General features: G+C 39.1%; 3 protein-coding genes across 4 annotated transcripts; all 3 read right to left on the bottom strand.

Annotated features, from left to right (window-relative positions):
- Positions 1-27,732: 27,732 nt before the first annotated feature.
- LOC308619414 (large ribosomal subunit protein eL15-like) lies at positions 27,733-28,429 on the bottom strand. The gene has a single exon (XM_081238171.1). The coding sequence runs from the start codon at positions 28,396-28,398 to the stop codon at positions 27,784-27,786; it is 615 nt and encodes a 204-aa protein (XP_081094297.1). The 5' UTR covers positions 28,399-28,429; the 3' UTR covers positions 27,733-27,783.
- A 17,440-nt stretch (positions 28,430-45,869) lies between these two features.
- Positions 45,870-47,212, bottom strand: LOC308619074 (forkhead box protein D4-like 1; the record flags this gene model as incomplete). Its single annotated transcript, XM_081237585.1, is given in 2 exon segments — positions 45,870-46,048; positions 46,051-47,212. Coding segments are annotated over 2 exon segments (1,341 nt in total).
- Positions 47,213-55,829: 8,617 nt separating this feature from the next.
- LOC308619233 (zinc-regulated GTPase metalloprotein activator 1B) lies at positions 55,830-100,116 on the bottom strand. 2 transcript variants are annotated; one of them, XM_081237856.1, is made up of 15 exons: positions 99,838-100,115; positions 96,016-96,102; positions 94,075-94,171; positions 92,629-92,720; positions 86,741-86,800; positions 85,515-85,552; positions 80,061-80,107; positions 77,964-78,050; positions 75,087-75,131; positions 70,192-70,248; positions 67,335-67,386; positions 59,483-59,551; positions 59,315-59,380; positions 56,530-56,659; positions 55,830-55,999 (listed from the first exon to the last, which is right to left on the bottom strand). In XM_081237856.1, exons 1-15 carry the CDS (start codon positions 99,992-99,994, stop codon positions 55,893-55,895), a joined length of 1,191 nt encoding a protein of 396 aa, XP_081093982.1. In that variant the 5' UTR covers positions 99,995-100,115; the 3' UTR covers positions 55,830-55,892. The 2 variants fall into 2 exon arrangements, with proteins under 2 accessions (XP_081093982.1, XP_081093983.1); XM_081237857.1 differs by lacking the exons at positions 59,315-59,380; positions 59,483-59,551 and having other exon boundaries at positions 99,838-100,116.
- Between the last annotated feature and the right edge of the window lie 7,834 nt (positions 100,117-107,950).

The following is a 107,950-nucleotide window of genomic DNA, read 5'->3' as shown; positions in this document are numbered from 1 at the left end:
AAGCATTTTTGCACCCACTAAAGTCACTGAAATCTCCTGCTTCTTCTCCTCCTCCAAATATTGTCCACTTCCTGGGACTAAGCTGGATTTGCTGCAGGATTATAAAGTGTTTGATCATAGTAAGATGACTGTGAATAACAGCTCACACTTATATGTTGTTTTGCAGTTGACAAAGGCTTTGCATCTGTTTTCTCTTTGGAGGCTCAAAACAACTAAAAGAAGTAGTAATGGCATTCATATGATTCCCATTTTACAGATGAGAAAAAGGAGGCTTTCTGTGAGGTTGAAGGAAGTGGCCAAGATGGCACCTACATTCAGTACAAATTCTTATGTGGCCCTTCCCCTTTTTATTAATATCATTAAAATGTGAAGTAATCAACTGAATCCTGTTGAGACTCTTTACCTTTTCTCTTCAACAGCGAAGTTTGTGTGTGTGTGTGTTGTTGTTGTTGTTTTGCCTCTACTCTCTCCATTCCCCTGTAAAGTTCCTGACTTTATGGTTGAGGGAGCTTTGTCTTAGCACCAAATAGAATGTCAACACTTCTAAGGACCTGTGCACATCTCTATGATGGGGGATTTTTTTTAACCACTTTCTAATAACATTTCATTTTGCAAGGAAGGACAGTATCATTCCCAGAAGAAGAGAGGGTGGTAAGTCCTCTGTCCCAGACAAGAAGAAAAGGATGCAGCCTCCAAGCCTCAGAGATAACCAGAAGGTCTCCAGGACGCCATCTCTGCACTTCTAGGACCTGCCTCTCTCTTGACATCACCATCATTCTCTCCTACCACAGCCCAGCTCCTTCCCCAGGGCTGAAGACAAGTCAGGCACATCTCAGATAAGATTTTACAGCTTTACCAGCCAAAAGGAAAGTCTCTTCCCTTGGTTCTAATCCCCAAATTCCCAAAGACTCTGGTCCAGTTTGAGGCAATGCATCCAACCACAAAGCAGGAACCCCACAGTGAAAGGGACAAAGTTCCTCCAAAGTCAGGGGGTGCTGGTCCCCAAAGGCAGGAGAGATGGGCAAACAAACCGTAATTGTCCACCACATAATTGACACTTTCACTGATAAAGTCTTTTGAAAATTATTTTTCTGTTCTCTGAACTCACATAGCACTTTGTACCACTCATAAGGAATGTTTCATGTGCTGCTACACCTTTCTATATGTCTTCTCTCCTCCAGCTGTATGTGGCCTTGGAATAGTTCCTTACCTTCTCCTCACCTCAGTATCATCACTGTGAAATGGGGATTATTATAATCCCAACCTCATAAATTGTTGGGAGGATGAAAATATTAGTACAGTGCCTGACAAACAGAAAGGCATTCAATAAATGTTAGATATTCATATTATTGCCATCTATATAGTATTTGTCATTATTATCAATGTCTTATATACTAAGAACTACATTTTATATCTTTGTAGACCACCACTGTACATAAACATCTTTGGGCAAAGGTAATATTATATAAATTTTGGTTGAATTAATCTGTGGCTTTTGACAATGGAAACTCAAGGTATACAGAGTAATTTGCCCTTGAAACATACAAAAAGGCCTTATGAACTAAAGAAATCTCTTCAAAGCTGCCCCCAATTTTGATCAAGTTAATTCCAACAAATATGTCACAGTGATGGAGAAAAGGAACCTGAAAGGGCTCCACAGGTAAGAAATGCCTGCCCAGAGTTGCTCACTGGTAAAATGAGAAGGTCGGATTAGATCAGTGTTTCCCAAAGGGTTTTCCTTGTAACACAAGTGCCTCCCAAATGCTGCATAAGCGTTTCATAGTCAAGTAACTTTTTAAAATCCTGCATGCTCTATCCCATTCTTGGAGTTTCATGATACGCATTTTCACACTGACACCTCTGAAAGGGCATCAATTTAATGTCTTCTTGAACCAGTGCTTCCCAACCTAAACTCACACAACTAGTCTGCTTAGGGAAAGGCACTCAGACTAGCTTTGGAACTACAGCTAAGACAGTCCCCTCCCCACTTCATGTGTCCTCACTGGGCTAGGTCAGGGATAAATACATTTTCCTGATTCTAAGGGGCTGCTCATCCTTCTGTGCTGAGTTCAGAGCTTCTCTATAGTGTGGGTCACAATGAAGTGGGCCCTGTTCGCCTACAGATGCCTTCCAGCCTTCTCTGAGCCTCCAGGGAAAGGCCTCTCACTGAGAATTCTTGGCATGAAACAGGGGCAACTGATATATCCTTCCTTCCCCTTGGGATTTCCTTGCTCTTAAAAAGGTGTCAGCTGCTATCATCATGTAGAGACTACGCTAGCTGGCTCACCTAGACCAGCATTTCTCAAAAAGAGAATTGGGGGTAAAATAAATCTTGAAACACTTCAGACTTTATCCACCCTCTTGGAGATTCACAAAGCACATTAGCATATGAAAGACTCCGTGACGTTCTGCAGGAAAAATACCTATTTAACTTTAACCCAGCATTCCCAAATTTTATTTGACCATGGGGCCCATTTCCAAAACACCTATTAAGAGATCAAGGACATTAATGTTCCATGAAACACTTTAGATCTCTGGGATCCCTTCGAGCCATATCATTCTATGATTTGCTTTTTTACTTATGAGGCATTAAAAGATTAATTTCTATCAGGCTTCCATTTAGGAACTTATCAGAATGTGCAAGCGGGAGCACTGGTAAAATTGCCCAGTTAAAAAAAATACCCTTAAGTGATTATGAGACTTAAAATGAATTTTATACACACACGTGCACACACACACACACATACACATTTACATATTTACATATAATTTTATTCTCTATACTCTGTTCTTCCACACTACCCTGCCCCCGATCCCCTGGCTGGCAGAAAAGGCTGGCACAGGTCTGGCCCATGGTAGTTTTATATTCCTGCTGAGTCGGAGTCCACTTCTGTGCACACAGGGCATGCTAAAAACATGCTGTTGACTCACTGACTCTTAAGAGCAGAAGAAATGCCAAAAGTACAGGACAAGAGGCAGAAAAGCAGGTGGAAAATGTCATGGGGCAGTCCTCTAAGGAAGCACTAGTTCTCTTTTTAATCTGCCTTCTGGTGGTACGGAAAGTCAGTTATATATTTCTCCTAAAACGCCACCTTCCACTAAGCCTTCTGTTCCCCAACAAATGAAATAACATATAGTAATTCCGACAGAACTTTGTTTCTCTACTTCCTTCAGTGTAAGGCCACTAAAGTGAATGTTCAAGTGATGGAAATGTGCATGTCACATGTGTATCTTATAAATGGTTGTGAACTTGTCTCTGTGTTCTCACATCTAGGCTTCAAAACTTTGTTGCCCACCTTCATCAGTGACTACCCAGTCGGCCTTGGACAAGTTGCTTACCCTCTCTAAAGCTCACTTTCTGCATCTGTAAAATGGGCATAATGCTACCCACCTCCTAGGGTTGATGATCATATTCAGAGACCTAATATGTGAAAACTGCTTAGCACAGGGCCTGGAACATAATAAGGGCTTAATAAGTGCTTGCTGTAATTATTATGATTATTATTATTACTATCACTAAAATAGTTATTATTATTATAATCATTACTATAATAATTATTGCTATAATTATCATTACCATAATTCTTAATCTTTGTATCAAATAGTATTGTCTTTGAGGCATCAATGGACTATGTCTGATTAACTTCCAGCACAGTATCTAGCATAAGATCACAGGCAAATTAGGGAACTAGTGTTAAGGATGAAAAAAATTATTTTTATTGACCCTTAAAGACTTCATATGTAACTGGGCAAAAAGAGCCATCCATCTCACACATGGAAACTCCAGTTCCTCTGGAGTTTGTTTTTGGAGGTAATTACAGGATGCCTAGAAACATTGAAATGCTGTTTATAAATCTCCTGAGACCAGCACAAGGTGATGGGCACAACCAGTGCAGATGTGGTCTCCTGACTGCTGCATGCACTGGCGTCAACTTTGAAAAGCACTTGATGTTAACTAACTTGTAAAAACTGTGGTTTTTGGAAAGCAAAAGGTTTTATTTTAATTCAGTTTTACCTAAACATAATAGGCCTCTGATCTGCCAAGAATGAAGATTTGACTTCCGTGTGTCCCCCACAGTATCTAGAAATATCAATGATATACAGTAACAGATTATTTAAAACTTTAGAGTCTTATCAAAGTTCTTTATTCTATAAAAGGCAAATAAAGTTTACTTTTCTAAAGGAATCTCAACACTTTTTAACAGCTGAATTTTGTTTCTAAAGGCTTCAAAAAGGAACACAATTTAGATCTTTATTAAAAAGGAAATGTATTTTCCATGTTTTACTTAAATTATATTGCATTAGTCATTTGCAATCATAGTCTATATGGAATTTTCCTTTGGTGGTTTTTATGTTTGGGTTTTAGGAAGGGACCCCCAACATATGGCTAATCTCTGAATAAATATTTTAACATTCCTATGTAAAGTCGTTTTTTAAAAAGTTATTTTATATCCATCTATGTCATGGAGCTAAATAACACGCCTTGCCATACAAGTCAGTATTCCTGCCTTATGAATGGGTTTTTTTCAACCATGCAATTCATGAAGTGAATTTGCATGACTGGTAGTGAAATACTGTGTTATCAGACCCAGCCAGTTTGATGCCATCCTCAAGTCCCTCTAGCCCAGCCCAGGTCCAGCTCAGGTTTTACTCACACACTTAACCAGGAACTACTATCCCCAACAATTCTATGCACCCTGCCGGGCTAATTTTCTCTGTGAGATTCTTCCAACCATTCCCCCATTCCCTCAGAGTACATCTACAGAGGACAAACATTTGAAAAGTAACTCAAGCAAATAGAGAAACAATGCACACAACCACTGCATTTTAACCTAGGATTTTCTGGACATGCTGTTTTAACCCAAAAATGATGCCAGTGGTTGGAGTTTCATAGACTAAACTATGGCTCCCAACTTCACAGCCATGCCCATGGGTACCTTCACTGTTCTGGCAATTTTCTTCCCCCTGTTTCTAGTGTTTTCTTGGAAGCCAGAAAGTAGTCACTTTTCATTTATCATGGAATTGATTTTTTCCAACTTTCGGTAGGAGCCAAAATCAACCTGGAGATTTGTATCCAACAACAGTTCTGTTTGTGCATCTGAGACCACCAAGTGTGACTGACTCAGGGACGTCGTTCATGACAGCAGCTCAGAGCTCAACAGTAACGTTTTATCATTGACCCTGCCAGGTGTCCAACAGAGGGTGTTATTCCCTTTCACTGTGTCCAAACTTCTGATAGATTTTAATCATTGGGATTCAATAATTAGGAAATGGACTTTCTGAGAATTCTCAGCAATTCCAGAATTCATGTTAGTATTCTGTAATTTTCATAATACTTGTACTTACATGTTTTTGAAAAATAATGTGACCATAATAATAAGTAGAGAATCGTTTTTCTGTGATAGGATTACATGAAAAGTTTTCATGGTCTTTTGTTTAACAAGATATAATACCAAATGCATGGTTTATTATTATAATTAACCAACAAATTGTGATAAGATTATTGAATTCAATAACCTGTAAAAATGATCTCTACCTGATAGACACAGGATAATAGAAAACATTAAAAAGAAATTAACGTTAACACAAAATAAATGCTAAATAAAAATAATTTTTAAATTGGAAGATAATTCCACAAATATTTAAAGATTCTCATTCTTTAAATGAAATTTTTAACCCCACAAAGCATCAACTGTTCTAATAGAATTCAAATAATGCAATATTTGGATCTCCTGGCAAGGTGAAGAGCACTACAGAGAAGTAATTGTCAGAATAGCCAATTTAAGGACATATTTTGCTTCCAAAACCTGGTATTTCTTAGAACACCACTAATACGATTTGTAAAAAGTATCCTAAGGCCTATAAACTTACTAATATTTATCTGCAAGAATTATTCACTGTCAGCAGTGGACAGAGCAATGAAGACACTTAGAGCAACAGACACAAGAGAGTCTCACTGATGCTTCTCTTCCACTGCTCATGTCCCGGTTCCCAAAAATCCTGACCTTGACCTTTGTCTCTGTGCATCAATATTTCCTGCTCTTGCTTTCAACTTGAAGTCAGTGAATTTCTTCAAACCAGTAAGGTCTCTATACGCACTATTAAGCTTTAATTCTCACAGGAGAATTATAACACTTCTTCCAGTTTTCTGGATTTCTCAACTGATATTTCTCAGAATCTAGAATTTGGGAGTCCATATAAATTTCCCTCAGAAATGCCAGAAGGGAATTCCCAAATGGACAAGTGTTTTTCTCTATATTCCTTTTCACAAGAAACCATAAACACAGAGATTTCCCTCTCATCACCAAATTTTCTCTGCTCACTATCATTGTCACTTCTTTAGATGCCCTACTCACAGTTTCCCCTCCTCTGGAAATAGCCCCAATACCATGGGACAGGCTCTCGGTGCTTATGTCCTTTCTGCATTACCCTGCATTCTTCATCATATACTGGAAGCTGACCTAGGGAGGACACCTGACCCAACTGGATTCTCTTACTGTCTCTGGAATTCGAATATTGGAACCCAGACATACAGAGACTGGGGGCCACTGTGGCCATATTGATATTGATATTGATGACAGGTGTGGGAGTGGTTGAATCTGTACCTACCTACCTACCTGTTGCTCAGATCCCAGGAGCTGTCCTGAACTCCTCTTTCCCAGTCATGGGGTACTTAAGATGCCCCAATAATCTTTATGAAATCCCTCCCTGGTTTAAGCTAGCCAGAATTAGTTTCTGTTGCCTCCAATCAAAAGCAAATACATAATTATTCCTTGGCCCTAGTTCCTTTAATTTTTCAGGAAAAGAAGTAAAAAGTGACAACATAAGGTACCATTTATCTAACATTTGGAAACACACAAAGGAATACTTTGTACAGTTTATGATGCACCCATATGTAGTATGGACATAAATCATCAACAGTGTGCACATCTATATCAAGATCATGGTTGCCTTGGGGGATGGGGGAGAACATGGGCCAGGAAGAGGCACAAGGGGAGACTTCAACAGTTACAATAATGCTTGATTTCCAGGTGCCCATATGACCCAGTTAGCCTGAGGCTGTTGAATTTACATTTGCTAAACCAGCATAATTATCAACAGCAGGCCCTTCTTTCTCAAGAGTATCCCAGTTTGGATACTAAGCTCTATGACCATGCTTTAAGAACACTTTAAGTAATTATAGAAAAATACTTCTGCATATTTTCCTGTATGGTTGAAGTATTCTATAACAAAAATAATTCAAACTTATTACACATACAGAATGTAGCTGCCAAAGCCCCCGCTTTGATATCCCAGCCATGAATCCCTCTAGAGCACCTTCCCCATACAACACTTGTGAGGATTCAGTGAGACCAGCTCTATGAAGCACTCATCAGTGACCTGCACTAAGAGACAGTCGCCATTAAGGTGACATTTCTTTATTCTAACCAAACTCCTGGTAAGTTATTTAGGGACATTTTAATTTTATTTTTTTCTTTTAAATTAGTTTTATTAGTTATCTATTTTGTGCAAATTCGTGTATATATGTCAATCCCCATCTCCCAATTCATCACACCACCACCCGCCCCCCACTTTCCCCCCCTTGGTGTCCATATGTTTGTTCTCTACATCTCTGTCTCTATTTCTGCGTTGCAAACCAGTTCATCTGTACAATTTTTCTAGGTTCCACATATATGTGTTAATAAGCTATATCTGTTTTTCTCTTTCTGACTTACTTCATTCTGTATGACAGTCTCTAGGTCCATCCACATCTCTACAAATGACCCAATTTCGTTCCTTTTTATGGCTGAGTAATATTCCATTGTATATATGTACCACATCTTCTTTAAACATTCATCTGTCGATGGACATTTAGGTTGCTTCCATGACTTGGCTATTGTAAATAGTGCTGCAATGAACATTGTGGTGCATGTGTCTTTTTGAATTATGGTTTTCTCTGGGTATATGCCCAGTAGTGGGATTGCTGGGTCATATTGTAATTCTATATGCAGTTTTTTGAGGAATCTCCATACTGTTCCCCATATTTAAATTCCCACCAACAGTACAAGAGGGTTCCCTTTTCCTAACCCCTTCTCCAGCATTTGTTGTTTGTAGATTTTCTGATGATGCCCATTCTAACCGGTGTGAGGTGATACCTCATTGTAGTTTTGATTTGCTTTTCTCTAATAATTAGTGATGTTGAGCAGCTTTTCATATGCCTCTTGGCCAACTGTATGTCTTCTTTGGAGAGATGTCTATTTAGGTCTTCTGCCCATTTTTTGATTGGGTTGTCTTTTTTTAACACTGAGCTGCATGAGCTGTTTATATATTTTGGAGATTAATCCTTTGTCTGTTGATTCGTTTGCAAATATTTTCTCCCGTTCTGAGGGCTGTCTTTCATCTTGTTTATAGTTTCCTTGGCTATGCAGAAGCTTTTAAGTTTCATTAGGTCCCATTTGTTTATTTTTGTTTTTATTTCCATTACTCTAGGAGGCGGGTCAAAAAAGATCTTGCTGTGATTTGTGTCAAAGAGTGTTCTTCCTGGGGCTTCCCTGGTGGCGCAGTGGTTGAGAGTCCGCCTGCTGATGCAGGGGACACGGGTTCGTGCCCCGGTCTGGGAAGATCCCACATGCCACGCAGCGGCTGGGCCCGTGACCCATGGCCACTGAGCCTGCGCATCCGGAGCCTGTGCTCTGCAACGGGAGAGGCCATAACAGTGAGAGGCCCTCATACCGCAAAAAAAAAAAGAGTGTTCTTCCTATGTTTTCCTCTAAGTGTTTTATGTCTGGTCTTACATTTAGGTATTTAATCAATTTTGAGTTTATTTTTGTGTGTGGTGTTAGGGAGTGTTCTAATTTCATTCTTTTACATGTAGCTGTCCAGTTTTCCCAGCACCACTTATTGAAGAGACTGTCTTTTCTCCATTGTGTATCCTTGCCTCCTTTGTCATAGATTAGTTGACCATAGGTGCATGGGTTTATCTCTGGGCTTTCTATACTGTTCCATTGATCTATAATTCTGTTTTTGTGCCAGTACCATATTGTCTTGATTACTGTAGCTTTGTAGTATAGTCTGAAGTCAGGGAGTCTGATTCCTCCAGCTCCATTTTTTTCCCTCAAGACTGCTTTGGCTATTCGGGGTCTTTTGTGTCTCCACACAAATTTTAAGATTTTTTTTGTTCTAGTTCTGTAAAAAAATGCCATTGGTAAGTTGATAGGGATTGCATCAAATCTGTAGATTGCTGTGGGTAGTATAGTCATTTTCAAAATACTGATTCTTCCAACCCAAGAACATGGTATATCTCTCCATCTGTTTGTGTCATCTTTGATTTCTTTTATTAGCATCTTATAGTTTTCTGTGTACAGGTCTTTTACCTCCTTAGAGAGATTTATTCCTGGGTATTTTATTCTTTTTGTTGCAATGGTGAATGGGATTGTTTCCTTAATTTCTCTTTCTGATCTTTGTTATTAGTGTATAGGAATGAAAGAGATTTCTGTGCATTAATTTTGCACCCTGCAACTTTACCAAATTCACTGATTGGCTCTAGTAGTTTTCTGGTGGCATCTTTAGGATTATCTATATATAGTATCATGTCATCTGTGAACAGTGACAGTTTTACTTCTTGTTTTCCAATTTGGATTCCTTTTATTTCTTTTTCTTCTCTGATTGCTGTGGCTAGGACTTCCAAAACTATGTTGAATAATAGTGGTGAGAGTGGACATCCTTATCTTGTTCCTGATCTTAGAGGAAATGCTTTCTGTTTTTCACCATTGAGAATGATGTTTGCTTTGGGTTTGTCGTATATGGCCTTTCTTATGTTGAGGTAGAATCCCTCTATGCCCACTTTCTGGAGAGTTTTTATCATAAATTGGTGTTGAATTTTGTCAAAAGCTTTTTCTGCATCTATTGAGATGATCATATGGTTTTTCTTCTTCAATTTGTTAATATGGTGTACCACATTGATTGATTTGCGTATATTGAAGAATCTTTGCATCCCTGGGATAAATCCCACTTGATTATGGAGTATGATTCTTTTAATGTGTTGTTGGATTGTTTGCTAGTATTTTGTTGACGATTTTTGCATCTATTTTCGTCAGTGATATCGGTCTGTATTTTCTTTTTTTGTAGTACCTTTTTCTGGTTTTGGAATCAGGGCGATGGTGGCCTCGTAGAATGAGTTTGGGAGGGTTCCTTCCTCTGCAATTTTTTGGAAGAGTTTGAGAGGATGGGTGTTAGCTCTTCCCTAAATGTTTGATAGAATTCACCTGTGAAGCTATCTGGTCCTGGACTTCTGTTTGTTGGAAGATTTTTAATTACAGTTTCAATTTCATTACTGTGATTATTCTGTTCATATTTTCTATTTCTTCCTGGTTCAGCCTTGGAAGGTTATACCTTTCTAGGAATTTGTCCATTTCTTCCAGGTTGTCCATTTTATTGGCATAGAGTTGCTTGTAGTAGTCTCTTAGGATGCTTTGTATTTCTGCATTGTCCATTGTAACTTGTCATTTTTCATTTCTAATTTTATTAATTTGAGTCCTCTTCTTTTTCCTGATGAGTCTGGCTAAAGGTTTATCGATTTTGTTTATCTTCCCAAAGAACCAGCTTTTAGTTTTATTGATCTTTGTGATTGTTTTCTTTGTTTCTATTTCATTTATTTCTGCTCTGATATTTATGATTTCTTTCCTTCTGCTAACTTTGGGTTTTGTTTGTTCTTCTTTCTCTAGTTCCTTTAGGTGTAAGGTTAGATTGTTTATTTGAGATTTTTCTTGTTTCTTGAGATAGGCTTGTAATGCTATAAACTTCTTAGAACTGCTTTTGCTGCATCCATAGGTTTTGGATCGTTGTGTTTTCATTGTCATTTGTCTCTAGGTATTTTTTTATTCCCTCTTTGATTTCTTCAGTGATCTCTTGGTTATTTAGTAACATATTGTTTAGCCTCCATGTGTTTGTGTTTTTTATGTTTTTTTCCCTGTAATTTATTTCTAATTTCATAGCGTTGTGGTCAGAAACGATGCTTGATATGATTTCAATTTTCTTAAGTTTACCGAGGCTTGATTTGTGACCCAAGATGTGATCTATCCTGGATAATGTTCTTTATACACATGAGAAGAAAGTGTAATCTGCTGTTTTCAGATGGAATTTTCTATAAATATCAATTAAATCTATCTGGTCTATTGTATCATTTAAAACCTGTGTGTCCTTATTAATTTTCTGTCTGGATGATCTGTCTTTTGGTGTAAGTGAGGTGTTAAAGTCCCCCACTATCAGTGTGTTACTATCAATTTCCTCTTTTATAGCTGTTAGCTTTTGCCTTATGTCTTGAGGTGCTCCTATGTTGGGTGCATGTATATTTATAACTGTTATATCTTCTTCTTGGATTGATCCCTTGATCATTATATAGTGTCCTTCCTTGTCTCTTGTAACATTCTTAAAGTCTATTTTATCTGATAAGAGTATTACCACTCCAGCTATCTTTTGATTTCCATTTGCATGGAATATCTTTTTCCATCCCCTCACTTTCAGTGTGTATGTGTCCCTAGGTCTGAAGTGGGTCTCTTGTAGATAGCATATATATTCGGTTCTTGTTTTTGTATCCATTCAGTGAGCCTATGTCTTTTGGTTGAAGCATTTAATCCATTCATATTTAAGGTAATTATTGATATGTATGTTCCTATTACCATTTTCTCAATTGTTTTGGGTTTGTTTTTGTAGGTCTTTTTCTTCTCTTGTGTTTCCCACTTAGAGAAGTTCCCTTAGCATTTGTTGTAGGGCTGGTTTGGTGCTGCTGAATTCTCTTAGCTTTTGCTTGTCTGTAAAGCTTTTGATTTCTCCATTGAATCTGAATGAGATCTTTGCCAGGTAGAGTAATCTTGGTTGTAGGTTCTTCCCTTTCATCACTTTAAATATATCGTGCCACTCCTTTCTGGCTTGTAGAGTTTCTGCTGAGAAATCAGCTGTTAACCTTATGGGAGTTCTCTTGTATGTTATTTGTCGTTTTTCCCTTGTTGTTTTTAATAATTTTTCTTTGTCTTTAATTTTTGTCAATTTGATTACTATGTGTCTCATCTGTTTCTCTTTGGGTTTATCCTGCCTGGGACTCTCTGCGCTTCCTGGACTTGGGTGGCTATTTCCTTTCCCATGTTAGGGAAGTTTTCGACTATAATCTCTTCAAATATTTTCTCAGGTCCTTTCTCTCTCTCTTCTCCTTCTGGGACCCCTGTAATGTGAACGTTGATGCATTTAATGCGGTCCCAGAGGTCTCTTAGGCTACCTTCATTTCTTTTCATTCTTTTTTCTTTATTCTGTTCTGTGGCAGCGAATTCCACCATTCTGTTTTCCAGGTCACTTATCCGTTCTTCTGCCTCAGTTATTTTGCTATTGATTCCTTCTAGTGTATTTTTCATTTCAGTTATTGTATTGTTCATCTCTGTTTGTTTGTTCTTTAATTCTTCTAGGTGTTTGTTCTTTAATTCTTCTAGGTCTTTGTTGAACATTTCTTGTATCTTCTCGATCTTTGACTCCATTCTTTTTCCAAGGTCCTGGATCATCTTCACTATCATTATTCTGCATTCTTTTTCTGGAAAATTGCCTATCTCCACTTCATTTAGTTGCTTTTCTGGGGTTTTATCTTATTCCTTCATCTGGTACATAGTCTTCTGCCTTTTCATTTTGTCTATCTTTCTGTGAATGTGGTTTTCATTCCACAGGCTGCAAGATTGTAGTTCTTGCTTCTACTGTCTGCCCTCTGGTGGATGAGGCTATCTGAGAGGCTTGTGCAAACTTCCTGAGGGGAGGGACTGGTGGTGGGTAGAGCTGGGTGTTGCTCTGGTGGGCAGAGCTCAGTAAAACTTTAATCCCGTCTGCTGATGGGTGAGGCTGAGTTCCCTCCTTGTTGGTTGTTTGGCCTGAAGCGACCCAGCAATGGAGCCTACAGGCGTTCTGGTGGGACTAATGGACTCCAGGAGGGCTCACACCAAGGAGTACTTCCCAGAACTTCTGCTGTCACTGTCCTTGTCCCCGTGGTGAGCCACAGCCACCCCCCCACCTCTGCAGGAGACCCTCCAACACTAGCAGGAAGGTCTGGTTCAGTCTCCTATGGGGACACTGCTCCTTCCCCCTGGGTCCTGATGCACACACTACTTTGTGTGTGCCCTCCAAGAGTGGAGTCTCTGCTTCCCCAAGTCCTGTCGAAGTCCTGCAATGAAATCCCACTAGTCTTCAAAGTCTGATTCTCTGGGAATTCCTCCTCCCGTTGCTGGACCCCCAGGTTGGGAAGCCTGACGTGGGGCTCAGAACCTTCACTCCAGGGGGTGAACTTCTGTGGTATAAGTGTTCTCCAGTCTGTGAGTCACCCACCTAGCAGTTATGGGATTTGACTTTATTGTGATTGCACCCCTCCCACTGCCTCATTGAGGCTTCTCCTTTGTCTTTGGATGTGGGGTATCTGTTTTGGTGAGTTCCAGTGTATTCCTGTCGATGACTGTTCAGCAGTTAGTTGTGATTCCAGTGCTCTCGCAAGAGGGAATGAGCACATGTCCCTCTACTCTGCCATTCTGAACCCAACATCGGGACATTTTAATTTTAATATCATATGTAGGTTATACATTCATAAGGTTCCAAATTCAAAAAGTACAAAAGGGCAATGAGAAGTTTTCCAGCCCTGCCCTTGTTTATCTCCCTAAAGACAACTAAATGTTTCTAGATTTTTTAATATCCTTAAAGAATATCCTGTGTAAAAAAAAAATATATATATATATATATATACATATATATATATATATATATATATCTGTATGTGTATTACCCCATTAGAAGCGCACAAAAACTCTTTGAAAAGGTATCATTATTACTCCCGTTGTACATGATGAAATTGAGGCTTGGAGCAATTAAGTGACTTATCTAAGGTCACACAGGTGGTAAATAGCAAAACTCAGGTTCAAATCGCCTAACCACTACAAGTATTGTCCCAAATTTTGAAAAAGAGGAAGTGGAAATAACCTACTAAAATGAAGGCATATTTCAGGTATCAAAGAAGCAGGCACCCACATTCCCAGCTCATCTGGAAAGCTCAACTTGCCCCCAAAATATCTCCCCTTGTCATAAGAAATTCCACCTTTTCAGATTTTTACTTAGGAGCTTAGGGTGCTCAGCTCTTCTCCTAGGGCTCCCTAGGAAATAGAAATCCTGGAAGGCTAAATACATGCTAACACTTGGAAATTTGTTGGCTCTCCTTCCTAAGGCAAGGCACTGAAAGGGAGAGTCAGATGGGGTGGGCAGGGGGCATCCTTGAGGAGTGGGGACAGGAAACTGAAAGGCAAGATAGGACGTGACAAAGAAAACCACCTCATGGTTTTTCCTTGAACCTGTCCTAACTTAGGTTTACGAGGTTCAGCCACTGATCACCATCAGAAGACCAGTCAATCTGAGTTGTTTTTAATATGATGACGGACATCAATTTCATCCTTTCATCCAACATTCTCATCTGGCTCTTCTTTCAACCAAGGACACGCACATTGCCAGGAAGAGTGTGGGCAGTTAGTTCTCCCGCTCAGGAATCTGACTGTTCTGAGTTACCCAGGATCACCCATCTTAACACCTGCCAGTTTGTATCCTGAGTCCTAAGTAGCACTCCCCCTCCCCCCATGCCTCAAGTTCTGGATATAGCACAGCCTTGAACACAGCAACATCCAGCCCTCCAGCAGGAAAGTCCCAGGAATCCAGAGGCAAGAAAATGCGAAGATGAACTCAGGAAAAATGAGCCAAATTGTGTTTCTGTCTGAAAAAGGACATTAAGAGCTTCACTCAGGTTACATCAGAGCCAATCCTCAGGATCAAGAGGAAGCTCATACCTAATAAACAGAAATTATAAGATGGAAGGAAAGGAGAGGTCAGGCCTCACCTTGGCAAGTGCTGATGGCTGGCTCAGTATGGTATAAAATATTTGTTCTGAAGCCAGATATTTGCCTGATCATTTGGACACTGCTTGCACAACCAGAAAAATCAGTCATCAGTTAGGAAAATGTGTTGCTGTGTGAGGCTTAGAACTCAGTTATCTAAAATTGCAAGGGAAGGCAAAATTTTCATCCAAAGTGAGTGCCTTTGTTTGTCTTGACTGATTATTCTAACATCAACAGCCTCTAAATAAAGTGTTGAAGATCATGACATAACTCCATCTTTGTCATCCCTCCCATACGGTTTCAGTTGCCCAAAGTCCACCATTAACAACTCTCTCTGCTGAAATCTGGCTCTCTGAGGAAGAGCATCCAGAAACAGAAAACACAGATCAGGGAGTTTCTTCCTACTAGAACTGCTGCTTTAGTTTAACTTGAAAAAACCCACACCCAGTTCCTAATGTAAAACATCTGAACCACCAGGTCTTCCACAAGCAAGACGGTGCTTACGCTCTCAGCGTGCTCCATCCTACATGCAACCAACAGATTGCTTGCCGAGAAACAGAGCCTGGCTGCCAGGAGAGCAACATTCCACCAGACCCTGATTTAGCAAGACATTTCCATATCATATCCCCAACCAGCTGGAAATCTTCCACTGCTTTTGTGCAAAGATCTAACTCATCTCGCTGAATTTGCTGATTTAAAAGTCTAATTCATTGCACAAAAAGTGTGACAGAAGGAAACCAAGTATACCAGCCTTCTCCTGCCAGATTGCCCCAGACTAAAGCCCTTGTATTTTCATTCTGTAAAAAATGGTTCAAATATGCTCTGCAGGAGATGCTGGTCCATTGGTCATCCTCTTATTCTTGCTGCAGAACCTTGGCCGATGGCACTGGAGGAAAAACAGGTTTACCAATTACAAGAGGAACTAAGCTCACTCCTCCATGAAAAATAATAACAAGCCTAATGTCTCTTAAGCTTATGAAATAAGCACTGAAAAACACAAAGGACTCACAGTTTTAAAATGTGACATACTTTCTCTAAGCAGTGAGCTACCTAGAGATGCAGTGTTTACATTGCAAACCCTCCCAGAGCAGGGGTCATGAGGCTCAGCTGTCCTTCAGTGTTCAGGGATGAGCCATTAAGTGCAACGGAGCCTGCCAGGGGACAGTAACTTGGGGAAGAAGCCCAGGGGAAAAAATGAAGTAAATCCATCTGCTAATTATAAAAATAACACACACATACATGTAGCTATACATGTACATTTTTTAAAAACATGGCTTTTACACACGTAGTCAGCCCATAATGACTTCTCCTGGCTAATCATCAAGGCAAAACTCTTCTCTTTTTCCTGCACCTTTCTAGGCTCCTTTTAAAAAAAATTTCTTTTATATATAAATGATCATTTCATTTTCTGTAATTTGTAGTCCCCTCCCCATTTCCCCCACACTATCTATTTACACCATTGTCTGCCACAGCTCCTGGGCATCCTCAAACCCCCCAGCTTCTCTCTTAGGTTAGGACAGGCATGTCCAGTAGGCACCAAAACCTCATCCCTATTGCTTTAATTTTTTTATTGCCTCTAAGAGAAATCTCAGGATTGCAAACTAGAAGGAGGCAGAGCTGTCTGCACGTATCTCAGTAGGAAGAGAATATCATATGAAAAAAGATTATTCTACGAGTCAAAAGGAACAATCCTTCCGATAACAAATCATCCTCTAAATGCACTTAGGTACCGATTGGAAGTGTACATGGGAAAACGATCCAACAGCACCACTTACAGTAAGAGCTGTTAAGTGCAACACTGTTGGTCCATGTCAGCAAAGAAAAGCAAGCCGGCTCATCAGAAAGGTTGACCTCCCCCATTCTCTGCATCCGCAGAAAGACTGTGCACGGGACAGGAAGCCAGTGCAATTAGTTTGTCATCATTTGAAGGGAACACACAGATTCCAGCAAATCCTGGGGAGGAAATGTTCTTATCAGGCTCTGCTGACCGATGAGGAATGACTCCCACCTGAGACAAACTGATTTTCACCAGAGGCTCCTAGTTCCTGGAAAGATAGACCAGGGAATCCTCTATTACATCTGGTATATATAAATAAAGCATTTCTTTCTTTGTAATCAAGGCTCTCCCCAAAACTCAAACCAATCCAGACTTTATGAACTGCCTCTTCCAACTTGCTTTCAGGGTCTCCAGGTCAAAAAGAAATATAGCACAAAGATGCTTTCTCCTGAGGGATCATACATAAATTCACTCAGTCTGTTTCTTTTCCACATAGAGCAACAAAGCCATAAGACTTCCATCCACTCTTTGGCTCCTTCTTGGTTAAGGTAAGATAAATCTTAGACCTCTGTCTGCATATGGCAGGTTACAGGCGAGTGAGGCTTGGCTAGGGAGATTTGACTTGGAAAAGTCCTCTCCAGGCCTCTGTATGCAAGCAAGCTGGTGTGGAGAAGTGCAAGCAATTAGGGCTGCATTTCAATTCCCCAAACCCTACAATTAAGAAGAGGGAGGAGATATATGTACAGCTGATTCACTTTGTTATAAAGCAGAAATTAACACACCATTGTAAAGCAATTTATACTCCAATAAAGATGTTAAAAAAATTAAAAAATAAAATAAAAAATCAATTTGATAAATAATAAATTATATTGTTATTCTTAAAAAAAAGAATGGAAAATTTTGTTTGTCTGTCCCTTCATATATGTGTGTTGATGAAAGAGAGAGTTTCAACTCTCCTTTTTATTGACTACATTGTTTAAATTCACCAGACAGTGACTCCATCTTCACTTTGCCTGGATAGACCCAATTCAGGACACATTTTCAACAGCTTTAACCTCCTCAAGTCAAAGAGATGAATCAGCAGTATTATTAAGTTCAAAGTTCAAATAAGGTCTTGCCTTATCTCATTTTTATTTGTAATGTGCCCATTCCTCCAAATGCCATAATCAGGTAAGATCACAAACTCTGACTGGGTAACCATATTATTAGAAAATGCAATTCTTACAATTCAGTGTGTAACTACACTTTTAATAAGCCCTCCACTCTTCCCCATGTATTCTCCATTAGACACCCCTTCTCAAATTTAAAGTCATAGATACAAAAATGTTATGCCTTTAGAGAGTCTAGTGACTGCCCAATCCTGTAATTTGATGGGTGAGAACACTGAAGCCCAGAGGAGGTTGTCATTTGTTCCCAAAGCCTTAAATAAATAAAAGAGAAGATGACCAGTTGACAATTCCCATTCACATCCAAGGGCAGAGGCCTGCCCTTGGATGTGAATCCAAGGAGAGACTTAAGAAATACTGATACCTGGGCTCCACCTCCCAGAGATTCTGGCATAAGTGTCTAGGGTTTGACCTGGCCCTAGGTATTTTTTTCAAAAGTCCTCAGCTTATAAAAAGCTGGCAGGTTGGGCTTCCCTGGTGGCACAGTGGTTAAGAATCCACCTGCCAATGCAGGGGACACGGGTTCGAGCCCTGGTCTGGGAAGATGCCACATGCCACAGAGCAAATAAGCCCGTGCGCCACAACTACTGAGCCTGCGCTCTAGAGCCCGCGAGCCACAACTACTGAAGCCCGCATGCCTAGAGCCCATGCCCTGCAACAAGAGAAGCCACAGCAGTGAGAAGACCGCGCACCGCAACAAAGAGTAGCCCCCACTCGCTGCAACTAGAGAAAGCCCGCGCACAGCAACGAAGACCCAACGCAGCCAAAAATAAATAAAAATTAAAAATTAAAAAAAAAAAAGCTGGCAGGTTATAAGCAAGCAAAGCCTATACAGCACGGTTTAAGAAAGAGGAGTCTAGATCAGTGGTTCTAGAACTTTAACTGCCTCAGAACTACCTGGAGGGCTTGTTAAACCACAGATAGCCTGGCTCCACCTCCAGAGTTTCTGGTTCAGGGGATCCTGGTGGGGCCTGAGTATTTGTATTTCTAACAAGCTCCATGCTTATGCTGCTGGTCCAGGGACGACATTTTAAGTATCCCTGCTAGTTAGACAGACCATACAAGATCAAAGCTCAAACTCATTCCAAGAAATTTTCTAGACCCATAAACAAGCTGGAGTTGAAGCAAGCACCTTAAGGATGAAAAGAGTTTAATTATGAACACTTAAAGTATTTCGTCTGTTCCCTCATATACTCATATTTCTCTCAATGTATAATACTCCCAGCTTGCTTGTTTTCATCCTCATAAATAACTTTTCCATCAGAACAAGTTCTAAACATAAGCTGTAAAAATATCTTGGGATACAGCCCCTGGAAAAACCCTGAGGGAGTCTGGCTCTGGGTTCCAGTCCAGATGGGCGGGTTGTAGCCATCCCTGCTCGTGTGAAGAGCGCCCCCTGGAGTTCTGCCACAGATGGTGCCCGGCATCTGACAGTTGGTGGAAAACACAGCCTCTTTGCTTTCCCCTCAGGAAGCCACCCCAAACTGCTCTGAGGAATCCCTTGAAACCCATGTTACCTCCAGGACAGCATGTTTTCCCAAAAGCACTTTGCCTTTGCATCAGATTTATTATACGGCACCAAAGAAAAGACCAACGCCTAAAAGATTTCTCTCTTTTTAAATTCATACTCAATTCATAGCACGTTGTCATTATCAGTCTGTGCAAAGCCTCTCTCGTTTTATTTTTTCCCTCTTATTTCTGACCCTCACACTCATCCTCCCTATTTTTTAGGCAACCTCTCTAATATGTTAGAGATATGTCCTTAAATATGCATGTATCCCTGTAGAAATGAGTAGGGCTGCTTTGTATGCGTATGTGGCTTTAAATTACATAATGGCATCGTAATAGAAATCCCATTTCTTATCGTTACACTCAACGTCATGTTTTTAAGACCTACCCATGTTGCTTTATGTCCACCTAAGATGCCCCCAACCACATTTTGCTTATTGAGAAGTTGCCTTTACACATGTGTTTCTCACAGTGAAATCAGGATGCTGTTGAGTCAGAGCATTTCAGACCAAGCAAGACTGTTTGCTGGGGTTAATCTGACACCAGATGCATTTATCCCTGTTTTAGGACTGTAACTAATTCCTTTCCGCTCCATGTGGTCCTGCTCTCTAGCTGGCATCACAGGTGTCTTCTTTGAAAAGAAAAAGATTTTGTCCCTTGGTCTCCTGGCAGTCCCTCACTTTTTTTTGGAGGGGGGCTCTTTTTCAAAAAGTTTGCACCAAAAAGCATAGAGGTGGACTCCTCCAAGGGAAACGTCTCTATTATCTATAATTTATCCTTGCTTAAACAAGATCATTCCAGCCTATGGAAATTGTTTTCTTTAAATAAGAAAAGTTGCCTCAATTTTGGATTACAGGTTTCAGATCAGAATGAAAAAATAGTCAAATTGCTAATCAGAGAGTCTTCTGTTCTTACTCTGCTTACCTACTCCTCTTGCAGATGTAAGTAGTAAATCCAAAACCAAATTCTCTCTCTCGAGATGTGAACTCCCACCAACACCCATGAGGAGGCAGTTGGGCTCACACAATAGCACTTAATCAAAATCTATAATTTCCACATGTACATGAGAGATAAAAAGAACGCATCTTTGGGCCTATTTCCAGCCCAGGCCTTCAGAATACGTGAAATCGTACTTCTTTATCAACTGGACCCCATAAAGTGATAAATATAAGGTACCAAGATTTAAAATGCAAGTAATACTTTCCTCAAGACTCTGAGATGAGCCCTTCACAAGTCTGTAGTAAAAAATATTAAAAATAACTACCATATATTACGTGTTTATAATGTGCCAGGCACTGAACTAAACATTATTCGTGTGTTTTCCCATTTAATCCTCATAAGCCTATGACATCGATTCTTCTTAATCCCCATTTTCAAGATGAAAGACCTAAGGTTCAGAGATGAAAGAAAAAGAAAACTTTAATCCCATTATGCAAGATTAACTCATTCCCCTGAGCCAAAAAATACATCTCCCTTCTCCTAAAGAAATATTGTTTAACTTGTTTCTCTCTCAAGAGCCCATCCTCTCTCTCCTCCCTGACTTCAGCCAGCATCCGGAATTCTCTGGGGCTCCCATCTCCTCCGTGCTCTCTCCTCCCTTGCAGTCTGGGTGCCTCTCACAGCAGTGACACAGAAAGCCATTTCCTGGGTCCACAACTAACTCAGACTCTGAATCTCTTTGAACCCTTGGCCGCCCCCTGTTTTAAATCCTCTCCTGCCTTGATTTCTCTGGCACTGGATGGTCTCAGTTTCTTGTGTCTCTTTTCACATCTTCTGACCACTTTGCCAATTCTTCTTCCTTTGCCCCCCTCCTGCAACAAGGCACAGCACAGCTCCTGCCTCAGCCTGTTTCCTTAGTCCCTGCTGGTGTCCCAGGAGCTCCCCTTACCCCCAGACTGGAGCCTGTGTCTGGAGTGGTTCCCCTCCCCACCCAAGAACCCTCAGCCCCTGCCCACCCGTGGTTACCCCAAGAGCCTGCCAATTCCTCAAACTCTGCCCCTTCCACAATTTCCCAGTGTTGGCCATTTATTACCTGTGTGAACCTAGGCCTCAGTTTCCTCCCATATAAAACAAAGAGCATCAACTCAATGATCTCTAGTGTCCTTTCTAGGTGTGCCCTTCTCGCACAGTTCCTCTCCATAAACAGAGCAAACTCAAGCCTCTTCAGCCTGGCATTCAATGCCCTCCACTCTCTGCCCTCTCCTCACCTGTAATACCCTATAGGTCTCTCAGCCTTTCCCTGAAACAGACCCAGAGGTGCTTCTCTACCGGTAAGCTCCCTTCTTTATCTCCAATATCTGCTTGCCAAAGTCCCGGGTCAGCTCCAAAAATCTTCAATCCTCAAGCAGTTTTCCTGGTAGAAAACCATTCTGCTCGCACTGCACCTGAGAGTCCACCACAGCACTTGTGACGGTGTATGTAGCTTCAGAGCCCGGTGAATGCGTGCATGGCCCCGCCATCTACCTGCAAAGCTCCGAAGGCAGATTAGTCTCCAGACCTGGAGCCGGCCAGCTTAGGTTTGTTTTGTATTTGCTTTTTATTTTCTGAATATTATGATGTTTTGACATCTTCAAACACCTTTCTAGTTGAGGAGAGACTCCTCCTCCCAGGGTCAGCCAGTTCTTAGAGATGACAAAGGGCCCAGACAGAGCATATTTTTGATATGCACACTAACCAATCCAGAGCCATCCTTTTTCTGTCTGGCCCTTACAACCCAGGAAACAATATTCCTCTGGCTTAATCATCCCAGGGCCAAGTACCAGGCAACTGGAGACCCTCTAGAGCCCAAAGCCCACCAAAATTTCTCAAACTAGCCAGTCATAAATGGAAACCCCAATAAAAGCTGTGGCCTAAGCTCTCCCCTCGCAGCTGCCTTCTGCTTCGCTGTACTGTGGAGGCCAGTGAAAGCCTCTCTCATAAGGGGATTTTTGACAGAGATTTGAAGAAAGTAAAGGAATGCCACTTGGATATCCAGGCAGAGGGATCAGCAAGTGCAAGGGTTCTGAGGAAGAAGAGAGCTTGGCATGAATGAGGGACAGCAAGGACAGCTTGGAGTCTTAAGAGATGAGGTTTCTGGTGCCCTTTGACTGCTGCAGAGAGCCGTGCCCTCCACCACACAGCCCCAGAAATGCTAAAACATACCTATGCTAGGGATTTGTCCCCAGATTTCCTTTCATCATGACTTATCTTCCAGTATCCTACCTCAGAAAGCAAAAATTACCTGCTTTCTCCTAATAATGACTAATCCAGCTCCTTCCCAAAATGTAAGGCTAGTGAGGACACAGACTTGGTCTGTTTATTCACTGATGTATATACAGCTCCTATTTCAGGGCTGGAAACCAAATAGGCCCTCAATAAATATTTATTATACAGATGAACTGGAAAACCTAGCCCTGTGACATGGTGATGAGGCAGCTGACCCCCTTGAAGGCAGGAGATTTAAGTTCTAGACATGCTGACACAAAGCAATAAGGAGACGACCTCTAAAAATCACACATGTCTCTGAGCCTCACTTTCCCCCACAGAACTAGAACTGGGCCTGGCAAAATCCTGCTGCAGGTATGACCACGCCCATCCATGTGCCCTCCCATGCCCAGCAGACTCTCCAGTGGACCATGGCTCTCTTTCTGTCTAGACAAGACTTCTGAGTCTTTTCTAACCCAATGCTCTTAGCAGCCACTACCAACTGGTCAGAGATGGTCCTTACAATGAACCCAGTTTGCCATCCTTCATAAGATTCCTTTCAGCTTTAACATCCTATGATTCACATCTAAGCAAGTCCCTTTCTTTGGCCACACGGAGGCACGCGTTACTGCAAACACAACCAGTCCTGTACTGCAGGAAATCACACTGCTCAGGGCCAGGTGAGCCCTGCTGGCTCCTTATCAAGGCTCTTCTCAAGCAGAAGCAACCAACTGGTAGTGCTTGCTTTAATTCTAGCAAATATTTTTCACCAAAAAACTCATTCAATGCTAGCTTTTTCAGACTCTTTCAAGGCTGCTAGGATTGATCCTTTGAGTAAACTGAGTGCTGTGGCTCCCCTCAAATCCTATCCGATAGGGATTCATAAATACTCCACTCATAAATACACAAGCCCTAAGGCTGAAAACCGGAATGGCCAGTCTTTGAGCCTTTAAATAACTGTATCTCTGGCCAATAAGAGGGAGTTGCTGAGGTCCTTGATTTGGTTGTGATCTTCTGGGTCCCAAACCCTTTGGCCTGATCTCTCCTCCTCAGGCATCCATTCCTGACCTGCCCCTGACCTCTCTTCCTGTGCCCTAAGTTTCCTCGCCTCTCATCTGACTTGGATGCTCCTCTTTCTTACAGCATGCACTTGCCTCTCAGGATATGTCATCTTTCAGCCACTCTGGGTGACAAGTCCAGCCCAATCCATCCTGACCTCATGCAGACCCATGACGATGGCACTTCTGCTGAGGGAGAGAAATACACAAATATCCAGATACAGAGCAGGACCATGAAGGTCCTCAAAGTCACATGGAGAAACGTGGAAGGCAGAACACACCTCTTTGTCTCAACTTCCTCCCAAAACCACTGAAGAGAGTGTTTTAATGACACAGACCCATAAGGACAAAGAAAATTGGAGAAGAATCATCAGCAGAGATATTAACAAAATTTTAAAAGCTAAAAATGGATGAACAATAGCTGTCTTAGTCAGCCAGAGAATATCAGCTAAAATAAAGCTTTATTACATGGGCCCTGTAACAGGGGACTTATAAACATTATGGAAAATGTCTTCAACTCTATGTTCTAAAAAGTCACCAAAACCTTGATCAGATACTTGTTATCAAAACAACTTCCTTTTCATTTGTTCTACCAAAATGTCTCCATGTCATCATCAATGACTCTGTACTCTTCTTCTTACTCCATTTCTCACAATGATGGTGCCTTGGGTGCCTGAGGGGCTCTAAACCCCTATAAACTCCAGGGACCCACAGCCAAAGTCATCTCAAATAAACACACAATGGAAATGAAAATGGTGTGCTTGCTATGCAAGCACTGCTCCAAGACAACTCCCAACCCTCCAACCCTTCACCCCAAATCACCATCCTAAACATTTCTTCCTTCTGTACAAGTTTTGACCTGACTGCTGGGGCCTCAGCCACTGATTCTTACCCCTTGTTATTCTGCCTCAAGAGATTGCATTCTTTCCTCCTTTGAAAATAATTCTCATGCCCACTCTGAGGAATTATGCTTTCATTCTTTTTTTTTTTTTTTTTTTTTTGTCCCTGGACCTTGTTAAAAGCTGTTCCTCAAGCTCCCAGCCCTTTGTGCTACTTGCTACGACCTGGTAATACACTTTTAGAGCTAGCTCTCAATAAAATGGAGGGCATAACCATATAATAGTTATTCTTATGAAGGCTTTACTGGAGTAATACCTGAGATAACCTCAGCAGAGATACAACTTCTGAGGCTATAGTTTAGCAGAGATAGGGTTTAGGGAAGCTTGAGCCCTGGAAAGTTAATATACCCATGAGAGGGTCTTTCTCAAGAGAGTGGTGGCTGAGGGCTTGATGCCATCCAAAAGCCTAAATGCAGGTGCTGCAGGGTAAAGAGGAAGCCATGAACATTATTCTCAGATACGTATACGTCACAGCTTATATTTTGGGAGGGAAGTCTTGACTCCAAATTGTACTGATTGCCCTGAGTTTATGCTGTGTGATGTAATAAAAAGAGCAAGAGATGCGAATTTTTGTTAGGGGTTTGAAGCCCAAGTTTACAAATTACAACTTGTGTGATCTTCCTTAGTCTTTCTGGACCTCAGTCTCCTCAGCTGCAAAAGAGAGGTGATGGTAACATCAGCCTCGCATGCTCATGTCAAGAACTGTAAGTTCTCATCAGGAGAAAAAAATAATTGGTAACTATGTGTGGTGATAGATGTTAACTGGACTTACTGTGGTGACCATTTTGCAATATATACAAATATCAAATCATTCTGTTGTACACCTGAAACTAATATAATGTTATGTCTCAATAAAAAATTTAAAATAAATTAAAAATAGAAAATATATATTGGTCCTAGGGGAAAAAATGTTCCACATTTAATAGCAAGGTAAAAAAAAGCTTTCTCTTACTTTATGTGGCTTCCATGTAAATTGTCACACTGATAATGGGTTCAAACTGAAACTTTAAAGAATTTTAAATAATATACGTAAAAGTGTTTCATATGATGCTCATTACACAGTTGCCCTTCAGTAAGTGATGAGTGTTGTTTTTATTCTCAGTTGGACAAAGGCCCATTTCATTTCCACGTGGATGTGAGTCTCAAGAGCACCTCCGCTAAGGGCAAGATTTTCCTCATAATTAGTTTAAAATCTTCCCATACACTTGAGTAAATTTTGATTCAATCGAGGTCCTCTGTCATAACAGAGAAAACACAAAAAAAGTTTTAAGAACAGGAGTTACTAATCAATGCCTTATCAGATCAAAGAATCTGATTTCTATGTCTTCATGGGACCAACCAGGATGAGTTTTATGCAAAATGTGCTCCAACAGAAAAGATAAAACGATGATTTTTCAATCCTGGCTGCACATAAAAAATCCAAACAATTAATTTAGAATTGCTTGAAATAGAGCCCAGCGTCAGAGTTTTTTGTTGTTATTGTTTTGTTTTTTTGCGGTACGCGGGCCTCTCACTGCTGTGGCCTCTCTCGTTGCGGAGCACAGGCTCTGGACCCACAGGCTCAGCGGCTATGGCTCACGGGCCCTGCCGCTCCGCGGCACATGGGATCTTCCCGGACCGGGGCACAAACCCGTGTCCCCTGAATCAGCAGGCGGACTCTCAACCACTGCGCCACCAGGGAAGCCCCAGCGTCAGAGTATTTTTTTTTTTTAGTTTAATAAGACGTTTATTCTATCATATATAGTTGAACCACCTCTACACACAAAGTAATATGGTTTAAGATTTTTTGAGTGGGAAGGAATTTGGGTCTCAGAAGGTTTTGCGAGCCTGCTACATGTTTTCTGGAAATCATTTAAGTGGGCCTTTTAAAAGACCTTTGAAGAAAATACAAGCAAAATTGGTTTGCAAGAAAACCAGCAATTAGATTTCCAAATTAAACTACCTATTAAGATAGCAAACCAAGAACTGGAAAGAACTGGGGCAACTCCCCTTCCATATTTCCTACACACTCAACTCCACCCAGGGAAAAAGCAGCTTAGTCTAGGGGAAGTCATGATGCAAGCAGAATGTGGTGGTACGCCCGACCACAACCGGTGGGTGGCCTGGCACGTTTGTGGAATGGTGAGGCTCTTGGGGGTACTTTGAGCAGGGATGAGAAAAATAACTGTAGACCACACATAAAATCGGAAACCAACTGAACTTGTATTGACACCAACTACACGACTCCTTAGTAGCCTTACGGGAATGGATAAAGTGATGAGCCAAGATAACACTGATGAGACTTAGCAATGTTACTTTTAAATAAAACCAACCCTATTTTCTCCAAGGTGGCTTAGATTTCATAATGGGTCACAAACTAATACTACAAATAAAACATTTAAGAATTTGATCCAAGCCCCTTCTATCCTCCTACACTCGAAAGGGACCTTATGAACACCAATTTCCCAATCCTAGCATCACTAGCTTACAAACCTTAGGGTTAAAAACTCCCTCATTTACCCAATGTTCAATTTCCATCAGTTTCAATATACACTAGTGTAAATACCATGACTATTCTGCATGAAGTTAAGTGTTCTACAGATCAGAGTCACGGGATTGAACCAGGAGCTCCCACCTTTTATGGGAACTTCAGTGATACCATCGAGGCCAAGGCAATTTAATTTACGTTAACCAGGATTTGTTTCAATTTGTAAGAGAAACATCTTGCAACAGGTTTATTCAATTCTCTTAAAAAATGGTGGCATTCCTTTACTTTCTGCCTTTTGGCAGCAGCAGTTACATATATGGAATAGCAAATTAAGTCTAAAAACATGGGCCCTAGTCAAGTTTATTTTTCGGCATTATGATCATGATAAAGGATCACGACATCCTTTACATTTCCAAGGAAAACCAATTTAAAGTTTGTCCTTGCCAAACTCCATAAAACAGCCACTTTAGAGTAAACCAGCAGAGCATTGCATCACCCCAATAAAGCTGTAGGTTTCATCACATGCACCAACAAATCTACATGGCTAGTTTCTGTGCTCCTCTTTTACAGAATTTTACACCTATTGTTACCAGACAGCATTTTAAACACGGACATATCAACTGCCTAATAAAGCAAAAAACAAAGGCATTTCCCTTATTAGAAACAAGACACACCATCACTTAAAATCTTCAGACATTATTGCACTTTAACTTTCAGAATTTGACAGTGCATTCAGTGAAGCGATCTGCAGACCATTAGTTTTAACAGACAGATTAAAAAACACTTTTAAGCAGACGTGAATGTCCTAAACTGTTTATTAGGTAAGAATTTTACAAACATTACTTATATTAGCGGTAGCGGTGGAGCTGGAGAGTATTGCGCCTTCTCCAGGCTGCGCGGCGAGAACCACCGATTGTGTGGTGGAACTTGTGGCCCTTGCCGAGGCCGCGGCTCTTCCTGCCTGCAGACGTCAGCCCCCGCATCTCCCTGTGCTTGTGGACTGGTTTGGTGATCCACTGGGTGTCAGGGTTTCTTCTGATAGCTTTATGGAAGGGATCGATGAGGATAACCTCAAAAAACTTGTACGTAGAACCTTCACCCACCCAGTAAGAATTCAGGACCCTCAGGGCCCCACAGTGGCGTCCTGCTCGCTCCTCGGCAACAGACTGAAGGCTCCGGGCAAACTTGAGCTGGTTGACGCCGTGGTGGACGGGCTTGCCGTAGGTGGCGCCCTTCGGGACCGGGCGTTTGCGGCCGCCGCGGCGCACGCGAACCCGATATATCACATAACCTTGCTTGGCCTTGTAGCCCAGCCTGCGCGCCTTGTCGGGCCGGGTGGGGCGCGGGGCCCGGTGCAGCGCCGAGAGCTGGCGGTACTGCCAGCAGCGCACCCTGAGCAGAAAGCGCATCACATCCGACTGCTTCTTCCTCCACAGCTCCTGGATGTACTTGTAAGCGCCCATCTCGGCTCACCTGATGGCTGCCGCCAAACGGAAAAGCCGTCAGAGTATTTTTAAGAGCCCTCCAGTGACTCTAGTGTATAGCCAGGATGAGAAACCACCAGGATTTTTTTTAATGACCTATTGGATGGAGGGCAAGAGTTAACTCACGTAAATATTTGAAAAGCTTTCCAAACCACCTGAGTCTCAGCATAGTTGCTGTTAATCATTTTCTGAAAAGTGGCCAACAACCTGGAAGCAACCAAGATGTACTTCAGTAGGATGGAGGAATAAACTGTGGTGCATCCAGACAATAGAATATTATTCAGCACTGAAAAGAAATGAGCTATCAAGCCATGAATGCATATTACTAAGTGAAAGAAGCCAATCTGAAAGGCTATTTACTGTATGATTCTAACTATATGACATTCTGGGGAAGGCAAAACCATGGATACAGTAAAAAGATTAGTGGTTGCCAGGGTTTAGGGGGAGGGAGAGATGAACAGGCAGAGCACAGAGATTTTCGGGCAGTGAAACTACTCTGCATTATACTATTGATATAATGGTGGATACATGTCATTATACAGTTGTCCAAAACCATAAAGTATACAACACCAAGAGTGACCCCTAATGTAAACTATGGACTTTGGGAGACAATAATGTGCCAATGTAGGTTCGTCAGTTGTAACATAGGTACCTCTCTGGTGGGGATGTTGATAATGGAGGAGGCTATGCATGGGGAGGGGAGGGGGTATGTGAGAAATATATGTACTTTCCACTCAATTTTGCTGAGACCCTAAAACTGCTCTTAAAAAATAAAGTCTATTAAAAAAAAAGAAAGAAGAAACCAACAGTCCAATGCAAGAGCCTTTAGGTCAAAGTCATGAAGATTGAGATCCCAGGAAGTACCAGGATGCCCCAGGCATAGTTGCCTCATTACCTGAGCCCAAAAGAAGAAGTGGGTTTGCAGGTGAAGAAGCAGGTAGACTAAAGCTCCAAAAAGGAGATGGAGGAGAAGCAACAGGAAATCTGGAAGTGGAGCAGCAGCCAATTTGACAGCAAGACTTGAAGATGCAGAGCAAGGTCATCACCGAATGACCCTAGTGGGTGCACGTGCAGCCACAGCTTCCCTTGGCCTTCAGCCTGAGCCCTCCTGCTGGAAGGCTTGCTCTGGATACCAGCACGTCAAGCAGATGCTGACACCATGAGGGTTATTTTTTTTTCTAACATCTTTATTGGAGTATAATTGCCTTCTTGCGTCTCCCTCCCACCCTCCCTATCCCACCCCTCTAGGTGGTCACAAAGCATGGAGCTGATCTCCCTGTGCTATGCGGCTGCTGCCCACTAGCTATCTATTTTACATTTGGTAGTGTATATATGTCCATGCCACTCTCTCACTTCATCCCAGCTTACCCTTCCCCCTCCCCGTGTCCTCAAGTCCATTCTCTATGTCTGCGTCTTTATTCCTGTCCTGCCCCTAGGTTCTTCAGAACCAATTTTTTATTTCTTTTTTTAGATTCCATATATGTGTGTTAGCATATGGTATTTGTTTTTCTCTTTCTGACTGACTTCACTCTGTATGACAGATTCTAGGTCCATCCACCTCACTACAAATAACTCAATTTCATTTCTTTTTATGGCTGAGTAATATTCCATTGTATATATGTGCCACATCTTCTTTATCCATTCATCTGTTGATGGACACTTAGGTTGCTTCCATGTCCTGGCTATTGTAAATAGAGCTGCAGTGAACATTGTGGTACATGACTCTCTTTGAATTATGGTTTTCTCAGGGCATATGCCCAGTAGTGGGATCGCTGGGTCATATGGTAGTTCTATTTGTAGTTTTTTAAGGAACCTCCATACTGTTCTCCATAGTGGCTGTATCAATTTACATTCCCACCAACAATGCAAGAGGGTTCCCTTCACGAGGGTTATTTTTAATTGCTATGTGTTGGTTGCCTTTCTAACAGGCATAGAGGACAAAGGTACTTCCTCACTCCCTTTGAAGTGAGACATGGGCATATGATTTGATCTGGGCAATAGATGTAAATGAAAGTGAGTGGGCTCTTCCAATGGAAGCTTTCAAAGCCATCACACACTTTACCATGCCCCAGTCAGTGACTAAGGATACCTCGTGTTAGAGCTAAAATTAAACTTTTTTATATTAAATCACAGAGATTTGGAGGTTGGTTATTACTGTGGTATAACCTGTATCTATTGATTAATATGCCACAGTTTGGGTTTATGAACGCAGCTCTTCTAGCTCAGAGTTTCTCAGCCTCAGCACAATTGATGCTTGGGGTTGGATAATGTATTGTGGGGGTTATTCTGTGCACTGTAGGATGTTGAGCAGCATCCCTGGCACCCCTTCCCCAGCTGTGGCAATCCAAAATGCCCCCAGACAGTATGATTCCACTTTCGTGAGGTACCTAGTCAGATTCATAGAGACAGACAGTAGAATGGTGGTTGTCAGGGGCTGGAGGGAGGAAGGAATGGGGAGTCATTGTTTAATGCGTACAGAGTCCCAGTTTTACAAGATGAAAAGAGTTCTGGAGCTGTATGGTGTGGCTTTAAGCACAACAGTGTGAATGTACTTAAAGCCACTAAACTGTACACTTAAAAATGGTACATTTTATGTGTTTTGTCACAATTTTTTTAAAATGGAGGGAAAAAAATGTTTCCAGATATTGCCACATGTCCCCTTGAGGGCAAAAAAATCACCCCTGGTTGAGAACCACTGTTCTAGCTGCAGGGGCACCTCATTGAAATGTATGTGTGAAAACGCAGGGCTAGGGCTCTGCTGGGTTTTACACCATAAAGGCTTAGAATTTCAGCCCTCCTCGACTGGTTTTTATCTGCCCTGATTTTCAGCCAGGATCTCCACAACAATTAAATAGTCTGATCCAGAAAAGCCTCCTCCTTATAGACCCAAAACTGACGTGAAAGAAATAAGCCCTGTGAAAACTCTTACACTGTTTTAAGCTTTCCCCTCCGTTTGATAAATCCTAGGGATTTTATTTGGACTAATGCTTCCTAAAACCTACTGGTTCCTCACGCAGACTCTAAGGTTAAGGGGCAAAGGGACATTGGAGCAAAAGAATGGGGAGACTGGAGGGACTCCCCAGCAGGTGTGTGACTGTCATTTGGAAGTGCTCATGGGTTTCCCTTCTCGAGTTCACCTTGAGCTGTAGTCCTCATGTCTGAGAATAAATTAAGGCCAACACAGGGGTCCAAATGGTGATTGGCTCTGCTGTCCGTGAACTGAATTCCATCTGACATTGAAGCAGCAGAGGGCTTCTTACGTCCACCCGCACTGCCACCACCCTGCCTGATTACCACGGAGAATCCTCTTTGTGTCTCAACATTGGGGCTTCATTCTTACCCCTCCATCCTTTTCCATAATGACTGCCCCCACATTGCTACAGTCTAGAGCCATGACATAGAGGGCAACCTCAGTGCCGGGCAAAGACTTCGTGTCAAAGTCAGGGGTGGGCACCCTTGATGGCAGGGCTTCTATCTCCGGCCCTCAAGGACATTCTCCAGGTTGACACTGAAACTGCTCCCCCAAAGCTCTCTATTAGGCATGAACAGATTACCCTCCTCTTCTTGGTTCCCAGGGCCAGAATCCTTAACTAATCCTCTACCCACAAAGTAGGGCTAGTTTCACAAGCTGCTGTTTCAGCTGCTTTTACTTCAACATCTGCTCCTGATTTGCTTACTGAACACCTCCTACACGCACGGAGCCGCAGCGTCACGCTGCATCCCGCTCAGCTTTCTGCCCCCTCCATCCTCGAACACACCTGCATCTGCACACACCCGCCCCACTCGCTCCCACCCCAGGGCTGCACACCATTAATCCATCCCCTCAGGGGCTCGCACCATCAACTCCTTGCTCTCAGTCCGGAATCTAACCTTCCCATCCCCAGGGCGCCTTCATTTATTCAACACAGGTACATGTTTGAGCCTCTCTCATCCTGGAAAAAAAAACATCCTCCCTTTAACACCGTCTCTCTCTCTCCAGCTCTTTTGTTTGTTTGTTTTATTTCATTCATTTTATTAAAAATATTGGGGCTTCCCTGGTGGCGCAGTGGTTAAGAATCCACCTGCCAATGCAGGGGACACGGGTTCGAGCCCTGGTCTGGGAAGATCCCACATGCCGCGGAGCAACTAAGCCCGTGAGCCACAGCTACTGAGCCTGCGCCTCTGGAGCCTGTGCTCCGCAACAGGAGAGGCCGTGACAGTGAGAGGCCTGCACACCGCGATGAAGAGTGGCCCACGTTCGCCGCAACTGGAGAAAGCCCTCACACAGAAACAAAGACCCAACACAGCCAAAAACAAATTAATTAATTAAAAAAATATTGAAGCAATCATAGCAAAGTGTAAACTATCAATAAAGTAGTAATAGAATTTTTTCATTTCTCAAAATAAAAGAAAAAACTTTCATTAAGAATGCTTCAACATGCTCTTCCTAGCCATATTACATCATTTTTATAGGGAAAACCCATAAAATTCACTTCTTCATTACTTCCATGGAATACAAAGGTCCCGAAGGACTTTGTCTAAGTTCATGCTAAACATCAGTGAAACAGTTCCCTCTCTAGCTTCTGAAAGCATAGTCTGTGATATTCTTTGCTACTCATTTACCCCTGTACTGAGTTGATCAGTGTTCCCCACAAAATTCATGTCCTTCCCGGGAACCTCAGAATGTGATCTTAGTTGGAAATAGGGTTGTTACAGATTTAATTAGTTAAGCAAAGGATCCAGTGTGACCAGTGTCTTTATGAGAAGAAGAGTCACAGACAGCACACAGGGAGAAAGCTGCATGACAGTGGAGGCACAGATTGGGGTGATGTGCCCACAAGCCAAGGAAGGCCAAGGGTTGCGGGCAGCACTGAAAGCTAAGAGAAAGGCATGGAACAGATGCTTTCTTAGAGCCTTCAGAGAGAGCACGGCCCTTCTGACACCTTGACTTCAGACTTCTAGCCTCCAGAACTGTGAGAAAATAAATGTCTGTTGTTTTAAGCCACTCAGTTTGAGGCATTTTGTTAATGGCAGTCCTAGGAAACTAATACACCCCTTAAGTCACCATGGTTTTCCTTCTGGCTTCAGGATTCTTCTGCACGTGACCTGCTAGAGCCAAATCCAGTCTTTATTGTATGTGACCTCCCTGGACTCAGGCTACTCATTCATACCCTGTTGCTGCTCTTCCGCTTCTGTAACATCGCTGGCCCTTGGTTCTCCTCTGCATCCTTCTCAGCCCCTCACTGCTTCCTACTCACTGACGAGCGCCATCCCTGGGTTCACCCCCTCTCTTCTACTCACCCCCTGTTGTGATCTCATCCAGACGCCAGCTCTCCTAACGCCTGCAAGCTGAGGACGCCGCACAGTGTCCCCTGCCCGCCAAACCGCTCTCCTGAGTTCTAGTTTTTAACTTCCTACTGCCTCCTGGACATTTCCACCTGGCACTTGTACACGCACTTCAAATACTACACAGCTAAGATGGAAGTCATCGTCTAGAACTCCCTTCTCAAACAAGCCTGTTTCTCCTCCTCCAGTGTGTCCACGCAGGGGCACAGGTCAGACATTAGACGTCTTCCTGGACCCCCACTGCACCCTTCACTGTGGTCACCAAGGCCAAAGGATGTTGCCCATGAGGGTTTGGGGACTCCAAGGCCTCTGTCCATCCCTGCCGCTGCTTCGGCTCTAGCTCAGACTCTCACCATCTCTGTGACTAGTACCAAATCCCACTTTAAGGCTGCTCACCGGAACTGCCTTCTTATGCCACCTTGAGGTAAGTCACTTCCCTGGTCAAATGCTTCAGAGGCTCCTGGTTACCTGCAGGACAATGCCTTCAGCATACCTCGGCTTGGAAAAATAAGGCTTCTTAGCACCTGGCTCTCAGAAGTTTAGAGTGAAAGGACTCTAGATTCAATTCCAAAATGCACCATGTGCTTGCTGTGTGGCCTTGGGCAAGGTATTTAACCTTTGTGCCTCAGATTAGATTTCTCATCTGTAAAATGGGTATAATAATAGTACCTACCTCACTGGGTTGTCCTAAAGATTAAATGAGTTATGCTTAAAGTGCCAGAACTGTTTCCAGCACATGGGAAGTGAGCACTGACCATTAACTGCCGTTGCTATGGAAACTGCGTTCTTCCTCCTTTCCTCCCAGCTCCGCAGGTACCTTGTTCTCCAGCCAATCAGAATGACTCTCTCATCACGCTCTGTGTTCCCCTGGTTCCCAGCCTCCACACACACTGCCTGGAATACCTTTTCCCTCTCCCCTCTCAGCCCAAGAACTCAGTGAACATGCTTCAAGACCCATCTCCTCTGTGGAGCTGCCCTAGCCGCCCCTCTGCTGGGGTCAGACGTACTCCTCACCGGGCCCTCATCAGTTCCACATGTGTTCCTCTGTCAGAGCACAGATCATACTCAATCATAACAAACTGTCTCCTGCCTCTTGGTTAAGTCCTCAGGCAAGGCCTGTGCCTTATTGATCTTGGCAATGCCAGCACCAGGCATAAAGGAGCTCGATAAAAGCTGCAGAATTAAGTAATGAGTAGTACAAGGCGGAGTAGAGGTGGGGTACACGTATGTCCTGGGCCACCTGGGATGGTCCAATTTAGGCGATGGTCCTGACATAATTGTTAAAGCACCCCCTTTAACTCTCAACAGTGTCTCCACATGCATAATAAATTATAAAGTCACTCTAGGTATTAGAGCTGAGATTCTCTATCTGACCCAATACTCCCTTTGTCTAACGACTATTCTGGAATGCCCCATGCACTATCCTTAAATAAAATTGAGAGATAATAGAATCTGAATAGAATTTCCAAATAATTGATGCAATGCCCTAGATAGCAGGTAAAGAAGACTTAAAATGAAAGTAGCTTAAAATAAAATTATATGTATTTTGATGTAATGTAATGATATATGTAATGATATAATTTTATATGTATTTATAAAGTACATACAAATACGTATGTATAAAATACATACATAAATATATATTTTATACATATAAATATGTATTTTATTCATACATATTTGGGTAAATGACTTGCTTCTGGCCAAGACAGTAACAGAGACCAAAATTACCCTCCCACCTCAAAAAACTAAAAAACTGGACAAAAGGCATGAAACAATGGTCTTCAAGACACTGGAATTAAGCAACAAAGGACAGTAATCCCCCAGATTCAGTAAACAAATGAGGTGAGCTCTTCGATTGTCCCCATTTACTGCCTTGTGGGGCTCCCTGGCCACAGCACAGGGAGGGGGATGCAGACAGAGCCCAGGGGTCTCCCTGAGGGCGGGGGGCAGAACTGGGGATCTGGGAAGGCCAAGGCGGCTAGAATTCACAGAGCAGGGTACTGCAGAGAAGAGTGCTGCACAGAACTGCAGGGAACACCCATCCCCCTGTGTATCTAGCAGAGTACTGACGAGAGCATCCCTGTGAGAAAACTACCTGAAACTGGAGAAAGAACGACCCATGAGGGAAAAGCACTGGGTGCTCACGTGGGGCCATGAATAGTGCCTGGTGCCATCAGTTAGAGTAGAAAACCTCGATTCATGAGGCAAGAGTAGAGGATGCAGATGGGTTTTGCCTCAGTAGGGGGCAAACAAGCCCTAGACTAAATGCTGTTCTTACCACCTAATAAAGCCAAATCTGAAAGGATCACACCCCTTCCAAGTAGCTTAATGGTGTGACAGAACAAAGCTTAAGAATATTTATAGGAATACACATTTATCACATACCCAACAAGGTAAAATTCACAATGTCTGTTATCCAATCAAAAATTCTCAGGGCTGTGAAGAGGCAAGAAAATATGACACACAAAGATCAATCAAAACCAATGCAGAAATGACACAAATGATAGAATTAGTATACAAATATATTTGAACAGTTACTGTAACTGGATTCTATATGTTCCAGAAGATAAAGATTAAGCATTTTAACCAGAGAAATGGAAGATATAGGAAAAGGCTCAAATTGACTTCTAAAGATGAAGACGATAATGTGTGAGATTTTAAAAAATACACTGGATGGGATTAATAGCAGATTAGACATTGCAGAACAAAAGACAGGTAAATTTTAAAACACAGCAACAGAAATTACCCAAAATGAAACAGAGAGAAAAAAATACTAAAATAAATTAACAGAGCAGCAGTGAGCTGTGGACAACTTTAAGTAGCCTAATATATGTGTATTTGGAATCTCTGGGGGGAGAAGGGACAGAAAGAATAGTTACAGAAATAAAGGTTAATAATTGTCCAGATGCTGAGGTAAGACCGTGAACTAGTTATACGCTTACGTTTAAACACATCGATTACCATGACAGCAACAGCTACAAATGCAGACCACTGCAGAAGGTGATTCAAACTCAAATACCATGAATGTTTTTTTGCCTTGGGTGGGACCCTCTGGTATATTTCAGGATGTTCATCAACCCTAAACCTCACCCGAAAAAATGTCAGTAATGCCTCCCAATCCCTGCACCCAAAACACAAGAACCCCTCCCTAGAGTGAGGTGCCACTTCTCTGAGGGCCATTGGGCTACAGTAGACAAGGACCAGCAAACTATGGGCTGCATTTGTATGGCCTGTGAGCTAAGAATGATTTCACTTTTTAAAAAATTGTGTAGAGGAGGAGAAGTACGAACAATAGTAGAAGGAGGAAGAGACGAAATAAAGGGAAAGAGACAGATTATAAGTGGCCCAAGAAACCAAAAATAAGATTTTGCTGACCCCTGGTCTAGACTCCAGAGGGAAAAGGACATCACACGGCCCATTCCTGCAGGGCGTTTATAACCTAATGGGGAATGCATCTGTTAGGATTCAATCCAAGAAGCAGAACCATGATAAGCAATATGCAATAAGGGATTTAGTACAAAGATTAGTGTGCAACTGTGGGAGCTGGTGAAGAAGTCCACGGCAGGCTGATGCCTTCATGCCTGGTGGGGGCCGGAGGTCACTGCAGGTAGACAATGCATCCATCTGGAAGAAAAGCTACACGCGAGGTTGGGGAAAGCAAGGACAGACGGGAACCCACCAGAGCCAGCTGCAACCGATGAAGACAAACTAGAGCCTGCGTCTGTCTCTCTACATGTGCTAATTCTAATTTTTAAGGTGTTGTGGTGACGCCGTGTTATTATTCGGGGCTTCATTGACAGGCAAGAGCAATTCTCGTTGTAAACAAGGAGAGTTTGCCCAAAGGCTGTGTACTTCACTATGCTGGTCCTTGGGAAGCAATGGTGTACACGCTTGTCCCTCACACCAGAAGGCTGAGCTAAGCTAGCAGGAGACCTATGCTGGGAACCTTCTAGCTGGAAAGAAACATCATGCCTTGTACATCACCCATATGAGGCAGGAACTACAGGACGCCCACCATGTAAAGACTGACCAGGACTCAAGAAAGAGGGTATCAGGGAAGGTTCCACCGATACTTAGGGACACATCACAGTTATTATCATCACTAAATAATAGCTGACATTTATAGAGCATTTAGCCCGTGCCAGGCTAACCATTCACATGCATTATTTCATGTAATCTTTACAATGAAATCTATAATTATCACCATTGGATAGATGGGGAAATCGAGACTTTGAGAGGTTGTTTGTCCAAGACTGCAGCGTTAGTAAGAGACAGAACTGGAATGCAAACCAACACACGTTTCATCCAGAGACCCAGTTCCTCACTACCATCTATCCTTGGAAACTAGGCTAGTCCCTAAGAAAACTTGAGGCTAAGTTTTATTTTAACAAACAGAAGCTGTTTCCCTACAGTAGGTACTTTTTTAAAATTGGGGTATAGTTGCTTTACAATGTTGTGTAGGTTCTGCTGTACAACGAAGTGGATCAGCTATATGTGTACATATATCCCCTCCCTCTGGGACCTCCCTCCCACCCCACCCTCATCCCACCCATCTAGGTCATCACAGAGCACGGAGCTGAGCTCCCTGTGCTATACAGCAGGTTCCCACTCACTATCTATTTCATACATGGTGGTGTATATATGTCAATGCCAATCCCCCAGTTCATCCCACCTGCCACCACCCGTGTCCACATGTCCATTCTCTCCCTACAGTAGGTGTTTAAATGGTTTTAGTGAACATGGGAAATCTACTCCAGGATTAAAGTTTCAAAGCTATTGCATATAAAATATATACATATATTTGTATATACAGATATGATATGTGATATCATATTAATTAAGTGCTGAATGCTGTGAATCTGGAAATTCAGACAAACAAGAAATACCTAACAGCATTATATAAAACACCAGCTGCTTACCAAACAGGTATTGAATGGTTAAGAATATGACCTATTAATTAAGGTATTAGAATATCCAAATCTAGTTTTACCTAAAATCTCTATTTGTTCTAGGTAAATAATACTTTTTGAACAACTATAATTTGAATAATATTTACATCCATCTAAACTTAAAGGAGAGCCCAATATATGTACCACCCTTTTACACACATCAATATTATAGATACAATAGATTCAAATTAATTTCACGTGTAGTTTTGAAAACGTGCTGGGAATTGTTTGAGATACAAAGACGACTAAAATTTGGTCTCTACGTATATAGGATTCCAGAGATTGGGGGACAGGGACACAGAAACTTCTGCAAAGAACTGCAGAATGAGACAAATGGTAATAAAAGCCCAATGTACAATGGAAGAATGGAAATGGAAATTGAATTTAGTATGCATACTCATTAAAAAAATAAGGAGTCCCCAAAGTTGGCTACTTTTAATTTTTATTAAACATATTTCTTACATTAAAGTGAATTTTTTTCTGTTCAGTCTAATTTCTTTCATATCCTAAGTCTGTTCAATTTAGCGTTATCCTAAAATGAATTTTCTTCTCATGAGCCCATTTATGAAATTTAATGTTACCACTTTTCATTCTAAAATACCTAACAAGGGGCTTCCCTGGTGGGGCAGTGGTTGAGAGTCCGCCTGCTGATGCAGGGGACACGGGTTTGTGCCCCAGTCCAGGAAGATCCCACATGCCGCAGAGTGGCTGGGCCCGTGGGCCATGGCCGCTGGGCCTGCAGGTCCGGAGCCTGCTCCACCACGGGAGAGACCACAGCAGTGAGAGGCCCGCATACCGCAAAACAAAACAAAACAAATAAATAAAATACGTAACAATATAAAACATAAAAAAAATTTTTTTTTTTGGCCATGCAGTATGCAGGATTTTAGTTCCCCGACCAGGGTTTGACCAGGCATCGAACCCGTGCCCCCTGCATTGGGACCACAGAGTCTTAACCACTGGACCACCAGGGAAGTTCCTAAAACATAAAATTTTGAAACATAAAATGTTTTTGGAACTTCAACTAAAATTTTAAAGGTGTAAAGAGCTTCATTCATGCCAAAATAAGACTAGATTTAAATTTTTAGATGAAGTATTTGATTGGTAATTTTATATTTCTATAGATACATGGGAAATAATCTCATTTTTAAAGTTGTAAGAAAATGTGATCTCTACATTTAGGAAAAAATTACAAAGCTTTCCCAGATCCATGTTTACCCTAATAATATAATATTTTCTCAACAGTTGACTCTTAAAGGTATCTTAGCTAAGCCCTGCCCCTCTACAAACAATATTATTATCAATATTTGCTAGTATTCAAAAGTCTAAATAAATTATCTTATCCCCAGTAATATCTTTAAATATCATAAAAATATTGCCTGTAACCACAAGATTAAGAAAGTCAAATTCTTCCACCTAGAGAGGTGGGATACGGAGGGTGGGAGGGAGACGCAAGAGGGAGGAGATATGGGGATGTAGGTATATGTATGGCTGATTCACTTTGTTATAGAGCAGAAGATAACACACCATTGTAAAGCAATTATACTCCAATAAAGATGTTAAAAAAAAAGTCAAATTCTTAAAAAAAAAAAGTCAAATTCTTGAAGATAGCCCAGTTTCTTCAGCAAAAACAAAAATACAATTTAAAAAAAAGGATTGATGAAACCTAAAAGGAAGAGACTATAAGAGACTATATCAGCCAAATATAATGTGTACCCCTTATTTTCATCTTAATTCAAACAAGCCAACTAATCAAAAACAGTTTTGAGAGAACTGAGGATATTTAAGTATAGCCTGGATAAACTGATCCTATTAATGAATTACTTAGGTGTGGTGATTACTTAGGTGTGGTGATATTGTGGTTACCTCAATGGAATTCTTATCTTTTAGAGAAATGTTCAAAAATATTTGTGGATGGAATGATAAGATATCTGGGGTTTGATTCAAAATAATCCAGTGGGAGAGGACTGTCAGAGGGTAAAGATGAAACAAGACTGGCCTAACCAAGGGGTACACAGAGGTTAATTATATTAATCTCTTTACCTGTATATATGTTTGGAAGTTTCCATTACAGTAAACTTTTTAATAAAGGAAAAAATAATCACTGCTTGAAATATAGCACAATGTCTCTTATACAACAGATACCTTGAATAACATAATAAGATAGTCACCTTAATTTTAAGAACAAATGGTCAGAAGCATGGCTTTGAATACAAACATAGCTATAGGTATCAAAATGACAGTACCTGAAGAAAAGGAATTCTCTCATGCTTAACTTAATCTCATTGTTCTCTTTGCCTGGAATTGGGAATAGAAACTGCTTCGCTGGCTAAATAAATGATAACTATCCCCAAATAGTCTTAATTACTGATTTCAATAAGCATACCCCTGCATTCTAAGGACAAACAAGTAAAGGAAGTTTATAACCAAATACTTCTTTTATAAGCATTCATTTTAACATATAAATCTTGATTATGCTAAGGTAGCTGAGCAGCAGGAAACCGGTGTTAAACTGATTTTCAGACTGGGTCTTCAAAGCCTTTTTCTTTTCCGTCACCTAATTTTCCTGGGTTTTTATTTGGGGGGGGCAAATTTTGGTATTAATAGATAAAACCTATTTAAGTTCTTTGCACCTAGTGATGTATATGACATCAATGAATGTTTAAACCAGAGAATAATTTCAGTGCTGATATGAAAATTAGGCCATTAAGACTAACCAATTTTTGTAGAAATTACAAGAAGGTGACATTAGCAATTAAGAGTAGGATTACAGTTTAGACTGGAATAATATGTTAACGTGAGAAGACATTTCTGAACATTCTTCCTAAGTGCTGAGGGGAATGAGAGCTAGGAGTTCCCCACACAATAAAATGTGCAGGACGGGTGCAAATTCTTAGAAAACAAAATTTGCTCTACCTCCCTCCCCCAGCCTTAGTTAAATCTTATCATCGTTTTGATTCTATTTATCGTAGCGTCTGCTGTGTCTCTAGATTTTCTGCTGTCTGTTATGGCATCCAAGTCAGAATGAAAGACAGGGGGTGTCCGGTTTAGGCAGACAGGAGATGAGAGAGGTTCCTGAATCACTGGCTACACTCCACTGAATACACAAGAACCATACAGCCGATGTACGCAGGAACGGGGCGAAAGTCGTGTTACCGCGGTGCCAGATCGTACCTGCGCGGGGCGTGCAAGCCACCGACAACGCCCAGGCTTGCAGCCTTCGACCACCTCGGGGGACTTCAGTCCGCCCGACCCACAGACGCCCTCCCTCCTTCTCTGCGAGGGTCCCCACCTGACTCCAATTCCTGCCGGCCGGGACCTTCTGACCAGATGGTGACTGAGGGCTGGTCCTTCCTCAGTCCGGCGTCCCCCACCCCTCCCTCGCCTCTCCCCAGGCCGGTGGCGCCCAACAACCTGGGCACATCAGGGCCCCCTTCGCGCTGCCAGGATCCAGTGCCCTCACGGGGCGCGAAGCGGAGCGCAGGGTCCACATTCCGGCGAGGAACTGTGTCTGGGCGGGGCGGCGCGGGGCAGGAGGGAGCCCACCTCCACAGCCAAGGGCGGGAGGCAGGGAGGAGGCAGCGGCTCTGGGCCTGCAGGCGGTCGGGGTTCGTAGTACCGCCGACGCCTATGCGCAGGGGTGCCTGGGCTGCTGGCGACCACGAGGGGAAAGAGCGAAAGTCCTACTGGGGAGGAAAAACTCACTCTCAGGACTCTGCTGACTCCTCACAGGCGACCTTGGGTTAAGCGAAGTCCTCGAGTTTGGCGAGGGCTGGTGCACTTGCCAGGGCCGGGCCGGCCGTGACCTTCCCGTCGCTCCGCTCAGGCGCTTTCTAGGGAAACGCAGAGCGGAGCCGGGGCGCTGGGCTGCGGATATGACCGTGCGCGGCCTAGGGGCGTCCGGGTCTTGCGGAGAGAAACGCGCTTCCTGGCGCGAGGGGCCGGATCCGGGAGCCCGGATGTACGCTCTGGGACCGCGGCACTCTTCCTGCCTCAGCCTCGGCGACCCACTAGAAGCCCAGGCATAAGAAGATTGCTGACGCCCAGGGGGCTAGTGGTTGAGAAACCCGACAGAGCCCGGTGCCACCGCCTGAGGTCCTCGGGCGAGTTTCTTAATTTCTCTAAATCGCGAGTTTCTTATCTGTGTAATGGAGGTTCCATAGTGTCTTCTTCATTGGCTGCTGGGAGGGTTAAAGGGGACTCCATTGCCCCGCAGACAGGGAGCAGGAGATAAGGATTAGCCGCTATTGTTACTATTATTAGTGTTATTGTTAGCGGGCTGGACCTGAGGGAGAGTCAGGTTTCCTTGTTTCTCCTTCTGCCCTCGCCGGGCCTGTCTGTGCCTCCCAGCTCCTTCGCACTCCGCTCGAGCCCTTTGGCTCCACTACTCAGGCAGCTCTGGACGCTTCCAGTCAACCCGGCCTCAGGAAGACGATCCCGAGGGTAGGAGACGACCCCTGACCCTCTAGTCCTTTGCGTAACTCGGAAGCGCTGCGCACGCGGGAGTTTAAAATGGACCAGTGTTCTTGTCCAAGCCTGGGGCCGAGGCCAACCGCGGGGCGGACGGAAGCCCCGGACCCGGAAGGTGTCCTGACGCCCCTACTCCGAACCCCCGGGGCCTGGGAACCAGAGCTGCGGCCTCGAGCTCGGCGCGGTACAGCAGGCCAGGCCGCGTCCTGTACCGCGCCGAGCACCACGCGCCCTCAGCCCATTCCCGCCGCCTGCCGCCCCTGCCCCGGGGGCTGCGCCGCCGCCACAAGGCCGGCCGGAACACGCTAGCCCGGCCCCGTAGTAGCAGCGGCACCAGGCGCCGGTCCGTTCGGCGAGCCCCAGTGAAGGCCGGAGCTCTCTGCGCGGTCGCGGCGCTTCGTGCAGGTGGACCCGAGCGCCACGTGCGCTAGGAGAAGAACGTTTAATTTACTCTTCGACGGAATCGATATTTTCCTTGAAGATTGATCGTTTGATACGGTTTCATTCGGTAATAATTAGGAGCTTAGGGGCCGGCTTGGGCCGGCTTCCGGCCCGCAGTCACCCACGTTCGTAGCTCCGCTGGTCTGGCCTGGGGTCAAGGGAAGGAAAAGTAAATGGCGTCTCCTGCAGGGCGCGCTAGAGAGCCTCAGGGTCGGCTCTGGGCTCATCCGCGGCTGTACCTGGAGCTCGGACGTTTGTTGATCGAATAAATGAACGAATGTAGGCCTGGAGAGTTTCCACACAAAGGGCAAGAGGAAATTGGAATGTGAACGGGTGTGTTGTTGGCATGACATAGGTTCCCTTTATACTCTCCCTTGTTTCCAAACTCTTAGGTGAGCCCCAACCCATAGAATTTGCTAAAAGGATCTTAAAGCTGAGGTGATGAGGGCGAGACAGACTGAGTTCACGATTTGGCAAAGCCTAAGGAGGAAGAGGGGGATGAAGGGGATGAGGGGTGTTTGGAGGATCGCCTGCAAGCCGAGGATAGGGGCCGACGTAGTCAACCGGTGGTGCTTGACCTGTGGGCGAAGGCTGCAGGTGCAGAGCGGAGGGCAATTGAATCGGAAGCTCGAGAATGGCGGCTACCAAGGGTTGGGCTTGGGAACTTTCCAGAACACCCTCGGAACGAACTACTGCAAGCCAGGAGTCAGTGGGGGTCTTAGGCAGAAGTTCCGAGTGATGGGATGGAGATGAGAAGCTGGAGTAAAAATGGGCCAATTAAACGGCTGTAAAAATGTGTGTCTCTATATGTTCCCTCCCTCCTGGAATGAGAAATTCAAAACTGGGGCTGAAGAGTAGATGAGGGGGAACGAGCTTCTTACACTCACGGGGGGGACTTCCTCCAAACCCGTGCGGAATACAGTTCTTTTGAAACGTGAGCCCTGGTCAGGACCTTGAGAGCTGCAGGGTCTCTAGAAATTTGCTTTCTCTGGCGGGAGTATTTCTTGATGGACATCTTCGTCTTGTTTGCCTCCCACCCAGTCACCTGAAACCGAATACAGTAAAACCTTTCTGGTTGCAAAATCTTTTCAGAAATTTTTTTGAAAGAGAAAGTTCTTTCTGTTCTAAAGAAAGGGAATAGAAGTTCCTAGAAGATACCTGACCTGGGAGTTTTTTAAATTGCAAATGTCTGGGATCCGAGTGCTTCATTTGATATTTCCCTTTTCTCTGGGCCCTAGTTTTGACATTTCTTATTTTTTAAATTGCCTTTTATTTTTCCCGAATAATCTCTGGCCACCACATCTAAGATTCATGTCAAATCGCCCTTCAACTTATTCAGGAGAAAAATCAACGCTTTAGAAAGATGGAAAATAAATGGAGAATATATTTAGATGACTAATTATTTTTCACTTATAGATTTCATACATACTAAATCCCATATTTTAAAAGCCAGAATTTTTTCAACTTCAAATATTCGGAAGTTTAAAAAAACATTTTGAAAATGGATTGTTTCTGACGTCTATAATGAATATGAATTGTAAAACTAAATTGTTTAACTGGGAGGAAAAAACTAAGTTTTAAAATAAGTTCCATTTAGAAGGCGAAGTAATATAAAATATAAAATAAACAATGTTGTGTAATGATTTAGCACTTTATTTAGTCCATATAGTCAGGTTTAATTTTAACACCTCTCCACGGAAGATGGCACATCAGATATACAGATCAGAAATAAATCCTCTGAAATTAAAATTCTACTCATATTACACATTGATTTCAGGAAGACAAAAAGGGCACAGGGATTCTGCGCTGGATTTGGGAATAATACTTGCAGTTCCTAGGGAGTGAAGACGGGGGAAACGTTGTGCATTGGACGATTTATTTTCTCTGTTTTTCTTTTAATAACAGAACAAAATGCCCCACTCACGTTCATAGTTCCTCTGGAAATGTGCAAATCGGAAAAGCCTTGGAAGTCACGAGTGGAGGCTGGAAAAGAAATGTTCGACGCTGACGCCATCGAACATTTACGTTCAGGTTGTCTTAAGGGAACAATAACCAACTTTTCCTTTGTAAGTATTTCTCAGCGAACCGAAATTAGTGGTTGCTCCGCTGTAGGATGCAGATACACACTCTTGGTTCCGGCTGTGGAAGGTGGAGTGCGCCAGGGCAGGCGGCGAGGAGAGCGTGACCCCGGGTGGCTCCGCCGTCCAGGTTGGCTCCCTGTCCGCCCCAAGGAGTCGGCTCCAGGGCAGGTGTGGGTGCTATTCAAAAGGCCGGTGAGGTCCCCTCTCCGCCCGAAAGAGCGACCAGCGGCGTCAGCCTAGAGCCCTCTACTCCAGGCTGACACCCCAGGAGCGCCGCGGTGGCGGACAGGTGCCGGCCCAGCAGAGCGCCCTTGCTGGGAGCGCAGCCGCTGGCAGAGTCCTGCTGCTGCTGCTGCTGCTGCTGCTAGTGGATGCGGCGGCGGCGGAGACGTGGAGCAAGGGGGCAGCGGCCTGAGGATGCAACAGGCACGACGGGCGCTGCAGCAGGTGGCAGTAACCCCACGGGGTCGGGGGCAGACTCTGCGCGGCGCCTGTACCAGCTCCCCGGACCCCTTGCAGGATACTCTCGATGCTGAAGGAGGTGCATCCGCCTGCTGGCCGCGACGCCGGCCCCTTGCCCTCCTCCCAAGGCTGGGAGCCTAGCGTGGGCTGCAGCGCCGGAAGGGCGCCGGGGGTCACAAGATCCGCGCCTTGCGGTTTCCTGGGCGCCTCAGCGTAGGCCGGGGCAGAGAGCAGCAGGTAGCGGAGGGGATGAGGATGCAGCAGCGCACATGGGCGGCTCCCGGGAGTGGAGGTGGGATAGGCCCCCGGGACAGGCTGCGGCGGGGTTGGGGGCCCGAGCAGCATGCCTGGGTAGGGGGCATGCAGGGCGGCGGGCGCAGCGGGCAGGGGGAAGGGGTGGTGCTGGTGGGCTCCCGGAGGCGGGTGGTGGCGCTTGAAGCGCTTCCTGCGCCGAAGGAAGCTGCCGTTGTCGAACATGTCCTGGGAGGCGGGGTCCAGGCCCCAGTAGTTGCCCTTGCCAGGGTGTCCCGGCTCCCGGGGGATTTTGACGAAGCAGTCGTTGAGCGAGAGGTTGTGGCGGATGCTGTTTTGCCAGGCGGGGAACTTGTGGCGGTAGTAAGGGAAGCGGCCACTGATGAAGGCGCAGATGCCGCTGAGCGTGAGGCGCTTGTGTGGGCTCTGCAGAATGGCCATGGTGATGAGCGCGATGTATGAGTAGGGGGGCTTCGCCGGCGGCGGGGCGCCCGCAGAGGCAGCCGCAGACCCCGTCGGTGCCCCAAACTTAGGGCCAAACTCGGAGGAGTCGCTTGGGCCGCCGCCGCCGCCGCTCTCGGTGCGCTCTCCGGGAAGCGCACCCGCGCCCGCGCCCCGCCGCGCCTTCTGCGGCTCCGGCTGGTGCACCGGCTCTAGGAGCCGCTGGCTTCCCTCGGGCTCCTCGTCTTCCTCTTCCTCCTCTTCATCTTCCTCCTCTTCCAGGATATCGATCGCACCGTCTTCCGTATCGGAGCCCCGGAGGCTGCGCGGAGGTGTGGAACGAAGGCGCTCCGCTCTTGGCCAGTTCATGAAGGAGCAGGTCTTGCAGATGCCGGGGAGGTGGCGGCCGCTCACCTGGCTCTGGGTGGGCTGGGCTGGAAGCCTGTGTTAGGAGTGTTCCAAGAAGCAGAGATGCTCGAGGTCACCCTTTTAGGTGGTGCTCTTTTTCTTTTGCCGATTTCTCCTCCTTTCCTACACCATCCGGCAAAGATGCACTTTGCCTTTTATTGAAGCTTCTTCTGAGTCCTTGTGTGGTGGACTCCCCCATCCCCCTTTATACCCTTTCTTGCCCTACCTCAGAGCGCTCTCCCTTCCTCCCGACGCAGTCCAGTGATGAGGGTCCTTTGAGCATTACCCGACGCGGCAAGAGCCTTCAGCTGCCCCCTCCTTAGACGCACCAGCCAGCAAGGAAGGTGCTTCACTCCTCAGGCTCAGCCAGCCAATTGCGCCAGGAGTTGCATAGGCTCTGTTAACGCACTTTGAAAACAGCGCAGACGTAAAAGGGGATAGGAAAATATGTACCCGACAATCTAAGGCCACCTCCATATTCAGGCCTCTCTCCTGAAGGATAAAAATAGGAGGTGGGAGAAGGCACTGAAATATAGAAGGCATTGAAATATACAGTGTTTGACTGTAAAAGAATGTGTAAGAGTAATCTGTTTTTGTGTTTCATAGCTGGTTAGTTACCCACTTTCCCTGGTGGATTGTGTCCTCCACCCAGAATGAGGAGCTGAAGTATTTTTAATGTTCTTACTACATTCCCGAGCTCAGAGTGGAGTGTGAGAGGGTGTTGCCTTGTCCCTACTACCCCCTACCTCAGCTTCCCAAAATGTTTTCCCTGACTCAAGTTTTCAGAAAAGTCTGAAATGTCCTGTCATGAGGTTGTGGAAGTTCAGGGTGGAGGGAAAGCAGGAGGGCTAGAGAGAAGTCCCCTTCCAGCAGTGATTCTCAACTTCTTTGAACATTTAACCTCAGTATGAAGTAAATTTTATACCACGATCTTGCATAGACTTATATAACTGAGTTTCATAAAACAAGTGATCACTGATATTCTTTCTTTTTTAATGGCCATGACCAACTAAATTGATTTTGCTGCATACTAACCAGTACAAACCCAGTTTGAAATATCCTTTTCACAAAAATGGCCCAACAACTCCAAAGTATATACCCAGTCTGAGACTCCATCTCTTTCTCTCTCTCCCTTCTTCCTTCTTTAAAAAGAAACCAACATTAAGCACTTTTTACCATAATAATAAATTCTAATCTTGAAACTTATAGGAGGCAAAAAAGGGCTGCAGTTTCAGTGTCTTTAATTCACCAGGTCATCATTCCTTTCTCACACTGGAGAAGAACAAGATGACAGAGACGCTGTTTAAGTCACGACATCCTTGGAAGTAACATGATTTTTAGATTGGCTTCAGTTAAATTAGTTCAGAGAATAAAGTAGCAGTGCAGTGCAATATAATTTTTTTTTTTTTCTGGTACGCGGGCCTCTCACTGTTGTGGCCTCTCTTGTTGCGGAGCACAGGCTCCAGACGTGCAGGCCCAGCGGCCATGGCTCACGGGTCCAGCTGCTCTGTGGCATGTGGGATCTTCCCGGGCCAGGGCACGAACTCATGTCTCCTGCATTGGCAGGCGGACTCTCAACCACTGCGCCACCAGGGAAGCCCAGTGCAATATAATTTAATGTGTGTTATATCACTAGGTATCCTATGGTAAAATACTAACAATATATACTCATAATTTAATACCTACCTACTTGTGAAAAGAATTTGAGGTGGCATCTAATAAAGATTCAGCATAGAAATATTGTATTATGCCATTGATTGTTACATAGTAAATCTTCTATTAGAGTTTGTAAAATGACAACAAATTTTCAGTGAGAAATCAGAAGCCAGCTAATATAACAAAAAATAGCTTAAAGGAGTTAGTTTCTTCAGGATAAAATTTTGAAAACAGCTTTCTTACAAGTCTTTTTAAAGTCTTATCCTCTATTTCTGAGGTGTTTACCCTCTAAGGCTTCTCAGTTGTATGTAGTTTGAAGTAGAAAAAATAACAGAAGTTTTCGAGCCTAACAGATTTGTGTTTGAATCCCAAATTAACCAGTTACTACTTGTGTGACCTATTAAACTAAGCTTCAGGAGGGCTGGGACAGGTGTCTTATTCAGCCTTAGATTCCCAGATGCCTCTCCCTCAACCCCCTGTAGGTAAGGCACATTTCTTCCATCAGCATAGGAATCCGATTACCTGGGAAAGGAAGCATTGTTAGTTTTCCTACAGTCAACTTCTATGGGGATTTGGGTTATTTAAAAATGAAAGGAGAAAAGTAAGGGCACTTAAAAAAAAAAAAAGGCAAAACCACCCCCAATGATGGAAGTATGTCAAAGAGGGCACTGGGAGACAAGAAAGAGCTGCCAATGGCCAAAGCTGGGGCAATTAGAGCATCAAAATATAGTATTAGATTATTAACCAAAGTATAAGATATTCATGTGTCTATACTGATAAAAAAAATAGATGACTGAGTAAATTAATACATGGGGGAAAGAGGCAAATCTCCCTTGCAGAAAACTTCCAAATAAATTATGTAGATATTCCACCCTCTAGGAGGTAGAGCATAACCCCCCAGTCTCTTAACTGTGGGCAATGCACAATGACTTCCTTCCAAAGAGAACCATATGAAGTGGGGGGAGGGGGAATAAGTTAGCGTGGAGAAACCTGACAAAGGTTTCAGCCAGGTGTCAGGTAATCAATGTCAACATCAACAGTCATAAATCAGGTTGATAGTATGTGCCCTTGATATGAGGTGATAAAAATGGGAGACATGACTACCCATGTAGTCATGGGGGGTGGAGGAGGGTGGCTGGATATGGGAATTCCCTTCTACTATCTGCTCTGCTCCATGTTTCTGTAAACGTAAAACTGTTCTGAAAATTATATTTTATCAAAAAATTAAACAGGAGAAAAAGGGCCTAGTAGCCAAAAAGTAGAAACTCAAAATGTCCATCAACTGATGAGTAGATGAACAAAATGTGGTGTATAAATAGAATTTTATTCAGCAATAAAAAGAAACAAAATGCTGATACATGCAACAACATGGATGAACCCTGAAAACATTATGGTATGTGAAAGGAGTCCAAACAGGCAAATCTAGAGACAGAAAGTAGACAAGTAGCTGCTGGGGAACAGGGGCAGGGGGAAATGGGGATTAACTGCTAATGGATACAGAGTTTGAGAGCTATGAAAATGTTCTGGAATTACTGATAGATAGTGGTACTGGTTGCCACTACCTGTGGATATACTAAAGCCATGAATTGTATACTTTAAAGGGTAAATTTTTTTGCTAATTATATCTAAATAAAATTAATATACAAAATATATCAATGTAAAAATAAATAGCTGTATCAAGGAAAACTAAGTTGAGTTTTTTGGAGATACTCCATTATGGCAAGTAATTCCTTAAGGAAAAAAAAAGGGTGGGGGGGACTCTTTCTGTCCCACCTGATTAATTCTTTAGTGTTGTGTTACTTTGTGCTCATGAAACACTGAAACATTTAACATGGGGTCTGGTGCATAATGGGCACTCAATAATATTTGGAGATTACTTCTTTCCTAACAGTGAATAGGTTTTTTGTTCCTGAACAAATCAGGGGGTCATAAATGCCATCCACCCCACTTTGAAAAACCAACCTCTCTAAACTACTGTACAGAAAAGAGGATGTCTGATTTCTCTCCATTTCGCTCTGAAAATTAAAGGCAATTCAGTTATCAACCAAGTTGATCCTTATTTTAAATAAGTTGATTCTAATATTAAGACTAATTCTGAGAAAAAAGTCTAGTTCTTCTTTCTCACCAAAGTAGGACAAGTTGCTAGACATTCAAAGACAGAATTCACTTCTTTCAGTATCACCTCCACAATGTATGGCATTTCTAGAACTGGGAAAGTCCTTTCAAAGAAATCTTAAAATATAATTTTCCACCTACATTACTAATCCAAAGGAGACATTTATGCAATTTGTAGCAAGCAACCAAGCCCACAAATGTTTAAAAGAGTTTTAGCTTTATTTTGTTGATAATTCCCTTCAAAATTCATAATATATTAGGAATTAGAGACCCTTTCAATCCCTGGTCTTCCCTCACCCCCTGGGCTGACCCTTCCTATAGCTATCTTAAACTCAGTACTAATGTTCTTGCCCCTTTCACTAAAAGCTGGAAAAGCCTAGGAAAGAATCATGTAAGAAGCTGTGCAGAAGCTTGAATGTATTATCAAGTCTTGCTGGAAAAGGAGAATTTACATTTACTGAAACTCTGTATCAGGGTACTTTAAATTTAATCCCTGGAACAATTCAAAGAGATTTGCACTTTATTGCATTTTATGAATAAGGAAGCAAAGGTTTAGAGAGACTTAGTAATTTATCCTATGTTACTCAGTAAACTATAAAGTTACAGATGAACTATGCCTAAACCTTGATTATCATCATTACCATAATCATAATACCCTGAAAATCTTCTATGGTTAGCAGAATAATGGCCCATGTTATTTATTTGTTAGTGATAGCCATTATAAAAATAAAATCTCTCGAGGATATCTATTGGAGGTTCCAAACCCCTCTGAAGTACAGGTTAAACTGGTAATGTCTCTGATCACTGAAAAATACTTCATGTTGGGAAAAATAAGAACGAAGAACAGGGCAATGCATATTTAAAAGAACTTATAAATAACATAAAAATACAATAAAAAAATCTAAATTAAAACAGTGAGATGCCATTCCATCAGAATGGCAAAGGTTAAAATGTGTTAGCTAGGTTTGGAAAAAAGGGTACTTTCATACACTCCTGTTTTACAGCAAGAAGGTACAGCCATTTGGGAAGGCAGTTTATCAGTATCTATTAAGAACTTTAAATGTGCATATCCTGGAAGCCAGTGATTCCACCCTTACATATCTCTTCCACAGAAACATTCTTACATAAAAACAAAGAGGCACACATAATGATGTTCACTGCAGCACTGTCTGCAATTTCAAAAACAGGAAGCAACTAGTTCATCTGCCACAGTGATCACAACCACATCACCTGTCCAGCTCAAAACCCTTCAGCCACTTCCCAGGGCTTTCAGAATAATGCAAATATTTTGCTCTGTCCTGTAAGCAAAAAGCCCGGCCCTGGCTCACAACTCCAATCCCACCTCCTACCCTGGCTTTCAAACCTTCCACCACACTTGCCTTCTTCCTGGTCTTCCAGCACACTAACTGGTTCCCACCTAAAGGCCCTCTCCACTACTTGCTCCCTCTGTGTAGAATCTTCTCCCTGACTTTGCATCAATGACTCCTTTTAACTCTGTTCTCAACTTAAAAGCCACCTCTGGCAACCTGGATGAACCTTGAGGTTCATTATGCTAAGTGAAATAAGTTAGAGAAAGACAAATACTGTAGGATTTCACTCATATGTGGAATATAAAAAACAAACTAACAAAATAAATAAATGAGCAAAACAAAACAAACCAAAACGTGTATACAGACAGCAGAGCAATGGTTACCAGAGGGGAAAGGGAAGGAAACTAAACTGTATGGGGAAGGATGGAAACTAAATTTTTGGTGGTGAGCACACTGTAGTGTATACAGAAGTAAAAATATAATGTTGTACACATGAAACCTATATAATGTTAAAAGCTAATGTCACCTCAATAAGAAATAAAGTTTTTAAAAAATGACAATTTTCACCAAATTGTACTATAGATTGAATTCAATTCAGTTAAAATCCTAGCAGGCTTTTTGAAGAAACTAACAAGTTAATGATAAACTTTATATTGAAAACAAAAATATCTAAAATAGCTGTAACAACTGAAAAAGATAAACAAGATTGGAATATTTACACTACCTAATTTCAAAACTTACTCTAAGGCTAAAGTTATCAGGACAGTGTGGTAGTGCCATAAGGACAGACGAATGAAAATAATGTCCATGAACACACACACACACACACACACACACACACACACACACACACGTGATTTTCAGCAAAGGTGCAAAAAGCTCATTCAAAGGGCAAAAGAGTTTTCAAGACATAATGATGGAACAATTAACTTGAAATGGATCATGATGCTAAATGTTAAGAGCTAAAATTATTAAGTTCCTAAAAGAAAACATAGGGAAGATCTTTGTGACATTGGGATTATCAAAAAGTTCTAAAACAGCCCCACCCCACCAAAAAAAAAAAAAGCCACTTCTCCTCAGAGGCTTTTCATGCCCACTCATTCTAAAGTCAGTTTTGAATTTTATCAGCCTTCTTCAGGCACCTAGTATTTTCTCACTTATTTATGTCCCTCCACTAGAATGTAAGCAATACAAACCTGGCTTTTAACCATCATGTGCAGTTTCAGCCCCAGCACTAATACTGGGCAAACTTGGAAGCCCTCAATGAATGTTTTTTTAAAGAAATGTATTCTATGCTATACCATGAATTTCTGTCCAGCAGTTAAAGACATATTTATATGCATTGTCACAGAAAGATCTAAGATTAATAGTTTTTCTAAAGAGCAAACTGTATTATAATATGTAAAGAATGATTTTTTATTTAAAACACACATTATAAAAATCTTTCCTTGAGGATATTTATGGCAAGTTTGTAAGTTTTCCGAAGAAATTCCTTAAATTATAGCTTTATTATTGGAAAATAATTCACTCTGGGAAACAATGTAAACCATAATGTGTGCATAAGTGAAAAGAAACATCTAAAAGGATAGACATTAAACTGATAACGCTGCTTACCCAGAAGTGACAGTGACTGAAGGAGAAAGGTCAGGAGAGACTGACTTCATCTGTAATGCTTGTGTTTTACAACACAAATGTAGTCATGCAATACTTTTGTAAAGAAAAATATTTAAAGATTAATACGTTATAAAGAAAAAAATCAAATATTTATCAGTTTAAAACAGATTTTTAAGAGTTTAGATTAATATTACTTCAAACATTTCTCCCACAAAAGTACCATTAATTGTAAGCCCTTTCTCATGGCCTAGAACAGATGAATCTAAATACTTATTATTTGCCAATGAACATTATGAAGTATTATCGTGACTACATTAATTATAAAATAAATTGAAATTTTTAGGAAGGAGAAAACATTTATCTATGCTCTGTTGTGGGCCAGGAGCTGAGCTGGGTGCATTACAAACCTATTTAACCCTCACAACAAGCTTGAATGTTCGATATTATCACTGTCCACTTTAAAAGTAAGAAAACTAATCTCAGAGAAAATACTTTGCCCAAGATTATACAGCGAAGCAGCAGCAGAGCTGGAATTAAAGCCCTAGAATTAAAGATCTGACTCAAAAATCAGCTGACTTTCTATCAGGCAATTGGCTGCCACAAAATAAGCGTATTCTCTCAACCACAAATTAAGAGAATAGATTCAGGAGGCAAATGGATGAACATAAAGAAGTTATATTAAAAAGGTACAGACCACAGGGGAAGGGAGATAGATAATCTAATCAATTAGCCTGCCTCCAACTACTGGAACCATTCAAGATACAGAGATGTAATTTTGACTTAAAATTCTGAAAAAATATTCCAAAAGCCATTCTGACAGCCTTCTGATATTTAACAACCATTAACTCTTCTTTAAATTCCATTTAATGCCTTTCTCTTACAATTTGAATATAGTTAAGCTGACCTGGCCTTTAGCAGGAAGAAGAGAAAAGTAATCCATTGTATACTTACATGCCTACCATTTATATAAAGATTGTTAAATTATCAAAAGTTAAATGCAGTTACATCTGAAGTTTTATACCTCGTCACTTTTTAGTTTATATTGAAAAATAAAGAAGTTAAAAAAAAAGATGAATTTAATACCAGTAGTAAAATCTACTTTAAAACTAAAATCTACTCTAAAATTAAAAGCTCTACAATTGAAATCTTTGAAATATATTACAAAGTGAATGGCTGAAGTTCCATTACACTGACTACCAGTAAGGCTTAGAATCTGACTAAGAATAAGAGAAAGTTTCAGTTCATTTCTTTGATTTAGGTTCCTTCCACTTATAAGTCTCTACCACTGTAAACCCTTTATTTCCTTTAATAAAAATGGTGACATTGTTTTTAAAAATTTTTGTTATTAACAATAAAATTACATCCACGCAATCAGCTGAAGTTCTAAGGGAAAATGACAATGTTGAAGTAAGTTTTCCCATTATTATTATTATAACTTCCATGAGTGAGAAATTCAGCATATGTAAACTCCAAAGCCAATTCTGAAAGATATGTTTATGAATCATCTGTCCACAAAAAAAGTCAGAGGGGGGGCTTCCCTGCTGGCGCAGTGGTTGACAGTCTGCCTGCCGATGCAGGGGACGCGGGTTCGTGCATCGGTCCGGGAGGATACCACGTGCCGTGGAGCGGCTGGGCCCGTGAGCCATGGCTGCTGGGCCTGCGCGTCCGGAGCCTGTGCTCCGCAGCGGGAGAGGCCGCAGCGGTGAGAGGCCCGTGTACCGCAAAAAAAAAAAAAGTCAGAGGACAGTGTATTTTATTGTATGAATACCAAATGTTTTATAATACTGATTTACTATGTTGTATGTATTCTATAAAATAAATACTATTTTAAAGATTACACTGGAATTCATAAGAGAAGTAATGCAAAGAACAAACGCTTGAAATACATCCAATAGGAAACTTATTCCCAATTTTATTATCCAATCCTTTTGGTGATGCTTCTAGTGTTATGGACAAACTTGATCTTCTTTGAAATGTGTTGTCCATTGATTTTCTGTTTCAGTAACAGTAGCTATAAATAGTTGTTTAAGAATATCCTTATCTAAATTCCTGCCTGCAAACAGAACAAAACATGGTATGAGTATATGATGCTTATTAAAATGACACAGTTTACCTATCAAGTCCAGATCATTAAATGTTTCATGATCTTCAGAAATTTATAAAAACAATAGTAATTAGTGATTCCTTCCTTAACTTTCTAATTAAGTCCCTTAGAACCAAGTTGACATTTGGATTAATCACTTTTCTAAAATTATTTGAAGAGGAGTAAAAGGCTTAACAAGTTCTTATGATGTTATCTCATAATTAAGACAAATACATTAACCACAAGCTTATTCAGATTTACAAAAGAGGTTCAGATTGGTTAGTACTGCTTACATAGCACATTATATCCCTTTCTCTCTCTCTCTCTCTCTCTCTCTCTTTTGCTTTAGAAATTTAACTGTCTATAAGGGAAAAGAATCTGAAAAAAATAGATATATATGTATGTATAACTAAATCACTTTGCTGTACACCTGAAAATAACACAACATTGTAAATCAACTATACTTCAATTTAAAAAAAAGTTAACTGTTTGTCACTTACCAATAAAGACCAATCGATTTGTTCTCTCACTATCATCTTCCCAGCTCACTGGTGTCTCCTCCAGATCATACAGCTCATGGACACCTTGGACAATCACTTGTTGTGGTTTGTCTTTGATCGACACCAGCCCCTGCTCAGAGGAGAATGAGCAATCAGCCACAGTTTGAATTTAAAAGCAAAAATCGAGCATCAATGTTAATGGATTAATTACTCCCATTTCTTTTTAAAATACAAACTCATAAAGGAGATGCTGTTAAAATTACTTAATTCCAGTTATTTGTGCATTAAAGAGTTTCCTAAATCCTCCAATTTTTAAAAAAGGCTTCTGCACACATTTTTTTAAACAATCCCTATTTCTAATGATAAAATTAATATACGTAATTAGGATGTTTATTCAGTGTTACCACAATGAAAACTGAAACCAAATGATAAAACATGTTATATCTCAAATTCTACCAATGATTCTACTTTTAAGGATTTTATACTTGTTTCACAGTTTTAGTGGGAAAATTTGAGAAGTTAAAGGATTTTGGTGATAATCTGTTTTTGAATGGGTTGTAATAAATGGAGTAGATAATGATGAAATAAAGGAAAAGAAAAACTATTATTATTTATCTGAATAAAATTCATTTAATATTGCTTTGCAGAAATGAGGAACAAATTATCTGATGAACTGGCCTATGGGAATGAAATAATTTCTCTGAAATAATATGTTATACATATTTATTATAAAAATAATATATGTATTAAAAAATAGTAAGAGACAGGGGCTTCCCTGGTGGCGCAGTGGTTGAGAATCTGCCTGCTAATGCAGGGGACACGGGTTCGAGCCCTGGTCCGGGAAGATCCCACATGCCGCAGAGCGGCTGGGCCCGTGAACCACAACTACTGAGCCTGCGCGTCTGGAGCCTGTGCTCCGCAACAAGAGAGGCCGCGATAGTGAGAGGCCTGCGCACTGCGATGAAGAGTGGTCCCTGCTTGCCACAATTAGAGAAAGCCCCCCACACAGAAACGAAGACCCAACACAGCAAAAATAAATTAATTAATTAATAAACTCCTACCCCCAACATAAAAAAAAAAAAAAAAAAATAGTAAGAGACAAACCACTGTCATTCCCACCACATAATTTTTGATGTATTCATGTATTTGGGGTACATGTTCTTCTAGTTTTCTTTTCTTGTGCAGAGTTTTGTTTTCTGCTTTTCAAATCTGAGTTTTAATATGTAACAGCAAGCTCCATGGAGAGAATTACCTAAGCATCAATTTTATACTTGTATAAAGACTTTGAAGTGTCAGCTGTTATTAGAGTTAACAGTTTAAACATGTTGATTATTTTCAGACTAGTATAATACTTTGTAACAGCAAAGAGAAGGAAGTCTATGAAGAGAAAGGCTGTGGTGCCTCAGAGGTCCCAGCGTTGCTGTGATGAGAGGAAGGCCAAAAGAAGAACCAAGGAGGACAGCTGCAGAACAACTGTCATACACGAAGGACAAAATCCAGACTGGGATGGTGCAAGATGAGCCACTGAACTCTATACAGAGGTCTCGTTGCTGCATTCGTATAAACGCCCAAATAGTTGCTTTTCTAGGTAACCACCCCCCATTCAGTACTAGGGGATAAAAGCAGTTACAGAATGAAATATGATCTTCCAATTAGGATCACAGACTGTAGATGGGGACACAGTCATAAAGAAGCAGCAGGATCTGGCTTAGTTCCTCTGCGGGGGAACGACGGGGGAATAGACTAGGATTCAGCTGTGCTGCTCTGCAGTGCCAATCCCAGGTGGAACCAGCACAGGGAGTGAAGAAATCTAAACCAAAATAGTTTCCCGATCATTCTAGTGACCCTAGGAAGTCGGCTGCTAGCCAGAGAATCTGGCTACTAACAGTAATGATAATAAACAGTAATAATAAAACCTTATGCACACTTCTGGAAACACAGGAGTAACACTCAAATGACTGTTGATTCGTTAAGCACATAGCCTAGAACCCACTGCTCCCTGGAAAAAACACCTTTTTTTACCCAAATATCAAGTAATATGAATAGATTTCCAAACACAGAGCAAGAATTCTTCTAGTCCTTTGTAACACTGTCTCACAGTATAACAAATGTTTAGTGTCTGCTAAATTCATCAAGAAACATAAGGTTCAGCTGCAGCAAGATTTCTAATATTACTCCTCTGTTAATGAAGCTCTCTTAGAAAAAGCAGCATGAGCACGCTTCGCTGGTGGCGCAGTGGTTGAGAGTCCACCTACCAATGCCGGGGACACGGGTTCGTGCCCCGGTCTGGGAAGATCCCGCATGCCGCGGAGCAGCTGGGCCCGTGAGCCATAGCTGCTGAGCCTGCGTGTCCGGAGCCTGTGCTCCGCAACGGAAGAGGCCACAACAGTGAGAGGCCCGCGTACCGCAAAAAAATCAACACAAGAAAACTTTCAGTTTTCTCTGACTAACCAAGCTGTGTGCCAAGGGGAGGAGAGATTTAACAAGTCAAGCTCATTAGCCAGATAACTGCTCAGAGCACCTGGAAGTAGAGAGCAGGGGGTAACATTTCAAAGCACACAGGTTGTTTTAGCTGCAACACTCAATGAAGCTGTGCAAATAAATCATGCTTTATGCAATGACTTCCAAAGCGTCTTTTCAGAAATGGAAATAAGGAAAAACGAAAACAGACAAAGGTTATTTGGACTAAAACTAGTCCTTGTGTTTAAGACTAAATATGGTTTTGTGTAACAGCAAAGAAAGGGACTTTGTTCAAAAGTACAAAACTGTAAGCTATGTACTGCACCTTTAGTCGTATGACCTCCATGCAGTCGTCATCCCTGTTTCTCACATTCTTTTCCCACAGAAGATTCTGTATCAAGTGACATATTTTAATAAGATCAACCACTGCTCATAGGAACAACTACAGAGCAAAACAATTGATAAATCATTAATCAGTTAAAATTGCATTCACCTGAATATAGACATTTAGACTTTCTTCCTTTGCATTTCCTGGTACTTCGAATGTGACTGTAACAATACTCTGTAAATCAAGAGATAGTCAACAATGATTTTTTTATAGTAATGTCAAAATATTTTTTTAAATCACAAGTTTTAAGATGAAAAGTAAGGAAACATTTATGGACATCTGTGTTGCCTTAACAACTATATTAGGTATATCTTTTTCACTATATTTGCTGATTTTTGGTATCAGCAACTCCATGTTCTATATTCTGCAGAGTTAGTCAATGGCTTAGTATTTACACAGAGAAACTCTTATGAAAGGACGTTCATTGTTTAATTCATTCTTTACAAGACTCTCAGCACTAAGAGGGAGGGTAATATAGAGAGCGTATCAACTATGTACTGAACGAGGCACTTCTGCCTGGGTCACTTTATTTCATCTTTTCATTTACTCATGACAAGAATCCTGTGGATTAAAGAGAATTATTTCCATTTTATAAATTGAGGAAGATGAGGCTCAGAAAGAATAAACTACCCAGAGCAAGGGATAAAACTCAAATGCAAACATTTTCCGGGAAAAATAAATATAAATTAAAAGATTCAGTTTATCTCTGACCAAACATGTACCAAGGGAAGAAGAGTTCCTAGAGATGAGAATGATAATATAATGTCATCTTTGGTTTTAGAAGGTTGATGTCAATATTTATAGAATGTTAACTCTGAGATTTATTTTTCCTCCTGATCTTGATAAACCTCCCACTGTCCACTCTAAGGAATCAGAAGCTTAAGATTTCCTCTAGCTGAGCACATAATTAAAATCCAAACCTCCGTTTGCCACAGTAACCCAAAATTTCAAAATTAATGATAAAAATACACAAGGGCTAAGCATAACACAATAAAAGCACAAACACCACTTTGGATAATAACATGCTCAAACCAAGCTTTAAAACAGGCAGGATGAACACACTAATGCACAGCTTTGCATAACTGTCTAGAACCACATATCTTAACAAATAATACTTAAAAATCCATACCAAAATGTATAGCAAGTCATATAGCATATCAAAATATACAGCAAAACGTTGCCAAATGAAACATAATTTGTCAGTTTCAAAAGACAGTAGTGGGGCTTCCCTGGTGGCGCAGTGGTTGAGAGTCTGCCTGCTAATGCAGTGGACACAGGTTCGAGCCCTGGTCTGGGAGGATCCCACATGCCAGGGAGCAGCTAGGCCCGTGAGCCACAACTACTGAGCCTGTGCGTCTGGAGCCTGTGCTCCGCAACAAGAGAGGCCACGACAGTGAGAGGCCCGTGCAGCACTATGAAGAGTGGCCCCCACTTGCCACAACTAGAGAAAAGTCCTTGCACAGAAACGAAGCCAAAAATTTAAAACACAGCCAAACAGCCAAAAATTTAAAAAAAATTAATTAATTAAAAGAAGGCTAAAAAAATAAAATAAAGACAGTAGTAATTCAACTTTCAAAAATGCTTAAAATGTATTTTATTCAAGTTGGATAACTTGGCTTTTAATGTTGGGAATGTCTCAGTATAGGACTCAATACTGTCTTATTCTTAGCTTAAAGAATTTTGTATCAGGAATGATTTTTGCTTTTGGCAAGTTAGAGATATGACAATATCTCTAAGGGGTACAATTAACTCCAATGTGAAATTTTTTAAATGGTTTTAAAAATTAAGACAATGAATCATGGGGCTCAAGGAGGGAGAGAGACTTTTAGAACTAGATGTTTTTCTGTACCAATAAACTCTTCTCATATTAGACAAACCCTAAAGAAGATGAAACCCATAAATGCCCAGTGCAGAAGAGAAGGGTCACAACGCATAGTTCACAACTGGCTCTACTAATAAGTATACATAGAATGCCACCTGGGTTTTCTCATCTACCTTACCACCTTCCAAACCCAGGTCCTCTTTATCAGGATGACCAAGAAATCCATGAAAAATGGAGAAATGCATTAAACATCACTCAGTGATAAAACTGTAATGACATACATAATATGTCCTAGGTATTACCCATTTCAGACTTCTTTTTGACCTAAAAAATTTTTATTTTGAACCTAAAATTAACTCTCCTTTCCCCAGACACAGAAAGAAACAGAAGCCTGAGGCAATAATTCAGAAAACTGAAGCAAAATAAGGTACTGCCCCTAAAATAAAATTTAGGAATAACTCCCAAATTTTTGTAGTTTGGTGTGTTTTTTCTTTAACCTCCCAGGTTATTTCCCTCCGTTTTCTACTCTTTTACAAACAATACCTAATATGCAATCATTTCTATACATTTTTTCATCTGGAAAACTAAGCCCACTAACATGCTTAAACACAAAACCTCTGTTGCCACACTCCACTCCCCTGCTCCTCTTTCCCTGTATCACCTCTGCGGTGATATCCTACCATCAGGTACATAGCTAAATATTTGGTGTTTTCATCCAAATCAGCTTACCTTCTAAATTTCCCTATGTCTAGGTTCCTCTTGTCAATCTAGGCTTGTTTCCCATCACTTCTCTCTCTCCTTACTGCTCACCATCAGTTACTTAGGCTATTCATGCAAGCCTACCTGTGCTCGTTTTACACCATTTCCATTCTCACTGTAACCAGCATGGATCAGGCCCCAATCACAGGGTATCTGGACTTTTGCAATATCTTCCTGCTTGGTCTCCTGACTCCACACTCCAATCCAGCTCACCGGACACTGTCCAGTAGCAGAGCATGAGTTCTCTTTGTCTGGCAAATCAAAGCCTAATACCTTAGGTCAGGATTCCAATACCAAGCATTCATCAGGACTTCTGCACTAGAATACTGCTCTTTTAAAGCACTGTCACTTTCCCACTTTTAAAGATCTGGATTGCTCTTTCCCTTATTTCTTCCAGTCTAAAAAACACAAAAAACAAAAAACCTCCTAGTTTAAGGCTACTTTTTGGTGTATACATCAGAATAGCAGTTACATCTTTGGAAGAAGAAGGGTTACCAACTGGGAAGGGACACAAGGGAACTCTCTTAACAGTTTTGGAAATCCTTATCTTGATCTGAGTGAGAATTACAGAGATATGTGTTCATGTGTACATATGGACAGCTATATAGACACAAATTAAAGATACATTGACTTGTACTCTAAAAACTTGTATGCTTTACTGTATGTTAAAAAAAAAAGAAAAAAGAAAAAACTATCTTTCATGAAGCTTCAGATCCACTAAACCAAATAAGACGGTTCATGCTTCTGAAACCCATAGTCCTTGGTCTGCAATATTATATTATACTCTGCCCTATGTTTATATATCTAAAGCAGGAAAGTGCATCAGAATCTCCTGCAGAGCTTTTTTTTTTTTTTTTTTTTTGGCGGTATGTGGGCCTCTCACTGCTGTGGCCTCTCCCGTCGCGGAGCACAGGCTCCAGACGCGCAGGCTCAGTGGCCATGGCTCACGGGCCCAGCCGCTCCGCGGCATGTGGGATCCTCCCGGACCGGGGCACGAACCCGCATCCCCTGCATCAGCAGGCGGACTCCCAACCACTGCGCCACCAGGGAAGCCCCTGCAGAGCTTTTTTAAAAAAAAATAGATATGCCCTATTTACTGGTGAAATAACGTAATGTCTGGGATTTGCTTTAACACATACCAGCAAAGGTGATGGGTATTTGCAGGTTCATTATACTATTCCACTTTTATTTATGCTTGAAATTTTCCATTAAAAATTTTTTTAAAACACTCCAGCAAAAGAAATGTTAGGAAGATGGATAAAATAAAATTGGCAAAATGGTAAAAGCCATTGCAACTGGGTCATCTGCACAGGGGATTGATTCATTTTAATATTCTCTCTACTTTTGTATATCTTTGAAATTTTCCATAATAAAATGTTAAAAATATACATACACATTAATTTGCACATACCCAAGGTCTGCTCCTGGAGATGTAAGAGATGCGGACCACTGAATGTCCAATATTTTTTAAAAGCCTACAAGTGATTCTGACCTACATCCCCATTTGAGAATCACAGCTTTTCATTCTTCACTGAGCACCCACCATATACCACATCCTGTGCTAAGCAATGAGGAATGTATATTTAGGAATTTATAGACTACCGTTGGGAAAAGCACTTCAACCCAAACTACAAGACATTATAAATGCCACGACAGGGGTACTTTCAAGATACTGTGGGTATAGATAATGACCATGATAAAGGTTCTTGAAAGTAAATACTACATATTCTTCATCTTCTACTCCTTATGACTCCTAGTATGATGTCCTTCACCGAGAAGAATGTGATGTGCTTCAACTTCTTCTTTATGACTAATACTGAGTATCATAAAGAATTTTTCTAAAAATTCTACCTCTAGGGACTTGTAACTTCTCTCATTCACTCATTTGAAAGATAAGTAAGATATACTGTGCTCACGGATTAGAAGAATTAATATTGTTAAAATGTCCATACCACCCAAAGCAATCTACAGATTCAGTGCAATCCCTATCAAAATACCCTTGGCATTTTTTTACAAAACTAGAACAAATGATCCTAAAATTTGTATAGAACCAGAAAAGACCCAAAAAGCCAAAGTAATATTGAGAAAGAACAAAGATGGAGGTATCACACTCCTTGATTTCAAACTATATTATAAAGCTACAGTAATCTAAACAGTATGGTACTGGCACATACAGACATACAGACACACAGATCACTGAAACAGGATACAGAGCCCAGAAATAAACCCATACTAATATGGTCAATTAATCTATGACAAAGGAGGCAAGAATATACAATGAGGAAGACAGTCTCTTCAGTAAATGGTACTAGAAAAACAGGACAGCTACATGGAAAAGAATGAAACTAGACCACTTTCTTAAACCGTATAAAAAATAAACTTGAAATGGATTAAAGATTTAAATGTAAGAACTGAAACCAAAAAACTCCTAGAAGAAAACAGAAGCACTACACTCTTTGACATAGGTCGGTCTTAGCAATATTTTCTTGGATCTGTTTCCTCAGATAACAGCAACTAAAGCAAAAATAAACTACTGTGACTACATCAAACCAAAAAGTTTTTGCACAGCAAACAAAACCATCAGTAAAATGAAAAGGCAACCTACTGAATGGGAGAAGATATTTGCAACTGATTTGTCTAATACATGATTAATATCCAAAATATACAAAGAAATCACACAATTCAGTATCACAAAAAACCCAAACAATATGATTAAAAAATGGGCAGAAGATATGAACAGACATTTTTCCAAGACATACAGATGGCCAACAGACACATGAAAAGATGCTCAATATCACTAAGCATCAGGGAAAAGCAAATCAACCACAATGAGATATGACCTCACACCTGTCAAAATGGCTATTCTCAAAAAGACAACAAATAATAAGTGTTGGTGGAGATGTAGAGAAAAGGGAACTCTCATGCACTGTTGGTAGGAATGAAAATTGGTACAGACACTATGGAAAACAATAATGAAGCTTCTTCAAAAAATTAAAAATAGGACTACCATACAATCCAACAATTCCACTTCTGGGTATTTATCCAAAGAAAATGAAAACACTAATTTGAAAATATATATGCCCCCCCCCAATGTTCATTGAAGCATTAAGTATTTACAATAGCCAAGATATGGAAACAACCTAAGTGTTCACCGACTGATGAATGCATAAAGATGTGGTATATGTGTTGTGTGTGTGTGTGTGTGTGTGTGTGTGTACACACAATGGACTATTACTCAGCCATAAAAAGACTGAAATCTTGCAATCTGTGACAGTATGGATGGGCCTAGAAGTATTATGCTAAGTAAAATAAATTACACAGAGAAAGACAAATATCTTATGATTTCACTTATATGTAGAAACTAAAAAGCAAAACAAACAAGCATACATAGCAAAACAGAAACAGACTCATAGATAACAGAGAATAAACTGGTAGTTGCCAAAGGGAAGGGGCAGGGGGATAGGCAAAACAGGTGAAGGAGACTAAGAGACACAAAGTTCCAAATTGTAAAATAAATAAGTCACGGGGATGTAATGTACAGCAGAGGGAATATAGTCAATAATACTGAAGTAACTTTGTATGGTGACAGATGGTAACTAGACTTACCATGGTGATCATTTCGTAATGTATAAAAATACCGAATCATTACATTGTACACCTGAAACTAGTAATATCTTATTCTGTAATAACACTGTAGGTCAATTACACTTCAATAAAATAGATAAATGAAGATGAATATTCTATTAGAAGTTTCTCAGAGAAAAATGTCACAAACATGGTAGTATAGTTTCCATAAATATGAGCCAAAATGAAGACAAATGAACAAGTATGCTATTTTCTTGGCCCTATTACAATTAATGACTCAAAAAATAAGTAACAGTCTCAAGATAAAGGAGAGAATGCCAGGCACACTGCTCACTCATATGCCCCTTTTTCACTGTGTTTTAAGAAGTTACCCTTTTTTTTTTTTTTTTTTTGTGGTACGCGGGCCTCTCACTGTTGTGGCCTCTCCCATTGTGGAGCACAGGCTCTGGACGCACAGGCTCAGCGGCCATGGCTCACGGGCCTAGCTGCTCCGCGGCATGTGGGATCTTCCCAGACCAGGGCACGAACCCGTGTCCCCTGCATCGGCAGGCAGACTCTCAACCACTGCGCCACCAGGGAAGCCCTGTTTTCCTCTTTCTGACTTACTTCACTCTGTATGACAGACTCTAGGGCCATCCACCTCACTACAAATAACTCAATTTCGTTTCTTTTTATGGCTGAGTAATATTCCATTGTATATATGTGCCACATCTTCTTTATCCATTCGTCTGTTGATGGACACTTAGGTTGCTTCCATGTCCTGGCTATTGTAAATAGAGCTGCAGTGAACATTTTGGTACATGACTCTTTTTGAATTATGGTTTTCTCAGGGTATACGCCCAGTAGTGGGATTGCTGGGTCGTGAAGAACCTAGGGGTAAGACGGGAATAAAGACACAGACCTACTAAAGCATGGACTTGAGGATATGGGGAGGGGGAAGGGTAAGCTGTGACAAAGTGAGAAAGTGGCATGGACATATATACACTACCAAACATAAAATAGATAGCTAGTGGGAAGCAGCCGCATAGCACAGGGAGATCAGCTAGGTGGTTTGTGACCACCTAGAGGGGTGGGATAGGGAGGGTGGGAGGGAGGGAGACTCAAGAGGGAAGAGATATGGTTACATATGTATATGTATAACTGATTCACTTTGATATAAAGCAGAAACTAACACACCATTGTAAAGCGATAATACTCCAATAAAAATGTTAAAAAAAAAAAGAAGTTACACTTAAGCTCCACCATCCATAACTTGCTTAAAAGAAAGATGGTTACAGTAAAAATATACTTTCTTTGTTCCTAGCATTTTCAATATTTACCTCAGGAATTATAGTTTTAGAGCATGAAAAACACCTTAAGGAGTTCAAATTTACAGTGCTATCTGAAGGTGAAATCAAAGTCAATATTTATTTAAATTAGCCATGGATGCCCGTACTAGACTTTTCCTTAATCAGTTAGTTAAATATAGTTAAAAATAGGCTGCATAAAGAACCCCCAGGCTGCTTTTATATAGTAATTCCCTTCAGAAGAACTAATCAAAATATGTTGACTGACCTGTGGAATGAAGAAGCTAAAAAGCATGATTTTCTAAGATTTTAAATAACTCTGGTTTGATGAACTCCTATTACGTATTAAGAAACTAGATTAGATGACCTCAAAAGCATTTAAATTCTGAAAACTATCAAAATAGTTCAAAAATGCTTTATAAAAAAGAATTCTAATAAAACAATCCTAAACAGAACAATTTAGTTAAAGAGATACTTTAAAAACATTTTTTTAAGATTTTTTTACCTGATCAAGGTGAGGTTGTGTTGTTGGCACATTTTGAAGTTTTCTCTGCAAACTAAGAATAAGTGATTATAAATTCAGAGCTCAATACACTTCTGATTTAACCTTATATATTACTGAGAGATACAAAGCTAAACAAGGGAGAGACTTTCCACAACTGAATCTATTACACAGCTCTAATTTTACATGCTGTTTACATATTCTAATAGACAAACAGTGGCAAACTGTTTAAAAACTTTTCTTAAAAATGTATATACATTTACATACATACATATACACATAATAGAGATAAAAACTAACCTTTAGCAACACTATTTGGTGTGGTTAAATATGTTAAATAAATTTCTTTTTTATTTCCAAAAGATCTAATACAGGCCTAGGAAAACATACATAAGCATTTTACAATGGCTCAAAATTTCATCAACTCTCCACAAGCTTCCTCAGATGAAAATAATGCTGGAACCTAAAGAAAATTAGAAGGGTAAATTTTTCCTTTATCAATGTTTTCCCTTGAATATCTCTACTTAAAAAAAAAAAAACAGTATCCATAAATATAAGCCTTCTATACAGTCAGTTACCAGTAGTTGAGAGAAAACAAAAGGTCAGAATCCTAAAAATGCATTGTTATGATATGGAAAGAGCAAAAGATCAATATGCCATAAATTATAACCATAACAACTGCAGCATACCTTTAGAGACTGATGGGGGTAGGTCGGGAGGAGGAAAAGGACTTAAGACCTTGCAGATGTTTTGCCTTGAAGAACAGTGAGGGGTAAATTAGTAACAGCAAGTTTAGGAAAGAGAAAAGGCTTGTAGGAACTGTTGGAGGGAATGAGTCTCCTTGGGAGGTCTTAATAGGGAAAGTGTCAAATTAAATCCTTCCCAGCTGGTTGCTCAGGAAAGGATTCTCTTGTTGAGCATCTAAGCACAAAGAAAAGTTATGCAGAGGCGTTATCCAGAACAAGGCTTCACCTTAAACAGCTGCTTCTTTAAATGTCACTAACGCAGTAAGTGTGGAATGAAATGACCTTAGAAAATGTATGAAAAATTCTATGTTCTTTCCCTGTGTTCAATATTTAATGTTGGACAATGACTGCCTACAACTTCCACAGGGAAGGAAAAAGTTTTCCTCTACCTCTTAAGTCCCTGGCTGGGTCTGAAAATTAGACTGACGAAGATTAACAAGAGAAAGGCATATACATTTATTTAATAAAGGTTTTATTTGACAAAGGAACCTTCATAGGGAAATGAAGACCTGAAGAAATGGTTAAACCTGAGTGTTTTTGTGCTAGGTTTGATGAAGAGTGAAAAGCCACAGAAAGATATGATAGGACAGAGGACGAGCCAAGTGTAGTAAACCAGGGGAAACTCAGAGAGGCCTATGCCTTCAGATTCCTCGTGTCCCCCTTTGTCTTCAGAGATAGGATGCTCTTTTCCTCTGGGTGTAGACAGGTTACCTTTCACATAAGGGTGTTATGACTCATCTTACTTCAGAGGAAATGGGAGAAAATATTTGCAAATCATGTATCTGATGAGGGGTTAATACCTAGATTATTTAAGAACACCTACAATTCTGCCACAACAACAAAAAACAAATAATCCAACTAAAATATGGGGAAAGTACTTGAACAGACATTTCTCCAAAGATAATAAACAAATGGCCAACAAGTAAATGAAAAGATGCACAATATCTAATTGTTAGAGAAATGCAAATCAAAAACACAGGGAGCTACCACCTCACATCCATTGGGACAGCTACTACCAAAAACAACAGAAAATGGCAAGGATGTGGAAACACTGGAACACTTGTGCACTGTTTGTGGAAATGTAAAATGGTGCAGCTGCTATGGAAAACAATATGGTGATTCCTCAAAATATTAAAAACAGAATTACCATATGATCCAGCAATCTCACTTCTGGGCATATATCCAAAAGAATTTAAAGCAGGATCTTGAAGAGAGATTTGCACACCCAACTCATGTTCATAGCAGAATTATGCACAATAGCCAAGAGGAAGAAGCAACCTAAATGTCCATCAATGAATAAATGGATAAAGAAAAAATGGTATATACATAAAATGGAATATTATTTAGCCTTTAAAAAGACCATGTTGTCACATGCTACAAAATGGATGAAACTTGAGAACTATGTGAAATAAGCCAGTCGCAAAAAGACAAATACTGTATGATTTCACTTATTTGAGGTATCTAAAGTAATCAAATTCTTAGAAACAGATAACAGAATGGTGGTTATCAGGGGCTGCAGGGAGGGGAACACCAGGAGTTGTCATCTGATTGTTATAGAGTTTCAGTTTTGCAAGATGAGAAAGTTCTGTAGATCCACTGCAAACAGTGTGAATATACTTAACACTACTGAACTGTACACTTAAAAATGGGTAAGGATGATTTTAAAAAAAAAGATATCGATGTCCAGGGAAAAACAATTTGTTCTTCTTTCCCTATCAAAAGGATTCTCTCTGGGGAAAGAGGCAGGAAACTGATCCATCACTACGGGAAAGGGAGTATCTGTGGGAACACGCCAAACTAAAATTTTCTATGTATTTCATGCTTTTTCTCATGGAAAGAATTACACATAGTGGTTGGTAAAGAAATATTAACAATAAGTTTCTAAAGTTAACTACCATTTACACTATAATTTCTGTAGGAGAATACACGTGATTTCCGAACATACATTTAGCAACACTTTCAAGAATGTAATCATTAGGAATGGTCGTGTATGCCAAAGAAATGACAGGAAGCATAAATCATATGTGCATCTGTGTAAATCATTCCTGTAACTCCTATAACTATGGAATAAAAAGTACATTATAATAAAAGTGACCAAAATACAGGAAACATACCTTATTCCAGAGAGACTGTCAAAGGCATGAAGATCGAATATACTTGAGAGATCAACTCTGAAAGGAAGAAAACCATTTTGAAGTGTTAATTTCTGTAAAATATATTCAATTAATCAAGAAAAAAAATCTCTATTCTGCTAGAAATGCAGACATAAATGTTAATCAGTATATACTATTTTGGGAAAAATAAAATGATAGGCAAGGAACAAAAAGCTGTTGTAAAAAAATTTTAATGGAATTTATACAAAAATTTTTAAAATTGAATAAATGGTTTAAGACCAAGGCAGAAAATTACTTGGTTATTGGTTCAATAAATTGTAGTGGTTTTTTTGTTTTGTTTTTACCTTCAATTATCTTTTCAATCCTGAAAATTTGAGCTTTTCAAACTATATTTTTATAACAAAAAAAAATCAGTTAAAGAACTGAAATTTTTCAAAAGTAGCAGTTTATTACTCAAAAGATGAAATGAGGGAAATTGAACAAATGGAAATAACACAGTAATATAGGTACATTGTCTTTGGAATTTCTGTATTTCTTTTACTCCACCTCCCTGCTTTCATGATACAACAGGTATTATCATAAGAATATGAGGAGTCAAACAATGTATAAATATTCACTCTAGGACCCTTATCTACATCTAAAGAATGTGGTTTGATTTTATTTCCTTCAGATGGGGTTGCATATAGACTGAAACTTCCCAGTTAGTGCTCTGTCTGAATAAACATTATTTCTATTATAATTATTTGGTGGTAATTAAGCCTAATTTATTAGGAAAGCAGAGATTAAAATCAGAAGAGATTATATCACAATTAGCATTAGGTTCGGTTTAAATACATAAAAGTAAATTTATAAAGACTAGTGATTGAGTTCCAAATTTTACGTCAGCCTATGAAACAGTAAAGGACAGTGATTTCTCCATAATCAAAGCTATAATGAAGGAATGTTTGAAGAAAATGACAACTATAATTAAGTCTCAAAATCAGACTCCAGGGATTTGCCAACATTTATTAAATTTTCTCACAAGGAAAACAAAACTTTGCAAATTCAAAACTTTTTCAAATACAAAAACATGTAAAAGCCACCCCCTTTAACTTAGGGCTGACCAGCTGTGTCTGCTTTGTTCATTCTCAGCAGTCTGCCATATATTCATACTTGTGGCAACAATACTGTTAGATTGTGAACACTTCTGGCACAAGGCAGACAAATTCCCATCTTACTAAAAGAAGAATACTCCAGAGTTCTATGTTAACAGAATGTAACATTTCAAATTCTGGACATTCTAGATGAACAGAATTAGGAAAATAATCAAGCAAAGAAGTAAATGTTCCATGAAGAAATTTTTGAATATCAATTTACATAAGAGACCAAAGCCTTAACATTAAACCTATTTCCTTTCACACCAACAGAGTTGAGCAAATATTTATACTGACAGGTGACAAGTGGATGAAGTTTTCCACCAAGTTTATCACCTTTAACTTAGGAAACAGCTTAAAGTTTAAAAAGTTTACACATGCTAATTGTGTCAATATCAAAATTCAGGTCAACTGTGTGAATACCAAAAGTCAGTTTGAAACACAAGTTTCTAAATACACTACAGTTTTCACTGCAACAGTGTCCTTGAGAATACATATCATAGATTTAGAAATAATTCTGCTTTGTACCCAGATTCTTTTGGTATATTCAAAACAGATAGGATCAACAAAAGATCTATACAGGTTAAATTCTACAGAGAATAATAAAATATCAAAGTCTCTCACTGTATCTCACCAGATTCTCAATGGAGAATAAAAGAGGAAAAAGTCTAAGGTTCCAGATGAAAGTTGCCATGGACTTTAGTACTACCATCAAAAATAAATTCCTTCACTCATCCAAGGCATATAACTAGAAAACTAATTTCCATGGCATCAAATTTTATTTAACTTCCCCCTTCAGAGATAAAAACATCGGATCTTTTCCAAAACATTAACACAGAAAAAATAGACTATTACCATCATGTAAAAACTGAATGGGAGAATGAAGCAAACAGAGGGGAAGGAAAAAAGTTCCAAAGCTCATCTTTTCTCCTAATTTCTTGAACTATCCATGCCAGGAGTACCTGATCTTTTCTCTATGAGGAGCTTTCAGTTATCCGTATGTCTAAAGACTGCTTTAAGTCGCTTAAGACCAAGGACAGGAGAATGAAAAAGGAAGAGGGCTCTGGCTGTCTCAGGGGAGGGGAGTTCAGCTACTACTCCAGAGATATAGCTGTCTTTTCAAAGTTCAGTGAGTCTCAGAAACAGGGGCCACCAGACCACCCCAGACCTACGAGTTGTTGATACCATCCAATAGTAAGTCTTGAACTTTAGAGCTAAATTTCCAAATGCCCTCCCTAGTGTTATCTCAAACTCAGTGTTTACAAAATGGAACTAATCCCCTTTACCAAACCCACTGCTATCACTACCCTACCCCAAAGTTGCCCCTCCTTCCTGTATTTCCTAACTTGGAGAATAGCACCACATTCAATCCATCTCCCAAGAGTCATACTGCTTTTTTTTTTTCCCGGTACGTGGGCCTCACTATTGTGGCCTCTCCCATTGGGGACCACAGGCTCCGGACGCGCAGGCTCAGCGGCCATGGCTCACGGGCCCAGCCACTCCACGGCATGTGGGATCTTCTCGGACCGGGGCACGAACCCGTGTCCACTACATCGGCAGGTGGACTCTCAACCACTGCACCACCAGGGAAGCCCCCATACTGCTTTTAAAATCCTTCATTAATTCCTTGCTGCCTACAGGAGAAAATCCAAACCACGTGTCATGGTGTTCAAGACCCTTTGTGGTAATTTCTCCATCTGCCCAGTCATACCTCTTTTTCTCTCCGCAACATAATACAATGTGTTCTAGCCATTCTAAAATATTCACAGGTTCTGGAATACAAAATCTTCCTTATGTCAAGAAAGCCACTGCTACTCTTGTCCATCTGGAAAACTCCTATTCATTCTTCAAGATTCAAGTCAATGATAACCTTCTCAGTCAAAATATTCTGACTCTTCATCAAGAAGAGTTGAATAGTTGCTCCTCTATCTTCCTGATCTTATAGGATCCTGTGCATTTAATGTTACTGTTATATTGATAATATTTAATATATTGATTTTTGCTTGTTTTCTTGTCTCTCCCAAATGACTAATTTTAAAGGCAGAGTTTTTACCTTATACATTGCTTAAATCCTCAACATTCCATGAAATGCCTAGCAACTAGTAGAATGATCAGTAAACTGTTGAATTGATTAACTTATTATTGATCAACTGGACTTTGGTTTTCCTCTATCCAGTCCACTTAATCTCCAAGATTTAAAAAAAAAAAGTCTGGAAAAGATAAGAATGGCACTTCTTCTAATCTTCCACTCCTGAAGTCCATCAGAACTTCCATTTGCCTCAAAATCAACTTAAGTCTCACCAATGAGACCATACTATGCCATTCTTATTCCTTAACTTAAATACTCAAGGTAAGCCTTTTCTATACGTTTATAGCAGTTTTATGACTGTCATTTTACTATTGTAAGCATTTGCCAACCACAAGATGCTTAAGAGATTAAAATTTTTTTAAGAAAGAAAATTAAAATTTTTTCTTTATTTCAGAAAGCTCCTAGATTCTCAGACGTACTGGCAAAAAAACTGATTTACAATATTGTAAATACAAACTGAATAAATGCTATCACAACAAAACCACAGCTATTTATGGGTATGATTTTTAAAAACTTAATTAAGCATTATGTGGTTGTCTGTGTGTCATTTTGTAAAAAGCAGAAAATTTAAGAAGAAAGAAAATGGTAACGCAACAGGAAGAAGACAGATACTGAGGAATGGCTCATGGTATGAGTTAGGTTATCACAGACCTTCTACACTGGAATTTGAAATGAAGGGAGCACATGTGGTATATGCTTATACAGGACTTAACACTAAGGCATTCTTCTGCTACCTCTACCAGCAGAGTGGCTTCTGAGATGCATGGCAAATTAATTCCCCAGCTGTTCACATGCATATAAGCAGCTGCTGCTGTTACTGCCTAACATTATGGTAGTCTGTCAGCACCTCTAATCTCTACCATGGCAGACAAGCCACTCAACTAAGGCCTTTGCTGTACTTCCGAGGACAGAATCTCTGAATTGAGAACTGGGTGGCACTAGACTGCCAGCTGTGAGCCTCAGAGCTTCTAGCTGCATGTTGCTGGGTCTATCAGCTGCTAAGCCATTCTTGCTAAAAGATAAGCTTAACAAAAATACCTCTGTACAGAAATTTTCTGAAATCATGATAGCACTCAATGCAAAATAGAGTTCAATCTACAGAAATTCATTTTGTAGATGTTTTAAGAGCACATCTATTTTATAAAGCACATCTGTATGAACAAAATTAAAAAGAGAGAAGAACCTATAGGAAATCAAAATCAAAATATTTAAAAAGAATGCATCAGGAACTTATATGTAAAGGTTCCACGTATTTTTACATGACATTATTTTTGCAACTATTAAACACTCAGAAAGTTTTTAAAATATTAAAAAGCCATCTAAATATCTCAAATTAAGATAAGATTCCTAATAGTATATTTTTTCAGATTTCTATATTAATTACTTCCTTGAGTGGTTCAAAATCCTATGTTTTCTTCCTCATTAAAGCAAAAGCACAGTTACACAGTGTAATCATGGCTCTGAGGTCTTAGTTACAAGACCTCAGTTACAATATATTAACTAAATATGCCAAACTAATTTATAAAGAGCATTCAAAACAACCTTTTGGGCCTAATTTTTTTTTAATGCACATGTATCTTCCTTATATTAGAATCAAACATAGTTATCAATTACTTAATATTTATTAACTAAAATTATTTATTGTTAATATTAGTAACAGCTTTTAAAAGTACCTTGATCTTTGTGTTTCTAAAATTTTTCCCAGTCCATTTGTTGATCTGAAATAAATATAAAAATGAGGAAAGTAAAAAAGTAAATGTTAACTTTTTAAAAAACCATTCCATCACATTATTTCTAAAACATGAAGTAAGCATATACAAATATATCCTAGAGCTAGAGAACAATAAACAATAAAAAACAAACTTACATTTTTTATAGTTTAGTTTTTCCTTCTAATCATAAATGAGGTACATTCCACTTATGCATTAAAATATGATATGCAAAAATCTACTGCACAACTGACAGATTAGGGGCTACTTTGTGATTTATATAAAGACCCCTCACTTTAGAAAAAATGATTCATAAATAGCCAGTAATTCTAACATTCTTAAAATGAGTAGATAAACTTTTAACTGACACCTAATTTTCCTCAACACACATTGTGGAAATGGCTATAAACACACTAGATATAAAAACCTGGTTACGAGTGGCTTTGACCCCAGCCTGTCCTCAGTATTCAGCCACACATCCAGTTTTTTAATAGAATAACCTCTTCAGTTCTCTAGCTAGGATCTCTACGTACTCTGCCAGGCCTCCCCTTTCTGATACAAAGATAATGAAATATGGCTCCCTTTGTATGGCGCCAAAAATACTTATTAAATCCTTTGCAGTAAACTGTACACCTCATCTATTTATATCATCAGTTCCATTGCCTTTAGGGTTACTTGCTGAAGATATGTGCTATTTGTTCAAGCTTGTTCTCATGGGTAAGGCTTCCCAATGATTCTGAGGCAAGTCTCTCTACTAATTCACAAAACTCTTATTAATCTTCTCTTTTGAATATACTCTATAACCTGAAGGCTATTTCCTCTCAAACATGTTTATCTTCTTCCAACTCTTCAAATCTAGTTCTGAGTAAGTCGCAAGTCTGAGGTACAATGGAGGGTAAAAAGCCCAAAGGGTCTGTATTTTATCAAAGTGCTTTGTCAAATTCTTTTCTGGTATTGCTATAGTACAGGCTGGCAACAAGCTGGCTAATGTCAATACTGCTCGTGTTAGAGATCCAGCTTACATAGTCAGTATGGGGATAGAAATGCCCAGCAGTAACAATTTCTCTTTTTATGCCAAAAATGTTTGTGACATAGATTACGTTCCCCGTTCGACATAGATTATGTTCCCCGTTCTACAATCACAATGATGCATAGGATTTTGAAAAGAGAAACAAAATTGAGGAGACCAGTGTCAAAAGGGGTAAAAGAAATAATCTCCATTCACCACTTTCATCTTTCTAGACTTTTCAAAAATATCAACCATCTTTCTATTTCTTTCATTTTTTTATTCACTGTAACTGGAAATTACTATGTAAACTAAGAAAAAAATCTAATAATGATAATAATAGCTAACAGAGCACTTACTATGTATCAGGCACCGTGTGAAGCTTACCCACAATGCCTCAAACCAAACACAGATTCCAAAGCCATGATTTTAAACGTTATTCAATACTACACAGCACTACCTACCCTCCACATGAAGACATTCTTACAGCTTTTTATAGTAAAGTCTAAGAGGATATTACTACTAAAATAAGCCAAATAAGAAGAAAAATATGAATTCTTTCTTCTGCAATCATTAACCACTGCAGCCAAAATCCTAATGAGCCTTACCTTTACTGATTCAATTCATAACATATATTATATGAACTGGCACTGACAAACTCAAAATCTGATGTCAGCAGATTGTACGCACTGAAGATGACCAATAATAAAAGCTATCAAACGTTTCTCTGTAGATGGCTTTTATTAGTTTAGGTCTTACAAAATAATTAGAAGTCCCTAAACTCTAACCTCATTTGAAAAGTCCAAATGACTGTTGGATCTTTTAACACATATCTGAGTACCATTCATATTGTCCTATGTTGATCAGCCTTGGCCACGGACACTGAAGACATTAAAGCTAGCTGGAAAAACAGGCATGGTTAGATGACAGTTAAGGAAGACCAAAGTCAATGAGGGTTCAGGGAAAAGTGAAACCACCTGAGACAGGGAAGACTTCGCAGGAGGGAGGGAGAAAGAGGTGGGAGGAAGGGATGAGTTCCAGAGAATGGCTAAAATAGCTTAAAAAAATAAAAGAAAAACAGAGAAAAAGAACGAATTCAAGGACTGACACAGTGAGAGTTGAGAATACATTAAGAGTAAAGAAAGGATTTGGTAAGATACCTCCATGAGAAAATAAGTAAACCGTCCTGGGTAAAGTTAGGGCACTTCATGTAGGGAAAGAGTCAAAGAGAAGACAGGAAAATGAGGAGGGAGTCAGAAGACCTTGAATATCAGTCCATGAACTTTGAACTGTAGTTGACCATGGAACAACTTAGGGGTTAGAGGTACCAAGCCCCCTCACCATCTAAAATCCTCAAACTGTTATCTCTGCCTCAAAAACACAGGAATTGGTAAATGACTCACCCAAGGGCAAGAAGCTGAAAGGGTTTGAACAGAATCAGGACTCAAACCCTAGTTCTTTTAATTCCACATATTATGATCTCTAATTGAACACAAACATTTCCCCATACTTAGTTAACTTAAAGATCTGTAAAATGAAAACACAGATACTATGCTTATTGGAAAAAAATCCACGTATAAGTGGACCTGGGCAGTTCAAACCCTGTGTTGTTCAAGGTTCAACTGTATATTCTGTAAGCAATGGGGAACAATTTTATATATCACTATTTACATAACAGCCAATTAGGCAACAATAAAATATGTGATTCCCTAATGATACTTATAGCAAGTCAACCTTGAACCTTAAATTTCTACAGGGCAATAGTCATGGTAAAAATATTCCGTACAGCACATTTTGAATTTGTAGGTACTTAACAAACATTTCTAATTTTGTACCTAATAGTTGTTCTTAATTTGCTTAAATCCTCTTCCGAAACCAAGTCTGTTTTATTGAGAATGATGATATCCGCCAAAGCAACTTGCCTAAAGTAGCAAACAAATAACAGATGTCAAGACAAATGTTAAGAAATTAAAAATAAATAAGAAACATCTCAAGATCAATTAGCAGTTAAGAAGGATATAGTACTCTATGTAATGATTTAATTTACTCCTAACCTATTTATCATCCTTCAAATAGTAAGGATGAATTGTATTCATCACTATATAAACTCAGATTTCAAATTATTCATTCAAAAAATATTTACTAAGTGCTCTTACTTGCTACTCTGAAACTACAAAGATAAGCCTCAAATAGTTTACAATCAAGGATAGTTTACAATTAGGATGATTTTCAACTCATGATTTTCTTTGTAAAGAAATGCATAAAATTCCGATATCCAATGTGGTAGGAAAAAAGACACTCTACTTACTAAAATATTCCACATAATAATTACCATAATTTTCAAAGAAATACAAAGAACAAGTTCACTTAACATTAATACTACATTGAACAGTTTTTTTAAAAAAACTATACTTGGATCTTGAACAATTATCTTCATCACTATGAATATTTATTTTCTCTGTAAAACAGAGAAACTACTACAGAAATTCAAGTTAAAGAATCCAGTTGACAGGATGCTGGATGACAAAATAGCTTATTATAATTAAAAACTCTATTTTCTATTAACAGGAGTAGAAAAGCTGAGGATTCTTTAAAATTTCCTCAATTCTTCAGGAAAGTTTAATCACTAGACTATTTGTTTCCAATACTGGTTTTATGCTACCTGAAGGTATAGCTAATTATTTCAAAGAACAACCAAATTCTCAAAAATAAATCAACTTCAGTTCACTGAAAAGCGGGTTTCAACAGTATGTACATCATAATCCCATTTTAATTTAAGTAAATTTCATAAGAATAAAGATTGAATGTGCACATCTCAAAATATAGACAGTTGCAATCTTCAACTTGGAGGGCTCCTATATTTAACTTTTTTTTGACTTTTATAACATTTTGCTATTTTCTATTTGGCTTATATTCTCTATAACAAACATTTTAATAAGGAAAAAGTTACAAAAATATTTAAGTTCAGTCTAATGTGAATCATAGCTATATACCAAATGAAGTGTTCAGGCAGGATTACAAAACAACAGAGTACCATATTCTAAAATGATAGGGAATCAATCACCTCCTTGCAGTCTATTATTTATGTTAAGATCATCTGTAGCAAATCTTGGGGTGGAGGGAAACCTCCCTTTTAAACCCAAGATCATATTTAGTGACTGTTGTCTATCCCAAAACTCTTTTCCCATTAGCAAGAATGTGCTTAGGGTAGGCAAACCAATTTAAATATTCATAAGTCTAAAGAGAACCCAATTAGGAACATACAGGTATTTAAACAAAAAAATGTTCTAAATGCCAAATTGCAACTATTTCCATATTTATTCCTCTGTTGCTCTGAGTAACAGTGAACAGTTGAATCAACTGAATTACTGTTAAAGAAGGCAGGAAGTGAATCAAATCTTTTTTAATAATCATTTTCAATCCCAAAGAAATTGTATGAGAACAAGAAGATATTTTTAAATGTGAACATCTTCCAAGTTCCTTACAAAAAACTCCTGTGCTCAGCACTCACTTTATGCTATAATATAGTTTTTTTTTTTTTTTTTTTTAAGTTAATTTATTTATTTATTGGCTGCATTGGGTCTTAATTGACGGTGGCTTCTCTTGTTGCGGAGCACGGGCTCTAGGCACGCGGGCTTCAGTAGTTGTGGCTGACGGGCTCTAGAGCACAGGCTCAGTAGTTGTGGTGCACGGGCTTAGTTGCTCCATGGCATGTGGGATCTTCCCAGACCAGGGCTCGAACCAGTGTCCCCTGCATTGGCAGGCAGATTCTTAACCACTGTCCCACCAGGGAAGCCCTATAATATAGTTTTAAATAGAGAAAAGATCTTCCTTGACTATGTTTTTATGTTTCTGTTTGTTTTGTTTTTATATCAATAATTTTCTTTTTCCATTTAGCCAGTAATCAATATATACTTTAAATAAATGAATACCTAGAAGCTTCATTGATAAGGCCATCAGGTTTTTCTTCTGCTAAATGCTAAATAAAAACAAAGTTTGAACAAAAGTTACTGTGGTGTAACACATAACCTAATGTCAACACAAAGGATTTTACTTTAGGGACTCCTTTCTTGCCTCTAATAAAAACTTCAACAAGTTCTATTACTGAATACCCAGATTCAGGACTCACTTTTTTATCTGAACGCATTTTCTTCCTCACTTGTAATTTTTTCCCTACAGTGAACCTGTGAGGTGTGAGGGCTTAAACTTTGTCCCCTGACGTCTTCTTTTTCGTAAATGGAAAACCCTCCAGATTTAAATAATGTCATAAAAACACAGCACATTATAGTTCAGATTTTAGGCAACTTCCTTTTTTACAAACTGTCTTTGTTCTAAATATCCATTATTACTTATTTTAAAAAAAGAGAGATAACCACTGGAATTGTACTTTTTAAAAGTCTACTAGACTTTCCTCCATCCTACCCCACCCCCCAGCCCCCACCACAGAACCATACACACTATGAACTCACACTGGGTCCTTCCAATTCCCTAGAAACAAATCAGCTGTGGGTGGGACACAGCCCTATACCCAGCATAAAGCAGGTTATCATTTTGAAACCCACACTTGAATGATTTGGCCTCTCTGGGCAACTGTTTAGTTTGCACCCTGCCAGAGTCAACCTAGTGCCAAAAAATACTTTGACGTTGACTTAGAAGCCCACGAGGTCATTCTGGTCACTCTGGAAGTAGTTATTATTTTTCCAAAATCCTATTTATATCCCTAAAGTCACCAATGTCATAAGGTTCTTCTCTGAAAAATGTTCCACCTTCATTACCTTAACCCTCAATAGATGTTTCCTGTCACAATAAAAAGCTGCCTACTGATGTCAGAGGCAATTCGATTATATAATACTTTTTGTATTTGAATTGAACTCCACAAATTATTAAATCCTTTTACAAACATTATCTCATTTAGCCTTCATAATGATTATGGGAAATGGCTATTCTCAATTTATAAAAAAGAAGCTAACTCTAGCACTGTCACCATCACGGGATACCTTACCATAGGGTGATTTTTCAAAAATGAAAGTGGGCTCAATAGAAGGAAAATGAATATAATTTTTAAACCTTTATGAAAGCTTTTTATGTCATATAAAATCAGTCTTGCAAAGAGCGTTACACAAATGTTAATAACGACATAAAAGTATATGCATAAAGATTACCTAAAAATTATATTCAAAATTATTTCATCAGATTAGTTTTACAATTCATGAAGAGGTAGATCATTAAGGTATTTGGATAGTTTGGGACCTAAGAGCAAGTTGGTAATCATTTTATTTAATAGTCTTGGTAAGATCTATAGAGAAAAACTTTTTTTCTTCTAAAAGTTTGCCAAATTCTATTTTTAGGGAAGCTAGCCTAAACTAAAACTAAAGTAATGATGTACTGATCTCCACTTTAGGTACAACCTTATAAATTTAACTGCAGACCGACTCTGAAATTATGGAAGTCACAGAACTTGAAGAATACTGTATCAAAAATTGTTTCTTGTCAAAAGACCAATTTACTATTTTTGCTAATTATTGTTGGCCTGAGGCTATAACAAATCCTTTCATTACGTCCTCTAGAGAATAAGGGCTATTACCATCCCAGGAATAGTACCCGGCACCCAGGTTCAACAAATACTTATTGAATGAATTCTAGTTAACACCTCCTATTTGTTGACATAGATACATGGATGTTGTTATCTGAAAAATTCTACATAACATGCAACAACAACTCCCTTTCTTTTCAGCAGTAAATCTGTTTAGTAAAGATGTATTTTTAGCAAGGTATCTGTCTCTGAATGATCCTATAATATTGAAGTTCTTTTAAATTTTTAAAATATTTGCAAAATATTGTATTTTTGACCTTTTGGGAGATTTATTTGTATATGAATTTGGGACTTTTTGGTTGTGAGCTGAAGGTGTATAAAAAAGATATGGTAAGAAAATTAGAGATTTGTTTTTGAATATCCATACCTAAATGTAACTAATAAAATAGTATTAATATTTTCACAAAGTAACTCATGCTTTTAACGCACCTAATCTAATCTCCAGAAGATTAGAAATTTTCACTCAAAGCTAACGGGGATGGACTAACATTACATGACCTCTAGGAAGTCAAGAAGTATCAAAAATAAAAACACGTTAAAATTCCCCAAAATAAAAACCTGCCAATAGGTACAACTCTATTAAGAATATGATATGTAATAAACATATTAAAAAGCAGAAGAGATAAATGTCCCTGTTCTATGCACATATGAAGGCTATACAAACATAAACAAATAATAAATGCACACTAACATTTATTTTCTCTGGATATCAGCCCATTTCCCTTATGCAACTTCTTACCTTCCCAAGTCAAACTTTGCAAAAAGACAAAAACCGATGTCTGGTATTCAAAAGGACATTCTCCAGTAGTACATTATACACCATTAGTCATTAAGTCAGATGACTCCCATTTACAAAGTGAAAAAATGGAAATTGTGACATTCTATTTTACCTGTACAGGCAATGAAGGAAAAATTTTTGCAAAATTTTTTTCAAAATATATTGTGTGTGTGTGTGTGTGTGTGTGCGCGTGTGTATCCCCAACAGATTCCTCATCTCTGCTTAGAGACTGTGGCTTTTGCTTATATATCAAGAAAAAGACCAGAAAAATTTTGGTACTAAATAATCCAACATATCAAAAAGGTTAAGGTTCCACCCTCTAACTTAACTTAGCACAGCGTAAGAAAGAAAGGAATCCTTTGAAATAACACCATCGTATGACATAACTTCATTAAGGGCTTTTCTGCAGAAACAGAAACAAGCTGGACTGAAAAAAAGAAAGAAAAAAACACTGTTGTTGACCAAAGTGGAAAGAAATCTAGTGTCAAAGATGTCAGTGACATTTAAATAAAAAAAGAAGCAGCAGCTATTTCTTTCCAACGGATTGGTTATAGATCTAACACTATTTTAGCTTTTAAGAAAAGATTATTGGGCTTCCCTGGTGGCGCAGTGGTTGAGAGTCTGCCTGCCGATGCAGGGGACACGGGTTCGTGCCCCGGTCCGGGAAGATCCCACATGCCTCAGAGCGGCTGAGCCTGCACGTCCTGTGCTCTGCAGCGGGAGAGGCCACAACAGCGAGAGGCCCGTAATGCAATAAAAAAAAAAAAAAAAAGAAAGAAAAGATTATTGCATAATGTCAGTCTATTTATTTTTCTGGTCTTTTCCAAGCCAAACTGTTTTCTGACTGAATTGTTTCAACAGCTTGTGCAATATAACAGAAGAATCAAAAAGAAACCTCTGACTTGACCTTTTCTGTGTAACTTCATTCATTGATTCTATTGCATTAAATGCTGTCACTTTTGTAGAACTGAAAAGGACAATATCAGTAGCCTGGGTGTCAAGTCCTGAGAATAGAGAGCTGTCATTTGAAGTTGTCCAATTCTTTGCCCATGATTAAAAAATGAATATTTCAGATCAATGGGTGACAATCCCATCAGAGTGATAGCCCATGATATCAATTACCACTTCAGTTTCAATTTGGCTGGCTGGCCACAAGGTACCATTTCTCAGCTTTACTTCTGATGGGCTGGCTCTGTGAAGCATGACACCCTTAAATTGCTGCCCATTATCCAAGTGTCATTACTTGTACTGCCTCAGAATTCTCTGAATCACAAGCAGCTACTGAGGTCAAGCTTTGCAACCAGAGGAATTAGACAAGTTGGCAAATCCTTTATATAAAGGAAAAGTTATTTATTTGGCACCTGACTTAGAAAATCTGAAGTTTCCATTATCCTGACAGTATGTCGGTTTTGTGTAGGTATATTGATTTAATAATTTAAGATGTTTTATCAAGGTGGGAGGGGGTTAAACGTTTGCTGTGTCTGCATTATTCAGAATATTGCTTTGTGGGTTTTTTTGGCCTCTATCACACTCATGGTAGATTCTATTTAACTCCTTTCCACATCCAAATATACATATAAAATTATTCCCATAATCATAAATACATAAAGAGTTTGATTTTAGGTCTGGTACTGTAAGTCTATCAAAAAAAAAATCCTACTATCCATCCTGAAGATATCCCAAATCTGGCAATAAATCTATATAGGAGATGGATTCAAACATGCCCTTTAATAAACATTCAGAGTGAAGAATGTGACTTTTTTTTTTTGCCTCCTCTGTAAACATTTTGCTAGAAATATCATGATTTCAGAATAGTTGGAATATTTCTGAGTAAAAACTGTAATATCTGGGGTCTTTCTTTGGTTCTTAAGACTATTAATAAATTTTGACTTAAAAATCTAAAAAGGAATCATCTCCCAAACTTCTCAAATTAGGGTGCTCAATCCCTGAGGAAACTGAAGGGCCAATGAAGAGGTACTGGTAACCATTTGACAAGTTTGCCATACTAATTAAAGGTTTGGAAGAAAAAGAAACTTGTTCAAATTAAGAAATTCAGATATATTGTCGGGTAGAATACAAAATGGACATGAGTTTTTAAGCATTAAATTTAAACTTCTAAGAAATGATTACTTTGGGCACTATTCATATTGCCAGACTGGGTCAGGAGATAGGATAATTTCACTCTCTTCTGCCTCTAGTAATTTTTCACTTGGAAAGTTGAGAAACACCACTTTACTTTATGTGCCAACATGCATTTTAAAATCTTACTAAGTGCATTTTGTGAACTGAAATTCATTTAAATGCATTTCAGGACCTTGCTAGTCGCAAAACATTCACAGCAAGATGCCTTTTAAAGGAGAGTTTCTCCTCCCTAAACCTAGGCATAAATCCTGATTACTTCAAAATATGGGAAAGCAATATATTTTTTAAAAACTCAGTCATCTGCAGCTTGTGTCTGACAGCAGTTTAACAAGAAAAATAAGCTCTCATACGCTTTATCAAGCTCAATTTCCTCTATCAAACAGAAAAACTTATCAACATTGGGGCTGAATCCTAGTGAGGGGTTACACATACCCAAACTTTATCCTGTATTATCCTTATTACAAAATATTACACTTCAAACTTTTATCACATCAAGCCAGAGAAGCAGAAAATAAACATTTAACTTAGAAACACCAAATAATAATTAAAAGACACATACAAATTTCATCTATTGTTCAGGATACTTTTTAAAAATCTATTTTTTTTTACTGTATTTGCTTTATTACTCTTCATGCTTTTTAAACTTCCAAAATATGATATATTAAGTTAAAAATGTAACTCACGGGCTTAACACACACAGTTTCTGATAATATTACTGCCACTTTAAAAAGTACTATCTTTTATATTTACAGTATAGAAATATTTTTGTTAAGGATATTTCAAACAGACACAAACATAGAAAAACTAATATAATCAATCCCCATATAACCAGCTCTTAAATAATTAGTAACTCATAGCAATCTTTCAACTTACATTTAATCCATATTTTGAATCCACAACAGTTATGATACCTACAAAGGAATAAATCTTTTAATCATCTTTATATTTAAGAATTAAAACTAGTCTATTTCAGTTCACAAATGTCACTCAATAAAATACTGCTTTTTCTCTTGCCAGCACAGCAATTTAATTCAATTCCGTTAGTAAGCAGATGCATTTCAAACATGAACCTAGCACTATTTTAAGGCACTAGATGGGACATAATAAAAACAAATATTTAAAATTAAACAAACAAATAAAAAGGAAAATAAGATTTCTCTGGCCTTTAAAAAGTTTACAATCCAAAACATGAGACAAATTTCATAATATAAAGTGGAATGTGATAAATTACACAAGACAGCTTATCTTTATTTTCACATAATCAAAATCGAGACTTTTCTTATTTAAATTATTGCTTAACAAATCTGAGGCATCTTAGAATATCTCTCACCAATTTAACTCACACAACTGTTTTATCTAAGGTGTAGCTGAGTTTCCAAATGATCAATTAGTTTGGCAGTCTCTGAATTTATATGCTAAATAATTTTTTCAAAGGACAACAGCTGAATGAGTTTGATGACGCCTAAGGAATTTAACCAGCTACATTCCATATATATTAGGGCCAAATGATGAGGCCCAGCTTCAAAAATTCTTAAAGTTCACCCCTTAGTCTATGAAAAATATGGTCTACAGAAAGGTGAAGAATCAGGTGTGGGGTGTTGCAGGGAACCTATGTGCCTAATCCAGAAGGTTTCTAAAGTGTCTTAAATGAAGTCTACAAATAAGATTGCCCAAAAGTGTTATGGTAAAGAGAGCAAGGGGTAGGGGGCTTTGTTTCATTCTTATTTTTAAGGGAAAATGAAAGCAGAAATTTGATCCTCATACTATATATGTTATTTAAAATAAAAAGCTCTAATATATACTAAGCACGTAAATTAAACAACAGGGAATATAGAAAATCTACATAGTATTTTAAAAGGAAAACCTTAATGGAAGCACTAAACTGGTAGTTGAGATTATGATTGAAATCTAGTTCTACTACTGTCTGGGGCTTTAGAATCAGTATGAACAAAGACTTATTTCATCATCAAACTAAACAAGCTTAAAAAGAGTACCAATACAAGGAATTAAAAGTATAATATGAATAAACAAAAATGATCTTAACCATAACATTAACATTTTACTTGAAAATTTTTTTAAAAATTCATTTCTAAACTTACCATCAAGATAAATATCAGCCCCTAATTCAGCATCAACCCAAAACATAGAAGCTACAGCACCTGAAAATATATGATAATATTCATCAAATAAAAATATTTCTTCAAACTAGGAAACAAAATTCTATCCATAATGTTTTAATTTGCCCCAATGGAATTATCAGGCAAACACATATATGAATTAAATATGGGTTTTCAATCTTCTTAAGGAAATTACAGTCATAGAACCATTTACTATTTTATACCCATTTCTTCCCCTCTCTCTACTTCAATAAACAAAAAAAAACCAACTCTTATTACATACAAACCCAATATCAAGCTTTCACCAATGCCATAATAATTTACCAATAAATAATATCAAATAATTTGGGCAGAATGCCTGTGTGCACACAGGTCTTGTTTTTATTTTACCCCTCCTGAATATAGTAATCATACAGCTCACAAATAATTAACTCCCTAAAGGAAAGCAAAGCAAAACATAGATAAATCCAAAATCACCTGTCCGAAAATTTTTTTAAATTTACTTGTAAGTTTTACAGAAGAATAAAAGTAAAATTATACACTCTATGTCCTTACTAATAAATCCTTACACTATTTATTAGTACTGATATAAAATTTGGAAATTTGTTTTAATTGAGGAAAAATAATTTCTAAATAATAAATTAAAACTTGTTTTTGACAGAAACTGGTTCAATACCAAACCACACACCCTGATTAGTATGCCACAACACAAGAAAAAAGAAAACTGACAGTAAAGAAAGAATTTGATTTTTCAAAGCATCACAGGTCCAGTTAGTGACAGAGCTGTCTAAAAGGATGAGTCCTGGGGAAAAACAAGGAAAACTGAACTCATTCCAATGTCTAAAGCTGTCCACCTACCCTGACAAGATGTGGTCTCCCAAGCATCACTCTGTGTCAACAATGAAATACCTGTCAGCAGTTTACAGTGATTACTCATGCAGGATACAGCAAGGGCCACAAGATCTAATGGTTTCCTGATATGTATTGATTTTTTCCCAAAAACTTAATAGTTTTCCAATTTGACTGAAATAGGATTTGTGAGTAACAGGGGCTGAATCAATGCCTGTCCTTTCCAAGGAAATTACTTTACCATGACAATTATTTAGCTTAGAACTGGAGAGTGTCAGTCTTCTAAACAGGAAACAACTGAATTGTCAATAAGAATTTTCTTCACTTACTTGGCTAACAACATGATTTTAATTAATGAAGGAGAAAAGTAAATCTATTGTGAGTATCATTACTCCAAACAATAAGTTATTTTTTTAAAGTATTAATTTTTTTCACTCGGTAAAATGCCCAGCACTGTACATAAATCTTTTTTTTAATTCATTGATTTCTACTCGGAGAGCTTATAAGTCCGATAGTTAACATGTGCCTAGTATTAAGCTGAACTGTAAGAGTGTATTAGAGCTTTTATTCTAAATCTGATGTGTATCTTTGGCTTAGTACTTACCAGACTACAAAATAAAGAACTACTTAAAATTTGGATGCAGGTGTTTAACAGGGGGAGTAAAGACGAGAGAATGAAGTTAATTAGTGATTCTAAACCCAGGGTAATTGTTCTCCCCAGAGAATATTTGGCAATGCCTGGAGAAATTTTTGGTCATCTCAACTACACGAATGCTACTGGCATGTAGTAGGTAGAAGCCAGGGATTCTCTTAAACATCCTACAATACACAAGATGGCCTCCTAAAATAAAGAATTATTCAACCCAAAATGTCATTTGTACCAAGGTTAAAAAACCCTGAGCTAAATTATAGAATCTCCCTTCTTCAAAACCTAACAAAACAAACAATAAAAATAAACAAAATAAAATTTTGAAAGCCAAATTTTATCAGCAGCAACCAAATATACAACTTCCTGCCATAATTTTTGGATGATAGTAAAAATAAAAAACACAAAGTTCTATGTGATGTATGATAGTTGTTAATTCTACCCCAATACTCAACAAGAGGTTATAGATAAGTAGTTTACAAAATCCTAATATTTATCAGAAATAGCTTTCAAAATGGTGAGAAGCAGAACTGAGGGAGAAATAAGCAATACAGGAAAAAGCCAACAAAGAAAATTCAAGGGTAAAATTTTCTAACCGTCTCCACACTTTCAGGGGAAGGGGTTACTTTCTAGGGCTCAGAGCAAAATGAAGAGAGAAGTCTGAAGCTCAAGCATGTCCCTGAAAAAGGTACGGGAAATCTACTCATGAGTAGTTTGAGCTAGTACCGGAGGGGAACACTTGATATTGTAGGAGAGCAGAGCCTAAAAATCATATTGCCCATCTGGCTCTCTCAATCACTTCTTTTCTCTCTGCTTCCTCATCCCCGCTCCCAGCAATACTCAGCTTTCAAACTAAGGCTCAAGAGAAAAACAAGTTTAGGTAACATGGGTAGGGTATTTAAAAAATTCATGAACACCTCATCTAAGTAGACAGTTCTCTGAGCCTCCTACATCAAGCATAAACACGGTGAAAAAACTATGCACATGTTACTACAGATTAAAATAAGCAAAAAGCAGATAAAAAGAGGGATAGAATAAAATGAACAAATGAATGGGGAATACAGATGGCAAAGAACCTGTTCTGGAAGGAAACATAATTGAAGAAACCAAAGAAAATTCCTAAGGGCTTCTTTATAATAAGAAAGATAAAAACAATATAACCTTAATTAAAAACAAGCTCTAGGGAATTCCCTGGCAGTCCAGTGGTTAGGACTTGGCGCTTTCACTGCCGTGGCCCAGGTTCAATCCCTGGTCGGGGAACTAAGATCCCACACGACGTGGCTAATAAATAAATAAATAATTTTTTAAAAGATCAAAAAGAAACAAGTAAAACTAGTTTTTTTAAAAAAGTAAAGAGCTTAAAAAAAAAAGGCTCCAAAGCAAAATAAAACAGAATAATATGAAAAGGTAGTTTATAATGCGGAAGAAATAAAACTTAGGGCCAATGTACCATTACTTAATCAATTAATTCATTTAAAACATCAACAGACATTTGTGGAAACAATTACGGGCAAAAAGGAAGATTTGAGATGATTACAGTAAATGCAGAGGCAAAAGATACATCAAAACAATTAGAAGATAATAAATATGGAGAACAAAAGAAAATTCAATATACGAAAAATTTGTATCATAAAGAAGAGAACTCAATAATTTGACAGAAAAATTCTTCATGGTAATAAATAAGGAAAATATCCCTAAATGAAGCACTAACCCTACAGACTAAAGAGTATATTGTAATCCAGGAAAACATGATTATGAATGACACCTAGATGTATCTTGGTTATATTACTGAACTTTAAAAATAAAGAAAAATTTTTTCAGGCATTTTAGATGAAAAAGCAAGTCACTTTCAAGGAGGCAGGAAAAAAATCAGATTTTTCTACAGTAAAATTTATTGCTCCAATATAATAAAATAATGACCACAAAGTTCTAACGAAAGTGTTCTCTGAGGATATTACCTCCTGCCAAGTTGTTTTTCAAGAATGAAAACCACAGGCAGACATTCTCAAACACTAAAGGAAACAACAGCATTGAAACTCAAAGAATACAGCACTCACAAATCCTTCCCGATGAAAAGAGAAAAATACTGCACGAGGAAATCCAGCCAATCAAAAATACTAAGAGATCATGACGCAACATTTTCAAAGTTCTGAAGGTAAGAAATTGTGATACGAAAACTTTATACCTAGCCAAGTAATCCTTCAAGTATATATATAAAAAAAAAGACAAGCATTCTCAAGCAATGAAGTATGCAAGATCTAAAGGAATACAGCACTGAAAGCTTGAAAAGATTACCTGACCATGAAATTCAGTCAATCAAGAGATTGATCAACTCAGGAATGGAGGAGCCATAGTGCTGGTAAAACAGTTTAAACACAGGACTAAACAAAGTATGATAGAATATAAATGTTAGAAACCTTGACAACATAGCAAAGAATACAATGAACCAAAACCAAATGGGAGAAGGCGGAAGTGTTTTAATTCTCTCATCCTTTATGCCAGAGAGTCAATAGGTACTACCCTGAAAATTTAAACATGTAATTTAAAAAATAACTTGTCCAATTTATGTTCTTTATAATTTTTTCTTTTTTTTTCTTAACTCATATCTCTTACAGTGAAGCATTTATCTGACATTCAGCAATTCTTTCACTTCTTTCAAGTCCTCTTCTTTTAGGGTCAAGTAGAACTACATTAATAATTATTTAGAATAGCACAAAGAATGTGATCCTATTTTATAAAATTACTTCTGCATATTTACACATGGAGCGGGGTTTCCCAAACTTATGCATGTGTAAGAATCACCTGCAGGGCTTATTAAAACAGATTGCTGGGTCCCACCCTTAGAGATTCTGATTCCATAGAGCTCAGATGAGGCCCAAGAATCTGTATTTTTCCCAAGCTACCAGCTGAGGCTGATGCTGTCATTCAACATACCACAGCAAGTAGCCCTGGCACGGAGAAATCCTTGGAATAAAATGTACCTGCTTGTATTTTACAGTAGTGAGATATAGGGCAACATTCTTTTAACTTTCTTCTTTGTATTTTCTTAGTTACTGTTCAAATTTTTTTTAATGATCAATGTTTCATTTCTACCCAAACAATAAAAATCATTATTCTAAAGAAAGAAGAAACATCAAACTGTTTATACCTACAATTTGTACAAAAGCTCTCTCTGAGATTTTTATTTAATTTTTACTTCCTCTGAAAAGCTAAATTGTGTTTTAGTAAATTCACCTACTCTCAAAATTACAAGAATTTTTCTCTATGCAGTGGCTACAATGAAAGAAACTGATATTTTCTATTTCAAAAAGAGGCACACAATACACTTTCCCATCTTACCAGATTTAAATTAATATTTAACATCAATGTAATGGTCCAAGTCCTATCATCAGTCAGACCCCTTGGAAATGTATGAAAAATCCATGCCTACTCTAAGGACCAAAAGAGCCTAACTCAATCCTAATTTGAAAACATAGGGACAATGTTATTACATAATACTTCAAAATAAAGTAACGATTACATTTGAACCTTCAGTACACTCCAATATTTCTTTTAAACAATTATGACCCCTTCAATAAATTATTCCCGAACAGTTCTTTAATACGGTTTTATGGTGCAATGCCATAGACCCAGATCAAAAAAGAAATAATGGTATGGGTCAGCCTTACAAAACTAAATGTTCTGCATACTTGGAATAAAGATGTTAAGGAACAGAAACCCATTGTTAGAAACAGGTAGACTTTGTGTAGCTTTCAACAGGGAAGTTTGGATGTAATTCCATTCAGAGGTAAAAATTTCATAGATAATCATTATTAATTGCACACCAGAAAAAAAGGCTTGATTTAACTCTCTGCCTTATGACAATATTTACAAATAAAATTATTTCAAGTTTAATAGTAGAAAAACAAAATGCTAACAATTAATTTAAAGGGAATAAGTATTTCTGGGATTTAACTCCAAAAGTCCTTAGATATCTCTAAATGACCCTCTACGAAAACTGGATTAAAAAGCAATCAGAATTAAGATCTCTGTAGAGCAGAACCAACCAAATATATACTAGAAGTAGAATGTCTCCTTTTTCCCTACATTTTATTAGATTTTTCTAATATTTTTAACAACTTTTATTCATGCCAATAACCCTAAATTAATCGATAGAACTTCAAATTTTATTAGCATGTTAAAATTACCAAACACTTTGATCATCATTCATCTGCCAAAGAAACATGACAACTCAGTATTTTTTCTCCTTTAAAGCAAAATAAAAAATTTTTAATCTAAAGTAAAGCTTTAATACTCATTTTAGATATTTCTCTAGTCCATTTATTTTTAAATGTTTAAGAACTATATTCTGGTTATTAATAATGACATTTCTTACCAGGATCTGCTAATCCAGTGGTCTCTAACAGTATGTAATCAAATTTCCCTTTCTTCTGCATCAAATTCTCAATAGCTCTAAGGCCACTGTCCCTGGAGAATGCCAAAACATGATATACATTGATTGCCTGAATATTTTAAAGTGATCATCACAAACATTTAAAAATATATTTAGCAACCAGGGATAAAGATATCTTTAGGCATGTGGAAATTTACCTCAGTCCCAAGCTTCTAACATGTCCATCCAGTATTTACCGGTTTGGGGGAGGGGAGGGAAATGGATGCATATATGCTGACAGGTAATAAGAAATCAGATACTTGATGAGTTAATACTTTAATTTTATTAAAATTAAAAGCAGAGGGAATTTTAATATACCTGACTAAAGTAAGTCAGAACCTGTTATTTCTATAGTTTTATGAAAGAAAATACTCAATACAGAAAATGACAAAATTTAGGAATTATAGTAGCTTAATATAACAGCTAAAGGGACACTACAATTAAAAACCTTTCAATTCTGTTCTGAATTAGGGTAGCAGGCTTTAATTTCCTTTTTTCTTAATAATATCAAAAGTGCAAGAAAATACTTAATTTTAATTGTCTAAGAAAATCTGTTATGTTTTAGCCTTGCTAATACACTTGACTCAAACACCTAAGATAGTAAATGATGTAGAAGAAATTTAATTCACTAGAATATACAAAATCAACCATATGGGTATTAATTTTCCTAATCTGCTCAACAAACATTTGAGTGACTACTATGTGTCACTCCTTTTCTAAGAGCTGTTATATTGGTGAATAAAACACTCTCCTTGGAAACAACTATAACTGGTGGAACAGGATGTGAGGTTTTTCTCTTTTTTCATGGTCATTTTTGTTTTTAGAGGTTGAATTCTTGGAAATAAGACCAATGACTTATTAAATTCGGAATAATCATTTTTTACACATTAAATGAGACTTTCATGCACCACAGGGATTATTAATTAAACCCTGACATCAAAAACAACAACAGGGGCTTCCCTGGTGGCGCAGTGGTTGAGAGTCTGCCTGCCGATGCAGGGGACACGGGTTCGTGCCCCGGTCTGGGAAGATCCCACATGCCGCAGAGCGGTTGGGCCCGTGAGCCATGGCCGTTGAGCCTGCGCGTCCGGAGCCTGTGCTCCGCAACGGGAGAGGCCACAACAGTGAGAGGCCCACGTACAGCAAAAAAAAAAAAAAAAAAAAACAACAACAAAAAACTCAATAAAAGGACCACAGCATTAGAGCAGATAGAAAAACAAGGCATCAAGAAATGCTTTAAGAAAATGCATCCTAATAAGTCGTTTACTTGAAAATACAGTGAAGAAGATTATGTAGATTCAGTTAATTTACATAAGGAAATCAAAGCTAGAAATATAACCAATAAACATTTCCAGAAGCCAACAAGCACACAGTAAAAACATTCCTCACTTTACGGAACAGCAGAGGCAACCGTTTCTGAGTTCCAGCCATTCTTCATAGAGTTCTCCACCTTGACTGACAGCTAAGGATTTCTCCAATGCACTTCCTAGAATGATTAACAAGAAGCACTCTTTAGATTATGTCCACTAGTCAACCAAAAGCAAAGATGAGTATACTCAATAATGGGGAAGATTTCAAAGCAGACAATACATTTCGTAACTTTTATTCTTTCATTCTATTCAGGCTGCCTCAATATTTTAAACTATACTACTCTACATTATTTTAGCTTTTCTTTCTTTAAGAGAATTTAAACCCTAAAGAGGCAAATGTAAAATCTACTTCCTCTTTAGGCCTCTTACTAGCCTGCTCCCATTTCCTAATAAAGTAGCTATTTTAAAGGTGTTCTTTCTTGTCCATGGCCAACTCTCTAGATAGACCAGTATGTTTATATATTGGTTTTTATATGCCCTTCAATCTCTTACCTATGTTTTCTTTTCATTCTTCCTCTAAATTGTTTCTGTGTCTACTAGACAGAGCGTTCAGTATTCCCCATATGAGTTATACCCTTAGTTCATTTTGAGGAAGTTTTGCTTGGCCAGGGTACCAATGTGCTCACTTAAAAATTAAATTTTAATCAAATACACATATGTTTCCTAGCAATGCTTACCTGAGAAAGGATAAAGTATATTTGAGAGCCTGAGATGCTTGTTATCAAATAAGAATGATTTAAAAGTCTTACTTTTCCTCCAGTAAAGAAACATACCCCAGCCAGGAAAGAGTTCTAAATATCCAGTAAAGCAAATGACCAACAACAACAACAAAAAAAAACCTGAATAATTTTTCACTTACATATATTTTTTGTTTATACTTCAGTTAGGCAATGATAAAGAGTTTTGAAAGGGGCTGCTACAGAATTCAGGGTGTAGAGAATATTAATAAAATGAAAAGGAAAGTATTACAAATGCTGTACAGGACAAAGTTTGAAAAAAGGTCCAGAAAGATAGTAAGAAATAATAATAAATGCAATCAGTGTCCAACAGAAGATCAGTTAATAAGAAGTTAGAATTAAAAACTATGATTAAAAAATCTTAGGATTTTTATTTTTGTCTAACAGGACTCTTTAGTTTACTGAAACTATCTTCAGTTTACTAAAACCAGAAATCAAGTTCAACTAACAGGCCTCCCATCCTGTTAATAAACCTAGCTCCTTTACCAATTTGTAACTGAAAAAAAAGTATAATTTAAGAAATACCCCAACTGAAGCTGTATTTTTTGGCTAAACATGAGTTTTATTAAAATTCACACTTGAGAAGAAAAGCTTATAAAAGAAATCAGAGAATTGTGTCTAACATTGCTGTATACATTTTTTTAAAACACAGTTCAATATTAAAGACAAAAAAACTGGAATGTTAAATGTACATATTTTCACAGATAAAGGAAGTTGCTTGAGGATGGAGACCACATGTTTAACTTATTTTTTAAATCTTCTGTTTTAACTGTTTTGCAGAATAATAAACGTTCAACAAGATAAACTTATAAGCCTGAAGCATTTTCAAATATTTTTCAAAAGTTGCAATTATACAATACAGTCAGTACAAAAGGACCTTTCTAGTTGGTACAAATATCTTCCTGAAAGATTTTCTTTCATATCCTTAGATTTTTACTTCTGGAGATATTTATTTTATGCAAAAATCTAATTTAATTCTGTTGGTATGAATTCTAAAGTTAAACAAAATAAAATTTTATAGAAATTATCTGATTTCAGTATCTCGAACCCATACAAAATAAAGCTTGACATAAATGAATCTAATTTTTCCAAAACTATCTACAGCAATGTGTTCACATTATAATGTCTTGCATTTTCATTTTAAAATATGGAATATCAATTCACCAGTTGAATTAACTGTCCAATAAATTCTTGCAGCATGGCATTTACTGAACTTTACTTACCTTCCCCGAATTCATTTAAAATCACTGCTATTCTTTTACTATGTTGCTCTGTCAAAATATAGTTCAGAAGTGTTGTCTTCCCAGCACCTATAAAATATGTTTGTTTTAAATAACAAAATTCAAAGACTAACTTTAGAGACACAAAAAAAGATATAAAGGGACTTCCCTGGTGGTCCAGTGGTAAAGAATCCGCCTTACAATGCAGGGGACGCAGGTTTGATCCCTGGTCAGGGAACTGACCCACATGCCGCAGGGCATCTAAGCCCGAGTGCCACAACTATTGAGCTTGCGGGCCTCAACTAGAGAGCCTGCGTGCTGCAAACTACAGAGCCCATGTGCCCTGGAGGCCACGCGCCGCAACCAGAGAGAGAAAACCTGCACGCCACAACTAGAAAGAAGCCCAAGCGCCGCAATGAAGAGCGCATGCACCGCAAAGATCCCACGTGCCTCAACAAAGATCCCACATGCCACAACTAAGACCCGATGCAGCCAAAATAAATTAATAAATTAAAGTCTTAAAAAAAAAGATATAAAGAGTCCCAACACTCTTTAAAATTTGCATGCTATTCAAATATTATTTAACAATGGTAAGAGAAGATTCTAGAGGAAAAGATTAAAGTATTCTTTGTAAACTATTAAAAATGCTTTATGCTGACATAAAATTTTATAAATATTTATAAATACTCCAACAAGGTGGGTCACATAGATTTCTTTGACCTCATATGACAAAAAAATATGCCTTCTATATAACTTACACAAGTAATGTAAGGGCATCTAACTTTTCTATTAAATAAGGAATTATTGAAGTAATGGCTCCTAAGGAATAAAGTACTTGTGTAGTTTATAAAACATAAAATATTTAAATCCCTTCACCCGATGACAATGCTTCTTAGTCAAGAATATATGGTTTACTTCCCCAGAATGTACACATAAAGACCTTTCTTTTATTTTAACATTCATCATTAACCAGACACAAATTCAGAATATCTATATGGCTACTTTTAGTATGCTTAAAGCAATCTATAAAATTGATTACACACACACACACACACACAATGGAGAATGGACCTAAGAAATGTTAACAAAAGACACAATAATGAGTATTAGGAAAGAAAAGTGCATAAAGCTATGCTAACTCTATCCAGTAGGTGGCATATTACACCTAATACATTCAGCTCAAGCAGAAGAAAAACTTTTGTCTTGTGAACCATACATACCAAAGTCCATGGAGGGGAAAACAAACAAACAAACAAACAAAAAAACAAACCCTAACTGCATGCACATACTAGTGCAGTTCAACTGGATAAATATGTCATTTATTTACCTATTTTTCTGCTGGTGCGCATTTGGGTTGTTTCTAGTGTTTTGCTATTACAAATAGTGCTGCCAAGAACTTTTACAGGTAAGCTTGTACACATCTTCTGAAGTACATTTACAAGATTTCTAGGGTATAACTAGGAGGGATTTACTGAGTAATAGGGTATTAATATCTTCAACTTTTTGGGGTCACATTCGTATAAAGCTATCAAAGGGATGGAAGGCTTGTATTTAGCAGGCTTTAGGAAGCTCAATGTCACTAAAGGTTGACATTTAGAATGGAAGGGACAGAACTTAAGGACACAGGGCAATGAGAAAATTCTTAAAACCAGTCCAAGTGTGAGACGGGTGCCCTGAGCATGAGTGCTGCACTAAGCAGTGGCAGTGAAAATGGAAAGGAAGGGGTGGATGTAGGAGACCTAATAGAATTACTAGGGCTTCATAATTAACCATATTATGAAGCAAAAGACGTTAAGACACAGTTCAGTCACTCAAAAGTCTCCTATGGACCAGATTTTATACGGAGCCTTGGTGAAAAGTGCACAAGACACAGACAAACTCTCTCTACCTTCAGGAAGCTTAGAAACATTAAAGGAAGTGGGAGCAGGAGGGGAATTCAGAGCAATAAAGAAGCAATTATGTCATGGGATGACACATTCAATAGATATACAAGATGTCAGGGAGCACCTAAGAGGGACATCTAGCCAGAGGACTAACAGAAGAAAGTATTCCTGGGGCCAAAACACTTGGCACATTGTAGAAGTAAAAGTCGTTCAGTGTGGCTGGGCCACAGTTTCACAGGCTAAAGAGGTTGTCAAGAGCCAGATTGTAAAGCTCTGGTAATTCATGTTAAGGAATTTGAACTTTAACCCAAATAGAAACCACTGAAGGGTGTGACAAAATCAGACTGACATTCATAAAGATCATTAAGGCTCAAATACAGAGAATATATTAAAGGGCAGCATGACTCAAGACCAGTTAGGAAGCTTTTAGAATATTCCAGATAGTTGGGCTCACAGAAGCAACCATCATTCAAGATGGGATGGTAACATGAAGTTTTAGACATGCAGAGTTTGACATGTCTGTGGGACATCAAAATAAAAACCAGCTGGGTATGAAGTTAAAAGGATGGACAGAGAGCGAAAAAAATAAATTTTAAAGGAGAAGCCAGAGAAGTACGTGGAAAATCTGATGAAAAATGCGATGGAAACCAAGGGAACAAGAGTTCAAGAAAGAGAAAATGGTCAAGAATAAGTAAGAAAACTATCCCCTAGATTCAGCACAAAGTTGCTGGCATTAGTCCTCACTCCTAAGCTTCAGACCATTATCTCCAATGCTCTTCTGATCTACCAGTGAGCAAAATGGGGAAAGACGGGAGGGCAAGTCTAAACTATACTGTTTCAGACAAGAAATTTGCTCAACTTCGCAGTAGAGCAGCCTCTGAATAACAGTGGGAAATTCCTTTATTAATAAATAAACTCCTTTATAAAATTAATCCTGAGTAAAAATGAAAATAAACTTAGTCTACAAAGCAACAAAAGAGAAATGCCAGTGATTTAATTCCTATTTTTATGTAAAAGGCCCTCAGGTGCACCAAGTTTGTACTTGTCTCCAGCAGCATCTAGAAGTGGTACTATTTTCCCCAGATCGTTTCACTTTATCTACACTTCTTAACTTTTCCCACACTTTTAATATGGTATTTATTCTAGCCCTTCTAGTTAACTGTAAAGTTTTAAAATAATACTTCTCAAACTTTTCCAGTAAAGTACCTCTAGTGTAAGCACATAAACTGTCCTTCAGGAAATTGTACTATGTTTATAAAGCTATGAATTCAAGTGATCCCATGAACTCCTGAAAGTCCTCAGTTTGAGAAATATAGCCTTTGAGGGCACAGTAATTCTATTCTTACTCTTTCTCCTACAGTACTTGACAAACAGACCTCAAAAAAAAAAATGTTTGAGATAGGAGTACTCTACACGAAAGGCTGGAAGAGACTGGCTCGTCAGGAAGAGGAATATACTGAGGAATGGTCCTCCGGTGTCGGGCATTTTCAGAAAGGTCCCACTTTAATTGGAACAGAGTTATACGGTAGGTATTTCTTGCCCCACTAAGCAGAAGAGAAAAGCAAAGTCAGACAGGTGACGGGAACTATTTCCGTTTTCAAGTGAGGCAGGTGAACTTTAGAAATACAAGGTAACTTGTTAGAGGTCACATGCATAATGAGGGGCGGGTCCGTGCTTCACACTGCAAAGCCAGAACTAGTTTCAAAAATGCGAGGCTAATTTTCAATCTCACTTGATAAATGTGACCCAAACTTAGAGGGGTCTGAGCATAACCTCTGAGATGAAAAGCAACCCAGTCGGGGAGCAAGTGACCCAGCCCCTACCTCAGAGACATTTGCTGTCGGCCAGAAGGCCCCGATGCCTAAGGGGAACAGGCACCGTCAGCCTCAAACTCACAGGACAACAGCGTTCACTGCATTTTCTGACCGGGACTGTTAGTTACCTAAATACCCGGTGATAATTGTGACTGGGATCTTAGCGCCGGGGCCAGACGTTTCCTCCTTCTCCTCTCTTTGCTTCGTCTTAATGGGGACCAATTCAGGACAATCCTCCTCAGCCTGCTCCTCTTCCTCATCCGCGGAGCCCATAGCAGGAAACATACTGGCAAACAGCACAGCACACCTCTACCTAAGAGAAACACCTGGGATCAAAACGCCGGCCCGCAGCTGCGTATGGTAAGCGCGCGGCGCGTGCTTTACGTCATCACGCCGCGACGCGTGGCGCCTCCTGATGCCGCCCACGGTTATTACCTGGTCTGCGTCTGAGGACCGCCTCCCCTATTAGACACGCCCCCAGGGGAACTGGGCAGGTCCCTGGGGCGTGTTCTCTGAACCAGACCCGAGCGAGGCGGAGTTGTTGGGCCCAGACCTGACGCCGTCTCTGTGTGCGCCTTTAACCTTAAAAGCTAATGGCTGGCTGATGGTAGAGTTGAGTCCCAGGTGGTTGGAACCTGGAGTGCGAAGCCTGTCCTAAACAGCTCTCATGAGGAATAGGCTTTATCAACTTGACATTTCTTAGTATCATTAAAAAATTTTTTTAATTCATAGGAGAAAGAATGGGAAGCTGTTAACACTGCAAAGGTAATTGTAATTTTTCTGCCTGAACTAGTGAAACTTTTTTCTTTTTTATAATTGCAGATTTTACATGTATATCCAAATTTTTACTACGTACATGCATTATTTTTATTTATTTTATCTTCTCATTTTTTATTTGGACTCAGTTACCCTGAGTTCATTTATTATATTCTTTAGTGCATGACACACTCATCAATAATCCATGGATAGTCTGGACAAAGAATGTCACCTGCCATATCAGTAAACAAAGGCTGTTGCAGCCATCAAGCCATTAGCCTCTGCAGCCAAACCAACAGTGCACCCTGAGGGGACTCAGGATGGAGAAAAACAGGATACGGGCCCTAGATAGTTAAGGTGCATATTAAAGGAATGATTTCACTAAGCCCAGACTCTTTCATCTTCCTATACATAGAAAAGCACTAAATTCATTAACTTGAGATGTCTGGTTTTCTTTAATTAACAGTAATCTTTTGATGTTCTAACTACCTGGTTTGGGTTTTTTGTTTTTTCTGTTTGTTTGTTTTTTTGTTTGTTTTGCAAAAACTCCTAGATCCTGGCTCCTCCCTTACATCTTCCGGACAGTCCCTTAGAGCTATCTGAGAGGCTGTTCCCGTGCTTAATTCCTAATGAATAAAACATAATTCTCAACTTTTAGTTTGTGCATTTTTTTTTAGTCTACAGTAGCTCTCCTTTATATTTACATATATATTTATGTATATTTACAATGAACTTTGACCTCACCTCTAACCCAAGAACGTTACCAATAAGTTACACCTATTCATGTGGCTGTCTCCTATTCCAACCCTCTGCCTCTCCTCTGAGATAGTAAGTACTCTCATAGTGGTTGATCATAGGTGACTTACTTCCTCTTTTCTTTTTAGTTCTATCACTTATATATGTACTTAGACAATATGATGTTTAATTTTGCTTGTCTTTGAATTTCATAAAAAGAGTATCGTACAATATATAATCTCCTAGGGTTAGCTAATTTTCCAGCTCCACTGTTGTATTATATCGTTATATGACTCTGCAGCAACTTATTTATCCATTTCCTGTCAATCATTTTCAGGTTTTGCTCTTATGAACAGCATTGAGTGACGCTTCAGCATTACTGCCTGAACAGAAGCTGTTACAGCTGTGACTTCCTTCTCTTACATACTTCTCAGGCAAGTTCTTGCAGATTCCCTTACATGACTCTGGCTGAACATTATACTAACATCTCTTATCTCTTACCAAGAACAACGTGTGCCCTTTAGCGGCTCAGTCAAGAGGATGGACAAGTACTGCTGTAACTGTGTGTAGCCTCAGTCAGAAGCAAAAAGAGTTTTATACAGTAGTCAAAACTTAAAGGCACCCCAAATGTCCATCAGCTGATGAATGGATAAACAAAATATGGTATAATGGAAAAGTATCTCACAATAAACAGAAATAGAGTACTGATACCTGCTACAAGATGAATGAACCTCAAAAGCATTATGCTGAGTGAAAGAAGGCGTTCACAAAACACCACATACTGTATGATTCCATTTACATGAAATGTCCAGAATAGGCAGATCTATAGAAACAAAGTAGATTATTTATCACCAGGGACTAGGGGACTGAAGGCAGTGACTGTAAATGGGTACATTTAGGGGGTGACGAAAATGTTCTAAAATTGACTTGGTCATGGTAGCACAACTCTCTGAACACACTAAAAACCACTCAATTGTACACTTTAAATAGGTGTATTGTACAGTGTGTGAATTTTATCCCAAAAGAGCTGCTATTTAAAAAAGGTTCCCAGGAGTTCCCTGGTGGTCCAGTGGTTAAGACTCCAAGCTTCCACTGCAGGGGTCCCAGGTTCAATCCCTGATCAGGGAACTAAGATAAATAAATAAAATAAATAAAAATTAAAAAAAATAAAATAAAAGAGTCTCCTCTGTGCATCAAAATGTGGTGGTGACAGTGTGCATTTGCACAGAAGCACTGCCTTCAGGTCTTGCCTCCAGCAGTTTCAAGTCCTGGCCTTCTGGGTAGAGTTATCATTTGTGGTAATTTCCCAATTGAGACATACCTAGGTATGAGTATAAAGATTAGAGCTTAAAATTTTTCCTTTAGTCTTTTTCTATAATATTCTTCAGCAAGATGTCTATCCATGAATTCTATGGAGTTCTACCATTTTCTTTTCTGACTCTAGTAACTGGACAGAATTTAGGAAGAACGTGTTTGAAGAGGTGAGGGATTTGATTTATTTAGTTATACGGCTTTCAATCTCAGCTCTTCTTGCATGTCTGAGTATGACTGTTTTTACTTCTATCTTAACACAGGACACCAATTTTATCCATTCTATTCTGAGTGAGACGTTGTTGTTGTTGTTTTTATTTAATCCAAAATGCCTTTTAAAGTAAGTTTTTAAATGTCCTAAGTATAATATTGTAGAATCTATCACAATCTCTTCTATTCTATTCTGCAATCTATTACAATGTATTCCAATGTAACTTTAAAATTTCCTCATTTTTGTGTTTTATTTAATCACAGTTGCTTTATGGTAAAATGATAACAATAATAATAATGTGTGTATCCCTTACTAAGTGATAGGCATTATGTTAAACATATTAAATGCATTATCTCATTTAACTCTGCAAGATAAATATTATTTGTATACCCATTTATAAGCAAGGAAACTGAGGCTTAGAAAAGTTACATATCTTGCTCAAAGTTGTACATTCAGTAAATTCAGCCCTGCAGCTCAATGCAGATCTTCCTGACACTAAGTCCCATGCTCTTCTAAACCAGAGATCTGCAAACTTTTTCTGTAAAGGGCCAGGCAGTAAGTACTTTAGTCAACAGGAAAATTCAAGGATGTTATGTAGGTACTCATAACAGAGAAAACAAATGTCCACACGTTTTGAAATGTGAGCCTCATATAATTTTCATGTCATGAAATATTATTCTTTTAATTTTTTTCAACCTACAAAAAATATAAAAAGCATTCTGAGCTTGCAGGCTATACAGAAAGAAGCAGAAAGCCATAGTTTGCCAACTACTGATCTAATATGCACTGCCTTGTTAAGCTGAATTTTGCAAAAACAGATCACCCTTGCTATTTTCAACTCAGTTTGTAAATCATTCACCATTGCAACCACTCCCCGTCCTCAAAGGGTTAGGTACCATAGTATACTACCATACTAATATTCAGAGAAAGGTAGGTCTGAAACTGAGAAGTCTAAACTATTTCTCCAAGGACACTGATACCCAATTTAAAGAGCACCTGACTCTTTGCATTGTGGTAAGAGCCCTCTGTTGGCGCAGAGCTGGATTTCAGCAGCTCAGCTTTGTGGCAATAACCCTGCCATATGTCCTTTGGCATAATTCCCTGCTCCTCCTTTTTGCCTCACTTCTCTCCTTTGAATAATTATGATTGTTGCCATGAGAAAAAGTAAGGACTGTAGCTACATCCAAATCAGGGGAAAGCTAAAAATAATGCCAACTTGGTATTGTTTTTTTCTCTCAATTTTGCAACTTCCTGCAAAAGAAAGAACAACACATCAGTGACCAGCAATAACTATTGCCTTAGAGAAAAGGAAACTGAGGGTTTCAAAATTAACCCAGTTCCTCTTATCTAGCTGCAGTTGGCAAATAAATAAATATTTCTTAAATGCTAATATTTATTGATTTATTTGCTATTTTTCATTAGATGCACATGAACTTAGTGGGAATATCTCTGAAAGTCCAGAGGCCAGTGGTTTTTATTCTTGTAACTGCCTTAGATAAGACAGAATAACAATATTCAAGTATCACATAGTCCTCTGTTAGGATATAAAACCATTTTATGCACATGAAATAATATTCCTTCCCCCAAATATTGAAGGTGAGTGGTAGGTGAAATAAGTACATTTCTGTGTTTTTAGGGAGTGTGACTTTCATTTAAGGCTGTCAGTAATATTATTTGAATTCATTATCTTAGGCTGTTAAACTATGCTACTTGTAAGGCTTATTTATAGTCCAGTCACTTTTAAATCAGCTTCCCACAAAATCTTTTAAAAAGAGAAAAGCACTATTCAAAGCCTGCATGCTGGCCAACTTGAGTGGTGCACTATTCTCTCTAAAATATACTATCAGGCAAAGAGTGGGTGTTGAGCAAAACTAGAAAAATGTTGTGCAATGATTTATATTGTAATGGTTTAGGAGACAGTCTAAATAATAGCCTCTTCTACTGTCGATAGAAATTTAGAAGTGACATTTGTGGCTTTATTTAAGTTTCACTTGCTAACTTCTATGGTTTTAAAGAAGTGTATGCCAAAATCCACAGGCACCTGCTCATGATTGCTTAAATGTAAATAAAAGACACAGAAACAAAAGTGAAAGATCTCCATTCTTCTCTCCTCTTACTATTCCTCCAAATTTCCTCACAGAGTGTTTAATTGCACTTAACTGAAATACTGTGCTATCAGCAAAGCCAGGGCTTCCTGGTTTCAAGACCAGTGTCTTTGGAGTCCCATAGCTCTGTCTCTCAATTAGGCATTACGATTTCATTTATGGAGGAAGATTCATGAACTTTCTTCAGATTGACTTACTTACTTTCCTCTTATTATTTTAATGTTTTTGTTCTGCCCTTGAGTCTCAGTGTAGGCTGCTCCAAATACATAGCAGCAAATATTTTCAAGCCACGCAGCCACTTCCGGATCTCTGTCTCAATCACATAATCTTTCTATGGGAACTTCCTTCACATCAGCATCCTTCAGCACCCTTACTCCTTCTGCAAGCTACCTTTATTTTAGTGGTCCTTCCAAACTTATGTGCATAATAATTTGAAATTTCCTGAATTAGGTACTGTATGACTCATCCCCCTTTTCTTTAATAATAGCAGACCCCCTGAATTTTAAGCTAGGTACATGGCCTCTTAGGATAAAGATTACCCTTCCTAGTCTACCTTGCAACTAGGAATGGTCATGTGATGAAGTTCTGGCTCATGGACTGGATGAGAAGTGGTGTGTGGCAGTTTTGTAGAACCTAGTGTCCTTCATTTCTTCTTTCTCTTGCTGCCTGGGATACAGAAGTGATGGCTGGAGCGATTCTTGGTTACTAAGTATGGGAGCCACACCCCAGAGATGTGGGAGCAGAGACCTGGAAGCAGCCCACACCCTGGCATGGAGCTGCAGGAGAGGAAAATGAACTTTCGTGTTGTTTAAATTTCTGTTCATGCCACTGAAACGAACTCTAACCAATAGAAGGTTTTACTTGTTTGTCTTTAAAATAATATAAGTAACACCTGAATGTATTCTAATTAGAAAAAATTCAGACAGTGCATGTATACATGAGATTGTACTTATGTACGTGTGTGTGTGTGTTGACATGCATGCAGTATGTTTGAAAGGATACACATCACTGTAATAATAGACAGGGGCAATGGGGGAAGAGGAGAAATGGTTACATTTTATTTTTTAATACATCTTTGTATCATATTACTGGTTACAAAAGACAAAAGGCATCTATAATTTTTAACACGAATACTAAACATTTTTAAATAAATAAGATATATATCAACAACCTTTTTATGGAAGACAAAATTTTAAATAACTATCAAAATCTTAATTTTATATGCCTTTTGACTTAGGAATTCTATGGCTAGAAATTTGTCCTACATATATACGTATGCAGACATTTATGACATTTATAGTAGGTGTGTTGTAGGTAAAATGTTGGAAAAATCCTAACTATCCACCTGTAGGGGAATAGCTAAATAAATTTTGTACATCCATACATTGGAATACTGTGGTAAAGCTTTGAGTTATATTTACATATGAAACTTCTAGAAGCATCTTTGTTTTGGACAGCCCCCAAGGAAAAGACAGAAAGAAGAGTCTGAACGAAGCTTTCTGAATAACAAGAGAATCTATACTATACACGATGGATTTCTTTCTGATCACAGGTATGGTAAATTCATGTACAGCTTAATTGAACAAATTTAGTCTCCCATAACACTTGTATTCTATAGGTTAAATAACCAATTATGATTTCCTTTAACAAACATGTTTATAAGCTTTATGGTCATTACATGCTTTAAAGTTGAAGGTGACATTCCTAGGAGATTAAATAAAAACTTTGAAGTTAACAACTGACTCACCTGGAGAGCTACTTGCTCTTTTTCAGTAAACATTGAAGAGAAAAATTAATATAAGAGGGATTAACATATACACACTACTATATATAAAACAGATAACCAACAAGGACTTATTGTGTAGCACAGAGAGCTATACTCAATATTTTGTAATAACCTATAAGGGAAAAGAGTCTGAAAATGAATATATATATTACCGAATCACTTTACTGTACACCTGAAACTAACACAACATTGTAAATCAATGATACTTCAATAAAAAATTAAAATTAATTTAAAATTAAAAAATAAAGACCATACTCATAAGCACACATATGAAAAATATATCACAATAGCAATAGCACACACATAGACCTTTGCCCTACCTGGCCAGTGCTCCTTGGCTCCTTGTTCATTGTGCTTCTGTGGTCACCAGAATGTAAAACATTCACTTTATTATCTCAACTGAACAGAATAATAACCAGATGAGTACTTTGAATTCTAAAAACTCATGGGTCAATAAGATTCTGCCTTTCCAAGTTTTGCATCAAATATCATTTTGACCCATAATTTCTCTTTTAATATTAAGCAAAGCAGAATCAAGTTTTTAGTTTAAAATGTTTTATTTCACTAATACAAGTCACTAAAAAGATATATTCTTAAGAAGAAAAAGAAAAGTACAGAATGGTGCCGTTCCACTGGGAAGGGAAGAGCAGGAAAGAGAATGGTTAATATAATAATATTTAGTTTTAGTACTTCATTTAAAAATGTCTCTACCTCACCTTGTTTTCCTGCTTACCGCTTTATGAGCAATGGGTAAAATTCTGGTCACTACTTCACCATTAATTTCTTATCAATCCATTGCCATTTTCCCAGCTGAAAGGTAAAACATCCTTTTAACCTTTAACTTTTCATTTTGAAACTACTTCAAAATAACTTACAAAAGTTACAAAAATAGTACAGAGATTCCCACATATACCCTTCATCCTGTTTCCCCTAATTTTAATATCTCACACAATCACACCACAGTTATCAAAAGCAGGAAATTAACATTGACACAATGCTGTTAACTAATCTACAGACCTTATTCAAATGTTGCTCGCTGTCTTCTGTTTGCTCGCTAACATGTTTTCTGCACCAGGATCCAGCATAGGATCTCACATTGCACTTAGCTGTCACATGCCCTACTTTAATCAGGAGTATTTCTCTGTCTGTCATTCCTGAACTTGACAGTTTTGAAGAGTGTTTGTCAGTTATTTTGTAGAATGTCCCTCAACTTGGGGTTGTCATATGCTTCCTCAGGATTAAATTCAGGTTATGCATTTTGAGTGGGAGTACCACAAACCAATGGTATATCCTTCTCTGTGTATCACTTCAGAAGGCATGTGATATCCATCCGTCCC

The sequence above is a fragment of the Mesoplodon bidens genome (assembly GCF_964165515.1).
Source record: "Mesoplodon bidens genome assembly, chromosome: 6".
In the NCBI taxonomy this organism is placed as follows: Eukaryota; Metazoa; Chordata; class Mammalia; order Artiodactyla; family Ziphiidae; genus Mesoplodon; species Mesoplodon bidens.
This window is presented reverse-complemented; position numbering and strand designations above follow the sequence as displayed.

Bases quoted from the DNA above. Each gene is read 5' to 3' on its own strand.
- LOC308619233 (XM_081237856.1), bottom strand. From the start codon at position 99,994: ATGTTTCCTGCTATGGGCTCCGCGGATGAGGAAGAGGAGCAGGCTGAG. The intron at 86,801-92,628 runs GTAAGAAATGTC...ATATATTTTCAG, and splicing joins CACTGGATTAGCAGATCCTG to GTGCTGTAGCTTCTATGTTT. The intron at 80,108-85,514 runs GTAAGTTGAAAG...GTTTTTATTTAG, and splicing joins ATTCAAAATATGGATTAAAT to CATTTAGCAGAAGAAAAACC.
- LOC308619414 (XM_081238171.1), bottom strand. From the start codon at position 28,398: ATGGGCGCTTACAAGTACATCCAGGAGCTGTGGAGGAAGAAGCAGTCG.